The sequence below is a fragment of the Populus nigra genome, chromosome 4 (assembly GCF_951802175.1).
Source record: "Populus nigra chromosome 4, ddPopNigr1.1, whole genome shotgun sequence".
Classification (NCBI taxonomy): domain Eukaryota; kingdom Viridiplantae; phylum Streptophyta; class Magnoliopsida; order Malpighiales; family Salicaceae; genus Populus; species Populus nigra.
In genome coordinates, this window is record NC_084855.1 from 13,433,196 (window position 1) to 13,577,374 (window position 144,179).

The window sequence follows — 144,179 nt, forward strand, 5'->3', positions numbered from 1 at the left end:
AAATTTTACATTGATAATATAAATGGCATATATATAAATTAAACTTTTAGAATTGCTAGTCAAAATAAGAGACCACATGAGAACACAATCTTTTTTGTTTATTGCAAAGGGTTTTAAGCAGGCTTATAGAACATGAACAGATGCGCACATGTAAGAAATTTCCGCCTTTTTGGGTACACATACTCTGACTTCGATAGTCTCCTAAAAAAAATTTAAATAAATAAATAAAAAGTCCTCCATTTGTTTTGGTCTTGGGCCGGGCCCACTCTGTAACAAGAATTAAAAAAAAAAAGTGAATTAAAAAACATGTACATGCCATGGATACAAAGAAATAACCTTTTCCTCTATTTTGTTTCCAAACTGAAATTAGAATTATTTTTATTTTTATTTATTTGTCAATATGCAGAAGAAGAAACCGCTGCGATCTTGTAAGAGAAAGGTATAAACCCGTCAGAATTAAATTCACATCTATAGTATTTGGGAATAAAAGACATCGAAACCACATATAATGGCAACGAACGAAATAGTAATGCTTTTAGTGGTTTAAAAAAAACATTAAATAATAATGTTTTTCGGGTCCAAATAGTTAACTAATTTATGCATTAATTACGCATCTAACCGCAATCCATGTTTAAAAAAATAATTTTTATTTAAAAAAAAACAAATAACAAAATCAATAGAATAATGCTTAATATGATAGACACAAGACATGATAATTTTTTATGAAGTTATTTGGTATGTCTTTAGACAGAACAAAAATCATTTTTTATCCTGTTTAAGTTTGTTTCAATGGGGAAAAAATCCCACTAAAAAAGAAGGACAAGCTTGTTCACTTCCCTGCACAAGGATTAACTCGGTGAAGAAAAATATTTTAGCATTATTAACATGTTTTCTAATAAAAATATTAGTAATGAACTTAAAATATGATTAAAGAGTGAAATTAAAAAAATAAATAAATAAAAGACTAAAAAAATAAATCGAGTTAGCTTGGGTCAAATTTCCAAACTTGCGACCAAGGTTAAAAGATTGAGATAACCCCATAAGAAGTAAATCAATTTTCAACCAACTTAATATCAAAGGATGAAAGTAGAAAAACAAAATCAATTAGTAAACACGAAAAAAAAAACCGACCCAAACCAACTCAAGTTAACTTGTTAAACCCATAATCTAAATCGTGAGATTGAGATAAATTCATAAAAAAAAATTATGAAGCTCCATTTCTAATAAATTTAATATTAAATGTTGAAATTGAAAAACAAATCTATAAGACCAATATATAAAACAACAAGAAAAAAAACACAAAGCACAATTTCCAATACAAGCAATATTGAAGGAAGAAATTGAAAAGAAAAAAAGAAGAAGAAAAAAAAGATTAGGTTGTAGAATGATGAAACTGGAAAAAAAAAACACAACACAAAACATTATTATAGTAAATAGTTTTTTGTGAGTGTCACTACAATAATTTAGTCATACCCTATAATTTTTTGTTGTTAGTAGATAGGAGACTTGCATTATGTTGCGGGCTCAAAATATGTTTAAAGCAAAAAAAGAATGCTAACACAACTCAAGCGTTCATAAAAAAGAAAAAAAATTGAGACTCGAGTCATTGACTCGAGTGGGTTTAATAAATTCAGCTAATTGAAATAATATGAATAAAAAATGCAACAACAATACATAAACTAATATAAAAAATTAACAACATAAAAAAACTATAAAATTCATTGAAAGTAAACTGAATACATATGTGAAGCTTAATAAAAAAAGAGTGAAATTGAAAAAAAATAATTAAAAAAATCAATAAAAAAAGATCTTAGTCAATTAGAGTTTACCCACTAACCCTACGACCCTAAGTATAGAATTAAGATAACCTTATAAAAAAAATAAAAAACAAAAAGCACCAAAACCAATTCCCAGTAAATCAAGAGTTGAAGGAATAATTTGAGAAAAAAATCAATTTTAAAAAAGGACCTCAAAAACTAAAATCAACTCATGTTAACCTTTAAATTTGTAATCGTAGTAATGAGTCCGGGACCAACCCCATGGAATGCAAAACTTAAAAAATAACACGATAAAAATCAAAATCAACAAAATATTAAGAGATGAAATTGAATAAAAATATCATAGGAAAGAATAAATAAAAAGAATGAGAACTAAATTTGAAATAAAAATAATTTTAAATCAAATGATAAAAGATGAAACAAAAATCAATTAGGAAAAAGAAGAAAAAAATAACAATCAAAAGAATGAAAATCAAATTTGATATAAACATTAAATGAAACCAAATGATGAGAGATAAAATTGAAGAAAAAAATCAATAAAAAAAACAAATAGTATTAAAAAAATAAAAACCAAATTGGATACAAAAAATAAATGAAAGAACACCTTTATATTTTGGCAAGGAGAAGAAAAAAGTTTACCGAACCTCAATCACTAAAATAATATTTATGTTTGTCAAGAGATCAAATTTCTTTCGGACAACTTATTAATAACTAAAAAATTAATTTGAAAATATAAAAAAGCTTTGGATGTAAACTTGAAAAATTTTACTTTTTATATTGTGTTTTTAAAATGTAAATGTTTATTTCTGAAAATTTTTAAAACACTACATACAATTTTTATATTGTGTTTTTAAAATATAAAAGATGAAATTACCCCTATAAGCCTTTTAACAAATTTTACCTATAAAGATAACGTAATCTTTATACTATGCAAATTAAAGATAAAAATACTGAAATTCCCAAGAAAAAAAATACCATATGATCACCGACGTCAATTTCATTATTTTTTTTTATGTTAAAAGGGCAAAACAGTAGTTATCTTATTGCAGTGAATATCTCTAATCCCGTCAGTTTAATTATTTATTTATTTTTTTAAAATAGTTTTTGTGTCCATCCCGTGTTCATCAAACTTGGCGGAGGCTATTAGCCGTCTTTAAACTTGTCTTCAACTAGGCCTCCTCCACCACTTGTCTTCTCCTTCTCCTATTTAATTTCCTCTTCTTCCCCCTTCCCCCTTCCCTCTTCAAATCAAAATCAAATCTTTCTACACTGGTTATTTCTCTATCACTCTTTTTCTATCAATCTCTCTTCCTCCTGTTAAAACATGACTTCTTCTTCTTCTTCTTCTTGCAAGAGGAAAAAAATCTCCCCTTAAAATCCATCTTTTAATTTATTATTAGCAATTTACAGGCAGCAAACCATGAAAATTCTCTATGCCCCAATCTTACTTTTGTTCGTAATACTCAGTCTACTGTTTCTGCTTCGTGTCCTTTTTTTCAAAACTGGGCTAATTTACATCACCAAAAAATGGTGGAGATCAATAGAAGATTGTTTCCACGTCTATCAATTCTTCAAAGTCCCAGAATTCAATGAGAACATGCAAAAAAATCATCTTTATTGCGAAGTCTCTATTTATCTCAGCTCTATAGCTTCCATCGAAGACTCTGATTTCATCAATCTATTCACCGGAAAAAAACCCCACGACATCGTCCTTCATCTCGATCCGAACCAGGTAATAGATGATTATTTCCTTGGCGCAAGAGTTTCTTGGATTAACGAGGAAAAAAACGATACCAATCGTTGCAGAACCTTCGTTTTGAAGATCAGAAGAGCCGATAAGCGCAAAATTCTGCGTCCTTATCTGCAGCACATCCACATAACTTCAGACGAGCTCGAGCAAAAGAAGAAAGATGTGAAGCTCTACATAAATATCGACAGTCATGAGCAAAGCAGACAGTGGAGATCCGTTCCGTTCAAACATCCGTCGACGTTTGATACAATTGCAATGGAATCTGATCTCAAGAATAAGTTGAAATCAGATCTTGAGTCGTTCCTCAAAGCCAAACATTACTACCACCGGCTGGGGCGTGCTTGGAAGCGAAGCTACTTGCTGTACGGCCCATCAGGTACTGGAAAATCCAGCTTTGTTGCGGCCATTGCTAATTTTCTTGGCTACGATGTGTATGATATTGATCTTTCAAGGGTTTTAGATGATTCGGATATGAAAATGTTATTGTTACAGACGACATGCAAGTCAGTGATTTTGATTGAAGACCTTGATCGGTTTTTGATGGATAAATCAACGAGGGTCAGCTTGTCAGGTATTTTGAACTTCATGGATGGGGTATTAAATTCTTGCTGTGCAGACGAAAGAATCATGGTTTATACGATGAATTGTAAAGATCATGTTGATCCGGCTATTCTTAGACCCGGTCGGATTGATGTTCATATTCATTTCCCTTTGTGTGATTTCTCTGCTTTCAAAACATTGGCTAATAATTACTTGGGTGTTAAGGATCATAAATTGTTTCCTCAAGTAGAGGAGTTTTTTCAAACCGGGGCCAGTTTGAGCCCAGCTGAGATTGGGGAGCTTATGATTGCCAACAGGAATTCGCCTAGTCGGGCCTTGAAATCGGTCGTTACTGCTTTGCAAACGGACGGTGATGGAAGGGGGTCTTTGAACATTAGAAGACAGTGGACTGATAATTCTTCAAGGAAGTCGACTGAGGATTCAGGGGAACAGTCGGGGGTTTTTTCCAAGGAGGGTGTCAATGCCATGAAGGATATTAGAAAACTGTATGGCTTGTTGAGATTGAAAAGTAGAAAAAATTCAGAGTCGTTTGATAGGATGCCAGACAGTAAGGATGGTCAATCATGTGGTTTGTGATGTTTCGGGAACATACAGGAAATTTCATAGCCATGGTGCGGTTCGACGTTTCACATTGATAAGCGGGAAGGTGGCATGAAGAACTTATACATCGAAAATGCCAGATGTTGATAAGAACATAGCATAGTTTAGAACAGCTGTTTTTTTTTTAAAAAAAATAATTCTGGTGTTTGGATGCTTTTGTTCCAATCCAACTAGAATATGATTCTGTCATATTTTTTCACGCCATTTATTTTTACTCTCTCTTAGTTTAGCAGTAGAAGAAGTTGAACTTCATCGTCTCTGCTTCTTCCCTTAATAGTATTTTGGACATGTACATGATGCATTAGCTTGATGATCTGTACTTGATGCTAATTAGAGGACTTTACATGTATGTATATCTGTCCATTTTCCGAATCATTTAGGCAAACCTAAAGGAGAATCAACACTCAAGAACAGGTGCTGTGTTAGTATAATATTGAATATTCTATTCGGTAGGCCAACTGGTTAGGTAACCAAGTGTGTAGCATAATCATCATCCACCTAGTTATGAGAGCAGAAGGCTTAAAAAAGATAAATTTCTAATCAATCCACGCGCTCCTGGCTTCAGTCACTGGGCAAAAGATCCTTTTAAATTAAAAGATAGAACATGTATGTCTGGTGGTTTAGAGTCATGCCTCCAACCACACAACCAAGGTTCTGACATGCTAACAACAACAGAATATTAATTAGCTTTGCCCCTTGAATCGAGTAATCACTGATTAACAAACATTTCCCCTTTTTTTCTGCAGAAGCAGAAGAAAACAATGGATCTGAATTTTGTGTTCCCCAATCTTCTGTAATTTTTCCTGCGATTGTTGGTTGTTTGATGAGGGAGATTTGGAACATGTAGAAGGCATCAGTAGCCAAAAAAAACCATAAAATTAATGGGATGTAACTAAAGGGTGAAATCAGGAATCTGTATTGGTCTTTTAGCAAAATTAAGCAGAGGCACAGATGACTTAAACTGGGCATGGTATATGAAGTTTCGGAAGTAGGGCTTTTCTTCTATTTCTAGAGCAATGCCAATCTTCTTCTTCTGCCAAAAGCAAAGATGCTCCAACCATTTTCGTACTCTCATCATTGGTGATGATGTGCTTGACCTTGACTAATCACTTGTAAAGTGGTTTTGTACTAGAAAAGTAAAATAATATAAAAAATGAAAATGAAAATGAAAATATAAAAATAACAAAGAATATTTATTATTTTTTCTAAAAAAAACTTATTCATCAGTTTTATATACATTGCATCTGCTGCTGAATCTGGGACCATAAACACAACCACCACGGCGGAGGAAAATATAAGTTAATTTTATAGTATCTGAAGCCTAACAATAATGAAAAAAGGACTGCTATCATGTGTTATTATTATAAAAAAAAAAACGAAAAGCAGTACTGCAATGGTTCAAGCTGCAATGTCATTAATGTGGAGTTATTCATCGGATTTTCTATATCCAAGAATTTGGCAACATGTCTATCAAAGGTCAGGCTCTGAAGCTGTATGCCAAGTGAAGCCAGATTGTCCTTTGAAGATGACAGAAAAGTTCAGTGGCTCGATATAATTATTGCTGCCATTGTCATACGGACCGAAGCCCCTGTGAACAGCTAACATTTTTTTTTGCTACCTTGGTCTTGTCCCCCTGCCAACAGATGGTGGGTTCCAAAAGTCAGCTGCGCTGATAAGGATCCTCGCCAGACGTTACGGCCAAAAGAAATTGCTAATTATCGTCTCAATTTGATTCCATATAATTAGAAACTTACTCGATATGCTTTAGGAATTAACAAATTAGAAAATTAGCTGGATTATTTTTTAAAAATTACATCCTCTACTTTATAAATTTATCATCCTCGTGCATCCGTGTAAAAAAAAAAATTAAATTATTTAATAAACTGTCATTATATTTAATTTAATAATTAAAACATGCTTGCTCCTCTTCCACGATAGCCATCTCCACCGCCTCTTCTCCCTTCTTTTTTTCGTCGATCGCTACAGCCACCACAACCATCTCACTTCCACCATCTTTCTTATCTCTAGCAAAACATCCACCACTAAAAGTAGAGAAACCACCAATTCCTTGTTGGCTGCCTCCTAAATTGCGATGAACCACATTACTTCTCAATCTGCATTCCAAACTCAACAAGCAAATCAATGGCGGGGTGATTTGAGATGTTTTTTTAATTAAAATTTAATTTTTTTATTTAAAATTATTTTTTTATATTTTTTGGTTCTTTTAATGTACTTGTATAAAAAATAATTTTTAAAAATAAAAAAATATTATATTAATTTATTTTTAAAAATAAAAACATTTTTAAAAATAATAATTACCGTGATTTTCAAACAAAGTCTATAACAAACCTCAAGAACTTAATTACTGCCTTATAAAGGCATACGATCTTCATAAAAACAAGTCATATCCAAGTACATATGGCAACAACAATCCAATCTATCCTCCTCCTGGGGTCACTTCCTTTCGTCGCAGAGCCTTGAGAGAGAGAGAGAGAGAGAGAGAGAGAGAGAGCAGCAATTGTAAGCTTAACGCCCCCTTGCAATTCATGTTGATTGATGCCTGCCTAAAGTTCTTTCACTCGCTTAAGCCGAATCCTCAGATACGGCTACGCTCCTTCGAGCCTTTGAAACTCTTGAAAACGGCACCGTTCTTCTCTTTTTTTTCTTCCTTATAACTATAAATTAACACGAACAATAAGGGCATGCGTGAATATAAATACATACAATTTATGATCATTTATTGTCTGTGAGATAATTTCCAATCTTGAATCTATCTCTTGTGATTGCTCTTAATTTATCATTGAATGTAAATTTATTTTCCAATCTATCCTTATAAAAGACTATATATTGTTTTATTAAATGATTTTCAATCTTTTGTATATATTTTAATTACTTTAATAATTAATAATATCATTAATCTAATTATAATAAAGATTAAAAGTAACGAGTCTTCATATATGTTACTGAAGTAATAAGCTTTTCATCACAAAAAATTAAAAAAAAAAATGATGATTTTACTATGTATCACCTCACAAAATACTATTTATTATAATAATATTTTTTTTCTCTTTATTTGTTTGTTTTTTTCAAGACATTTAATTTGTTGAAAATTAAACTTCATGATTTATTTTGATTTTGTAACAACATCCAATCTTTTGCCCGAATTTACATATAAGAATATAATAATTTAGTATCAAGTTATTGACATCAAACACAAAATTATCATCCAATTATACCATTTTAAACATTTATTCTATTCAACAATTCAAGATTTCAAACTTATTTTCATATTTCAAAGATCTTATCAATATACTCTATATTTACATAAAAAATTAATGTATTTAAAGAGTTAATTAAATACATGCATTACAGTTTAAAGAAATAAAACAAGTTAAACCATATAATATACCATAGAATCTTTTCTAAGTTAATTACAATACCTTAGTTTTTAAATTTTTATTACAACAAAAATTTAATTTTTCAAAAGCCTACACATAAAATTCTAACTATATCAAAAAAACAAAAGACATCCTAAAGTTAGCTAACAATCCCAGCTATTGAGATGAACCTAAAAATTTATTTAATACATAGTATAATTAAATCACATAATAAAATTTAATATCATGTAATCTTTAAGTATTTTCTAACAAAATATAATGTCATTAAATTCAAAGTTGCACCTTACACTATAATTTTCGATTCTAATTCCCACATTTCACCCTACTGCCTGGAACCAAGCACTTGTCTGATAACCAGGAATAAACACTCAACTAGGGTAATAAATCACATAACCCAAAATAGGCATTAGTCTTTAACCAGGACTATCAATTCTTATAGCCCAATTGGACGCTAGTTCCTAAACCAGGACAATTATCTCATATTGTTTAAATCCGAACACTAGATCCTAAATCATGATAATTAGCTTATACTGCTCAAAACCAGGTGCTAGTTTCTAAACCAGGACAACCAGCTCACACTTGTTATCAAATTGCAAAATTCATAATTCAAAAGAATTGATGATAAATGGTTTTAATTTCTTATAATAAAACAATTCAACTAGTTTAAGGTGTCTACCTATCTAGATTCTATACTCAACAAGAAGTTCGTTGCTGCTGAAGAGTGAATGTGACCTCACCTATACTACCAGGTACATCATATTATTAGTATTAGTATTAGTATTATCATACACTTTCGATTTACTACTCTTCCAAACATATACACCCAATTTTCATTGGAAGCTGAAACAAATAAGTGTGTGTGTGTGTTAATCTTAAAACGACTACCTTTCATTCTCACGTCATATTCCCAATACAACCAAACAATTGTTTAACTAAATAAAAACATAAACAATTTTGATATAACACATACATTAATGATAAATCAAAAGACATAGTCAATTTGATTGATCAATTCAATTCGACAAATTTATTTCCAATATAACATATCGACACAACAAATTAACATATCAATTAAATTAACCCAATAATTAATTCTGATAATTCTTATTGACATAATAAATCAACTCAATCAACTCAACAATTTACTTTAATATTTTCCATCAACATAATAATTATTATAACAAATCAATGAATTTAATCAATGTAACACAACTATCAAATTTAACATTTACAACATAATTAATTAATGAAATCAATCGATTTAGACTAAAAATCAATATCAATAACAACCATCAATATAATAGGCCAATGAAATTTATTTCATTCATTCATGCAATAATTACTACCACCAAAAACATTAATTCATATAAAAAACAAACTCATAACACCTCGTAAGCAACAAATCAATTTTCTCATACTCTTTATTTTTCCCTATTATGGCAGGCACTAATTTTCTCTAATAACCCATAATATTTTCTTCAATTATCTACTATAAAAAATTATTTGTAACACAATTTACCTCAACTGCAATAATTTATAATAATATAATATGTTCCTCAAATTTCTCTTCAAGAACCCTAACTAGAAAAATTCAATTTCATGCATAAAATTAGAGTATATTCCATAAAACTCACATCATTGGGTTTAAAACTTCTTACCAATAATGAAAGTGATCTTTGAATGTTAGCCTATCAATTCTCTCTCTACAATATCTAAATTCTCCTTTCAATTCTTGTTTTAGTGATGCTAGCAACTTGATTCTTAAACTTGCCAAACTTTCCCCATTGATTTATTGATTTATGATGAAACCCACCAATTTCAAGAGAGAAAAATGTATAAATTTTTTAACTCTCTCTAGTCGTCATGAGAATGAAATTTTCTTTCCTTTTTATATTTAATATTAACATATAAAAATCATTAAAAAAACTAAAAACAATATATAGAAACAGTTATAAACACATAAACAAATGATGGCTTCGTGAGTACTATATTTTAAATCCATCAACACAATTCTTAAAACAAACAAGATACATGTGTATATATGTCCACGCGCACGCGCGCGTCTTATTTGGCGGATCTGATTACCTAACCTAGTTAATCCCTAATTAAGCAAGATCTCCTGTGACTTGTGAGTAACTAACCTCTTCATGATCCAAGTGATGATTAGTAGCGATGCGATTAGAGATCACGCGAAACGCATGCACCATTCGTCTCTCTTCGATCCATGCGGGAGCATAATATTGAATTGGAGGCGTGCAAAGCCTAGAACACGCAAAACAGGAACGCATGGACGCTCGAGATGTGCGAATTATATAATTTTGTCCAAAATGCGGCAAAGCACGTGCAAATAACACGAAGCCATTATTGCCGAAGCATGAGGAAGCACCTAAAGGAGAGGCAATCATATTATTTTATGGTCTTTCCAAGAGAACTTTCTAGCTCTTGCGTTATGGATGAAGTCTTTTAGTTCATTTGTCGTGATAATAACACCAACCTTAAAAGAATCGAGGTGGGATTCACAATGTTGCTCTCCAGTTTTTTTTTTTTTTTAATTTTGCTGTGTGACTTTTTTTATTTAATTTTTTTTTTATAAAATTAAAATTAAAATTAAAAGAAAGAGAGACATGATGTAAAATACAAAGAAAACATGTGATCATTCTCAGTTTTTAGAATTTTAATTTTAGTTTAAAAATTTATTTTGTTTATTTTTTAATCTTTGAAATTAAAAGTGAAGAGAAAAACTTGCTGAAAAAAAGAGAGAGAGAGTCGTTGTTTGCTTACATTTTGGCCACAAAAAATAATGATATTTGTGCTATGAGTTTCTCTTCTTGAGAGGAGTTTAGATGAGGTGCTGGAAACATGCTGGGAAATGTAAATTGGGGTTCATTTATTTTTTTTATTTGGTTGAATTCTGTTTTTGAGAATGATTTTGGGGTGTTCTCGGTTGGTAAATGATTTTATTTTAGGTTTATAATGTATTCAGAGGTTTTCCTAGATTGATGAAAATGAAATTTGGTTTTTTTTTAGGCTAAGCGTGTGAGGCTGGCTTATCAACGCTTGATCTATTTTTTTATTTTAATTATTTTTTGAAAAAAAGTTGATACCCTCCCTTTTTAATTTATTTTTTTACTTTGCATTAATTTTTTTTTATTTAAATTTAAATTAATACCCTCTCTTTTATCTTTTAAATTTTTCTGTTCACCTCTTTATTCATAGCATTGACATATTTCTCTACTACATTAAAAAACAATTTGAAATTCCCTTATTCAGACTTTGAATAAGGGAATAAGGGAAACAAACTTCTATATATTCTCGTTGCCATTAGGAAACACAAAGGGCCAAATTTAATTTGATTTGGTTTTTTTAAGGGAAAAAAAGTAGGTTTAATTATGGCGGGTATTCCACCCAAGTCTGCTACAATTTGCAAGCTCCGTTGCTCGGGGGTTTCTTTCTCCTAAGAGACATTTTAGCTCATTGATGCAAACTTTACAAACCTGACTTAGCAACCATTTATCTAATTTGAAGTCACTCAATTTCGTAGAGCCTTCAACACAGAGGAACCTTTATTCATATCAATTTAGAGATTTCAACCATAGATTTGAAACCCGACCCGGCGGGTCGACCCGGGACCCGGCCGACCAGGGGCTGAAACCGGGCTGGATTGAAAAAAAAATAAGAGAAGGAAAAACCCGGTTGACCCGGCAGGCTGACCTGGTGACCGGTCAAAAACCTGGTTGCAACTCATTGACTTTTGTTTTTTTTACTAAAACGATGTCGTTTTGATCTAAAAAAAAAAAAATTGACCCGGATGACTCAGTCAAAACCCGAAACCCGGGTCTTGAACCAGACCGACTCTGAAAACTATTATCTCAACACATTATCAAAGGGTGAAAACGTTTAAAATTGCAACTTGCATGGCCCGAGGGCAAATTCTTTTCAGTCTTGGTCCATTTTGATGTCAGAACTTTTTATATTACCATTATATTTATTTTGTAGAACTGAATTGTTATTTATCTATATCAGCATTAATTTATGAAGGGAGGAAGTTTTAGGGCTTTAAAAATGAAGTAGAGAGGCAAAAATAATGTGAGAGAAATTTTTATGATGATAAACAGTAACCAAGCAAATAAATATAATGGTAATATTAAAAAAAAAGTTCTGTTTAATTGTTAACTTAAAAAAAAAATAAAGAGTGTTGTAATAAAATACGCGGACTAAGTTTAAACATATGAAATCTCAAAAATTAAAATATTGTTAAAAAAATTCAAAATCTCCAATTTCACATCAAAGCACTTATCCAATAAAATCCGTTTAACAATGAATTGCATTTATTTTTTTTCTTTAGCTTGGCAAAATAAAATCCATTTCCACCGTATAAACTAACAGAGAACTCTCGAATCCTTTTTTAAAAAAAACTTGAGGTGTTGGGGTTAGTTTATGTGCACCATGATTAATCTTTGGGCTCACTAAACACCCTGTAAACCCAATAAACAGGTAAGACACCACGAGAATGATAAACATGCACAAAGAGGATTGAACCCGGGTGGAGAGGAAAGGAACAAGGCCGTTCCCTCGCTAGGCCACGACCTCAAGGGCACCATGGCTCGTATCTTAATTTATAACATATTTGTCACTTTAATATGAAGAAATTACACTTGATAACCATGTAATCTAGGTAATACTTGGCAAAGCAATTCAAGTTAACCCATTACACTCGTATTTTAAATCACGAGACCAGGATGACCCGGCATAAAAAAAAAAATTAGGATTAAATTGGAAAAAAATATCATAAATTTGAATCAAAAGATAAAATTAAAAACTAATAGAACTTTTATGAAAGGGCCAAGAATATAAATTAGAAGTCAAAAGTATAAGGATCAAATCGAAAAAAATAATATATAACAAATTAGAATCAAATAATAAAATTGAAAATAAACAAAACTTTTATAAAATGATTAAAAATAAAAATTAAAAATAAAAAAAATAAGGACTATAGTTGAAATATATATATAAAAAAACTAACTTGAAATTTTCAGGAGACAAGAGAGAGAAAGAAAAAAAGACTTATAGTAATAAATCACCTCATATTTATCAACACACATGGCATCATTAAGAAAAGAATCTGGCAGCACATTAAAAAAACATGATAAAATGATATTTTTTTGCCACTAAAAGATCCCATACACTCTGCCTAAAATGTGCAAATACGTTCTATACACCAACAACTCTTAGCATTAAAAAATTAATTATTCAACTTTAAAAAGATGAAAATGCCTTTAATGGTCATGGATTTAACAAAAAAAAAAAAAAGTGTGAGAAAACCAAAGGATCCTAATTCGATTTTTCTATTTATATATAAATGGTTGTCATGTCATTTAACTATAAAAGACAAAACACACTTCTCTTGGTGAGTTTTAAAAATCTTGTATATATAGAAAGTAATTATATTATTTTATTGTGTTAAAAATACACAAAAAAAATTATACTCCCAGTTAAATTTTTAATGATTAAGTGATCATGTAAAAAGATCAAAATACCCCCAACATCATCAAGATGTATTGTTTTTTTTCCCGAGGAACAATCATAATTATACTATTTGTAATGTACAGCGAATTGTGTGTGCACTAAGTGAATCACCCTTCAACTTCAGCTTCTTCTTCTTCTTTTTCCAATGAATACTAATCCAGAATTCTAACTAATGAAGGAAAAGAAATACCATCCATCCAAATCAATACAAAAAAATAAAGTAAAATGCAATGGTTATACAAGACAAGTACAGTACTGTTCAAATCTTGGCAAGTTAAGAAAAAGGAAAAACTCGCCACCCTTACCATGGTACCGATCACCACTTTCCAGAGACAACCACAGAATTATGTAAGAGCATGGAGGAGCAAAGTCAAATAGCACAAAATTCACTGGAAAATGATCAGATCAGCATGAGCAAGCAGATGATTTCTTCATCTCGCTTATCTCCAAATCAGTCCCTGATATACCATCAATCTTAGAACCTTTAAGCGTGATGGCATCGGCAACATTAGAATTTCCATTGCCACATTTCAATGCCTTCTTACAAACCGTATCATAAATTTCCTCCAGCAACCTGAAAAATGCACTGTCCACATTGTCACCACTGAAGGCAGATGTCTCGGAAAAAAATAAGCCCTGATCCTCTGCAAATTCGACCGCGTCTTCTGCTGGAACTGCCCTGAGGTCCACGAGATCAACCTTGTTCCCAATAAGCATGATCACAATTGAGTTATCCGCATGGGCTCGGAGCTCCTCGACCCACCTAACCACATGATCAAATGTCGGTCTCTTGGTGATGTCGTAGAGTAACATGGCCCCCAATGCCCCTCTATAATATGCACTCGTCACTGCTCGGTACCTGCAGATTTTTGTTTTTCAATAAATTGAACTTTATATATCAGAATTTGACTGCAAGTTCGGAATATGTTTTAATAGCAGCATCAGTATTTCATTGCTATTCACGAGCCAATATGCAATGGGCCCAGCTATGCCTTCAAGGCACACATTTCCACAATTATTGTACTCTATTCAATAATTCTAATACGACCATTCCGTCAAAAAATTATAAAATAAGTGGAAAATTTCTAAAAAAATACAAAAACTAAAGGAAGATAATCTCTTCGTTTGTCACAACGAAACAAATTATAAGAATTATTATCTTCTGCTAAGCGGGCGCAAGTAGCTATACTTTATAGTCTTTTTTCTTTTATCATGAGCCATAAGTTACAGTCTTGATACAATTAGATTAGATGTATTTAACTATTTATCAGGCGACCAAGAAGGGTCAAGCAAAAAGATATATGTTTGATGTGCATATGAAGAGAGAGAAAAGAAAAAACAGAGAGATGGGAGGCCCCAACCTTTCTTGGCCAGCAGTATCCCAGATCTGAGCCTTGATGACCTTGCCTTTAATGGTGACGGTCCTAGTCTGGAACTCAACACCAATGGTAGACTTTGAATCAAAGCAGAACTCATTCTTGGTAAACCTGGAAAGAATCTGAGTCTTGCCTACTGCAGAGTCACCGATCACCACCACCTTGAACACATAATCTATTGTCTCTGCAGTCTCTTGATGGTTCTGATCACTATCAGTATCCATCTCTTGGTTCATTTTTTACCACTACTAAAACACAGTTGGGGCAAAAATAAACGGTACTTTATTCTGATTCGGTTTATCAGCTGTATGCCAAATATCGTAGGGACTCTTTTGAAACTTTGTGATTGATCCTGGGACTCTAGTCCTGGTGGAAAGTGAAGGACGAGAAAGTGGATAGACAAGAGTCACAAGACAAGACTGTGTTTTCAAAGGTTCGAAATCCTTCACTAAACAGCGAAAAAGGAGTTGTGAAATATGGTCCAGACCAGTGTTATTCTTTGTAATTGTGATAGTGATTATAATTTAAAATAATTAAAATAATTTTTTATTTTAAAAAAATTATTTTAAAAAATATATAAAAAAATTAATTTTAAGTAAAATAAAATTTAAAATTTAAAAGAATATAAACATATTGTCTCAAAGTTAAATTTTTTAAAATCAGCTGTTATTTTTATTTAATATTGAGAAGAAAATATATTGGATTAATTTCGCTAAATTTTGGATTGATAAGAAAATGTTGTGAGGATAATTTTTTTTAAAAAAATAGAAATTTAAATTTCAAATTAATTTAATGTAGAAGGATAAAATTAAAAAAATAATTAAAAAATCAAGTAAATTTACGTCAATGAATCAAACTCTCGATGCAAGTCATGTATGCCATCCGATTCAATAAGTTTATTATTTCATAGATTATTTTTTATTTAATAGATTTAGATGAAAATAAAGTGCATTTGAATTTTTTAATGAAATAATTTTTTAAACAGAAAAACCATGACAGTCGTGTGAAACTAAGATAGCAAAAACAAATAGTTTATAACAAAGGGTGAAACTATATATTTTTTAATTTTGAAGTTAGATAAAAAAAAATCATCAATAAAAAAGGATGAAATTATATTTTTTTTAAAAAAATAAGAATGAAAAATGCATTAAAAAAACAATAGATTGAATGTTATGGGTGAAACTGTATATTTTTTAATTTTTAAGTTAAATAAAAAATAGATTATTAATAAGAAAGGGTGAAATTGTATTTTTTTTTAAATAAGAATGAAAAATGCATTAAAAAAACAATAGATTGAATATTATGGCTTAACTCGTCAAACTTGTGATCTAAGTCATAGAACTAACTAGATTAACTTTTGTTTTCATAAATTTGTATCTAAACTAAGAAAAGAAAAGTATGTAATCATAGGTTTTTGGAATGAACAATTCAAGTGTGTGGGCCTTTAAGTCCAAGCCCTCATGCTTGGATTTTTTTTTTCTCATTTAAAGGACTGGACAACCTGTCATTTATTTTTCTTAAAAAAACATAGAGACGACACATTGTCTTCAAATCTAAATTTCAACCACCACTATGATGACTAGGAAATCAGGGTTATGGATTTTAAACTCAACAAACCCATTTTTCAACCCTTTTAAAGCCAAAAATTCGTTCTAAAACATGTAAAAACCAATTTAGCAACTTAATAAACCTAAAAAACAACTCAAATCACATAATCAAGTTGAATAAATTTTCTCATCCTTGACTTAGATCTATTTTTTTAGACAATATCGAGGCTCTAAAAAAACTCATCATAAGACTTCCTTCACCGAATGAAATTCATTGACACTAATTTTTATCATTTTGGTGGTTGAAATAAGTGTAAATGATGTTTTTCATCTCTAAACTGAAATTTAAAACTTCTCTTTCTCTTTTCCTATAAAAAATAACTAAAAAAATAAGAAAAATAAATTTTAGTATTAAAATTATATTTTTAAAAACTAAAATGATCGATCGCCTATAAACCAAAAAAGATAAAGGATTAAAATAAATTGTTTGTATGAAATTTGAAGCTACATCTATATTACAAGCTATTTTCACTCTAGTTTTCTAACTTTCCATCCATTCCTTTCTTCTAAAAAAAAAAAATACAATTTGGTGCAAGGTTGAGCTAAAGAGAAGTTCAATTGCAAGGAAAAAAATCAAATACAAATTGATTTTTTAAAAAAAATTAATTATTCCAATCCTCGGTGAGTTATTTAAGAATAAACAGTAAATATACTACAGTATTTTGGCGACACAGCTTAGTGTTCGTTAATTAATAGGTACCGTGCATTATTAATTCACATAGCATTATAGAGAAATTTAATTAGCTAGTGTTGACTGTGGCATTATTAATGGGATTGTGAGCTAGAATTCGCGACTCTAATTACCTGGCTGTCCAGGCAGCTTCCTCGTACATCTCTTGTTTCCCGGAACAATCTCGGGATTGAGCTTCAGCTTTTGTTTATTTTAATTTGAAGTGCTCTAAAAATGCATTAATATCGCCATTGAGAGATGGACTTCAGACCACCACCACCATTTGATGCTGTAATTTAATGTGTACAAGTAAAAAAACAAAAAAAATTAATTAAATAAAAAATAAAAAAAATTAACAAAAAAATTAAATCATAAAAAAACTGAGTAAACCAATTAAAATATTTAAAAAAACTTATGTTTTCGTTTGATTTTAGTTTTGTAATACTAAAACCAATAAACTCTAACCAAATCAAACCAATTTAAATTAAAAAAAATATTATAAATAAAAAAATAAATGCTTTCTATTCTAACCCATTAATCCTATCAACCACCCCCGCTCCTTAGAGTCTACACCCTAGCCTTATTCTTTTACATTTAATAACAAGAAAAAAAAAAAAAAAAAACTCCATGCTTTAACCCTTTTGCCTAGCCTCCTTGGCATAATTGTATTCTTCCCAACACTTTTCTCTATGTGAAATGGCTGGAATGCACCTCTAGCCCCATTTCTTTTCACTTCTGTCACTGTTATCTTTCTTGGCAAATCATGCAAGAATCAAACACACAAAATAAATCCCTCTTCTTTTTGTTGTATCATTCTCCAAACTCAAAAGGGTGGTGGTCATTATATTACCTGTTTTTTAGATGGATATAGGGATTGATTCCACAACTGGACAGATCTAAGCGAATTAAATTTCTTCTTGTGATCGTTGTTGTTGATACTGCTATGTCTCTTGTTTTTCTTATTATTATTTTATGATTATTGTTTTTGATGTTCATTATCATTTTCTTCTTGGATATGAAACTCTGATTGTTGTTGTTCAGCCCGATGTGGATTGGAGGCAATCATTTTACTTGAATTTGACTGCATATTCATCATACATGGTAACCTTGTATAGGTTTTTTCAATTTTTTACATACAAAAACAAACCGAACTGACACCGGTCGGTTGGAATTGATTTTTCTTTATTTATTTATTTTTTATAAAATTTTAGTTTGGTTATTTTTATAGATAAAAATCGAACCAAATCAAAAATAATCACCCTACATTAAAGTTTACAAAACTTATACCCGTTCCTCTTTTTTGATATTTTGTTTTTGCTTTAAATTGGTTTTTTTTTGTGTTTTCAAATATTTTAATGTATCAATATTAAAAATAAAATTTAAAAAATAAAAAATATTATTTTAATTTATTTTAAAATTAAACATACTTTAAAAAAACAATTATTTCCTCACTAAAAAAAACAATTCTTCCACAACCATGGCTCTCCCTCGTTCATGAAAAAGGCAGCTCCAAGTTTTATTACAGTGCCCATAAAGGCACGGGAGACTTCTAATAAAGTTTGCTTTATCCCAGCAACTTCAGTCTTTAAAATAGAAAAGGACTCCCACCTTTATTTGCACCGACAAAAGTCTTGGGTGCAGTGACATCCCCAAGAATGAAGTTCGGGATGTCAAATCGAAACCATCTTCAAAGTGAAATGAACAACTCACTGAATCCTCGAAAGACAAAAAAGAAAAGAACATGATGTTCCTCCTTTTGAGAATCAACACAGCGTTCCTTGTAAGAGGTAAAAAAAACTAGACGTTCGGTTTTTAATAATGAATTTAACTAACCCGACATCATTATGCTACAAAAAGCAAACAGTTAATCATAAACAAGAATATTTAAGATTTGAAAAGGCCACGAACACTGCTCTCTGATCCTGGCTTTGCGCGTAAACAACGATAGTACAATTTCAGATCGCCTTGCGTTGTTGGAACTGGGAACAGATTTCAATGGGCCAAGGGATCTCTGACGGGAGATTTGATGGCACGATCTGATGGTCATGGATGGGCCAGATTTTTGTATGCTTTATGGCAGAAAAGATGAAATATATGGACCCATGAACTATTTTCCTCAGGCCCGATGGCAGAAAAGATGTTGGAGGCTCGCTGCTGGTACTGGTTCATGATGCCCTATGTTCTGGGCGCGCCATGTTTCTCGTCAAAATAAACCTGCAGGGCAAAATCAGGGCGATGATGCCCACCAAAATTGGTAACATTAACCATTAATAAAAATATTAAAACATTTGAGGTGGAAACACAATTCATATGCATAGTGAATCACCTCAAATCTTCTTTTTTTAATTCATGTTCTTTTTTTTAATTGGATTTTTTTTATTTATACCCTTTTTTATTGAGTTTTTTTATTTTTTATTTAATAATTATAATTTAATTTTATAAAATTGACCCGATGTTTGGATAATAAGCTATGAAACACCTCATACTTTTATTTTCATTACCATTAACACGCTCTGCTAGGTTATTATTGGGGATGGCTACTGATAGAGATCATTGGCATTGTCGCATCCATGGATTAAATCAGTTACCAGACTCAAAAGTATACAAGCAATTTTAAAAGAGTATAGTTTAATTAGTCAGTTCTTGTGTTTGCTCTCAAAAATTATCAGATTGAATGTTATAAATTTTAAAATTATTAAAAGCTTGTATATTTATTAACTTTAGAGTCTTAAAACATTAATTGAGGTAAGCGTAAATTAATCTAGATATCTCAAGTAAAAACAAAAATTATACAGGCACAAAAAATATATATATGAGCAATTACAAAATTTGAGCATCTTAATAGTTTCCCCCCTTAAGAGCATAAATATAAAAACAGCAAGTTAGACTTTTGTGCCTTCATTTAGTTTCAGCTTGTGTTATGAAACGTGATTCATCAAATTTTTCTTGAATGAAAAAAAAAACTCAAATCTTACTGATGTTTTAATTTTTCTGTTGGAAAAAAAATTAAATCATATGAAGATTGATCTGATATAATTTTAATTAATTTTACAGGTTCAAAAATAATCTGAACAACCCGTAATAACATAGTTTGACTCATAAAAAATTTCAAGATGATATTTTTTTTTAATAATAAGATAATAAGATATTGGATTGACTTGGGCAAACTTGAGTTAACATGTCAAATTCATGACATGCATTGTGAGACTATGATAACACTACATAAAACAAATCAAAATAAATTATGAAGTTTAATTTTCAATCAAATAAATGTTGAAGAATAAAATTAAAAAAAAAATTAATTAAAAAAGGACCCAAAAAAACAAACTGAGTTAACTTGTCAAGCTCTCGATCTGAGTCCTAAGACTAAGATAACTCCATAGATAGCAAATCGAAATAGATTATGAAGTTTAATTCTTAATCAGACCAATGTTGAAAGATGAGAAAAAAAAAAGAACATAGAAATGACCTAAGTCAATTTATCAAACTCATGAGACGAAAATAATCTCATAAAAAAATAATAAAAAAATGATTTGATTTAATATTCTAAATTCATGACTTTAGTCATGAGACTGAAATAACTTTATAAAAAGCAATTTAAAATCAATTATAAAGTTAAATCTCCAATCGACACTCTCAGACTTAATGATAAACGATGAAATTTATAAAAAGTTTTAATTAAAAAAATAATAAAACAAATAAGTCAAGTTAATTCGAGTTAACCCATTAAGCACTATTTCTGAGTCATGAGGCCACGATAATTTAATAAAAAGTAAACCAAAACAAATTATGCAGCCTAATTTCAAATGAAATAGAACATTAAATGATGAAATTAGAAAGGAAAAAAAGTCAATTAAAAAAAGAAAAATAAATAAGTCAATTTGTTTAACCTGCTAAACTCGCGACCTAGGTTATGAGAGGGAGACAACCTAATAAAACAAAAATTCAATGTTGAAAGACCTGTGACCCGGGTCATGAGACAAAGATAATTTATTGAAAAAAAAACAACTCAATTTAACTAGGGTTAAAATGCAAAAACTTGCATCTTTTATTACAAAACCAAGATATCTTCATAGAAAATAAATCAAAGTAGATTATGTAACTCAATTCTCAACCGATCTAATATTGAAAGATAAAATTGAAAAAAATCTCAATGAAAAAACATAAAAATAAAACCAAATCAACTTAAGTTAACATGTTAAGCACTATTCCCGAGTTATAAAGCTGGAATAACTTAATAGAAAGTAAACAAAACAAATCATGAAGTATAATTTTCAATTAACCTAATATTAAATGGTAAAATTAAAAAAAAACTCGAGTCAGTCTTCCCGAGTTATAAAGCTGGAATAACTTAATAGAAAGTAAACAAAACAAATCATGAAGTATAATTTTTAATTAACCTAATATTAAATGATAAAATTAAAAAAAAAACTCGAGTCAGTCAGGCTAACCTGTCAAATTTATTATCTATATTACGAGAATAAAGCAATTCAATAAAAAATAAATCTAATATTAAATAATAATAATAAAAAATGATAGAAGACAAAAAAGAAGCCTTGTACAAATAAGTTAAAAGTGGATTACAACCGTTGAAACCACACGGTTTTTGTGTGTATTGTATAATAATAATAATAATAATAATTACCCGCGACTGCTTGGTCGGAACTTCTTTAAAAAATCGAACGCGTAAAGCGAGGGTTGATTTGAAAGATGACTCTGGAGAAAACAACAGTGATTTTACGAGATAGCTTTGTTCGTGGACACGTGGCAATAAAGACTTTTGGCACATGAATCCCCCATAGCTCCAGTATAATTGCATGCCAAGATATTTATTGATGGAAGGGCCTCGACTTGTGACGTGCTGTAAATAACGTGAGCCACGCAGTTTGCAGCAAGGAAAGCGTTCATACCGCGTGCATGTTTACGTGGATATTTTTATTTAAAGTGTTTTTTTTTTATTTTAAAATAATATTATTTTATTTTTTAAATTTATTTTGATATTAAGATGTTAAAACAATTTAATAATATAAAAAAATTAATTTAAAATAAAAAAATTCAAAACTCTATGAAAAGCAGTGCAACAAGCATCACAGATGTTGCTAGATGAGCCTTGATCATTATTATTGATCTCTAGCCAATTTGCATATCAAATTCAGACTAGGTTTTTTATTATTATTAATCTAAAAAATGTCTAAGTTGTGTTTCCTATTTATAAATAGTATTTTCATTTTCATCTCTAATTTTATTATTTATTCAGGATATTCATGAAGAATTAAGAAGACATGTTTATCAAATATGAAGTTTTCAAAATAGAAAACAAGAGCCTTATTTAAGTTAAATTGAAAATAATAAAATAAATAATCATAAAAAAAGTTTTGCTTGAATTAACTGGAACATCTACCTTTTAGACCTAGGGTTTTCTTTTGGGGGCCCACGACTTTCCTCCTGTTTAGCAAGACTTTTCAAGAAGATCACACATCACAGCCAAGTGCGACCCCTTCCAATATTCCCAGCTGTGACGTGCATGCATTCCTCAAGAGAAAAGACTTGGTTCTTTCTTTGTAATTGAATTGGTCAATTCACTTGGGGGATTAAAGTGGGCACCTTTCCAGTGTCCAAGAGCTTTTAGGATGCCCATCTTGACCGTCCAATTCTCTTTTTGTTTTTTTGTTATTACTCGACGAAGTTATAAAAAAATTGACATTGTATCTAGACCTAGTGATAGACATGTAAGATAAGATTTTTATTAAAATAAAAGATTTTATGATGTTTAAATTAATAAATATAAAAGGACGGTAAATTGAGTGTGGGAAGAGAGAGTGACTAGTAAAGAATATAATGTTATGTAACATCTCGTGTCTAGAGAAAAGTATCCAAAGTTAAAATATAATAAGATAGTTGATATCTAACTTTGTAAAACGTGTTTTGGAACCCGTGAACTAATATAAATAAAATTATAAAATATGAAAACTGGATTGAGCTGAGCTATAACAAACAATATTATGCAAGAAGAGTGGGCTGGACTTTAAATATCATGTGTGGAATAAGAGAGTAATGTAGTCAAGTGAATTTGTCTTAGCTTTTTACCTAATCGAAGGACTTGCTGTATTTAAAGATACCTCAAGTCATATGAGCTTACCTATTGGAAAGAGAGAAATGACGAGAATTATCTGACTTTCTAAAAAATTGAGTCATTGATTAATATACCATGCTTGCCATTAGAAGATAGGTTCGTGCTTGAGAATAAATCATTTGTGAAAAGGATGACCGTGCTAGGAGAGTTGATGCAGAGTTAGGCTTCATTATAGCGCTAGATCCGTCCTGAGCATGCTTGGCATCGCCAACATTACCAATCAGAGTAACATTCCTTTACCAAACTACTGGTGAAAAAGTTGGCATGAGATGGTTTGAGAGATTTAATTATTGATGAAATACGGTAGCTATTGCAAGTTGGAGTGTTAGTGCAAGAGTCATCATTATGAATAGCCGTTGGCGAAAAGGTTGGTCTAAGACAGTTTGAGAGAACTTTTATTGATGATAGAGGATGGTCATTACATGCCAGGAGTGTTAGCGTAGGAGTCAGGATTATGGATAGTCATTGGCTAAGAATGTGGCCTGAAACAGTTTAAGCGAGGGTGTTATTGGCGAGAGAGAGTGGCCAGTGCAAGCTATGTGCAAGGTTCGGCTAGGTTGACATTTTATCCCCTTCTCCTTCTCTTCTCCACTTTTGGTTGGTTGGGTTTAGAATAAAGGTCGGCGGGGCCAAGGTTGAGCAACTAACCTCATCCTCCTCATTCACCCTCTTTTGCCCATGATATGGCTGGCTAGGGGTTGGTTGGGTCAGCCCCTTTTCTCCTCCTCCCGGCCTTGGTTGGACCTTTGGGTTCGGTTTGGGTCTGTCCCTTCTCTTCTCTCTTTTTTTTTTTTTTTTCCCTTCCCTAGCTAAGCCCCGGTTGGACCATTAACAAGCAGCCTGCCTTGGTTAGGAGGCTTCAAAAGGGCTCAATTCAGCAATTCTTGAGTTTTTTTTTTTTATCATCACCGTCGTCATTATTATTTAATGTAAAAATTGCTTTTGTAATTGAGAATACTTTAAATGCATGACTTTTACTAGCCAGCAATCTCCCTTTCACTTACCAGTTCAAGGGTACAACAACTTAATTGACCACGCCAGATGAATCGATGTTTATATTTTCCTTCATACCAGGAAGAGTGTCCGGATTAAAACTAACTATACTAAATTATTTACATAGTCCGAGGTTTCAACAGGTTATCTATATTTATGGGTTTGTCCACAATAACATTCATTTGACAGCATCAAAAGGACTGGCACCTCACCCAGAGAATTAACAAGTACTTGACTTGCTTCTAGCAATCTCAAAACTGCTCCTCGTACATCAAAAAATTAATTTAATTTACACCATTTCGTCGTTTTAACCTAATTTTGCAATAGCTGTTCTCTTTTTTTTTCACAAAAAAAATAATCAGCTTTCAAAATAATTAGAGAAAAAAAAAAAAACAAGGCATCCGTTAAAAGATGAGGAAAAGAAGAAGATTGTAAATTTGAAATGTGTAGTGCTTATTCTAACCACTGGGAAGACATGCTGCCCTGATTTTTTTTTAGTTTAATATGGATATTTAGATTAGTTTTTACACACCTTAATTAAACCTACAAGTCCTTAAACTAACAACCATACTGCCCTAATATTGATCACACAGGAGAGGAGTTAAACTATAGAAAAAAGACAAAGAGTGAGTCATTTAACAAAGTCAAACCAAAAGACCATCAAACAAGTAGAGAGACACATGATTTCAGAAACGAAAGAGAGAAGGAGAGAGAGTCTTTAACGTGTTTGAGAGTTTATTAACTGTTTCTTGAAGTATTTTTTTTGTTTTGAATTGTATTAAAATAATTTTTTTTTGTGTTTTAAAAATTAATTTTCATATCAATACATTAAAATAATATTAAAAACTTATTAATTTGAAAAAAAAAATTTAATTTTTTTTAAAATATTTTTGAAATGTAAAAATACTCTCATCTATATATCCTATACGAAAGAATGAGATTCATGTATATATATATATATTAGTAATTTATTAGGCATCATAATAACTGTTGCTTTTAAAATTATTTTTGTTTAAAAATATTTTTTTATTATTTAAAATTTATTTTTAATATTAATACATAATAATTATATGAAAACATCAAAAAATAAAAAATAAGTAATTTAAAGTATAAAAATAAAAAAATAATTTTTTTCAAAAATATTTTTAAAATATAAAAAAAACCCATCTCTTAAGCCATTTTATTTTCAAAAACCTAAATTAGTTCTATTAAAAATTAATATTTTTAAAAATATTTTTTGTTTAAAAATATATTTAAATAATGTTTTTTTAATTTATTTTTTATATTAATATATTAAAATAATTTAAAAATACTAAAAATAATTAATTTGAAGTAAATAAAAAATTAATTTTTTATTTTTTTAAATACTTTTAAAATATAAAAATACATGTGCTTTTATGCTTTTTTTTTTTTCAGAAACCTAAATTAGTTTTACCAAAAACTAATATTTTTAAAGTCGTCTTCTTTCTTCCTTGTTTATTTTGCTTCCTTTTTCTTCTCTCTCTATATACATATGCTACCTCATTTTGTACTGTCACTATTGTTTTCTTTCGGGTCTTGCTTATACTTTCCCAGCAAATTCCGTGCATTTTCCCGGAAAATCGATCCTTCTAGTGAACTTTCATGGGCATTTACTATCTAAGCAGGTCCTTCTCCCTCTCCCTCTGCTTCAAAGATAATTATAGTTGGATCTTTTTATATATATCTAATTTAACGTTTCTTTTGACTATGTTTATTTGAATTTCATTTTGAGCTTTGAATTGATTAAAGAAAAGATTAGCTGAACCTTTCTTTATCTCCTGTTGTTGAATTTTGTTTAAAATTGGTCACATGTTCATGCTCCAAGGCTATGTCTCAACTTCAAAAAATTGAATATTTCTGTTTGGTTAAATGTGGGAAAAGATCATCAATTATGATGGAAACTTGCGTTTTGTTTTTCTGGATTTGCCATGGAGGCTCAGCTCAGTGAATTTAAGCCCTTTATGTGGTGGCTTAAATAGAGTTGGGGAAAAAAATGAAGGGAAAACACCCATCTCAGATACTCTTTGAATAAAGAAGTTGTCTAACCTAAATTCTAATAATGGATTTAAGCACTTCATGTGGAGGCTTGAAGGGATTGCAAATGATATAAAAACTAGTATAATTGAATCAGTATTTCACCCAACCAAACAGATTATAGTCATATGGTTTAAATTTGTCTGCATTTCATTTCTTTTGTACGCTTAGAAACCAAGCGGAGGCCATGATTTCAATTCCTCTGAATATTTGTTTTCATTCTGTTCCTTGTCAATATGGGCTCTAATATATATAGCAAGTAGTTCTGTTGATCTGTGCATAATCTGAATTGAATGCAGGCATTTTATGAAACCTGATCTGGATCAAAATGTCTAGACGGTTGCTTTGCAACTGGGTTTTTTTACCTCATGGGAGTAGAGTGTTTTGATTCTTAGCTTTTGTAGGAGTGATACATGATGGCACTAGATGTTATTACTAGTGCATGTTCTTTTCCAGCTGATGAGTGCCTTTCACAAATTGTGGAGGGGATGATGGAGGTTGTATATGCTGCAAACAATGTCCTTGTTAAGAAGGAGAGTTTTAAGGAATTTTCTGTCTACTTGGAAAGGGTTGCACCTGTTCTAAAAGAGCTGAATAAGAAAGACATTAGTCGTTCTAGGAGCCTTAACAGTGCCATTGAGATCCTAAATCAGGAAATTAAAGCTGCAAAGCAGCTGACTGCTGATTGCACCAAGAGAAACAAAGTGTATCTCCTAATGAATTCTCGGACGATAATTAAGAACCTAGAGGACATCACAAGAGAGATAAGCCGAGCTCTAGGTCTTCTTCCTTTGGCCTCTTTGGATCTTTCAGCCGGTATAATTGAAGAGATTGAAAAGCTTCGTGATAGTATGCAGAGAGCTGAGTTCAAGGCTGCTATAGCAGAAGAAGAGATTTTGGTGAAAATTGAGTCCGGAATACAGGAGAGGGTTGTTGATCGTTCTTATGCCAATAAATTACTGTTTCACATAGCTGAGGCTGTTGGGATCTCAACTGACAGGTCTGCATTGAAGAAAGAGTTTGAAGAATTCAAGAGTGAGATTGAAAATGCCCGGTTAAGGAAGGATCAGGCTGAAGCTATACAAATGGATCAGATAATTGCTTTGTTAGAAAGGGCAGATGCTGCTTCGTCTCCTAAGGAAAAAGAGATAAAGTATTTCACCAAACGAAAGTCTTTGGGTAGTCAACCATTGGAACCTCTCCAGTCTTTTTATTGCCCAATTACACGGGATGTTATGGAGGACCCTGTGGAGACCTCTTCGGGACAGACATTTGAGAGAAGTGCAATAGAAAAATGGCTTGCAGACGGCCATGAAATGTGTCCTCTGACCATGACCCCTCTAGACACATCAATTTTGAGGCCTAACAAAACTCTTAGGCAATCAATAGAAGAATGGAAGGATAGAAACACCATGATTAAAATTGCTTCCATGAAATCAAAACTTGTATCTGAAGAAGAAGAAGAAGAAGTGCTTCAATGCCTAGAACAGTTAGAGGATCTCTGTGAACAAAGAGACCAACATCGGGAATGGGTGATATTGGAGAATTATATACCACAATTTATCCAGCTTCTTGGAGCAAAAAATCCAGATATAAGGAATCGTGCTCTAGTCATCCTTTGCATTCTTGCAAAAGATAGTGATCATGCCAAGGTACTTCAAGCTTGATCTATTATGGTGTCTTCTCTCTTTCTCTATTTATTTCCATTCCTGATGAAGGACAGCAAGATACTTAAATAGTGATTATTTGCAAGCGCAAGTTATAGTGTGCTTATTTCAGCTCAGCTCAACTTCATTCAACAATACCTCTGTATGAAACAAGCCGGGTTGGCTACATGGATCCATCACCTCCAATCAGCTCTTATAGAGGCTAAACTTTCATTGCAATGATAGATTTTCTTTATCCTTGAGCTCACGTTATTTTTGTTCCACCTTCCCCATCTTCTCTCTTCTAACAAACATAAATTATGTGCACAAATACTGCAAATATGTGGCCATCAGATACAAACAAATGTGGACAGAGAACATGGATGCACATGCACAATATGCATATACAGAAATAGGAAAATACAATGCAGGCTTATGAGCCACTTGCTTAATTAAAATTCGGATCAGTTATGTGTGTGTGTGTGTGAGAGAGAGAGAGAGAGGGAGAGGGAGAGGGGCAGAGAGAGAGAGAGATGTTATAGCTGATTTGTTCATTCCATTGAATTAAATTAATTGATTTATTCTTGATAATTTCAATACTTCATTAATACTAAACATAAAGAAACTTTTCAATTTAGATTGAAATCACACGCATAAAATTATCCAAGGTATTGACCGACCTAATTATATTTGACATATAAACTTGGTAGATAATCAAGGAGGTGTTTCTTGATAGCAATTCTTTCCTAAAATCTGGAACATGTTGCAGGAAAGAGTTGCAAATGTTGATAATGCAATCGAGTCCATTGTTCGATCTCTTGGACGCCGTATTGGGGAAAGGAAGTTAGCAGTGGCATTACTATTGGAATTGTCAAAGTGTAACTTGGTAAGGGATGGCATTGGAAAGGTTCAGGGTTGTATTCTCCTCTTAGTGACCATGGCAAGCAGTGATGACAATCAAGCTGCCGCAGATGCCCAAGAGCTATTGGAGAATCTTTCGTTCTCTGATCCCAACATCATACAAATGGCTAAGGCAAATTACTTCAAACATTTGCTGCAGCGTCTATCCACAGGTGATTTGCATGTGACCACTGTATTAATCTTCTTAATGTAATTTTGATTAAGCCTGTCATCTATTTTCCCCTTCACAATTTTTATTTTTATTTTTGTTGGTGCAAGATCTTTGTAGAATAGTTGCTGCCCTTCGTAAAATGAGCTGAAATCTTTGTCACAATATGGAGTCAAACTGGGCCTAATTAATCATGCTGAATGTGTTTGTGTCAATTCATACAATTCTGGATGTCCAAGTGAAATTCGACATGCCATATTAACAGCATGCTGGATGTGTGGTCACCAACTTGCTATGTATGAATTCAATAATGTAACCTGGAGTTTAAATTGTTTCTGCCAATGACTGCTAAGTGTAATATTTATATGATAATAATTTATGTTCTAGCCTTGGAGTGATTGAAGAGAGACATGTTCATATTTCAAAAGTGCTTATTGACCTGTTTATGCAGGACCAGAAGATGTGAAAACGATCATGGCATCAACTCTGGCGGAATTGGAGTTAACTGATCATAACAAAGCATCTTTGTTTGAAGGAGGTGCTCTGGGTCCTCTTCTTCACTTGGTATCATGTGGTGACATTCCAATGAAAAAAGTGGCTGTCAAAGCTCTTCAGAACCTATCAAGCTTACCTGAAAATGGCCTGCAGATGATTAAAGAAGGTGCAGTTCAGCCATTACTTGGCCTTCTCTTTCAGCACATCTCTTCGTCTTCAAGTTTACGTGAGCAGGTGGCTACCACAATCATGCACCTTGCTGTATCAACAGTATCTCAAGAATCCAGCCCGACGCTGGTTTCCTTGTTGGAATCTGATGATGACATTTTCAAGCTCTTCTCATTAATTAACTTAGCAGGGCCTGATGTGCAGCAAAACATTCTTCTAGCTTTCCATGCCTTGTGCCAGTCCCCATCAGCATCAAATATCAAGGCCAAGCTGACAGAGGTACACAAGAAGTTCTGTCTGTGTGTCCAGTTCTAGGATGATATTACTGCATATTCAAAGGAAAGAAAAGTAGACCATGGCTATTGTGCATAGTAGCTATTTACAATTTCTGTTAATATAGTAATTACTTTTGCACAATCCACATGCAATACAATGTGCTAAAATCTAATACCAAAAAGATTGTGATAAAACTAGATGTAATTTCTCCTCAAAGAAAACAAGAAATGTCGGTGCATAAATGTAATTAGATACATAGATGCAATGTTATGGCCAGAGATTGGCTACTAACAAATTTGGCTCTACACTGCTGGTGTTCAGAATGCCATCAAGATCCAATTTCTTAATAATGTTCTTAAAAGATGAATCTATTCTTGCTATGAACAAAGTACCAGACAAGATAATACATGGGATGATTATTTACTGTTTAACAAACCTGTGTCAGACCAGGAAAATTGCCAAATGCAAGCACCTGAGATTTTTTTATCCATCTGTTATTGTCTTATCCTGCCATTCAGTTCCTCCAGATTCTTAAGTTTATCTATAATGTTTGTTAGATAGGGTTTCATCATATTGTTACTAACTTGTCTTGATAACAGTGCTCAGCCATGCAAGTTTTGGTCCGGTTATGTGAGCTAGACGACCCTAATGTGAGAGCAAATGCTGTGAAGCTGTTATATTGCTTGATAGAAGATGGCAATGAAGCCATCATACTAGAGCATGTGGGTCAGAAATGCATCGAGACCTTGCTCCGGATTATCCAATTTTCTAATGTTGAAGAAGTGATTACTTATGCGATGGGTATTATCTCAAACCTCCCAGAAAAGCACCAGATCACCCAGTGGCTTCTGGATGCTGGGGCACTTCCTGTGATCTCTAAATTTCTCCCTGATAGCAAGCACAGTGATCCCCGTAAAAATCACTTAGTCGAAAACGCCACTGGAGCCATGCGGCATTTTACTGCTTCAACAAATCCAGAATGGCAAAAGAGAGCTGCAGAAGCTGGCATAATTCCTGTGTTAGTGCAGCTACTGGACTTTGGAACTACCATGATGAAGAAATGTGCTGCAATTTCTCTTGCTCATTTTTCGGAGAGCTCACTAGCACTTAGTCGCCCAATACCCAAGCACAAGGGATTCTGGTGCTTCTCTGTTCCACCTGAAACTGGCTGCCCAATTCATGGGGGAATATGTGCTGTTGAATCATCATTTTGCCTTGTGGAAGCTGATGCGGTTGGACCACTTGTGAGGGTTCTTCAAGATCCAGATCCTGGAACCTGTGAGGCTTCTTTAGATGCCCTGCTGACATTAATTGATGGCGTTAAACTTCAAAATGGTAGTAAGGTGCTTGCAGAAGCAAATGCCATACCACCAATTATTGGATTTCTTGGTTCATCATCCCTCAGACTGCAGGAAAAGGCTCTAAACACTCTAGAAAGGATCTTCCGGCTGCCAGAGTTAAAACAAAAGTATGGGTCCTCTGCGCAGATGCCTTTGGTTGACCTGACACAACGGGGTAACAGCAGAATGAAGTCTCTTTCAGCCAGAATACTTGCTCATTTGAACGTACTTCATGAACAGTCCTCTTACTTCTAAAGAAATTCAATGTTTAATGCCTCAAAATCATACAGATGTACTCCAGGTCTGACAAGTAATGACTAGGAATGAATCCCATCTTGATTCTCTAGCGAGAAGCCTCTGCATGGCTATGAGTAAGGCTTCACGTTTTCAATGCTGGATGGAAAGTGGCTGTAGAAGGGCATCTTCTCACTTCTAGATGATGCCAGATAAGTTGTCTTGGGCTGAATTCGTAACATTTTCTATCATTTTTTTGTGAAGAGAGAATATTGATAGAGAGATGGATTTTTAGAAGTGGCTAATGTTAAGTGCCACATAAATTGTTCACTTTGTACAGTTGAAAGTTGAATTAGCTATTGATTTGTCTGCAGGAGAAAATGACAGATCAGGATTAGGTAACCATTGATAGACTGGTTACTGTACCCACCCCGATCATTCTTCATTTTTTTTCCTGCTAGAATTGAATTCTTTGCTCGTATTTGTGGCATAGCTTCTGATATTCTTGGTTGTTATTTTATTAGACAGAGAGAGTAGTAATCAAATAAAAGCCTTAGAGTGGTCCAGCTTCTGCTGGGAGTAGTAATGCACCTGTTTATGTGTACCTGCAGGAAGTGGTATCATTTGGTTGCCTTCTTTATCTTGTTCGTTTTGACAGTTTAGTGAAGATCTGCACAGTAGGTCTCGAGTTCGAGTCAGGATGTGCATCTCTTGTAAGAGTCTGGGACAGCCGGGGTTTTACTCACTCACCTGGGTCCACAAAGTACGCTTTTCGGGGGGTGGGGTTTCCTCGAATCCAAAAAAAAAAAAAAAAAGTCTTCTTCGAAAAACCATTTGGTAGTTTTTGTTTTTCTTGACTAACAACTTTGGTTATCTAAATAACTCTTGTTTTTTTTTTTTTTTCAAATCTTGTTGGTTTTGTAGAAGTTAAAATAACTTGTTTTCTAGAGATTTTTATTTATTTATTTTGCAAGTAAAAATTTATCTTGTTTTCTAAAATACCTCAACCACAAAAACTACTACAAAACTAAACACTACCTAAATCTTTTCTATTGAGGTTTTTATCTAATTATGTATGTGAATTTGATGTATTCATAAGGAAAAAAAAATTATAATCATGTTTTTTTCTTTTGAAGCCATGTATCATGAAGGCTAACAAGCCCCTTTCATGATGGATTCTTTGCTTACCTCCTTCACAACGCCCCACATTGCCTAATCAAACTAACGTAGTAGGGGGCATCACCAGACCTGAAGTTGCATGTTAATCTCTCATTTTCAGCCCTTTTCGAAAATTTATATGTTCCTCAAACTCAAACCACTGTTTTTTAAGGACCTTAAAATAATCAAATTCCACATTTTAGCCCCAATCTATGTAGTTTATTGAGATTCTCATTAATGCATTGTAATTTGCATCCCCTGATAGATGCTGTTTATATATATATATATATATATATGAACACTATCTTGGCATGAGCCAATTGAAGAGAATTCATGCCCATACCCTTAAAAAAGGCATAGATTACTCGAAAACTCTCATAGTAGAGCTCCTCCGAATCCCTGACATCCCTTATGCCCACAAAGTGTTCAATCGAAGTCCTTACCCCACCGTCTTTCTCTATAACAAACTCATCAAAGCCTACTCCTCTCAGAACCAACCTCGCCAATGCCTCTCTCTCTACTCCCAAATGCTCCTCAAAGGCTGCCCGCCAAACGAACTCACTTTCACTTTCCTCTTCCCGGCTTGCGCTTCCTTTTATTCCCTTCTTCATGGCAAAGTAATCCATACCCATTTCATAAAATCAGGTTTTGACTTTGATGTCTATGCCTTGACTGCTTTGGTCGACATGTACGCAAAATTGGGTGTTCTCATGCTGGCACGCCAAGTTTTTGATGAAATGACTGTGAGAGATATACCCACTTGGAATTCATTAATTGCGGGTTATTCGAGGAGCGGGGATATGGAGGGTGCGTTGGAATTGTTTAAATTGATGCCTAGTAGGAGTGTGGTCTCTTGGACCACAATGATATCTGGGTATTCACAGAACGGAATGTACACCAAGGCATTGGAGATGTTTTTGAAGATGGAGAAGGATAAAGAAGTTAGGCCAAATGAAGTGACCATTGCTAGTGTATTTTCAGCTTGTGCAAAACTTGGTGCATTGGAAGTTGGGGAGAGGATTGAAAGTTACGCAAGAGACAATGGGCTGATGAAAAATTTGTATGTAAGCAATACTTTGTTGGAAATGTATGCTAGGTGTGGTAAAATTGATGCAGCGAGGCATGTGTTTAACGAGATTGGCAAGAGGAGGAATTTGTGTTCTTGGAATTCTATGATGATGGGCTTGGCTGTCCATGGAAGAAGCAATGAGGCCCTGCAGCTTTATGATCAAATGCTGGTAACCATGGTTTTTCTTTGTTAGCTCTTTGTATTAGCAGTTTATTGGAAAACACAATTTCGGATTCTCGTTGACTTGTTCCCATGATGTTGATGTCATTGCAGGGAGAAGGAATTGAACCTGATGATGTCACATTTGTAGGACTTATTTTGGCGTGCACTCATGGAGGCTTGGTTGCAAAAGGCTGGCAACTTTTTCAGTCAATGGAGACAAACTTCAGTATTGTTCCCAAATTGGAACATTATGGCTGCATGGTTGATCTATTAGGGCGTGCAGGTGAACTGCAAGAAGCTTATGATCTCGTTAAAAGTATGCCAATGAAACCAGATTCTGTAATCTGGGGAACACTTCTGGGTGCCTGCAGTTTCCATAGTAATGTTGAATTTGCCGAAATAGCTGCCGAATCTCTCTTTCAAGTTGAGCCGTGGAATCCGGGAAATTATGTAATTCTTTGCAATATATATGCATCAGCGCAACGGTGGGACGGGGTTGCGAAGCTTAGAAAGCTTATGAAGGGTGGGCAGATCATGAAGGCAGCAGGATATAGTGTTATCGAAGGAGAAGGTGAAATTCACAAGTTCATTGTGGAAGATAAATCACATCCAAGACATTATGAAATATATGCATTACTGAATGAGATTTCGACAAAGATGAAGTTACAAATAACCGAGGATGATTTTAAACCTGAACTTGAAGAGTTACTGTTAATGGAAGAGATGTGATATGTTTGTCTTTTACTCCCTCTTTCAAGTGAACCATGAATTGTTGGTTCCTATTTGCTGCATACCTGATGGTGTCTATTAGCGACAACTGCAGCACAATATTCTACTTATTCCCCACTGCATCAACTCGATATCATTACCATTTCGTTGTCACTATACAGGGCTGTGTGCTCCTTTGAAAAAATGTGCTGCTTTAAAAAAAAATCCACTTTATAAGCACGCAATTAAACTAATATTAAAAGGTATTTGATTTGGTTTTTAAACAGTAAATAAATAAAATGTAAAAAACTTAAACTATTTGGAATTTTATATAAAAATCAAATTGTAAAATACGAAGTAACATCAATCTATAATAAGCTTGTTTGAGTAACTCAAAATAAAAAGGTTGCACAATGAATAAAAAAAAATATGTAAGCCTGATTTATAAGTGAGAAGTGAAGCCTCAATAATTATTAGCAAGAAAATAACAATAAATGCTTGTCAACTTTTTATTACTGCAAGGACTTAAATAACTTAATTAAGTGTTTATAAAAACATTTTATATATTTATTTATGTATTTGGATCCAATGTATAAAATGAATGTAATATATATCTCAAATACTCGTTTTAGAAGGAAAACTTTTTCCCTTAAGAGAAAGCAATAAGAGCACTTAAAACCTTTAAAATTTCTTGGGCAAACATTGGTCAATGCATTGGCCACCTAGTCTCATTCAATTGAATAAGTACGGGATAACCTTATAAAATATAAAAAATAAAAACTCGAAGCTCAATCACCAGCAACACAAACATTGAAGGACGGATTGAAAAAAAAAAGGATAAAAAAACCTGACTCTAGTTAGCATGCCAAGCACATGATTAGCTTATGAGAACTAGCTAACCCTATACAAAAGAAATTGAATAAAACAAAAGAGGTCAACTCTTAGGCAAACAAAATAAATAAAGGAGAAACTTGAAAAAAATCAATAACAAATAAAAAATAGATTGAGTCATCTCATGTTAACTTGACCAGCCTACGACTTAAAATATAAAATCATAATAACTTCATAGAAATAAAAGAGGCAAAACTCATGAAGTTAAAGGTCTAATAATATAATATTGAATGATGAAATAATTATTTAAAAAGAAACCTTAAAAAATCAAAGTTAAAATGGGTTAATCTTTGAAATTTGTTTTCCAGATAATGAGACTAGTTTAACTCATAGCAAGCAAACCCCAAAAAATGACAAAGAAAAATTTATAATCATCTAAAATTAAAAAAAAATAATAATCAAAAGAATAATGACTAAATTTGGTATAAAAATTAAATGAAATAACATAAATCAAGAAAATTAAAAAAAATAGCAATTAAAAGATTGGAGACTAAGTTTGATAGATGAAAAATTTTTAAAGAATGATGAAATTTAAAAAAATTTGAGTTCTATAAATTATTTCAAATAAAGCAAATAATAATTAAAAAAAAGGAATAAAATTCAAAGAAAAACCAAGTTGAAGGGCTGGTCTAGAAAATTGAAGGATTGGTTTGAAAATTAGAGGAGGAGAGAAAAAAAAAAGAAAAAGTCGATTGTGAAAAACCAACAGTCCATTTTCCAAACGGCCGGCCAAGCATGAAGAGGACGCGCAAGCACTTTCCAACACCACCTAAGAATCTGGATTTTGACTAACAAGTAATGTTGTATGTGCCGCCTGCACCTTACATAAACACCCGCAGGTGCAATGCACATGCCGATTATTTTTTAATGATATTTAAAGTTGGTAAATTATTAAATCACCTCTCATCCCATGCGATAATAATAAAAGAAATATAGTGAGAAGACAAAAAAGACCCTAACAATAAGTTTAAGATTTATTTCTACTAAAATTATTAAGTTATTTACTATTTTTTAAAAAAGTGAAAAGACCAAGCAGCACTTGGATGCTAGGCAATTTGTTTTTTTATTTTTAAGGATATTCTAGTCTTTTCAATGTAAAAAAATAAAATAATTAATTTAACTCTAATTAATTTAATAATGCCAGATGAACTCGTGAAAAGATAATTTTACCTTTTAATTTGTGCTCCCTTAACTTATACAGTAGAAGAAAAAATTATTATACTGTATCTATCCATAATAATACAAGTCTTACTACACGGAGTCATTTATGTCTTTTAGTTTTTTTTTTTTTAATAAACAAAGAAAGCAAACTGTATTATTATCAAGGATTTGTATGGTTAAAAGGCAAAACTGTAAGAAGTCCAAGTTATAGTGATCAAAATATCTTGGGCCATCGTCGCTATTTGCATCATCACAGGTCACATTGTGGGCTCTTGTCCCTATTTCGATCTGCGCCAGCACGACCCATACGGTTGCTTGAACGTATGCCCGTGCTCTAGTCTCTCTTTCAAGATTTTTCTTCCTGAAAATAAAAAGAAATAAGCCCAACCTTTTCTCCACTTTATTTTTAAAATCGAAATATTTATCAGTGCTCCACCGATTTTGAATTTCTTTTACTGTAAAATTAGGGCAATCTTCAGAACAATCACTGCTATTGGAATCAAATCACTTGGTTGGTATCAAAGAGAAGAAGTTTTTCTTTGCGATTTCAAGACTTGCCTATTTTCATTTTTTTTCTTTTACATTTTAATGACATATCTTTTGTTTGGGCAATTAATATTTGTGTGTTTGTAATTGCAACCTGCTTTACTATTTATCTTGTTTTGATTCTCAAGATTAAAAAAAAAAATCAATTCCTGTTTCGTTACAGAATATTGGACGAAGGCCGACGCGATTACATCACAAAAATGGTACTGGCAGCTTTCTCCTTTTTTTTTTTTAAATTCTTTTTATTAAACTTGGAAAGAAGAAGAATAAGAAGAAGAAGATTACTGTAGTAGTTAGTATTTGTCTGCTAACTGCCTTCTTTTTTAGGCAACACTAGCTGATTCTTTCCTTGCTGACCTTGATGAGTTATCCGACAACGATGCTGATATTGTCGTAAGTCTCTCTCTCTCTGTGCGCGCGTGTTATATTTTTATTTTTGTTAGTTAGAGAATTAAGTTTGTATTTTAGTTGTTTGGTTAACCTTGTTGGATAATTTTGTAGGATGAAGATGATGATGTAGAGGCAGGAAACATGGAAGAGGATGTCGATGGAGACTTGGCGGACATTGAAGCTCTTAACTATGATGATTTGGACAGTGTGTCAAAATTGCAGAAAACACAACGATTTAATGATATAATGCAGGTTATCATTTTTTATCCATTTATATTCACTTCTCTCTCTCTGTACTTGTTGGTTTGGCTAAATGGTATAAACTTCTCGTCTGCTCACTCTATGCATGGTTCTGTTGCCTTTTCATGTTCCTACCTTCCCCTTTTATTTGTTGTTGAAGGCTTCTCTATAAGAAATAAAATTCATGTTGGTGCTCTTTTCTTAAAAAAAGTTTTTTGATCAACCACTAATTCTTCCAAGGCTGCCTCTCTCTTTTTTTTTTCATTTGATTTAATTTGATGCTGTCCTCAGTAAACCTGATGTTGTGTTTATCCTGTTGTTTAAATGGTAGAAAGTGGAAGATGCACTTCAGAAGGGCTCAGATGTCCAAGATCATGGAATGGTATTGGAAGATGATCCTGAATATCAGCTAATAGTGAACTGCAATGCATTGTCAGTTGACATTGAGAATGAAATTGTTATCATCCACAATTTTATTCGTGACAAGTACCGGCTGAAATTTCCAGAGCTTGAATCACTTGTCCATCACCCAATTGATTATGCTCGTGTTGTGAAGAAGATTGGAAACGAGATGGATTTGACCCTTGTTGATATGGAAGGGCTTATACCTGCCGCTATCAGAATGGTGATTTCTGTGACAGCATCCACAACAAGTGGCAAACCGCTTCCTGAAGAAGTCCTTCAAAAGACAATTGACGCTTGTAATCGAGCTCTTGCACTTGATTCAGCAAAGAAGAAGGTCCTTGATTTTGTAGAAACAAGAATGGGTTACATTGCACCAAATCTTTCTGCTATTGTTGGTAGTGCTGTTGCTGCAAAACTTATGGGGATGGCTGGTGGTCTCACAGCCTTAGCCAAGATGCCTGCCTGCAATGTTCAGCTTCTTGGTGCCAAGAAGAAGAACCTTGCAGGATTTTCTACTGCAACATCCCAATTCCGTGTTGGTTATATAGAGCAAACAGAGGTGTTTCAGTCCACACCACCTTCTTTGAGAATGCGTGCTGGTCGACTATTGGCCGCAAAATCAACACTTGCTGCACGAGTAGATTCTACTAGAGGAGATCCATCAGGAAACACTGGAAGAACCCTGAGGGAAGAGATTCACAAGAAAATAGAGAAGTGGCAAGAGCCTCCTCCTGCAAAGCAACCTAAACCACTTCCAGTTCCTGATTCTGAACCTAAGAAAAAGAGAGGTGGGCGGCGCCTAAGGAAGATGAAAGAAAGGTAGTGTAGGTTTTTGTTTTTATATGTTTGTTATTAGGTGATTTTTTTCTTTGAATCTTGGGTAACCTCATAGTGCATGGTTTTCCAGATATGCTATAACAGACATGAGGAAGCTTGCCAATAGGATGCAATTTGGGGTACCTGAAGAGAGTTCTTTGGGTAAATTCTTCTCTTTAGCTTGTTGAGATTCTGAAATTGTTGTGAATCTATACCTCATAATATATTATATAATTCTGAGTAGCTAGCTCTTTCGTCACTTTTAAGTGCTCAATAAGCAGGAAAATAGACCTTCTGCCATCACTGAGATATATACAAACATAATACCCCCTCCTTTCCACCTACTAGTTTGTTTTGGAAAATTATGTTGCTAAGCTTCCTACATATCGTATTCTTTATTTTTTTCAATTCATTGTAAGAATGAAAGTTTCAAGGAAAACTAATTGGCAAGGTTTTTTTTATTATTATTATGTCTGTTGTTATAGATCTAGAATATATTTTAAATTCTTTTCTTTTGGTTTGCAAATTCTCCTTGACACTTAGGTGATGGGCTGGGGGAAGGTTATGGTATGCTTGGTCAGGCTGGGAATGGCAAGCTGCGTGTATCAATTGGTCAGAGCAAACTCGCAGCGAAAGTTGCTAAGAAGTAACCCCTTTTTGCTTCTTTTGAATCTTTATTCTTTTTCCATCAAAGCTGCAGTTTTATGAGTCATAAAGTTTCTCTTTAATTTTTCTTAACTTTAGCTTGGAACTCAAATTGGTCAAACTTGTTTGCATTCCATCTCAACTATTCCTGGCCTTATTGTTTTTAGGTTCAAGGAGAAGAATTATGGAAGCAGTGGTGCTACTTCTGGCCTCACCTCAAGTCTGGCATTTACTCCTGTTCAGGTTTGTTGTATTTTTTTCGGTCTATTTTGATTATGAATTGCTTCTATCAATGGTAATTTGAATAACAAATTCAAGCTGGTGCTGCTGGCACTGATGAGAAAGATTTACAAAGGAAGGAAAAGTGTATTTAGCCCAGACTCTGCAAATTTATCCCCAAACTTGACAGTGAATATAATAGTTAACCGGACCTTTTGCAATAGTTTCTGGGTTTCAATTCTTGGAATGTTAGTTGACATTGGGAAATTTCTCTTTTAAGAATTTTAAGTTTCTATGAGATTGAATAATTTTAAAAAAAATAAAGCACTATATGGCTTTCACTTGATCCAAAAGAACAGAAATCAAGTTATGAAGCATTTTAGAAGTAGAAATCTGTACTTTCATGTTGATCCTGTGTAATACTTGTGGCCAGATTTGCCTTTGAAATCCATTGCTGTTTGTTAGAGCAGTTAGGTGATGAAGCTTTGGATCGTAGAACATTGCTTCTTAGATTGGATGTTGCATGGCTTTCCGCTTTCTCTTGTCCTCTTGCCATGTATAAAACGTCATTTTTATTTTTTTCTGGGCATTAGGTTCTAGTGGTGACAGGGAATGGGTTCAGGGTTGAATCTACCTATATCAGAGAATTAAAGATTCCAGAGTAGTCAAAAATGCTGTTTAGATTTCTCATCCTCATAGACTGTAATAGAACAGTAAAATTGGTTTCATCTTGCATCTGAAGTTGAGGGTTGATCATGGCCTATTTCAATTAAGATTTGCCAGGAAAATTTTCCGCCATGCCTTTTGAACTTTTTACTGCTATAAATTTTTTAAGTTATGCTTTACCATATGTCAATCAAATCCAGAACAGGCCTTCCATAACAAAACTAAGCTCATAAATAGTAGATAAGTGCTTACTACAATTATCATCTTGTTTTAACAGGGGATTGAGCTCACAAATCCACAAGCTCATGCGCACCAACTTGGCAGTGGGACACAAAGCACCTATTTTTCTGAGAATGGAACCTTTTCAAAGATCAAGAGGGCCTGATTATGCAAAATCTCACGCTGGCTGTTTTGTATTAGTCTGTACATTAAATCATGTGCAAGGGAGATGTCTAGATGAACTTGTAACTAACCTTATGGATTATAGTTCTTTCACCACCAGTTTTGTTTATCAACATGAGGGGTATCTTGAATCTCAAAATCACTTGGCTAGATATGACAATCTTAATGTCAAGATTACGCGAGCTGTTCCTTCTTATTCATTCTCATTATAACAGAGTAATGATAACAACCTTGGATACCAGATATCATATGCTCGCCAAGTTATACCTCCTGGCTTTGGAACTTTACATAAATTGTGCTTTGATTTTTCATTTCTTATTCTTATTATGATTTGATTTTTCAATATTGCATGTTGATGTCGCTGGTCAGGTTTTAACCATGTGTAAACTGCCTCTGATTGATTGATGCTATGTGGATGAAAAGAGAACTGATGGTGATAATTTGACTTGTATCGGTAATAGCTTTGACAAGTTAAGCGTTAGATTTTGCGTAGAGCAGTTATCGCTGTTTATGTGGATGCAAAGCATCGACGATGTACAAACTTAGACGACTGTTGATTGTTTAGGTTTGTGCTTGACTTTTAATAAAGTATTATTCGACTCATCTCCGACTCTGGGTATTGTACGTTGTCTGTTTATACTTCTGCCTGCTGCAATACAGAGCGCTCATGAATCTCCAGGCTTCACTCTTGCAACGAGACATGCCCAGTTTGAGAAGCAATACAAGTCTGGGAACACCATGTAATATCACCTACAATGAGAGAGCAAGAAGGGAATGGTGACAAACTCACCCAAAGAGGAAGGTTTTGGGACAATAACACCGGAAAATGTCATGAACGAGCTTTTATAACTCCTGAACTTGTAGTATCGTCAATTTGAAGATTTCTTTTTCTTTTTCTCTTTCATATCCCTCCTGGTTTATGCATATGCAGGAGTGTGGATCTTTAAAGAGACATATAAACATGGTGTGCATTGTCATCAACTTGAATACCTACCTTCCTGTACGAAGCAAGCTTTTCTGAGAATAATTTATCCAGAAAAGGGGTGTGTAACAGCAAGGAACGAATCAGGAGAATTCAATTGTCATAAATACAAGACTCTAAAGCGCACCAAAAGCATAATTGAATTGGGAAAAAAGAAGGAGATCATATCATCTGCCTTTCGGGCAACAGCTGCATAAACAGCCACTACCACTGAATTCAACAGAATAGTAAAGATAACCAGAATACAAAACAATAAAAAAGACTAAAAAGAAAAACATTTGAAGAACCATTATCATATTGGTAATACTGATGGCGTCTTTTCCATCACTTGAGCAGGGTAAGTCAGTCACAAACACGAAATGGTTTGGATGACAGCAATAAGGATAGAATGTCTAATTTAGAAGCAACATCATGTACATTAGATGCATGAATGTACAATTGATATTCTTCACCAGTCTTAGTCTGGAGTGTTCTCAACTGTCACCTTTCCTGGAGCAGCATATTAGAGCCCTTGTTCCATTCGCATGCTGGACAAAAGATGAATGAAGTGAGATGCGAACTACTTAAAAACAGACTGGGTTAAGATGTTCGCACATGCACAAGTGCAATCCCATGATACTACTATGTTTGTGTCCTACGAAAGTGATAGACAAGATACAATTTGCTGGCGCCTATTTGTTATCACATCTTCCCTAAACAAAGCAATGCACGTTCAGACATGGAATATAGGGGAAAAAGTCACCAGGGGACTCATAACCTATCTGGTTTACTACCTGCTACCCAAAAGAAAGGGAAAACAAAACAGAACAAAAGAATAAGGCACCGAAGAAGGGGCAAAAAGCATACTTTAAAGATTGAAGCAGCTCCATGTCACACCAGGGCAAGCAAGCACACAGACTCGAAAGCAATCCAATAAAACAATTCAGTCGCTTGATAACAGTCCAACACAAAAACTACAAAATGCTAGCTCTATTATGACCCGCACCCCACTGGCGTCTGCGGGCCCTTCTTTTTCTCCCATCCTTTTTCGCCTTGGCCTTTTCTATCAAATCCCTCTCCCCTCGTCGTTTATACATTTTGAAAGTCACATGTCTATCCGCAGCCATCTTCCTCACCTTCTCTGTGATCTCTGCTGCAAACTGTCTGTTATACAATTTCCTTAAACCACGCATGAGCTTAGCAAAAGTTTCTGGTTTTGGCATTAAATCAGCATCCATCATGTCCAGACAATATGAACATGCTTCCTTCACATGCCCATTTGAGAACAGTGCATGAATCCAAATTGTCCATGAATCCACATTAAGCTCACATCCTTTAGTCACAATGCAACTCCAAAGATCTTTAGCCAATTCAAGCTTCTCACCTCGCAGCAAGGCATTCAATAAATCCTTCAGTATGCCATATTGACGACTAGACAAAAGACCTCTCTCAACCATTTCTTTGAAATACTGACAAGCCTCGACCAGGTATCCATGCCCTAGAAACCCATTAATCATAATAACAAAAGTATCAAGTCCTGGACTAAGGCCACTTACTTCCATTTCATTCCAAGCATCAACACCAGCATTCACCTCCCCCAACTTGCAGGCCAATCTAATCACTACATTATAAATACTAAGATCTGGAATACAACCAATCTTTTGCATCTCCCCCATCAATTCCTTGCACTCTTCCAACTCTTCCTTCTTCTCATGGGCCAACATCAGATGCAAATAAGTCAATTGATTGGGCATATGCCCTTTCTGTATCATGCTTTGCAAAATCTGATATCCCTTATCTATCATCCTCCACTTGCAAAAGCCACTTACCAAAGCAGTATAAGTCACAACATCAGCATCACAACCACTTCTCTCCATCTCAACAAATACTCTCATCGCCTCATCCATCTTCTCCTGCCCACAAAGTGCCTGAATCAAAATGGTATAAGAAGTCGCATTAGGGTCGCATCCTTTCCTCCTAATCTCCTTCAATAAATCAAAAGCATCCCCCATTTTCCCAGCCGTTGCATACGCACTTAACAAATTGTTATACACCACAATATCTGGCTCAAACCCCGCTTCCCTCATTTGTACCAACACATGTTTAGCCTCCAATAACTTCCCTTCCTTGCACCAACCATACAACAAACATGTAAAATGCTTCAAACTTGGACTAAATCTCACTCTCATATCCTCAAAAAGAGAAGCAGCTTCCTTAACACTACCGTTCTTACACAAAGCATCCAATAAACAACCAAACACATACTCATCAGGTTCACATCCATACTTTGGCATCTCATCTAAAACTTCAATTGCCTTGTTCACCATTCTAGAAGAAGCAAACCTCCTCATAACAACAACAAAAACTTCACTCGTTATTAACACACTGTTATCTCTCCTCATTTCCTCCAGCAAAGCCCAAACAGCTCCAAATTGTTTCATTTTACTCAAAACCTTAATCATAGCCTTATAATTCTCATAACAATGTCTATAACAAGGCTGCTTCGATGCCCAGACAAAGAATTTATAAGCTAAAATCCCAGCATCGCCGCAGCGATTCAAGACACGTTCAGTGAGACCATTACGCAGTACAACACCAGATTCCTGTAAAGCAAGTTCTAATTTAGGAACTCTAGAGTGAAATTTCCTGAGTAATCTATATACCTTCTCGACATCGCTTGCAAATTCATCGACTTTGTTGTCCTGTTCGTGTGGTTGTGGTTCTTGGGTTTTAAGAGAAATAAGACCAAACCCATTGGTTGTTTTGTTTGATATGTTGTTGCTGGGGTTTTGGTGCAGTTGTTGTCTGTGTATGAGGAGAAGGATGTTAGAGTGAAGCGCGGCACTGTAATTATTCGGCCCTTTAAGGATAGAGAAGAAGATTGTCTTTGAAGAGACCCTCTGCATTATTTTCTCTCTCTTGATTTTAATTGTTGTTTCTTTCACCTCCAGGTTTTCCTTTATGTGTCATTGCTGGTGGAGTAAGAGACTTGTCGCTTAAACATTTTGGGTTTCTCAAAGAACGACTTGTCTTTTTACCGCGTTTACCTTCAAAAGACGGACAGACTCCCATCCTACAACTAGCCTTTGAGAAGAAATGATACTGAAAATTTTTGTTTGATGCATATAGTTGAAGTTTACACTGTTACTTTTGACAAGTTTCGTTTTTTTATTACCAGGATTTCGTACACTAAGAAGCATTCAAGCGGGCACTGGGGGTATCCTCACGAGATCTGAGGAGCTGCAGGTCGGCACTCGACCCTCACACTGATCCAGCGAACTCCGGAGCACCTTGGTTTACATGCTACTTGCTTGCGAGCTATGTTGGGCAAGAAGTTTACTGCAAATTCTACGTATTTTAATTGCTACAGCGAACTCCAGAGCACCTTGGTTTACATGCTACTTGCTTGCGAGCTATGTTGGGCAAGAAGTTTACTGCAAATTCTACGTATTTTAATTGCTACAGCAAACTCCAGAGCACCTTGGTTTACATGCTACTTGCTTGCGAGCTATGTTGGGCAAGAAGTTTACTGCAAATTCTACGAATTTTAATTGCTAAGAATTTCCAGTGACCATATTCAATGCTGTTTATTTTTTATTATTATTTAACTTATTGTTATCTGGTATAGGGAGTTCAGGCCACCCATGCCCTGCCACGGAAGAAGTTTCTTCCAATCCCTATAAATCTTCATCATTTCATGGTGGTCTTTGAGGGGTCATTTTTAGATGGTAAGAATCTTTGGACCAGGGAGCGGCTAGGAATGAAGATCAGAAAAGAACCACCTAGAAGAACGTAGAAAAGAAATCGCACTGGTGGTAACAGAAAGGATAACTTCTAGGATAAATCAATTTTATCAACAAGATCCAAAACCTACATGTTCCTAATTTTCTGAGAGGTTTGACATTATTGTTCCAAGTGTTGTGTGTAACCTGGGTTCATGTTAGGGCCAGCAGTATCTGGGAACCCCAGGATTAGCCCATCAACATCCACAGGGAGTAAAAGCTTTTGCCACAGGCATCCTGTGGAGAAAAGCTCTTGTGGCTGAACAATCATCGAAATATCATTATTTCTACGCAAAACACCAATCACGGTAACAAAGCTGCCTTCTTGTACGTACCTGCCGAAACAGACAGAAATTTCCAGCTAGTAAGCTTCTGCAAAGTACGCACAAAAGCAACAGAGGACCTAGGTTAATAGATTACCCTTCTTCCAAACGTAGTAGGCGGGCCTCGGCTGACAGGTTTCTTTCTTGCAACCATTTCCTCAAGTGAGAAGATAGGGTTCTGCATTGCCTTGTAGTCACAAGTTTGCTCTCAACAATCAAGGGAACAACTTTACAACCTGAACCAGCTTTTACCATGGCTCTGATACCAGACTTTCGATCAGTTATGTAGAAGTCTGTGGAGAACCTCTGTCAGGTAGAAATTCCAAACAGAACAACATCAAACTTCCAAAAATAAAAATGACTCGCCATGATTTCTAGATTCAAGCGCAGCATTAATATGTAACTGAACCAGTGGAAAGAGCCACAGAGCTTTTTTATTGACATACATGCCAAAAACATGAAATTGATTACATGATGAATTTAACAATAACATGTCGCCTCAAATCCTGACAAATGGATGGTCTATTTCTTAAACCAAGCATCAACATATATTATATTATACAGTCATGCTTGTCCAATTTTAATTGCTGCATGAGCAAGATCCAAAGAAGATGTTAACCTGCTTTTAATACAATAGGAAAGTGTCAAATATCAGACCTATATCAAATACTGTAAGTGATTCATCACCTGGATAAATTAATTATCTGATCTTAAGATTTCATGTTTTAAAAATTGTAATTCATAGTCGAATGATTTATTGAGGAGGGCACTACAAAAATGTAGTGAAATGTTGACTGACAGAAGAGCAACAATCCTGTGGTCTCTTCATGACCATCAATTTACACTATCAAAGATATCTTGACTGCAAACAGAATTTAAGTCAAATTAAATAGTTTGTGAAGCATCAGAGACGGGAAAATCTAGGGGAGAGGCCAGAATCTGGGGGAGAGGCCACAATCTGGGAAGTTTAAAAAATGCAGAAATTAGGGAAAGAAAAAAAAAAGCATCTCTAGTTTTCTGTAGAGATAGACTGTAATTACAACTAACTACTTAAAGTGAAGTTATGTGAATCAGAAAGGAAACTGACATCAGCTATCAACCCAGTAGAAAATATAAATAAAGTAATCGTTCTAATTGTAAAAGTTTGTAAGTTAAGAGATATCCGTACCTCGCAATATTTTAGATTCCACTGTAAGCATGATGTATTAGCATTCATTGGCTTCACTCCAAAACCTCCATATTCATACAAAAGAGTAGATACGTAGGTACATCTGGCAGCTCTCTCATATGAAGATTCCAGGGAAATGCTTCCACAGGATACCAGCTAAAATCATGAACAAAAGGTTTTTTTTAAAAAAAACAATTGATCCTTTGTCAGCCAGAAAATATTCTGCTAAGTGATATCTCAGATCAGGGTAATAAAGGCAAGATTAGCAGGACGGGCTCATCATTTTCCATCATGCAATGAGCTTCTTTAACTAATGCCTCCGTTATCATGACTTTCTCAGACAGCTATCTGTGCTATGAAAACCGCGTGCTTAATTTTCTAGACAATATTGAGTCATATTAGTTAAACTAATATTGGCAACACATACATAAAATAGATAAATAAATAATCAGTGAAGTTTCCAATCATTCAATACTTGGCAAGTAATAAGGCAGCATTGTCATCATATTTCTAAGTTTTTACTACAGAATCTGGAATGTTTCATTAAATCAAAAAATTACTGATACTATTTTCTGTCTAGTGCCGATCAATCTGCAAAGGCAAGAAAGCTAAAAATCCAATTAAGATGTGATCACCTACATTCAAATATATAGATATAAAAGTTTCCCTCAACCTTGGATCCACATTTTCTGTTTCACTAAAAGTATAACATCAAATCAGAAAGAGAATCCATTGGCATCCAATCTCACAAAAAAAATATAAGGAAAAGCAAATTAGAAATAAGAAAATCACCCACGCTCCCAAAACAGATAGCATATCCTCTGGTTGCCATTTGACCTATTCACTTCAATTTGATAATCACCAGACCACATTCCCCATATTTTTCCTTCAATAGCAACTCATCCCAAAACAATTTTTCAAAAACCCCATAAGGTATTTATGTTCATATTGAACAATGCAACGGATTGAAACCCTCAATTGAAACCATTTAAGTCAAAGACGAAGAAACGGTTAACTAGATAAAAGAAAATAAAAAATAGTCCGCCAGCAATCCTATGTCTGTTTGCTTTAAAAATCCTGCCATTTTCAGCAAGAATTTCCCCTTTTTTTCGTGTTTTTTTCCCCTAAGCAACAACATCAAATAGCGAAACAACAAAAACCCACCAAAAACAGGCTCATGAAAGGAAGACAATAGAGATCAAAAGTTTGGAAGTACCCCAGTAATTTTAACAAGCTGTCCTTCAGTAGCAGCAGCAAGGTCAGAATCAGGAAAAGAACGAAGACACCAAAAGACAGCAGCTTTACGTCTCCAATTAAGCTTATTCCAAGCTAAAAAGGAAAGAACTAAAGCAAAGAGCAAGATAAAAGAAAGAAAGAAGAAAACATTATGGACCACAACGAGTATAAAAACAGAAACTGAAAGCCCAACAAAGAATACAAGTAGTAAAATGCAGACTGCTAGTCTTGGTATTGGCTTGCAGCTGTGGCTGTTATGTTCTCTCAAAGTTGCATTGGACAGGTCGTTCATCACTCTCTCTGTCTCTCTCTCTCTGTACGGCAACCCACTTTACTAAACCATTGAGAGGAGGAGGAGAGATTTTCAGCTGGTCGAATGGGGAGATACATACATACATACCTTTTGTTACAAACGACATGTTGCTTGTTGAATCTCGTTTTCCTTAAACGGTCCCGTTTATTGGTTACTGGGAAGAAAGTGGGACCCTTTTATTGACCAAATCATCCCGCCATAAGCTCAAATCATGCAATGCCAGCCGCCTGATTGGCTCTAATTCGTTTTCAGAGATGTTCTTCGAGTAGGGAGGATCTCTTGCCGATTGAATTGACGATTTTTGGATTCAAAATCCGGAATTGAAGGTGAGATTGTCTGAACTGCATTGCATTGATTTATGGAGCATCTGTTAACTATTCTTTGAGGTGACGCGATGCCATAATGGAGATGGCTGGTAGCTGTGCTTAAATTATTATTTTTCCTTTTAAAGGGATCTTAATGTCTGATTTGATTGAATTGGCACAAAAATCTGAAGTGAAGCCCTTTGATCTTTGAATTTATTGGCTTTAGGTAGCATTAAAATGATTAGATAGACATTCGCATGATTAAAATACTGGTCCATAGTAGAAACTTCGTTTTTCTTTTAGGTTTTTGATATGGCGGGTGGGTCTAGGAGAACGGAATGTTAAGATCAATTGTCGTACCCTCTTAGAATAAGCAAATAGCATTAGTACAAGGTTTACGGTGCGTATTAAAACATTCTGCTGTCACAAGATTCCATCAGCATATGAGAGCTTTAAGTCAAGATTACTGCCCACAACTTCTCTACATGATGGATAGCTTAGGGCCAATTTGGTAGCGTGTTTCTGGTGTTTTGGAATGTGCTTTTGGGTTGAAGAAGCATCATTAGGTGCTTTTGGATGGTTTTTATAAGAAAGATGTCAAAAACCATTGAATAACACTCAAAACAGCATCTTTTTCAGCTCTTGAAATGCAACACCTTAGTGTTGCATGCTCCATTAAGGCTGCCTTTTGTGGCATGAACTGCAATTATGCAACATTTAAAGGCTTTGCTAATGTCCTATAGATGTTATTTAGCCATTCTCTAGAGATGCATCTAATGTTCTTTAGTTTATCTGAGTGGGATATTCAAATGTTAGAAGAGCAATTTGCGAAGCAGGCGGATAATTCTCCTGAAATTGTATGGTTACTTCATGGCTGCTTTTTGTATATCTCCTGAATCACCATGTACCTTTGATTTCAACCCTATTGTTTTCATTACTTGTTTTTACTTGGCGCAATTCACAATATGTGCACTTTAATTTGGGATCCCTCTGATCATATATTCATAATGAAATTTATCTGCAAACATTGAACCACTATTGGGAAAAAGGAAAACACTGAATTGCATATAAGATAGCACAACAGCAACTCCTTTAAAGATTGGAGAGAACATGTCTCTATATCGGAGTTCTAATGCAGCATCCCCCCCCCCCCCCCCCCCCCCCCCAATACAAGCAACTCTTTTATGCACACTAGCTTACTACTTACACGGCTTCCTTTATTTTCTCCATTTTTTATGGACATCATCTTTCCAGGTCCAGACCAGTAGGGACTCTAATGTGGGACAGATTCGGAGAGGTAAGATTAGAGCGGGAGCTTTTCTACTTGCACCAAGAAGACAATTTGAATCTCTATACTCACAACAAAATCCAAATTTGTCACGTCAATTGATGCGTTCCTCTCCGATGGTCTCTCTGAATTTTGCCTCACCAAGAGCTGGAGTTCATCAATACAAGGACAATTGATAAATTTGTATCAAGCTTCATTGAGTTTCCTCTTCAATCAAGCCCAGAAATCCCACCACTGATAGTCACTGCTTGATTGATCGAAGAGGCCATCGGAGTCTAAACTCCCCCAATCTTCTTGTGATGTCAATGATCCATCAGCGGGTTCCACCATACTAATTAGGTTCGGTTCTTCTTCGGGTTCAAAATACTCTGCTTTTATGCTGCTATCTTCATCTGAGAGGACTCCTAATCCATGTTCTGGTCTTTCAATTGACAATCTAGGATTCGTTTCTGATTCACCCATAGTTGTGTCTGCATTCTCTGATTTGCCTTCGATACTGTTCACAGCTGGTCCTTGGCCACAACACTCTCCTTCCTCTCCTGGCTTCTTCATCAAATCATTAATCTTCTGTAACTGTCAAATTTTTGAAAATTCTTGGTAAGTATGCACACGAATGTTTCTGTTTTTCCCCCGACCAGGTGAACACAAAAAAATTATGAGTATAGTACCTGTATTACCAAAGCTTGCTTCTCTTTCTTCAGAGTCTCAAACCTGGAAGCCAAGCTATTGTAATTGGCTCGTAGTATGCTGAAGTCTCTTTCAAGCTGCTTAGACTTCCATCTAGCTCTCTTATTCTGAAACCATATTGCAACCTGTCGTGGTTGCAATCCAAGCTCTTTTGCCAGCTGAATCTTCTTTCGAGGCTCAAGCCTTGTTTCTGATACAAACATAGACTCCAACGATTTAATCTGCTCATCACTAAACCTCCTTTTGTTCTTGTTCTTCTTCTTTCTGGAGGTTGTGACACCGTTCATGCAGCTAAAAGGCTCTGTCGCCGAAGGTGAATACTCTTCTCCATCAAACATCTTGTTGTTGGGATCTTCAACTGCCTTCAGGAAATTCTATTTCTTTAATTCAAATATCAAATATGGTTTGTCATAGGAGATTATTTTGCAACGGTTAAGAGTATTTGTGAGCTATAGGTGAATGTTATTTATTAGCTAAGTTTTTGTGTGTGCAAGACTTGGTTCCTGGTCTGACTGCAATGGCTTAGTTCTGCTTTTTATCTTCAGCTTGTAGGGCTTTATATCCAGCGTGATAACGTACAGTGCTTTTCTTATAGCACCTTGGGACATTATATGTGCTTCAAATTTTATTTTTATTTTTTATTTTTTCATTTCTTGGAGTAATTTCATGGATGGGCCTTTAGCTGAGGTGGTCTATTCAAGCCGGCTTGTTTATTCTCATCAATGACTTTGTAATTTCTTATATATATTTATAAATATCTAAAATAACACAAACTTCTCCCATAAGTTACCCTGTGTGTTCGGGCAGAATATGAGATTATGATATTAGTTGTTTTTTAAAATATTTTTTTTATTTTTTAAAAATTATTTTTTATATTAATACATCAAAATTATTTGAAAACATCAAAAAATATTAATTTAAAATAAAAAAAATAAAATAAATTTAAACTTTTCAGAAGTTCTTTTGAAACGAAAAAGTTATTATGAAAAAAATTAATTTTTTTTTATTTTAAATTAATATTTTTTTTGATATTTTCAGATTATATTGATGTGAAATAATTTTTAACAAAAAAATATTATTTTAATATATTTTAGAATATAAAACATTTTGAATATTAATCGTTACTATAATATGAATTTCGAACTTTTGATCGGAGAATCTTGCATGATTCAAGCTTAAAATACATTTCAAGATGAAGTCTTTATCAGTTTCCATTACCTAAACTAATTAATTGAGATTTTCTCTCGTACACACTGTGTGAAACCTTTTTTCTGGGAACCAAAAAGTCCATATGACAAGCTATGTCGATTCTAAGTCACTTTGGATTTATTTGGTTGTTCTCTTCTCTCTATTGCCTTTTTCCTTGAAGAAGAACAACTGGAACCCGCTGGTTAAGATGTTAATAGATTGATTTTGGCATCTAACTGAACTGAATTGTCGTGGTCTGTTACTGCTCTCACTCGAAATGTTCATGTGCTGCAGGCATAACCTTGATGTTGATTTGTAGAGATTAAATCGACCCACTTTTCAATTTTTTGCATTTAGATCGAACCTTAATGTTAATCGAAGAGAAGAGAAGAGAAGAGAAGAGGGCACGATTTTTCCCTTTCAACGTCGATAGAAATCAAAGCACATTTTAAGTGATTCGTGTTAAAACCATACTTAATTTTTTATTTTGTTACGATGTTGATTTTTAAAGAGTTTTTTATTTTAAAATACATTAAATTAATATGTTTTTTTAAATTATTTTTATATTAATACGTCAAAACGATTTAAGAACATAAAAAAATAAAAATAAAAATAAATTAATTTTTATAAAAAATATTTTAAAACACAAACAAACAAGCTTTTTCTACCTTTCACTTTGTTTTTAACTTGATGATGTCGGCAACGGGAGTGATATGGTGCCTCTTAGCTATAATATTCTTTTCATAATTTTAAGAAAGCCTACATCAAACGTCTCCAGAGTTAGGATTGCAGGTTCACTCTCCAGATTTGCTAGACAGATTGTCGATCTGTGACCATCTTGGTTGATGATACTTTACATAGTATTCAGACATGTCACTTGCATTCTTCCACATGCAGTTGATCAGTCGTTGTCTTCCCACGCTGGCATAGCTTACACGTGTCTTCTGCGAAGCATGGTGTGCTGGCTGGATACGCTCCTTCTCACCAGGAATAGAAAATAAACCGAATGCTTTGTCACTAATGGAGCTGTTATTACAGGGTCATTTCCAACACTTTTTGCAGTAGCAGGATGTCTCAGGAACGTATAATTAATCTGTATATACATTTTATTGAAGTATCTTCCGCCTTATTTTTACATTTTAAAAGTATTTTTAATTTTTTTAAATTTTTTAAATTTTTTCTTTGTTTAAAATTAATATTTTTTATTGTTTTTTAGATTATTTTAATGTGTTGATTTCAAAAATAATTTTTAAAAGATAAAAAAATATTATTTTAATATATTTTTAAGTAAAAAACACTTTAAAAAAAAATTATTATCAAATTTATAAATATATTCCTCATCATTTTTTGTGGTAAGAGATCAGTAAAGGTTGTAAACAATCTATCTCCTTTGCTTTATAAGAAGAAATTCAAATACTTGTGAAAGCCATGTATAATCGAAAAAACAAATGGGGTTTTAAGATTTTGTCTAGTATTGTTATCCAGCTGTATTTTTTAAGAGAAATTAATTTTTTATATATTTTTAAATTGTTTTGATATAAAAATAAATTTTAAAAAATAAAAATATCTATTATTTTAATATATATTTTTTTGAAAAAAACTGCAATTCACTAAAATAGTTGGCGGTTTGGGACCTCTGCTGCTGGCATTTGATGCAAACAAGTCGTCGACTTGAGCCGTATTTAAGAAGAGTTAGGTGAGCGGGCGAAGGAGTGAGTCCCAGTCTCAGCTTAACGTGCCTGACTTTGTTACCCCACCAAACATCAATTGAATATCTTTAGTTTTATCTGTCCAATATAACATTAATTGTTTTTTTTAAATGGAATAGTATTTCCAACCCCATCCAATAGGATTAGTTGCCTAGGAACAAGTATCTTAACACGCTACCCAATGATATTATGCCAGCTGCAATGGGTCGAAACGGAGCGTCCCTTTTTTTTGTCGTCATTTTCTTTTGGAGTTTGAGTGGGGGCTTCAGGCAGTAGGTACGTGTCGAGACCTCTATGGTTCAAGGTAGAAACTAGAAAGACTGTTTTAAATACAGACGAAACGTGCTCATTGTTGCTCGGGAACCTTAGCCCCCTAGCCGGGTTTTTTTTGCTTTTTAATTTTTAATTTTAGATTGATTTAATATATTAATATTTAAATCATATTTAAAATTTTAAAATTATTTTTTTAATATATTTTTAAATAAAAAATATTTTAAAAAACAATTACGCAAAGAAAACGGACTCTAGAATCGTCAGTGGGGACAGTTTTTTTCTTTTAATTTCAAAAAGGTTTTTGTCCTATTCTGCTTTTTTTTGTTGCCTTCTATCTGTTTGACACGTAGTGCTGCCCTTCTACAAGTGTCTTCAGAAATCCAACTTCTAATCCTTGAGGGATATACGTGTATTGTTCGCATACTTGTTAATTATTAATTATTGTTGATGTTATTGTTCAATCAATAATGCTGATTTTTATTATTTATCTTGGCCAATTTAACTTTTTTTTTAATTTCAACATTCTTTTAATTTTTTTTTATAATTTATAAGTTGATAATTCCTTCTTCTTTTTTCATATTATTTTCAATTTAAGGTTTTTAATAAAATTTCAAATTTAAAATTAAAACCAACTTGATAAAATAATATTAAAACATATAATGTAAACAATTAACAGGAAAATGATCAAGATAAAAAAAACTAGTTTTTTTTCCTAATTCATTCAAAAATATACTTAATTTACTCATTTTTTGTCCCGATTTCATATTTAGATCTTAAAACATTATTTTATTTTTCATAGTCCCTATGTTTTTAAAGAGAAAGTGATCGAAAAAAAAAATGATTAATTGGAAACATTCCAACCATAAAAAAATGATCCTGGTGTCATTTTTTTACGAGAAGAGTCATATTAAGGAATTTTAAAACTTTCATCTCGTCAAAAAAAATTAATTGGGGCTAGGAAAAAAGTTTTTAGTCATTTCATTTAGTGTTTTTTTTTCTATTTAAAGGATTTTTAGGTCAAAACTGATTTATTAAAATATTTAGAGTGTTTTCATATTAAAAATAAATATTAAAGATGGTTTTTTAAAGTCCAAAACACTAGACATGACAAACTATTGAACAAACAGAGAAATAAGAAGGCCAAGATGTGTGAGCATGGTCTTGCAAGTTCACTCATGCATGATTTTTTTATTTTTTTTATTATTCTAGGCTGTAGGCCTAACCTTCTAAGCCTAAGAACTCAGCCTCTTTTTATACCGTTTAGTTTTTTTTTTATAATTTTAGTTAAAGTTAAATATAAATATAAATTATCTTTGTTTTCAAATAATATTATAGTATTTTCTAATAATATTAGCAATCATTTTATTAATTATTATATGTGAACTAATATGTAAAACAAATTAAATTTTTGGTGATAAATATTCAATAAAAAAAATATATTTATTAATTTTTATAAAATTTCCTTGGATTAACTATTCTTTTTTCCCTTCAATTGCATTCAAAATATTGGGATATTATTTAATATTTTTTATATTGAAACTCATAAGTTCTTTTATTTAAAAACAATACTTCTAATAAAAAAATATTATTGTTAAAAAAAAATATAAAATGCATTGATAAGAAAATGTAGTTTGGGTTGAAGAGGTATAATTCTTTTCTATTTATTTTAAATTATTGAGATTTTTATTATAAAAAATTATTTTAATTGCCTTCATTTTTAATTCAAAAACATGCTATTAATAAATAAATTTTGATAAAACAAATGCATGAATAAAAAAAGAATAATTTCAAAAATTCACGAGGTAGTTTTTCAAATTTGATTTGATTTAATTCTTCTACAATAGAAATAAGTATTTGTATGAAAGGCTATGATTTTATTTCTTAGATTGGGGCTCGGGAGTTTTCTAGAAATCAAGTTAATATTGCATTTTAAAACCATTTTTTTGAAGTTTAAGCCTACAAATAGATTTTTTAAGGTCAAAATATTTAAAATATTTTTAAGGTGTTTTCAAATTAAAACTTTCTTAGCAAATTGTTTTTCTAATCCAAAAAGTTGGAAGCTCGACTTTGCTTCCATCTAAGATCGTTGAAGATGAACTATACACGACACATTGTTTGTTGCATCAGACAAAACATCATCTATGTAGTCTATAAAGAAAAAAAATAGCATAGGTGTGTTGGCTTGAGTTACCAAGCCCAAGTGCATGGACTTATTTTTAAAAGCCTAAGTGTTGGGCCACCCAAGGCAGGGTGCTTGACCTAGTTTTTTTTTTCTCTCTCTCTCTCTCTTTACTCAAAAGTATATATTCATTTTTTAATTTTTAAAAATATATGTTGTATATTATTTTATAAAATTATTAAACAAATTATAAACATATCAATATATTATTTATTTAAACCGTTCATCGTTTTTAATATTTTCAAATAAGATCATCGAAGTTTTTTAAATTAGAAACTATTCTTTTTATACAACCCATCATAATCGTTTTTGTAGTTTATTCATTTTCTTTGCCTCAAGCTTCAATTCTCGCTATCATATGATTAGATAAAAAAATGTTATAAAATTTTGTTAAACCTAGTCGGGTCTATAATCAAAGTCATGAGTTTACAAATTAACTAAAATTGGTCTAAGCAGCTTATAGATTTTGTCGTCTCTATTAAAAATTGACATCTTGGAACATTTTTTTAAGTCAACTGAGTTTTGACCGATAGTCTAACTCACATGTGAATAAGATATTTTTATTTATGCATGTCTCTCATTTTCATGACTTAGTATTTGGTTTGTGGTAAAAAAAAAAATTAGCATTTATTTACACATATAATCCTTAATCTATATTGTTATCAATTATATTTTGAATTTATATTGTTATCAATTATATTTTGAGTTCATGGTACATTTTTCTTTCATAGAAAAAGCAATGGTCTCTACCATATATTGCTTGAAGTGTCCTCAGAATAGTGAAATTGATTATAAAACAAAGTTCATTGATGTGTCAGGCACATTGTTTTCAAATTGAACTTTTTTAGTTGAAAAGAGTAAAGGGAAGCTCTAACCAAACTGTTATAATCCAATTTTAGGTATATTTTAAAATTAGAGGTGATCATTTTTTATTCGATTTAATTTTTATCTAAAAAATAACCAAACTGAATTTTTTTTTTTAAAAAAACTAAAACCAGTTCCAACCGACCGGTTTCAGTTCGGTTCGGACGGTTATTTTAGAAAAAAAAACTGTATTGTTTTTAGGACTGTTTTTGGGCTTTTTGATGGACTTGTAATTGATGTTAATATTATCTAATTTTGTTACAAGATTCTAGAATATATTTAATTTTTTTGACAATGAATATTCATTTATATTACATTATTAGTATTAATATTGTGTTTAATATGCTGCAAGCCTTCCTGATATTTTTTTTGGAGTAAGACTTCTACATCAAAGTTTAAGTAACACACACACCAATTAAAATTTAAATTACAAAGCATTTTCTTTGAAAGGGCTTACAAAAAAAAACAAATAACCTTATCATAAAACACTTCATGCAAAAAATATAAATCTTCATTGTGCACATCATCTCAATCAAAAAACATATCAAGAACATTGCATTTTGATTCCTTAATACTATTAACATCAAAACCTGGAATTCAAGATCTAAAATTATAACATGATAAATTAAATTAGAAGATATAAAAATAAAAAAAATAGTATTTTACCATCAAACTGACTTTTGAACTAATTATTATTTGTTCCTAGATGTAACTTTCCATCAAATTATACAAAATAAAAAATTAAACATGTTAGATGATTGAAAACACTTTAATTAATAAATCACAAAATAAAAGGTGCAAGTTTATAAAAAAAATTACCTAACTCAAGGTTTTTGTAGGTTTCAAAATAATTTATCAAGGTTCTAATATCAGTTGAGATTGATCCATGATGCAACTAATTTTGACAACAAATGACTGCTTGAATTGTTGATGGTTTTTCATCTATTATTACCTAATGAAAACATGTTAATGACCATAATTTATATAAGAATGATAAATTATAAATCTGTTTACACTTTACAAATTAGACAATGTTTTTGCATATTTGACACCAATACACCAAATGTTTTTTTCAAAGAGTTACATCCCTATCAAAGTTCAGCAGCTATACCAGATTATAATAAGGAAAAAGGGGGAAAACTGAAAAAAAATATATTCTTCTTCAAGGTCAGAAAACTACTCACAGATTAAATACTAACTGAGAATCTCTATAATAAAATATGAAACATTATACCAGTACCTGAGCCAACATATTCACAATACGAACTTAAATACATTCCAAAGAGGTAAAACAACTATATTTATCCCACATAGCACAGCATGCCAATTCTAGTTATTGTTTTCAATTTAATGCCTAAACTACAACAAAACTTTGAGCATATAATTTTCATCAATAGAAAATTAGAAACCATAAGCAATTAAGATGATTTTGATATTTTGCACAATTAATCTGAAAAATGAAACTACGAAACACAATGGATTTATTGGTAAATAGTACAAGCAAGCAATTTTTTCATTTTGTACACCTGAAGCTCAGTGAGTTTCTCACGAATTTATATATAGCCTAAATAAAGCTTCCCTCCAAAATGATCTGCAAGGTGTCGGTCACTGAAAAGAGTAGAAAGGTATTTCATGAAGATGTTACCACAAATATAATGAAATCATTTGTTTTAGAAAAAAACCACCTATGACCTCTCAAGTCTCAATTGTTTACGGGAAGCATTAGCATCAAGATAAATGAAAATTATACCAATCTAATCTAAGCTCCAACTCTAATTTTTGGTAAAGACATACCACTTTAACAAATACACAAAGCATATGTTAAAAAAATAAAAACAGAGATTGTTAGAAAAAAAATGCATACCTACTATGACAAGATTCAAGGTCGGGTGTGAGAGAAGGAGTCAGGGAGGTGACTGGTTTGTTAGATCTAGAGGTTAGGTGTGGTGACTGGTGTGTTTCATGCCTACGTGGGAGAAGGAGGTGGCTGGTTTGTTAAATTTGAATATGAAGATTGAAGCCTTATTGAAGGTCTACTAGTTTGCAAGAGTTAGGAAATGAAGATTGATTAATTTGATTTTGTTAGACAACTAGATCTGGCTATGAAGTTTTGTATAGCGATGGGAAAATCATTTTTTATCATGTTGAGAGTGTAAGAGATTGAGATTTGAGAGTTGTGGCTTGCGAGGGCTGGAGGGGCGACTTGTGAGGGCTAAGGGGTAAGGACGGCTACTGGATGCGGAGTAAGGAGAGGACGAGTAGTGTTAATGTTAGGGTTAAAAATTAGAAAGCGCTTTTGTATTACTTTTTTTAATTGAATTAGTCTGTTTGGTTTTTTCGGTTTCAGACTTATTAAATCGAAACCGAATCGAACCAAAAATTTTTAAAAATATTATAATTGGTTTTTTTCATGATTCAACTTTTTTGGTCATTTTTTTTTTGTTTTTTCGGTTTAATCAGTTTCATGGTTTTTTTGCTCACCCTTACCTAAAACCATCCTTTTCCTTTTAAATTTCATGGTTTTACATTTTAAACCTCAAACTTCATTTTTATCATTTTTAGTCCTTAGGTTATAAGAGATGATAAAGAAAATCACTGAAAAATAACAAGAATAGAAAAAGAATTTGGTTGGTCATATTCTGACAATAAAAAAGATCAATTTTGATATTAATGAATTTTTCATAGGAAGGTTAGTCCATTTTGTAGTGTTTTTTTCCCATCAATGATATTGAAAAAATATATATATCAAGTCCTATTAATATTTGGTTTGATCTTTAACTCTTTAAGGGATTTTAGAGTCTTTTGAAATTTGAAAGTGGGTGATTTAGGTATGTGGGATGTTTTAGAGATTTTTTTGGTCAACATAGCTTTAAAATTGAGCTTATGAGGTCGAAACCATTTGGCTAAATTTTTCAGCCTCTATAAGTGATGAGAAAATTGTCAAAATAGATAACATATAGTCTATTATAATTTGGTTTTTTTTTTTTTACATTGCATAAACAATGCATCATCCACTCTATATAAGAAGATGCAAGTGTATAGGCCAGGTCTAGAGGCATGTCTACCGAGGCCATGTCCATGGGTGCCTACCCTATTGTTTTTTTTAGGTCAGGCATGTGAGCTTAACCTCCAAGGCTTATAATACCTTTTAATAAATTCTTAATTAATTTAATAATTGCAATGCTATTGAACAAATCACTTCTTTATGTTATGCTTTTTAAATAAGGTTAACTTTTTTGCTTCAGTTTTAAAAAAATTATATAGAAGCCTAATATGTTATAAATGGAAAAAGGTTGCACATTAATATTCAATGGGAGTTAAATAGTCTTTTTATTGTTGGTTTTAGTATTCATTGATTTTATCATATAGCCACATAAAAATTATGATTTGTTTTGGGTTGAAACTTGTTTTTAATATTATAATGAGTTTTTGCTTAAAAAATGCTACTAATAAAAAAAATTATTTTCATAAAAGAAAATAAGTTAATAAGGAAATGAGAGTATTGCTTCCATAAATAAAAAATTTCACTCATTTATTTAAATTATTGAGATTCTTGTGAATTTATATCTCAATCATCTTGGATTTTTAATAGAAAAAAATGTTAATAATAAAAAAAGAAGTTTTTTCATAAAAAAAAAGTATAAATAAAGAATATGGGCTTCAGTTTAAGAAATGCATTTTCTTTTCCATAATTTAAATCTTTCAAACTCTTATGAGCATTGCATTATGATGAGTTTTTGCTAAAAAAAAATTGCTACTAATGAAAAAAAATGTTTTCATAAAATAAACGTTAATAAGAAAAAGGGAGTTTTGCTTATATAAATAAAGATTTTCACTCTTTTGAATTATTAAGATTCTTGCAAATATTTATGTTAATTATTTTGATTTTTTATGAAAAAACAATGTTATCGATAAAAAAGGATTTTATTATTTATTTTAACTGCTATATAATTAAATAAAAATTAGATTAAAAATCATCAACAGCATCGTGCGGGCACAAAAGGCTAAAAGCTAGCATACACACACACTACTTCATGTCTAAACACATTTTTTTTCTTTCTCAGTTAATATCAATATTCAAGATCCAGGGAAGTTCCTGCAAGATTGTCCTCCTTTATTGAATTTATCGATCGACCAGCAGCTGGACAGTGCCGCATACTAAGCTTTCACGTATTCCATTTTTAGCACTGTTCTGACATAGACTACACTATCTTACCAAAATGCAAGTAGAGATAGAGTATTAATATAATTTTATTTTTTTTGATAACTATAAAGTTTACAAATGGGAAGTAAGAGAAAAACGGGCGGCAAAAGTGATGGAGACACTTCGGTGACAGTGACCACCATTTTTATTTGTATTAGGCGGAGGCTATCATTAGCATTTCTTTCCGTATGGGTAAGAATGGAACAATGGACCCATCTACAATGGCGGAGTAGCAAATAAGCTACGGGGGGGGGGACGTTGAGCAGTCTAATACACAGAGAGAGAGAGAGAGATAGGCAAGTGGAAACTTCAAGCCATTCGCATGAAGAAATGTCCAACACAAGGCAGAGACTAGAGGCCAGAGAAGGGCAACCTGACCTAAAATGAAGGCGACGGGGGGTTGAACACGTTGGATCTACTGGGTCAATTTTATTTTGGTACGTGGAATCTGGGGGCCTAGCTGGTAGAGAGAAAGGATCAACTCGAAGTCGCTGTCATGAATTCTTGTCGTTTTTCGGGACATGTTTACATATGCAGCCAGTGTTCTTGTGTGAACTAGAATCTGGGAAAGGATAGAGCATTGACCTTTGAAAATAAACATCAAAATCATAAAACGTCCTTGTAATAATCATTACATCCCAACCTCTGTTTACTTGGAATTTGGAGGTGCCGGGATGGTTTTTTTTTTTTTTTATGTAAGGTAACGTGACGGATTTGAGGTGGTAAAGAGCCGGACAACGCCTTCGCCAGTGCCTGGGGCAGTCAGGGTTGGGTCCAGCTGGGGTTGTTTTCTTGAAAGGTTCTGACCGCTGAGTCCTTAATTAGGTCCACAGGCTTCAATCTACAAACAGATAGTTCCTCAATGGGCGTCCGAGTCGGGCCTCGGATCCAGTAACTCTTTAGTTCACTTTAACGGGGCTAAGTGGCTCCACGATCCTCAAATAGGAAAGAGATACAAAGTTGGGCCCGGATGTTTGATCGCTTGATCTTGTCGCAGAAATCTTCCTAGATAAAACTCAAAACAATTTGAGTGCGGTGGAGAAGTGAAGGAAAGAATTGGGATGGTTAGAGACAAGTCCATGTTTTTGGAGAACTTCTTACTGTTAATGGCTTCACGAATCTAACTTATTATTTTTACAGTCAAAGCAGTAAGTAATTCTTCGGTTTTGTTGACATGGGTTTGTGTTTGGTCGTTATAAATTCTTAATTAATTGTTTCTTCTTTGAATTTTTTATTGTTCTTTCATCTCAACGGGTAAGAAACAAAATAGTGGGTATTCCATAAGAGTATTATTGCCATCAAATGAAAGACACCAAGACCTGTATGGTTCCATTAGCCTTTCAAATTCTTAAAGCTAAGCAAGGAATGGCTATTTGTCACTGTCTAGCCGATGATTTCCTTGTTTGGGTTCATGTTAAAGTTGCTGGTGTTGCATAAGTTGGCTATCCCACTTGCTATAACATGGATTATACTTGCTTTTGATGAAGCTCTCTAGATTGTACTATTAAGTTGACGTAGCCGGGTTTGTAGAGTTGGCGGTTCTAGCCGGTCAGGTGATGATGCAACATTACTATATGGAAATTTGTTATTATCTAGATGATGTGGCATATATTTTTAAAAATCAATAAAATAAATTAGATCCAAGAAGATGTTTGAAACGGTCATGAGTAATTAGCTCTTTAAAATTGTGATAACAATAAATCTAATCGTTGAGTTACATTTAAATTTTTATAGGTGATTTTTATATGAAATTCTTTCTAGGATATCTACTACATACGAACCATTAAATCTTTTAAAATCATGTTTTGAGTTTTGACTAATTTTTAGTATTTTCCATGTTTTTTTTGGATTGTGTGATTTAATTAGGAGTTTTTTTTCCTTTATGATTTCATATTCCTAGTTGTTTTTCAAGGAATAGTAGATTTTTTTGACATATTTAAAAGTCATGTAACCTCTTAAGAAGATGGCCATTATATGCTTTAATTTTCAAAAAATAAATTATGAATTCAGGATTCACGTTTGCAATTATCTTCACCCATTAAATTTTTGTCTCTTTCCTTGTGATTCCTTGTCATTTTTGTCCAATGTAGCTTCCAACCGCATCATAAGTTTTCTTTGGTTTGTTCGTAACTTCTGATATCCAGTGGCTCCACTTAACCTTATGAAAACTCCAAGTAATTTATCTTCGAAGACCAACCAACATTATTGGAAACAGAATGTGCAAAATTAATGATGTAGTTGACAACTTGATTCTTGTTGTTTATGGAGAAGAACACATTTTTAGTTTGTATTTGTTCATACTAGCCGAGTAACCTGTACTGTTTAGTAGAGAATGGAAATGCATTGAAGGAAGCAAAATGATTACATGCACGGATTGTAAGCACATCAAACTATCAAAGGGATGATGATGTTGCTATTTGCCGCTGAAGTTAATTGCTATCTGCGAGTAGAATAGGTTTTTGCAATTTCTATGATGTAAAGTTGGCAGGGTTGAAGTGTGAAACCTGTAGTTACAGTGCTTTGGTAATGTCCATCACATATGTTTGATAAAAATTCAAATTAAAAGGGCAATCTTATAATTATGGCACTTTTGTAATTTTATCAGATGTTTACAAAGATCTTGTTAATTTTATATCAGGTTAAAATTTCAGATCAACCATAAATCAAGAACAGCTTGCAATAACATCTAAGAAGTATTTTGAGAGATTTATATTAGTCTTTTAGTTTTAATTTTTTTAAAATTATCTAGAAAGTTTTTTTATCTATTATAAATAAGGTTACTTAGATTTACTTAGATGTTAGTTTTCTATCATGATATTTTAAATAAACTTGTGTTTTGAGTAATGAAATATTTTTTAACACGCGCCGCATCAGGAGAAAGAGGATTTGGCAATACTTCCACATGGACATCGGAAGACAATATCTGACTATTGTACAATGCCCACGCTATGCTCAAAGGGAGTGCTCGACGTCCACTCGTTGATGCAACTTTTTTTTAAAACATTTTATATTGTTGAAAGACAGAAATACCCTGAACTCACTCAAAATTAAAAAAAAAAACCTTGATACAAATACTAAAATGATCCTAAAAAAAAGCTTTAATGTTATTTTATAATGAGAGTATTGAAGTTTTATTTATTGTTTATTTAAAAAACAAAATGATCATAACAAAAAATAATAATTTTTTTTGTCTAAAAATTTATTTTAATAAATCTATTGTGAAAAAAATTAAAAAAACGTTTGTGCACCCAATGTTTTTTTAAAGATATTTATGCCCCTTTAAAAGACAAAAATACCCCTATTCCAAGGCTTTATTTTCGTGATGGGAGGGGCAAAATAGAAAAAACATTGTGGACTCACATGCACAGTGTTTTCCCACTTCTTTTAGAGTTTCTTTTGAATTTCTTATGCTGGTAATTATTTAAGTGTTCGAAGTTAAAAATAGTCATCTCATTCGTCCTTTTGACCTTTTTATCACTTGGTGCGACCATCAAGACAGAAAGTCCAAGCTCAAACTGAGCTGAGTACGTACCTCAAGGTATAGCTTACAGGCAACAAACATAGCAGGGAGCAGTAAGCAGTGCTGTATCTAAACTTAAGAGGTGGAAGGATGACCTGGATTCTCTTAATACAGGGGAAGATGTGAACAGGAACAAGAAATAAACAAAGAGAGAGGTCTCACTGTACTTGTTGCTCTCACTAATTACAATGCTACAACCTATAGTTAACAAGTTCTTAGGTGCTTAAAAAGTCCTCTCCTCGGTGATCATACAGCATTAAATTATAGTAAAACTTTGAGGTGTCAAATAACATATAGGAGAAAGTGTACAATGACAGATGGGCTGTCTAGAAAAAAATTCAAAAAATGGAGAACGCTACCCACGCAAGCTCCAGCATATGTTTGTTTTCTTCACTTTACAGAGAGAGTATGACTGTATCAGTATCTCCCACTCTTTCTCGATCCAGTCACCAAATTGACTTGAGTATCAAAAAGCTGCCTTCTAAATTATAATAAAGTTTGATTAACCCTTTTTCTTCCCCCCCTTTCAACTGCTCCTGCAATTGACACGCCACCACACGAACCCCGTGTAGATGGAGATAGGTGGCACGTGACCATGCATTTTTAAAGCTTGAGAATCCATATGGGTACAATGGGACATGATGGTGCTTGCTGGAGAGCAAATTAAGATGAGAAAATGTTGATTAATTTAATACTATTACTGTTGGGTTTTATTTTATTAGCAGCTAGTGTTTGATTGGTAAATTATTATACGATTCAGAGGGCGGAGTCGACAACATGGGTTGCAGATGCAGGATTTGACATTTACGTGTTGTTTCTATCGATCTCACTTCTCGGGCTCTCTCTCTCTCTCTCTCTCTCTCTCTCCCTGTCTATATATAGAGTCACAATTTTCAAGACTGTGAAAGCGTTGAAATATGGAGCCAGTATCGTCCTCTCCGTTTGTCACTCTGATATACAGTAGATAAAGAGAGAGAGATGGTGGGGGAGCCTTGGTTGTGTTATAGAGGTGATAGCAAACATGGCAGCACGTCTTACGGGCACCATCCAGCTCAACCTCACATGAAAACAAAGCCTAGTTGTTTTCACCCAGTAAGGCTCTGCAAGTTCCATTATCTACTGATCCTCAAGGCTAATTAATTGTGATTAATCATGTCTGGAATCAAATGGCCAAAGGTAATATTTGCAGGAGAAAAAAAAAATTGATGAAAAGAATCACCCTGCATGACCCCTACCTAATCAAGGCTGCTGTGAAGATTGAGAAGAAAATCATAGCAGCATTTTGATGAACGGCAATATAATTATCCATTGTCACTGTTTTCATTGACTTCTGTAAATGTCAAATGTTAAGAATCTCGTCGCTTGATTTCCCGGCCGAAAGTCTTGTCCAATAAAGTGCTAATAAAATTCACAGGAAAATCTTCGCTTGTCAAGAAAGCAAAAGCTAGATGACTACGAAGTATGAACAGCGCTGGGCCAATCTTCACTTATCATTGAAATAAATGTTAATGAGACAACGTTTCAGGTGAGGTATCTTTCAGCACTGCAACAGGCATTGACAATTTATGACTACAAACCACGAGTGCCCAGCATCGTCTCGAGCATGATTGACGTGTGACCAAATAGGTAATTAGACCCTCATGATCCATTCCACTAACAATTTCAGTCTCTGGGGGCCAAGAGGAGGAGACATGCATTTAAATACTCAGAGCGACGACACGGGGAAGACAATGGACCCATATGTATGTAAATGTTTTAAGGCGATGTGCATAGGAAGATGATGGACGTGCCAAGTCTCTATCTGGACACCAAGAAAGTAGATGACAGTTTTTAATAAGCCAAAGAAATCTTTATTTCAAGGTCACGCCCGATTTGTTTCCTTTCGTCAATAATTATAGATTTGATCAAGTAGTAATACAGCTATGGTTGATTGATTTTCTTAAAGAGCGCAAGTACCCACGTCAACTTGGATCACAAAGTATGGAACACTCTAGTGGTAAATAAATTAAAATCTTTTATTCATCTAGTATATAACAACGCAATTATAAGTTAGGATGCTGATGATGTTTGATGAATGCTGGATGAACAGCATGATCAAAAGCCAATTGAAGAACATATATAGTATTTTGTAGTTACAGAGATAGAAATAATGCTAATATGTATCATCTTTTTTTTTTTTTATCATTTAATATTTGAATTTTTAAAAACCAAACATCATAATTTATTTTGATTTGTTTTTTATAAGGTTATCTTAATATTATAACTCATGTCATAGGTTTGGAGGGTTAAGTCGGTTAACTTAAGTTTTTTTCTCCTCTTTTAATTGATTTTTTTTTTCCAGTTTCATACTTTAATGTTAGGTTGATTCAGAATTAAGTTTCATAATTTATCAGTTTGCTTCTATGAAGTTATAATGATCTTTTTTTTTAGATTAATGTGGGTGTTCGGGCTAGCTTGCGCGAACCTCGACTAATCCCACGGGCCCTGAAGTTAATGATCATGTAAGTCTCTAGTGGCCATCATATGAGCAACCACAAGGTTTAAACCTGAGATCACAGAGGGAGCAAACTTCTTAATCCCAAGTTCTTACCACTAGGCCATCACCTAGATGGTTAAGTTATAATGATCTTATTACTTGAAGTCATGAGTTAGGTGGTTTAACCCTGATGACTCAAATCTTTTTAGATCATTTTTAGTTATTTTTTTTTAATTTCATCCTGCAATATTGGGTTGATTGAGAATTAGACTTTATAATTTATTTCAGTTTGATTTCTATAAAGTTATCTCAGTCTCATAACTTAAATCATGATTTTAACAGGTTAACCTGAGTTGACACAAGTTATTTTTTTATCCATTTTTAATTGATTTGTTTTTCAATTTTATATTTCAATATTAGGTTGATTAAGAATCAAATTTCATAATTTTCTTCAATTTACTTTCTACAGGTCATATGACTCGGGTAATGAAGTTGGGAAGTTGACCTAAGTTAACTCAGGATGATCCAATATATATGTTGTCATCTCAATATTAAAAAAGATATCATCTTGAATTTTTTTTAAGTCAAACTATATTTTTAACGGTTATCCAAATTGTTTTTTGATCCACCAAGTCAACGAGTCATATTAAGTCATTCTCTACACAATTTAAATTTTTTTATTGAAAAATACATTAGCAATTCGTGAATATTTTTGAAGTAATTACCCTAAAATAAAATAAAAATAAACTTGGCGAGGAAGGGATAAATAAGTCTTATTGCTTGTTAATGTTTAATAAATTGACAAATATGCTTTTAGAGTGAAAACAAGAGATTAAACCATAGGGTCAAGGGCCTATAGGTTTTTTATGTTTTTTTTTTGGTAATTATCAGGAAATTTTTTTTGTGATTGTCTGGATAATCAAAGGCATATATGTCCTTTTATTTAAATTAAATATTATTTAATTAAAAAATATTATTGTTGAATGAGAGGCGCCCATACATTTTTGGTAACACGTGTGGCGCCTCCTATTGGCAGAAAATACTCTTTCATCGTGTCATTGGATGATCAATTGTAGCATCCTATTCCTCCTAATGCGGCATGTGTCGATGATTGTTGGGTGGTTTCTTGTCATTCGATGTTTTGTTTTCTTTCTTTTCTTTCTCCTACCTAAAAAATACAAGTTGATGCTTTTTTTTTTGTATTTTAACTTCAATCCTTATTATTTTGATTTTTAGTTTTCATCTTTGGAATTTTTGTTAAAGTTTTATTTATTTTCAATTTAATCCTCTATTCTAATTTGTCGTATATATAATGTTTTTTAATTTGATCATTCTTTTAATTTTTAATTTTTTTCTTTAGTTGTTTTGTTAAGATTTTGGTGGTTTTCAATGCCATCCTTCAATCCAAGTTAATTTGTGATGTTTTATTTTTTCTATTTTTGTTCTCATTCATTTTATTTTTTGTTCTCTTGTTATTATTTTTGTTTTCAATTTAACCTTCCGATAAAAAAAAATAAATTATTGTCCTCTAATTTATTTTTAATTTTGATTTTCACCTTTTTTATTTTAATTTCTATTTTTTATTTGAGATATTTTTATGTAATTGATTTTATTTCCTGGTATGATCCTTCAACATTTGATTTGTTGAGAATTGAACTTCTTTCGTTTTTCCATGCATGGTGTTTTCAATTTAATAATATGTGTTACGGGTCTTAATTAAAAGTTTTCTATCGCATGGTTTTCAAACTCGACTCGAGGGTCAACCCACAGAAAGTCCTAGGTCAAGGGTCAAGTAGGTTAACTCGGTTCAACCTAATTTTTTTTTTGTTTTATAAAGATATAAAAATGATATCGTTTTGAAAAAAATATAAAAAGATCAATGGATTTTGATTAGGTTTTCCCATGGTTAATTGGGTTGCGGGTTAAACCTTGTTTTTAATCGAATCATACGAGGTCAATTTTCCTCTTATTTTTATTGAAACCTGACTTGACCTACCCCGGATCACTTAAGTTATGGGTCAAACCTTCATGAAGGGTCAATTTATAAAACAATTATATATTGAGTTATCCTGATTACATTACTTGGGTTATAGATTTTGTAGGTTAACTCGAAGTGGCTCACCCCTTATTATAAAAGTGCATATTTATCATGCAATCTTGAATTTACTCGATCCATTTTTTTTATCTAATTACATATTTTTAATGAGATTTTTTTTGACCTATTCGAAAAAATGAGATTACATTGCAAGAGGCATCAAGATGGTTCAATCATCAGATACCAGGTGGCCAAGTTTTCTATCGCATGGTTTTTAAACTCGACTCAAGGGTCAACCCACAGAAAGTCCTAGGTCACGGGTCAAGTGAGTTAACTCGGGTCAATTCTATTTTTTTTTGTTTTATAAAAAAATAAAAATGATATCATTTTGAAAAAAAATAAAAAGATCAATGGATTTTGATTGAGTTTCCCAATGGTTAATTGGGTTACGAGTTAACACTTGTTTTTAATTGAATTATACGAGGTCAATTCTCCTTCTATTTTTATTGAAACCCGACTTGACCTAACCCCGGATCACCAAAGTCATGGCCTAAACCTTCATGAATGGTCAATTTATAAAACAATTATATGTTGAGTTATCCTGATCATATTATTTGGGTTACAGATTTTGCATGTTAACTTGAGGTGGCTCACCTTTTATTACGCAAGTACATGTTTATAATGTAATCTCGAATTTACTCGATTCATTTTTTTTATATTTTTTTTATCTAATTACATATTTTTAGAGGATTTGTTTTCATGTTATCATGATTATTTTATATGTTTACTATTGTTGCTAATTTGTTTTTATCTTCTTATTAAAATAAAATCGATTTATTCAATTTTATTATTATTATTATTTATTTGAAATGGGCAAACAGTGCCTCAACGTTGCTTTTTTCACATAAAAATACAGAGTGGAGCGGCGGCCCATAGCTAGTTTTGACCTAAAGAAGAAAAGAAACGTAGAGTCGCCGAGGAATTGGAATGGGGTAAAAAGCCAAAGTGAAAAGGAGAGCGTGGACCCCTGACTCTATCTGTCGGTCATCGCCTTGAATTTCTCGCCTTTGTCTCAAAAGTGACACGGCAGACGAGGGTCCATCTTTCATGAAAAACAAAAACCTTAATTTTTTTAAGAATAAAATTCTTCTGCTTTCTATATATTACGGAGTATATGTATATTATATTTAATTTTCTTATTCAGTGTGTGTATTTATATTAAACGGGCTTTCCATGACCGGGCAGCTCAATAACTCAACCACTCCTCTGACCCAATTCTAGGCCTCCTTTACTTTGATTCCTTTATTATATATTATTGACAATTATTTATAATAATCATGTATATATATAACAGCTTTTTTTTGCATAGTACGAAAGTCTCACCTTCCTGTGGTCCATGGTGGGTATTTAAGCCACCGTTAGACATTATTGTACTATCTTTTTTAAATTATTTTTAGTTTTAAATTATTTTTTTGATATTTTTTTATATGATGATGTTAAAAATAAATTTTAAAAAATAAAAAATATTATTTTAATATAATTTTAAATAAAAATATTTTAAAAAACAACTGATTAAATAAACATTTAATTTCTAGATAAGTTACGTATTACAATACGCAGAACAGTCACAGTAAACAGTGTTCGTGTATGATAACACCATCCAGCCATCCTAGCTAAAAATCCAAAGGCAGGTTTCACTTGTGTACATATTCAATCTTGTACGAGGTGTTACCTGGCAAATCCAACGGTGGTTAAGGGTTTAAACGACAAAGATGGATCTATCATGAAGTTCACCGATCGTTTCAGAATATCTTTTATTTAAGAATATATTAAAATAATATATTTTTTTAAAAATTATCTATATCAGGAAAATAATTTGAAAAAAAATAAAATTTTAAAACGCTATTTTTGAATGTAAAAACAAACGCAATATTGGTAGAGCATTATTTGAACGAAAATGAATGAATGACTTTATGAGATAAGTACTAGTATTCGGGAAATAAGTTGTTTATATATATATATATATATATATATATATATATATATATATATATATATATATATATATATGGTGTGTTAGGTATTGTGTTTTTTTTTAATTAATATTTTTTTAATGTTTTTATATATTTTAATGTGTTAATATTAAAAATAATTTTAAAAAAATAAAAAAGTATTATTTTAATATACAAAGTATTTGTAAAATTAAGTGCTATATATCACGTTATCACACTTTCGAGTATACTAATACATGGAGAGAGAAAGAGAGAGATAAAGATGCATGGGTTCGTGGTCATTTCTGGAACTGAGAAACCCCAGCTGGTAGGGTCGGGTCTGCGTCTATCTTTTGTCTTTTTTTTCGTTTGCTTTCCACTCCTTTTAATCTTCTTATAACCCTCATACCATATCATTCTCTTCATTCATCATCCACAATCTCTCTCCCCCCCAAGCCCCCCTTGAAGATAGGCGAGACTCATGGGGGATAGAGAGATAAGAGACTAGTTAGAGAAACACCCACGTACCCGCACGAACATACACACACAATCAAATTCCTTGCAATCAGAGGGAGCTTCTTTTTTTGAGGGGAATGTTGTCTGGCTCGAGGACTCTTTCTTGATCAGTCTGATCAAGTGTTCTATCTTTAGATCTAATATCTTAGATCATGTGTTAGGGTCGTCGGACCAGGCTTCATTCCCCCCAATTATTGCTTCCATTAAAGGTTTCTTCGAGGATTCGATCATGGTTTGCATGTAAGGGTTTTATTTTTACTTCAATTGCTTTTATATTTCTTAGTCTCTGCGGATAGAATAAGCAGTTTTTTAATCATTGGTTTTTCGTTTTAGGCTTTAGGGTTGTTAGTTTGTATGCAGATTGGTGTAATCATGTTCCCCCCCTACCAATCTCTAATGTTGAGAACTAAAAAGTCTCATCATTACTCTTTTTTCAGGTTTTCTTTTTCCCTGATCATGTAATGATGGGTTTTTTTTTTCTGTCAGTCTAAAAGCCTCCTGTAGTTCATTATTAGGTAGATTTTCCCCATGATGGCTTTGTGTATCTGATCTGTCTGTTTGTGCTATTTTAAGATCTGGCTTTGAACTTTTGGAAATATTTCTTCTATTCTCCCTTCTTGCTTTATAGGGTCACACGCTGCAGCTGTGGCTCCGATCTCAAAATGAATATATTTTACAAAGAAAAGGTCATGTGCAGTGTGAAGATGCACAAGCAAGAAAGTGATGCACTTTCTGTCCCTGTTTGAAAGTCTCTCGATTCTTTAGAGAAAGAGATAGAAAACTTGATGGCACTAAAGATTTAGACGCCCTTGCATACTCTTGATATGATTTTTAGATTCAAAATCTTTGCTCGGATATTTGAAGTTTTCCACAGTCGTGCCCTTTCTTCCTTTGATTGTGCTTTCAGAAGATTGTTATTTTCTCAAATCTAAGCTAAATATGTGAACATGGGAGACTTCCTATGCATGGCTGCCCGCAATTTGAAAATGTGTTATATTCTACCTGGCCTTCTTTTCTCTGGGTTCAGTAGTAAACATTATACCTCTTTTTTTTAAAAATAAAAATAAAAATTTATGCTTTCCCTTGAACTGCTATTTATATGCCAAGCTAGAATAATACTTTGAAATGAGAACAATTATGCCATTTCCTGGAGTTTGTGCCCGAGTGTTGTGTGTCATTGTCAGTCACGTCATGGAAAGAGGCTGTCTTGGCAAAGTTATCTCTCAATTAATACAATCCTAATTCTTTTTAAAGACGAGCTATTGGCTTAAAGCAGTAAGTCCCATTTTTTTATTGCTCACAAATTCTATTATAGTATATTAGTTTTTACATTACTAGACAGGAAATTGTAAGGAAACTATATTGGCGAAATTACAATCTCCTCAATTAAAGCCCTAATTCTTTCCCATGACGAGCTACTGGTCCAAGGTTATAAGTTCCCGTACCTTATAGCTCACAAATTAAATTCTCTTTTGACAGATCAATACTGACCTCAATTTGATTTTAGATGTTGTGTTAAATAGCAGGTTCATGAAGTCTCCCCTCAATGTGGATTTACATGTCATACTTCTCCAGCGAAAAGCTTGGTCGGTTTCTAGACGAGCATTATGCGGGTAAGACCTCATGTTTTCAGTGAGTTTTTCTCTATTTTTTGTGAAGCTATTGTTCATTTTTGAGAGTCAACGTTAATGGGAAGCGATGACATGGGATGTTGAATTTTGGTGAGCATTTTTATTCTATCTTGCTTGCCTCGTTGCCCATTATTTGCCTTACTTTCCTCATGTGAGCTTAATAGATGAGATCCTTGCTAAAAGATGAAAACAAAAACAATAAAGTAAGATTTGAAAGAAGGCAAAAAGAGTCGCACTATACTGAGGCAAACACAGGTATATATGCCAGTTGTATATGGGCCTAAATAATCTTGTTTCTCTCCCTCGCACAAGCATACGTGGGAGCACAAAATGATAGAAAATCACAGAGCAAGAGCATGGCAAAAGGTCACGAGGAGAAAGAGCTACATGAATACCAGTTTATTCTATTTCACTGAGTAACCTAGGAAGCAAACTCCATTTTTTAATGTTATTACAGATGTCAGCATTTGTACCTTGAGATCAATCTGACCAATCTTTATGATTTTACTCCTGGATATGGGTGGTGCTTAATTAGACTTCTTTTTCTGTTTTTTGTTTTCTTCTCACCATCTTTTCCTGTTTCAGAATTTTTCCTCTAGCCCTTTGTTGAAAAGGGGATTGCATGTATAAATGCTGTCTCGCAAAGCTCCACCTTTTGGGAAATTGAATCTTTTGACCTTTGCAAACATAAAGTATCCCACTTTCTGCTATGCTTTTATCCATTTTTTTTTTCTTTAGCCTTCGATTTTATAGAGAGGGGCCATGTTGATGAATTCCTATGAAAGCTTTAAGACCGCAATATCTTTCCATGGTGTGATTGGTATGTGTACAACCTGACCAAAACTTTATAGTAACTTTGTACTATTGGAGCTTATAGTATATGGCTCCACGGTTATACAACAAAACTAGTGTAACCTAGACCTTTAAAATTAGCGAAGGATCCAATGCACGCATACAGCTTTGCCTTCGCCCCTTGTCCCACGGCAGTCAAGAGTCAGGACGGAGAGCATTAATTCTTATATGAACCTTATGTTGCGTGAATTGGGCCAATAGCAAAACTACAGTTTTTTTGAAGCACTACAATCTTTCCTGTTACAGACATAAAGTATAATGACGCCTGCCCTTTGAACCAAGATTGTCTCTATGACTTTCTTGTTCACAGCATCACTGTTGAATAATTTTTTTAATGGGCAGCAAGCATCAATATTTAGACTCTCATTGACAAGAACTTTGTGGAATAAGTTCAACGCACCCAAGAACTCTTCGGATGCCTTCGGTGCGGGAGCCTCTCAAATTCTTCTAATCTAAGAATAACACTTGTTTTTTATATTGAATTTCAGTGAATCAATATTCTCTTATTCTTACTGATTGTAACACAACCGTTTTATTTTTCGTTATTGACTAAAACATCACACTAATATTTGACAAATTACAAAATCACGCGCTAAGATAGAAAAGTCGATGGTCTAGCCGTCACGAAAATAATAAGTTTTGGGTTGGATGATTCCTTTGATACGTTGTTAAAACCTTTCTTTTTCACATGGATAGGCTAGTATGAGTTTAATCCTAGGAATCATTCTTCGCTTGTGAATTAATTACAGAACAGAAGTACGTAGTGGGGTTGCGCTTAGGCACTTAGCATCAGGGTACTTGTTAAGATTTGATCAAATCTTAGTTAATTTAACCTCTATACGCTAAATTAATGAATCTCAATTTCAAAATCCCAACTTCTGATGAATTCCTTCTTTAACTTGACAAGGTGTTGCTATCTCTAATCGAAACAAGAGTAAGAAAAAAAAGTGTCATCTGTATATGGCAGATTAGAAACACATGATTTCCAGTCACCTGAATTCTTTGCATTAGATTCTTCAAGTCTGAAAGCTCGTCGAACCAGTTTCGATAACCCTTCTGCTGTAGTTTTGAAAAGAAAAGGAGATGGTGAATCGCCTTGACAGATACCTCTAAACACTTGGAGCTCTAAGATATGATTTTTCAGAGAGTTTATATAACATTAAGCAGATAGTCCCAGGATCTAATAATTATGCCGAAGGGAAACCCTTCTTATCTACAATGTTTTGGTGAACCATTGGATTGCAAATTACTGTGTCCTGTTTCTTGTCATAATTGGACAACTTCTTTTTACAATCGAGTAAACTCCTTTTTGCCTCTTATACGTTCATTAATATTCCACTTCTACAACAATATTTTAAACCTTATAGATGTTATCCTATAGTTTTAAAAACATTTCAATGTCACACCTCTATTCATTAAATAGCCTACAAAACTGATTTTTCCGCTCGTTATTGATAGTTAAGGGTAGAATCAAATCTTCTTAGAAATTATAATAAGGGTAGCATTAGGAAAACCTGAACCACGGGGGAAGAAACCATAGATTAAAGAATCTTGAGGGATGCAAAATGAAAGTTACCGTTTACAGCTTTTTGTTTTGACCTATTCGAAAAAATGAGATTACACTGCAAGAGGCAACAAGATGGTTCAATCATTAGATCCCAGGTGGCCGAGTAGCATCGATCCATTCTAATCATATCATGATCATTACAGACTTAGCTTTGACCGGTAGAGATAAGATGGAACGCTGCGGATATGTTGAATCAATGGAGTCCTGGAATTAGACCCGCTTCTCCATTTTCCGTAATAAAAAGAAAAAGGAAAAGAGTCCAATAGAAGCACTAGATTCAGGTCCCCTACGAGTCCAATCTATAAATTGATTTTAAGCTAGCAATAGTGTTGGGCTCGGCAAGTTTTTGGATCGGTGTTTCCTTAAGAAATATGAACTGAACTCCACAAAAGTGTTAATCGGACCCAAAAAAACACCAAGAAGCCCATAGGAAATTGTTATTATAGACATCGTAATCGAATCGGTTGCTGCCATGCAGCAGCAACAGCCATTATTGTCATGGCTATCGTGGATGCAAAAGCAACGATATTATGAATTTTATATTAAAACCCATGGTTTGAAATTAATTATTTTCTATAAGTATCGAACCTTAATATAAATATATAAGTTTTTAATGTTTAACATGTAATATAACGATGGTCATTACACAACACTCACTCGTAATGTTCCATTTAGCTGTGATCATATCCACATTTGCGATCGTAATCGTGACTGAACCACACGGTATAAAACCATTGACAAGATCTCTAGTCAACTGAATTTCGTTGCGTAAAATAATAAATTTGTGATTCAAAAAGCAAAAGCATAAAATGAGATCCTTATCTCTTCTTCTTCTTTTTCTTCCTTCAAAAAGCAAAGCACACTCCTCCACTTTGGATGGTTTTTCTGTTCTCCACTTCCTTGACTTTGCATCTTTCTGCCCTCATGTGTCTCCCTCTACTTGCTAGATATATATGTTTTCAGGTGAAAAATATATTAAAAAACACGGCTTTACAAGAATGATTCGACTTGCTCTCGATTCAAAGAAGAAGAAGTGACGACAAAGTACAAGATATTCGATATACTATTAATTTTTGCATCTTTTCCTTTTAATTATTATTATTATTTATCGAGTGACATATTAATTTGTATAGAATTGTAGTCTAAAAAGAATATTTATAAATCGGTTTCCTTCTTTACCTGTCTTGTCATCCGTGTAATGTTGGAAAGGCATAAACAATGAATCTCTTCAGAAAACTCGCTCGCCCCCCTAAGATTCATGTCCTCAAGAAGAAGCTCTTGAATCTTTAAGAAATCCAAAACAAATGCTCTCATATCTAACCAATAGAAAGAAAAATGTAATTTCAGATTTTGAGATTTACCATATCATTAAAGATTCATGATTTCATAAAATAAATAAAAAATGAAATCCCCTGCAGTATCTGCCCACCATTTTACGCTGCATTTATGGATCTTAAATTTGTTTTTCATATCCTACTTGAATTCTAATATTACTTTCTCATTTTGTGCATGTACAAGCACTGGCACACTTCACCTATTTTTTATTTTATTTTACTTTTCCTTAACTCCCTCCCTCCCTCTATCTCTCTCTGAAAAACTAAGGACAATGAAATGTAGCCAGCCTGGTTACGGGGCCCAAGGGTTATATTATCCTGTGCCTGATTTTGTTCTTCCCGACTATATATGTTTGAACCAAAAGAGTTGAGCTCGTGCAAAGTACGTAGTCCCAGGATTCTCATTCTACTGTCAGTTGATTTTCATTCACCAGTTGACGGTCACAAGCATCCAAAGGGAAGAGCCCAAAGATGAGATAAAAATATAAGAAATGTAATTCAATCAGATCAAGATTGAATATCATATGTTTATCAAGACAAAATACTTCAATACAATCAATCTTTCCATCATATTGACATTAAATATCTTTTCAGATGAGTCTCGTACAAATTATTTATATCTGAATAGGTGATTTTATTATTTATTTATTTTTATTATCTCTCCATCCAAATGATAATGTCTGGAAAAAAAAAATTATTCAATCAATACCTTAATATAACTTAAATTGAATTAACAATAATGAGTCATAAAGTGCGTTTGTTATTATAGTAACTTTTGTGACTGAGATATAATAAAAATAATTTTTGAAAAAGCATTTTTTATTATGCTTGGTGAGGTTGAAATATATGTTTGGTTTAAAGTATGGTTCAACTTTATAGTAATGAAAAGCATGTCAAAAGTGTTTGATTAAAAATTGTGATTCAATTTGATGTTATAGTATAATTATCTAAAAGGACTTGATTCATAATCTTAATTTTCAATTACATAAAAAGTAATCTTACAACCAATAAAATATTGCAAAGAGACCTAAACATATTAGAACAATATTTTATAATTGTATCTTTAAACTTGCAATAATTTCATCACGTATGTAATCCATTCACGAAGGCCTATGGTGTCTTTGGATTTGTGAATGTGGAGGCACATTAGTTAGAAAATCATTGGGAACAAAATCAGGATGACGATTGAACTCCATAAATGCCACATCTTGCATTGTAGTTCTTCTAATGTAATTATGAATTGACATGGATGTGACAACAATTTGAACTTGTGCCTTGTAATTAAAGGATGACATATTCTGTAAGATTTGCTATTTTTTTTTTCCAAACTTCAAATGTACGTTTTATCACACAATGTAATGAAGAGTGCACACTGTTGAAAATTTCTTCACGAGTTTGTGGTTGTCCTCGCCTCCTAAATTCTTGCAAATGATATCTCTAACCTCTATATGGACCTAAAAATCCATATTTATTATGATATCCCGAATCAACCAAGTAGTATTTCTCTTTAAATACATATAATTTTTTTTTAAAATGAAAAATGCATAAAAATAACATTAACACACACACACACACACACACACACACACACACACACACACGTTACTACCTTCTGGTGGTTTAGAAATTTTTATATGTGGATTGTCAATTGCCTCGAGAAAAATTTGTGTATTATATGCATTACCTTCCCAACCTGCTCAAACAAATATGAATTGCATGTCAAAGTTACATGCAGCCATAACATTTTGGGTCGGCACACCTTTTCTTCTGATAAATGAAATTTGGTTTTCTGAAGAATCACATGCACGCATATGTGTACCATTAATAGCTCCTACACAACTCTAATATAAGAGAAACCAGCAACAAGCATCAATTTGAGCTGACTAAAAAATAAATTTCACAAATTTATTTAATACTAAACAACATCAATAAAGACAATTAATTACATTACCTTGAAATGAGGTATATACCTTGGATTGTTCATAATTTCACACGGTATGTTTACAAACCCAGGATCTGCAGGTTGTATTAAATCTGTAGCGAGCGAACAAACTAATTTACGAACTTTGTTAAAGTACCCACTAATAGTTTCACCTAAATGTTGAAATCTCACTTGAACTTCCCTGTTGAAAGCACATAATGCTATTGTATAAAGAATTATTCCAACTTTTTGAAAAACTCACATTCTTCTAGATGCTTCTAACCCATATTGGTTTTCAAGTTGAAAGCAAAGACTTTGAAATATCGCCGCATCAATCCTAAATGTGTTTACACGCGTGTCCAATGTCCATGTAATATTTCGTTCAACCATCGCATTCCAGTGTTGTACGAATCCATAAAAGGTTCTTTGTATATATATAAGTATTATAATATAATATAAGGGCACTCGCCGTGCATAGAACCAATTTATGACGATCAAACTCCCTTTTCCAAAACAACTCACCTTCTTCATTTGAATCATCACCATTGTTGTTGTCATTATCAGAATTATGATTACCACTGGAATCTTCATCGTTACAGAAGAATGACCATAATTAACGTAATTGGCTATGTTATTCATTACATCATCATAAACCCTGTCAAAAGTGCTGAAAACCAGTGCGAATCCATATCTATCATGACATACAAATTTTTTTTGTGTTTAATGGGAATTTAAATTCAAAGTAATTGTTACATACATTAAAGATGTTGTATGAGACATACATTTGTATTATCTTAAAGATATTCAAATTGAAGCAACTTTTTTATAGTAATAGAAATTTTTGGTTTTACAAACTTCTTATTAACTGCTTCCTTACAAATAAAAAACACTGTACTCATAATTATACAAATAAAAAGGAATTTACAAACCTAAGAATGCATTTTGTTTATAATGAATTTCATAACATTGAAAGTAATCGGCTGCAACTAATATTAAATCAAATGCAACTTACTTATTACAGATGTAAAAATAACAGTAATGAGCAATACCAACAATTAGAAACCACCACACCTGATTGCAGGTACTATAACATTCGGTTTCTTCTTGAAAAATGACAATATAAAAGTGATATTGCCTTCACATACTGACTGCTATTTATATACAAATACATAGGAATGAAACTAATATTCCAAAACAATTACCTAACTTTCAAAAGCATGTAACCAAACATTAATAATATCACACCAACTGAAAATTTTGAGTTTAACAACCTAAACCAAACATTCAAAGTTAAGTATACAAACATTCAAATTGCAATAATACTAACTGCAATTTTTTTATGTATGAAACCTACCATTCAAGAGCAAGTAACCAAACATTCAAAGTTAAGTATCCAAACATTCAAAGTGTAATAACAACAAGCATCAATTTTGGTTTCCACGTATTAAACCAACCATTTAACATCAAGTAACCCAACTAAAAATTTTGATTTTAACAACCTAAACCTAACATTCAAAGCTAAGTATCCAAACATTCGAATTGCAATAATAGTAACTGAAATTTTGGTTTCCATATATGAAACCAAAGTTTTGTAACAAGTAACCAAACATTTAAAGTCTACATTTTAGAACTCATCAAATTCCAACCCAACAGCATATTCAGTGATACATAATGTCAAAACATACATGGTAATGGTATTCCAAGTACTTGGTTACAGAAATACACAAATACGTAGGCAACTTCATATATTTCCAGCAATAATTACAGCACAGGGAGTATGAAAAAAATAGTGGAAAAGATTTCAGACAATTAAAAATGTTACAGGATTATAGTATTTAACATAAATGAAAAGACATGAATAGGTTAATAAGTTAAAACCTGTCATTGTCCATCTAAGTTTTTCTTTGTTATTCAAACATTATTTTCAGCCATGATATTTTTCTATCAATAGAACCCATTGCAGCCCACATCTCCCTCTTGCTCCTCGCACAAAAGAATTCAGTTGCAAAGGTATGCAATGCATTACCAAAGTTAACTTCATTAATTAATGCAGATCTTCCATTATATATTCAATGCTACAACCTTTTTTTTTATCTCTAGAAGGAGCTATGCTCTCTATGGTCATGGAGATAGACTCAACAAGTTGATCCAGACATGCAAATAATTTTGCTCCCATTCCAGTTTCCCTTTTCTTTTTTCGGCATTGAGGTGTAGTGTGATGTACACCCTTTCTCTTTGCACTATTGTGGTTACTGCTACCGTTTGCGACATTGCTTCCACCAACCATACTGCTAACATCATGTATGAAATCAGGGATTGCATCCTCCTCAGAGTTGCCACTTTTTTTTTCTATATTAGTTTCCTCATTGGTTGTATTTCTCATTCGAGCAGCCCCATTATCTTCATCTGATAACAGTCTTTGTGAGGGAGTCCAAGCATATTGTCCCGTGGCCATTATGTTACTAAACATGATGTCATATTGGGCACACAACGAGGGCTCTATGCCAACATGCATGAACTTCTTTGCTCCTCTCATTTCATGTGTAATGAAAGTTGGATGTACTTAACAATGATAGTAGATTAATAAATAATACAACAAGACAAAAAATTTTGTGAGGTTATTGATAATGAAAACTAACCTGAATTTTTTTATTTTCACCGTTCATCAGTTGCTGAGATGGTCCCAAGTTCAGTAGACCAACCAACTCTAGTTTCAGTTATTAATTTTTTCCATACCCTCTAGTCCTTTTTAATCCCATCCCATTTGTTTTTAAGTTGAGCTTTTGTTAATGAAAGTCCTGTTTGCTCTTTGAATGAAGTCGTATGAAAAATTTTCAACCAGCTTTGTTGAAATCGGTGTTTGGTATCATGTCTCTCTCAATAGCTTTAATGAAAATGTCACAAAACGTGTGTAACATTACCTTGGTCTAAGAAGCTTTATCATATGTGTCAGACCTATCCATTGCTTAATGGTTGACAATGCAAGAAAAAATGAAACAAATAATTAACTATATAAACAAAATATTGAATGCTGATAAGGGCTAAAATCAGATACTAACATAATAGGAAATTGCATTTCTAATAAAAGATCAATCAAAGAAACTAACAAGAGATTGAATGTTGACAAAGGATGGAAAAAGAAACTATATCAGCTTTAACATCCACAGTTAACAGGCAATTAACTAGTTCAACATAAGATTGAATGATGTCAAATGTGAAATAAGAAACTCGATCAGCTTTACCATCCACAATATAAAAAATAAAAGCTTGACGACATTTGCCTTGTAATTATCAAATAACATAACTGTTGATAACAATATAATGAAATTCTTTGACATTTTACAATTGGTGCTTGTGTATTCCATTACAAAACTAACAGGCAACTATATTTGTCAAATTAATCCATAATGATTGCTCAATTATTTCTTCACAGAGGAAAGAACATCTAAAACTACCCACGGACAACTCAAACCTTTAATTGTGTTTCATTAATTATCAGGGGATTTTATAATTAGCAAAGAAAATTATTAGTTTAATTTACGTTTATTTATTTGTTAGCAATTATCAGCAAACAATTACTACTAGTATTTTCTGATGGCTTAAAAACTATTAATAGTTGACAGTGCAACGAGTACTTTGCCTTTGGCCTTAATTAGTTTAACATAGCAAAAGCCAAAACATAAATAATTAAAGATACATGGAGGCATAAGATAGAGATCTGAAAACAATTAGCAATAATCACTATCCAGAGTAAAAAATTAGTGATTTATAAAAAGAAATAAACAGATCTAGGTTTGAAGGAAAGCAACAAAAATTAACTTAACAATACTATATGAGCAGACCAGTGAATTAAGCAAACTAACCCCTTGGAAATTGCAGCTTTGGTGTCTGAATGAAGCAGGATCTGGATTTCTGTTTTGGGGTTATTGATTGCGATAATGAGAGTTGCTCTTGTTCTTCTTTTTCTGTTGTTAAGGAGAAATCAATGACTACTGAATGGGAAGAAAGAGACGTTGTGATGGTCATTATTATGGATTGTGCAGCAGTAATGGTTTACTGTAGGGTTGATGTGCACAGTTAGGGTTGATTGAAAAGAAATGAATGCGAATTGAAAAACAAACGAGAAAAGAGAAAAGGATGCTTTGGTAAATTTCCAAAGCCTTTTAGATCTCTAGAAAGTTCAACCTGTGGTTGAACTTGTAAAAAACTATTTTTCCATAATCGAGGTCCTGCCTCAGATAAATGGTGGGGCCTACAATTTGTATATTACTTTCAATCGGTAACCAAACATCATTATTAATGCGTTTAGAAGAAACGCAAATGCTACCTCACAGACAAACGAGCTCATAAGATAAAAAGCTGTAAAAGAACATAATTTATGTAAATCTAGTTGTTACTTAATAAACTATCTTCCTTCAATGAGAGAAGCTAGAAACAATATCTAAGATTTAACGTGTGAAGAGGCTACAACTATAACTACAGCACTAAATGTATGTTCACTAACAAAAAATAAGTTTTCTTTTCTAATAAAACATTTAAAAACATGTTTATTATTAAGAATGAAAATAAATTTCTTGACAAAAAGATAAAATAAGTAATAAATAAAGATTACTAATATTATTCATAAAAAAATAAAATTTATATTAAGATAATCTAATTGTAAGGTATTATTTTTATTTCATTCAAATTAAAAATTATCATAAAAAATTATATTTTTAATTCAAGAAAAGAGTCTTTATAGTAGATTTATAATAAAACTTAAATTGATGATGCTAAAATAAAATAAAAAATAATTTTAATCTTTTACATTACTAAAAAGTATTTGTATATAAGTCATGAAATAATAGATTGGTTGATACGGGGATAAAATCTGATATTGATCATATTTGAAACAAAATTAATTAAATTAAGAGATTTGAAATCTGATGATAATATTATCATATTATTTAATCAAATATAATAATATTATGTGAATGTGATAAAACATATTTAAAAGCTAGTAAAATAAGATAAACGAAACTATGAAATGTTTAAAGCGATTTATTTGTGGTTATTTCCATCCCTTCTTTTTAAATGAAAAAAAATAGTTGTTCTTTAGATAGAGAAATAACCTTTTTTATGTTCATTTATATAATTAAGATATTTTTAGTTACTGTCTCAAGATAAAAGAAACTAAGATAGTTGTCGTGATATGCATGGTATCGAATGACAGATCAACCTCCTAAGAGTGGTGAAATTTTTTTTTAGGTTTAATCATAAAATTATGGTTATAAGGTTCAGTAATCACACCTAGTATTATGATCACTAGTAAACCCAATGGTCTGTGAGAGTCCAAGTAAAGGACTAGTTGTGCAAGAGAAAGACACGTCACCCTCAGTGCACCTTACCTAAGGTACGTTGTATTGTTATTTGATTGTTATTCTAAGTCACATTTCTATCCATTGGCTTGCCTAAGGTTCAAGACATATCTCCATTCGTGAGGAAATCTCTACCTTATTAGGTTAAATCCTAACTATTCTAAGGGCAAGACTTATTTATTTCTTGGATATAACTAAGTCCTTGCATAACAAATGACAAACTAATTATAATAGTATTTTTTTTTATATTTTGACGAAACTCTAATGAATAATTATAAACCTGTTACAATATCTATTTTGTATTTTTTTTAAAACATGATAAAAATAATTCTCTTTCTAGAAAATATACATGAAAGTTTTTTATGATTTGGCCGTATGCACAAAGATGAAACATATTTTTGTGTTTTTGTAAAGAGAATTAATTTTATTTTTTTATTTTTTTTATTTTTCAATTAAAAAAACACTTTGGAGAAAACCGAGTATTTTTAATACCGGGTTTATATCTTATAGTGTAAGTCTACAGTCTGATATCATGCAAATAGTTGGAAAAACATGTGAGGGACCCATAAGTATTTTTAAAATTCCCTTTGAAAAAAAATTCTTCTTTTTTTAAATATATATATATATATTTAATATTTTAATATTAGTTATTTATTAAATGGGCTGGACTTGGCCCAACCATCTGGGCTGGGCTGAAACGGGTCTAGCCCGACTCAGTTGGGTAAGGCCGACTAGCGATCTAACAACCTTCTCTCCCCTTATTTTTTTTCTCTCCTTTTTTTTAAATGTTGGTCTGGAGCCCAAGCCTGATCCAATCAGGTTATGCCAATAAAGGGCTCAACCTCTCTCTCTTTTTTTATGTTGAGCTAGGCTGAAACAGGTATAGCCCAAATCCTTGTGGTCATTGGCCAAGCCTAGTGACTACGTTAATTAAATGGCACTACATGCAGAATGAATCCTACGTGCAATGGAAATAATTGTTACGGGGGAGTTTGGAGAAGAAAAAAAAAAGAAAACTTGTCTGGCTGGAGAAGAAGAGTTGCTAGTAGTGTTCCTAGTGGTACTCACAAGTTTGGTGTGTGGCTTTATTTTTTATTTTAAAAGAAAAAAGGATAAATATTGTAGGAATTACCCAAAAATAGGTCATAACAACAACAAAGACAAATAATAAAAGACAAAACAGGAAACAAAGATATAATTGTGTTTGATAATGGTACACAAAATAAAATTATTATCTTTGTATCATGTTTGGTTAATGGTAGATAAGAAAAAATAAAATATAAAAAATTTATTTTACCCTTAATATGTATTATTGTCAAACTTATATTTAAAAAAAATAGATTTTTTTTTTTACTTTGGATTACTTTAAGTGTTAAAATTAATAATAGTACAATAAACTTAGTTATAAAATCCGGATTGGCCTGACAAGTTACCCTGAGACCCGGAAAACTTAGAACCTTGACTAGTCTAAATTTAAGAAAAAAATAGAGGGAGGATTATCGGCTTAACTCATTTAAAAACCCGAATTAACCCATGATCCGTTCAAAACCCGAGCAAAAAACTCATTAACTTTCTTTAAAAAAAAAAAATTTTTACTCAAAACAACATCGTTTTTATCTCTTTTTCAAAAACAAAAATTAAAGTTGACCTGGGTTGATACTCTTGATCTGTGATGAGAGAGTTGTTTCATATCAATCTCCAGATCCGTTTTAAAACTACAATAATAAATTATTTTTATCCTTATATATCTTAATTTAACAAATATAGAATTAAGAGTTTTTTACATTAAAATTTTTTAGATAAAAAAATAAATTTCCTATAGAAACATTTTCTACCTTATATTTTGAAAATAACAAAACTTTATGAGGATATTTTTATATTTGTCTTTCCACCAACAGGTATTTGTATTTTTATTTCTATTCTCTACCTTTATGTTATCCGGAAACAATAAACTATCTAAATATATTTCTATCGCCGCTAATTTTTTATTTTTTTTTGCCTTGTACAGTAATCAAACTCAAACGCAACCATATTACCCCTTTGTTAATTTCAAGCGAACACGAACTGACGAGACATCATGACGGTCTACGTGGACATGTCGAGCCCCTGCTATTTTCTGTCCTTTAGAATTGCCTTCCTGTAAACGACACCTCGTTGTCGGCTATGCTGATAATTCATAGCCTCGTTTCCATCCACGTGTACCCACCTTCTCTACTCACTGTCCACGTGTCTTGCCCCTTGTCACTCCCCAAATTTACACCTTTGCCACTCAAGGAATCCTAAACACTACCAAATATTTTGCCCGTTAACAGAAACATCATTTGCTTCATCATCAATATCTTAATTAATCAGACGTTTAGAAATCCAAGTCTGTTTAAAAAACAAGTAAAACCCTACTTCGCAGCCTCTCTCCATCACTCTTCCTATATATTTATTTTTTTTTGGTTTTGTATATGCTGTTTGGTTTTCTATCAACCATGACCACCGTACCAATGTCCCTTGCATACTCTTCTTTAGCCCTCTCCAACCAAGCCATAACAGCAGATCCATGGCCATGCCCCTTAGTTCTGTACTAAGTTTTTATCGGGAAAAGTCAACAAAAGAAGAAAGAACTCTAGGGTTTTTATTCTTCTTCTTTCTTTCTTTCTTTTTTTCCTTTTCTTTTGTAGAGATAAAGATATGATTATGGGTGGTGGAGAAAAGAGCCTAAAGAACTTCCACCTCCACCTGCCGAATCTTCATCATCACCATCACAAGAAGCAGGCGAGAGATGTTCCGAAAGGGTGTTTGGCTATCAAGGTGGGCCAGGGAGAGGAGCAGCAGAGATTTGTGGTGCCTGTCATATACTTCAATCACCCGCTGTTCATACAGTTATTGAAGGAAGCAGAAGAAGAATATGGTTTTGATCAAAAAGGCACCATCACTATCCCTTGTCATGTGGAGGAGTTTAGGTGCGTCCAAGGCATGATTGACAAGGAAAAGTCCATCCATCATCACCATGTTGGATGTTTTAGGGTTTGATATGTATATCATGAAAAGATCGTGGCGGGTTGTGGTGCCAAACAGGCCTAACCCCATGAATTAGGTCCAGTCTTTTTATTCGGATGTCTAGAGTTAGGACTTCCTTTTTTAAGGTTTTTTTTTCTTTCTTTCTGGTTCTTGATAGACCTTGATGGTTGGACGATGAGGAAATTTTGATGGTGCTGATAAAGATGATGTGTGATCATGACGAGGACAAAATGATGTTGCGATTGTATAATTGATTTCGTTTCTTTTCTGTTAGGAACCAAAATGTGCGATCGAAAAAGCAGAAGTAAATGCTTTTCTTTTCTTTTCGTTTCTTTTCCCTTCTTTTCCTTTCTTGAAGATGACCCTTTGAAAATTTTAATGGTGATGGCATCATTTGTACAGCACAGGGAAAGGAGAGAATAGAAAAGGCTAACCAATGGTAGGGCCATGCCTAGAAGTTTCTTTAAGACTTTAAATTTGCTTGCTTAGTTCAATAATGATCGCTTACAAACACTGAACATATATTGGATACAATAACAATCACGACGCAGCACTCAACAATGACAGACCGAGAATTCTATTCACGTATCTGCACTGACTTTTCCTGTACTCGGTAAACTTTATTCTATACCATAATTAACGCATAATTACCTTTCTTGATTTTTTTGAATTTATTACCAAAGGATTTTTTCCCTTTTGATGAAATATGCTAATTATAGTGGATTATCCCGCTAAGGAAATGAAACGATAATGTCAAGCAGTTTCAAAATCTTTAGTGGTTTGTTTTACCTGTATACATTGGAAAAGGTAAAAGGATAGAATAATCAGCATGATTTTTTGAATTGAAGGATAGAGTTGATCCATGGAGCCATAACTGCAGCGCAAAAGTACCTTAACCGCTCGGGGGTGCGTTGAATACAGATTGTTCTCAAAATGTTTTTTTGTTTATAAATATATTAAGGTAATGTATCTTTTTATTTTTTAAATTAATTTTTAACATTATCAAAATAATCTAAGAATACTAAAAAATTAATTTCAAATAAAGAATATTCAAAACTCTTAAAAAACATGTGGTTGGACCGCGCTGGCAAAAATACCGTGAGTGAATATAAAAAAATAATGCGGTAGTTGATGCTGATGCTCGGAGCCTCGGACCGCATTGAATTGGGTAGGTGAAGAGGGTTATGGAGTCAAGAAATAGCCAGTGGTTTGTGCCCTCCACGTAAGGTAAGTTTTTCGGTTGATGAATATTACAAGTAGTTCCTGTAGGACAGACGCACCTCTGCATGGAAGCCTTGAACAGAAGAGCCAAACAGCACCGATTTCGAACCTTTTACAGCGTAGTATTTATTGAGGGCTGGAGATTATGGTTCGGGAACGACACAGTTTCACTGGCGTCTTTGGCTGTACACAAATGCTACATCTCCAAGATGTTGAAGACTAGCAAAGAGCATTGTGGGGCCCGGTGGTGGGGTTTGACTGTTCTGGATATGCTTAATGTCATTGGTAATTTGGGTATAATAGATAAAGCTTCAATTATTTGCCTAATTAAAAGATTAGTAGGGACAAGGACTTCATCGTATTTTCCCATTTCATGATTTCTGGTCACTGAGATAATGACCTTGCTAAGCAAATAAATATCCCCATGGAATCATTTTATTGGATAATATTTAATTAACTTTTCTATTTCATTGACTAGCAAAGATATAAATCTAACAAATAGAAATAAAAAAGAGAGAGCATCATGAAGGAAGGAGCTAATGCGTCATATTTAAAGCTTTTATTTGGTGTCGTTAGACCAATCTATAATATCTCCAAATCCTATAATTAAATCAATTCCAGTAATTATAAAGAACTTATCTGCAAACATAAGTTAATTCGAAAAATAATATAGAATTAAAAAGAAGTCGTCTTTGAATATCACAGTTCCTTCATTAAAGATAATCTTATATAGCTAGCTATACACTATAATTAAATGGATTACAAACCATTTTCAGTTTCTAATTATCCATTAAAACTATATTCAGAAATTGCTTTTAAGGAACCAATTAGATTCAATTAAATCCATTCAGCATGTCCTCTTTTGGCACGAAATCTAAAACAGAAAGTTTTAATTGGATTCGGTTACACTGCATTTTTATGGACCTTTTAGATGCGTGTAAAATCGAAGTCAAACATGGTTAAAAATCATAATTTTATAAAAAAAGAAGAAGAAGAAGAAGAAGAAGCATTGAAACTAAGAAAATATAAATTCTAGTGGCCATATCATATTAATTAAAGTTGAATAGCCTCTTTTGGTGATAAGCATGTGTCTGTATGGCAATAGTGGTCAAGTGATGATAAAGATGATGAATACTGGAAAAAGAAAAGGAAATTAGTAAGTTCAAAAAGAAAACATAATTATTTGTAATGTTTACCTCTGTTGATGTTTGACAATGTCGACTCGGTCATCCTAGTTCATGTATTCTGAGTCTTTTACAATCAAATAAAAAGGTCATTTGTAATTCTTGCCATCTCAATTTTCAATGTCAAGGTTGTCAATTAGAGAAATCATTGCATTTTTCATTAGGACCTATGAGTCACAAAATTTCTGCTCCTTTTAAGTTGATTTTTAGTGATGTTTAGGGACTTGCTTTTATTTTATCTTCTAATGGTTTTTGATATTTTGTCATTTTTGTTGATGCGCGTACAAATTTTCTTTGGTTTTATCTTATTGTTGTCAAATCTAATATATTTAATGTGTTTCAGTAGTTTCAAGTTCAAGTTGAGCGATAATTTTCTCGCAAAATTAAATTTGTTCAAACTGATTGTGGTGGTAAATATCACAAATTAAATTCCTTTTTTTAAAAAAATTGGTATTCTCCATTGCTTAATCTGTCCACATACTCATGAATAAAATGGCACTGTTGAGCGCATCATCGATATATTGTTGAAATTAGTCTTACTCTTCTTGGTCAATGTAAGACACCTCTTAAATTTTGGATTTATGTTTTTGAAACCTCTGTATATCTCATCAATCATATGCCAACACCTATCTTGCATAATAAATCACCATTTAAATGTTTATTTACTCAACCACTTGATTATATCTTATTGCATACTTTCAGGTGTCTTTATTTTTCTTTACTATGTCTTTATAATACTCATAAATGAGACTATCATTCTACTTCATGTGTGTTTTTAGGCTATATAGTTCATCTAACTTTAGTTATCGTTGTCTTAACTTGTCATCTCATTGTATTTACATCTCTCGTCATATCTGTTTTCACAAACATCATTTTTCATTTATTGAGTCTAATTGAGTTCTCCATACTAGTTGCTCTATATCTACACCTACACTCACTATAAACATTTCTTCCCTTACTACCTTCCCAATCCCAAAAACCTTAGCCCCTCGGTCCTCCCTCACCTCCCTATCGGTTTCATTATCTCCACCTACATCCTTGTGTCTTGATCATTCTCAAGGTTTAGGTTCTATCGTACCACCATTGTCTCCGTCTGACTCACCTATTTTTGTTGCATCTCTAACTTTACTTTTGGGTGCTTCTTCTCCTTCCAGTACCTTTGCTCAATCCACGTTTTGTTTAGACCTCGTTGTTGATTTCTCTAGCTACTCTCTTCCACAACAATTCATGTCAATCTCGTTTGATGTCTCTTTAGCACCTTGAAAGCACCATATGGTTTTACATCCACGACAAAACATGTCTGCTAATTTAAGTTTGGTTTCTGACACTTCGTTGTCTTCAACATCACGGATAACTTTTTCTCCTGATCTTGAACCACTTATTTGTAAGGAAGCTAATTGGTTTGTGTGTGGCATAATGCAATAAAATCTAAAATTGTTGCTTTAAATGAAAATGGTATTTTATCATTGGTTCCTTTTGATCCTACTATGAATGTGGTTGACTTTTGGTGGATGTATAAAATAAAACAATGAGTTGATGGCGATATTGACCGCTATAAGGCTCACTTGGTTACGAGAAGGTTCACTCAACAGGAAGGGATTGATTACTCAGAAAATTTCAGTCTTGTGGTTAAATTGATTACTATATGGTTAGTACTCATTATTATCATATATAAAGGCTGGCAGATTCGGCAACTTGATGTTCATAATGCATTTCTCAACGGATCACTTAGGGAGGTGGTTTATATGGAGTAGCCCACGAGGTTTTTGGTTCCTACTTTGCCTACTCATGTCTATCGTCTCCACAAGTCTCTTTATGACTTGAAACAAGCCCTACATGTTTGGTACACATGGTTGAGCAACGTTCTTCTTTCTATTGGTTTTTGGTCTTCTAATGTTGATACCTACTTATATTTTTTACATGTGGGATGTGATATATGTTATCTTCTTATATATGTTGATGACATTTTACTTACTGGAATTAACTCTACTTTGGTTTAACGTCTCATTACTTCGTTGAGTTTAGAGTTTAAACTTCATGATTTGGGTGTTGCTCATTACTTTTTAGGAATTAAAGTCGCTCCTACTAGTATAGATCCCATGCTTAGTCAACACAAACATGTTATTGATATCCTTTGTTGAGCTGGTATGTCATTGTGCAAACTTGTTGATACTTCGGTTTTTGCTTCTAAGCTCGGATTGCAGTCTAATGAGTTTTTTTCGGATCCCACTTGATTTTGCCAAATTATTAGTGCTCTTTTATATCTCACCTTTACTAAGCCGAATATATGTTATGATGTGAAGAAGGTCTGTCAATTTATACATGCTCCTACTAAGAGCTATTAGGCTACTGTTAAAAGCATATTGTGACATCTTAAAGGTACAATTTCTTTTGGCTTGCACCTTACCTGTCATTTTTCATTAGCACTTTATGGTTTTACTGATGCTAACTAGGCTGGTAGTAATGATGATTATAAGTCTATTGGGGCTTACCTTTTATTTTTTGGCACCACTTTTGTTTTATGAAAATCTAGCAAGCAACGAATTATTGCTCGCTCCTCTACTGAAGTTGGGTATAAAGCTTTAGCTGATGGTACTGCTGAAGCTCTTTGGCTTCACTATCTCTTGTCATACTTATGTTTCTCTCCTAGTTTTATGACTATTATTTGGTGTGACAACTTGGATGCTATTTATTTATCAACTAATCTAATTTTTCATACCCGTACAAAACATGTTGAAGTTGATTATCATTTTTTTTATAATAGAGTAGCCAAAAAAGAGATTCAGATTCACTTCATATCATTCAATGACCAATTAGTTTATGTTCTTACTAAGCCGCTACCTCAGTCTGCCTTTATTCATCTACAATCCAAGTTTCATGTAGATACCCCACCTTGAGTTTAAGAGGATGTATTATAGAATGTGTTGTATTGTAGAAAATAATATATTTGTGTTTTATAAAGTTATTCTATGTAATATAATGTACCTTATCTTTTGTATATTGTCTTAATCATACACACAGAGAAGATGGCTGCTATATTAGGCGAAACCTCCTGTTTACACAAAACTCTGTTATATTATTTTCTTCAATTCGTTTTGATGAAATAATTGCAAATATTCCATTGAAACCCAGTTAATTTATCCCAACATGTGCGTCCCATCATGCAAAAGTAAATAATATATAGTTAGTGGAATCAAATCAGATCAATAATTATATACTGGTGGAATCGATGCTATTCTTTTTGTCTAATGTGTCCACAGTCTAATGCTTGCAGATTAACCTCAAATTCAAGTGCTCGTAACTCCTATAGTTTATGCAATAAAAGAAAAGGGATGCAATATAACTCCAAGTTCATGTGTATTTTTGCCTTTTAAAACCTGCATATGATTCGATTTCTTGAAGCTAAGAATATAGACAGATATACAGGACACTTTACTTCCAAGAAATTTACCCATGAGTTCCCTTTAGTCCAGTATCTAGAGACGAGATATATAAAACTATCAATATGTTTTCCTTGTAAAATATTAAATTCTTTGTTTGTTCTAATGATATTAAAAACGTTTCTATATAGAATGTAAATTAAGAGAAATTATATCGATAATGTACATTTAAAAAAAATTATAAAATACTGATTTCAAAATTTAATTATAAAAAATATATAATTAAAAATATTCTTATTCTGAACTATCAAGATAATCCTTTTAACTTTTTGAAACAATTTTTTTTGTTTTTTTTTCTAATTAATGGAAAATGTGATGGGTGTTGATACAAGCAATGAAATTCTCAACCAATTTCAATTATCCTTGTGGTGTCCACATAAAATTAAGTAAAATGCATATCATATTAAATTAGAAAAAAAAAACTATTTGTTCCTTAAAAATGCTATTAATATAAATTAAGTTAATGCTAAAAGTCGTAAAAAAAAAATAATTCAATTATTAATTAAAATCATAATGAATAACGTGTAAGCAATGTGCCATTTAATAAATTATACACAGTGATTTTCATTAAACTGTAAGAACTAATTCTTGATTAGTAATTATTATATCTTTTTTTCTAAAATTAGAGTTAAGTGTAAAACTAACAAATTGATAACTTTTAGTATTTCACTGTTCAAACAAATAAAGAAATAAGTAACAAAATAATAATAATAAAGGGTTGATCTATAACTTAACAAGAAGTTTTTTTTTTAATTTAATCATTCAGAAAAATTTCAATTATAATGATAGTTTCAAAATAAAAATAACTGTGACTGAAGGAATAGTTATATGGAATCGATAAGTATATCCAGTATGGAAAGAGTTTTTCATAAAATCTTAGCTGACATGACACTTCCTCCTAGAAATAAAAAGGGGATGAACCAAAAAGTTTGGAAGAAAACAAGTGTTCATATTTTTTTTTTTTTTTTGAAGAAGTGTTAAACTATATCCCTACAAGAACATGGTTTGATCACAAAATTACATCAGAGTCATATATTTAGGGTATATTTATTTTTAGTTGTAGTTTTTATATTTATAGTGTAAAAAACACAGTTAAATATTTAATAATATATCAAACTACGTTTTATACTGTAGTGTAGTAGTTACTAAAAAATTAAAAACATGATTTGCTCATAGAACATGGTTTGATCACAAAATTACGTCAGGGTCATATATTTAATCTTATCTATCTCCCTTTAACTTAACGAATCAAATTAAACAGTCTTTATGGGCAATTTGTAAGTAGTGTATAAAGCTTCTTATTGCTGCACCTGCAAGGTCAACCAGTTGGCAATGCTACTCTAAGCTCTAATTCAACTTTATCGATAATTGATGATATTTATTTGTCTTCTTTTTAGCAAGCATTGTGTGACTGTGAGGTATGGAACGTCCCCCCGGCCACACACACAGATATACATAAAAAATTTGTGATCATGAAAACTGAGGTTTTTTTGAATTAAATAAGAATGTTTCAGAGTCAAGCGGGCAATATGGCCGGTGAAGAAAAATATAAGGTGAGATCCTGACACCTTCCATCCACTTGAAAAAGATGATATAGTGTTCTAGTTGAAGAGTTCTTCCGACCACATTTGTGACAATTTTATATGATTAGGATTGCAGTGTTTATTGTGGTTTAAAGTATTTTTTTTATTAAAAATATATTAAAATAATATTTTTATTATTTTTAAAAAATTATTCTTAACCCTAATATATCAAAATAATTTTAAAATATAAAACAATCAATTTTAAAATTAAATTAAAATTAAAAAAGAAAACATAATTTGAATCGTATTCCTAATCACCCTTTAATTTGGAGAATATGTTCCAAACCAAGGTCTTCTGGTTTGTCAAGTCTAAACTTTCCCTTTAATGATTGCTCCATTTAGTGCTTCGGTACTTTTAATGTACCTAACTCCCCCAGTATAGAAAAGTAAGCGCTTTCGGATCCTGCTTCCTGCTTTTTCTTAGCCTGCCGAATTTAAATTGCTCAGTTGCAGAACAAGACCTTTCTGGTCTTCCTTTGTCATGTTCTCAAGCCCACTAAGGCTCCAAACTCGGCTCCCGGTTAAAGGAACTTTTAGGCAAATGGCTCGACTGGGTATTGTGCAGAGTAGAACCGAGTAGCTACTGAGAAGCCCAAACATATACTTTGAACAGATGTTTAAACCGAAAGAAAAGGCATAGCAGGAGATTTGAAAGGGGCCACAAAATCATGTGCCCACTACTGCAAAAAAAAAAAAAAAAAAAACCAAAGAATATTAGAACTGTTCTTGTTGTAGACATATCGTTATCTGGACAATCTGGAGGCAGGCACCAAAGTCAATTCAATTGATCTGGTCTTCATAATCCTCCAACCATCTATGGTGGCCAACCACTACATTTCCATGATCTGGACACCCTCAAATCCCAAGCCTCAACTAGCTAGGACGGAAGAATGGCAAGTGTGTTTCATGTTCATGTTACGCATGGCGTTTGATTATTAAGAATTATAATCAATGTACCATGCAGGAGATGTCATAGAAACGTGTATATTTAATCTTGAGGTTGAATTCCGTATTAAAAAATAATGATTAACTTGCGTTCAAGATATGCTCTACCTAATCCCAATTTTTGTGCGAAAATCCAATATGTTTTGTTCCAGGAAATCTTTTATTTATCGCACCTGTCAAATTAAATTGTGTTAGTCAATTGCGATTACCTAACTTAGAGTTAATTATTTATGGATTATATTGAAAAAATATTAAAGATATAAGATTAAGATGACAAAAAATAAAACATCAAGGTTAGTAATATGAAACATTGATGAATGCAAAGATATGTTATATACATTAAAAGATTTAATTGGAAAAAAAATGTGCCTTTTAAGTGCAATGCATTTAAGATCAAATTAAAAATAAGATTCACTCATTTTATAGGTTAAAACTTTGTTTGAATCTAATATCTATTATATGTTCTTTAATATGAAATATTAACATGATTTAAATAATTAAATTATAGATAAATGAAAAATTAATGCTAAAGAATTATTGGTTGGCATGTTTTGGTGAAACTCAAAATTCTATAACAATATTTTATCCCATATAGAAAATAAACAAAAATTTTTTATTGTTTATAAAGTGAAAAGTTGAGAAATTAAAATTGGATCTAAATGGCACTCAAACTTTTAGAGGAGATAGATCTTAAGCAAAGTGAATTTTAAGATTAAACCAACACAAATACGCACCTGACCTAACCTGACTCGTCCTGGGCTTGGATTTATTTTAACTACTACAGTTTTTGTGTTCATCAACTGAAAAGTTGAACTTGGATCTAGTCCATGAAAAATTATTTCTTTCAGTTCCTTGATTTGTTCAGTCTAGACCATAAATATTAGCACCTAAACAGTCTTTTCCAAAAATATTTTCTACAAACCTGAACAATTTTTGTATTTATAGCCAAAATATTTAGGTTTAAATCTTGATTTATGGTGATTAATCAAAGATTAATAATAGTAAAAATTAATTTTGAGTATTATTAAAATCAATTATTTGACATTTTAACTTCCAATACCCACTATAAAAAGAGGGTGAAAAAAGAGTTTCCTACAACTTTTTATATTTTTACGCATTCTTTCTTGCCTCACTTTTACAGTTTTTCTTTTTTATATATATATATTTTAGTTTTCTTTTCTTTGAGAGATAATTGAGTTTTTATTTTAGTTCAAGGACCTTATTTAAAAATGTATCTAAATGAAAATCGTATTGTTGGAATTTTAAAAGATTTATTGTAAAAGATAAGTCATAAAATCTTAAAGAGAAAGGATTCATCGTTGACAACAACAAAAGCTTTATTATTTTGAAGTGCTAACAAGCACTTTTCTTTGATTTTATTTTAAACTTGGATTTATTGTATGATTAATATCTATATTTGAACTTTATTTTGATATTAATTGCAAGTTTGATATATATACTAGAAATTTTATTTTTTATTTTTCTTTTATGTTGATAGTATGTTTGTCATAAATTATGCTTTTTTTTATACTTATAGTTTAAAACTTTTAAAACTCGAGTCTTTTCTTAGATGATTTGTTTTAGCATGTTTTTGTGATGTCAACCTCAACAATCTATGCTAAATTTTGAAATGCAGGCATGTCGGACCGCAGGAAGCCACGTGTCAAACCAAAAGAAAATGTAACTTCTTCAAGCAAATTAAATCCATGCATAATCCCTCTCCATGGTGGTGACGCGCCGGAAGAAATAACATGAGGCCACAGATCAGTCCCATGAACATATCTAGCACCCATAATTTTCATGCAGAGCTCATCATACCCGCTCACAAGCTCCCAACTTAATTCACTAATCAAGGCTGTATTAACCTCTCCAGCCTAACGAACATCCAATCCACCAAGCTTCGTAGGAAGAGTTACTGTATCCCAATTCAGAAGATGAACCCCAGGACCCCTACCATTTTTTCCCTGAAGAAAACCTCTAGCCGGCATATCGATATCATCACACGCCGATAAAGGCCACACCGTTTGCATCGCATGAATAGGGATCGATGTAATTGTATTCTGCACCGAAGTAGCTCGCTCAGCACAATGAAGCAATTTGCCCTTCCAACCTGCCAAACGATTCTTAGTTTTATCGAGAATATCAGTAAATGCTGCCTTATTGTGCCTTCCAGTACATAGAGGAAGGAACCCCGAGGTATTTACCCGTATCCAACTGGAAGGAAACATTCAGGATAGTCTTCAGCCGATCTTTCCTCCTCCGAGTACAAGCTGGACTGACAAAGCCTTTAGACTTCGGATGAATTAACAGCCATCCCTAAAGCATAACAAATCTCTTGAAGAGTCAAATTAATTACCCGAGCTTGATCAATAGAAGCTCGAGTAAAGAATATGACATCATCTGCAAAGAATAGTGAGATATTAAGGGACCGCTCGGAGAAATCTGAAAAGGCTTCCATTCACCTCGCCTCACTCTTTAGATACACTCGATTATAGGCTTTCGCTGAATCCACTTTTTTTAACAGCCATTCCACCACAGCGACCTTTATGTGTTTCCTAGCGGAGTGAAGAAGCTCCTGAGCAATAATGTTATCAGAAGCTACCCTTCCTGGAGGAAAACTTGCCTGCATAGGATTAATAAAATCATTAACAAAGGACGGATTCTGCACACAAGCACCTTTGTGATTAATTACAATATTCTATGCTTGAACAATCAAAACAATCAAGGTCTCAACAATAGAATCAGGGAAAGAGCCAGTAGCAAAAACCTCACTGACAACACGGGGAAACTCCTATAGTGTTAGCCAAGCGGCCTGGAAGTGAAAGGGCCTCTTATAAGAAGGGGGAGTGGGCGTCCACATCTTGAGCAACAAATGACTGTCGGAATTAAACCTTGGAAGATGAAGCACAGATGCTTCTGGGAATAAAACTCGGCACAACTCATTAGATAATCGTCTATCCAGGCGAACATGAATATAATAAACAACATGGCACTTACGAGGATAAGTAAATATATTCCCTTCCTAGCCAATTTCAATCAAAGAGCACCCATCCTCTCTTTGAATTTCAATGCACGACTATGAGCCCACCCCTATTCTCTGCGGTATTAAGATAGCCGTTGAAGTCCCCTGTCAGAGCCCAAGAAACCTGCAAGCCAGACGAGAATCCATATAGAAGCTTCCGTGACTTTTTCTTTCAAAGCAGAAACTGGACATGCGTATACAGCAGAACACAGTTACAAAGCCATTTATGCCCATCAAGGTCCGCAATTTCTGGGGTCAAACATCGGGAATGAATATGATGAACAGACGCGTCAACCATTTGGGAGTTCGATAAGGCCCAAATCCCTCCTGCAAATCCGTTGGCACCTGATCGAATCATACCATCAAAACCCAAAATGGTAGAACCCTCATCTGCTCGAACACCAGAGATATGAGTTTCCAAAAGGAAAATAATATGGGGCTTATTATACACACGCCTTAGCTCACCTAAAGTACACTAAATCTGTTTTCCCTGCACGTCTGCAGTTCAAGCATTGAATATTGTAATTAATCATAAAAGATAAAAGGATATGAAAGAGAAAAGAAGGGGCACCCGAAAAATGCTTAGCACTTCAAATTCTCCATGGCAGTAGACATGCCACCACGCGAAAATGGGCCGATGACTTTGATCTCTCGATTGCCCATTCTACTACACTCAAATTTCTATTTCAAACCTCACAACCAAGCAGAGTAGCGGGTGATTGGGTTTTCCAACAAAAACACATCCGAGGCCGGAGAGGTCAGGCGAGTGTAAACAGGGGTTACTAAGAGCACAAGGGTGGAACCCTTGAGCTTAACTATAAATATATATAAAAAGACCCGCAACAGACAACCCATTTTACCTGTTATATTCAACAACAAAATTCCAACGATTATCTTACAAACAAGAAAAGCCCTTTTAAGAAATAAAAATACAAACACTACAGTTTGATGAATAATGGCAGTAATCCAGACTGAAACTAATTTATTAAAAAACTATGCTCGACTTCTCTTCTTTTCTTTCTTTCTTTTTGCAAAAATAAGAAATGAGCCACGGACAAACATAAATTAAAAATTCGCCCCAGCAATCTCAGAAATGACTCGGCTAACAATACATTCACTTGCGCACACTTTTCTGTAACCCCACCCACGAAAAACAACCCCTCCAAGTCTTCCAATGCCACAATTTTTTTGAAAAAAAAAAATATAGGTCAAAAGCTAAAAAACTAACGGTGTCTCGTATTTGTGCTACGCAGTGTCACACCATGTAAAAATTTTGTATATCCAAGTACACTAAGCTTGCCATCTGAGCTTCTGATCCAGTCTTTGATGACTGTATAGGCAGAAGGGCCTACATTTAGTTCCTGCAGTGCGGAGAGATTTAAAATTATATTCAAATAGCAACGAGTGTAACACAAATCAAACAGCAGCAGTTGTATATACCCGCGCCAATTCTTCAACAGAGATGACTCGGTTACCCTCCTGTTCAAAATGCTCAAATGCAGTGGAGGCAATCTGCTCCCACCCCTCAAGAGCCTCTAATTGATATGTGCTGATAGCAGCAGCACAAAACTCTTCGAAGTACATCTTCCTATAAGCAAGGGATTCCATCTGAAAGAGAGGTACATTTGAAAAGGGATAACCATCAACCTTGAGGTGAGGAAAAGGGAAGAAATTAAAACAGTTCCTAATCTCCAGAGCAACTAATATGTTTTAGTGGATTGACTATCAGAATAGATTTCGGTTAACATCATCCAAACGCAAATAGAGGCAGTGTAGCTATTGAAATTCAAGCGGTTAGATGCAAAAATCTCTTTTGCGCAGGTAGAATATTGCTAGGTTTAGGCCTTATTTGTTTCATGAAAACCACTTCCAAGCTTTCCTATATTTATTTACCATTAAAAAAATTGATCAATAAAACACTTTTCAGTCAAAGAAAAATTTTGTTTGGTTTCTAGAAAAGTATTTTCCTTTAATTTTAGACGGAAAACACTTTTTAGTTGTAAAAAATAAAAAATATCATATTATTTGTTAATTTCATTTAATTTTTTTATAAACTTTAATCATCATTCTTTTTATTGTTATTTGTTTTCTCAAATCATTTTTTTAATTGAAAATTTTTATCTATCATATTTGATCTCTATTCTTTTAATTGTTATTTATTTTTATTTTAATCATTTATGAAATTATAATTTTTTTTTTAATTTCATCATCTTTCAACTTTTTTATCTATCAGACTTGGTTTTTATTATTTTAATTGTTATTTATTTTATTTGAAATGATTTATAAAATTATTATTTTTTAATGTCATCCTCCAAATTTTTTATGAGTAAGATTTAATCCTAATTCTTTTAATAAATTTGAAAAAAAAAACATTAATAAGTTATTTTCCAACTCGTTTTTCATAACTTATCCAAACACTAGAAAATATTTTCTAACTCATTTTTCATAACATTATCAATCATTGAAAAATATCTCACTTTCCAGGAATCCACTTCCAAAAAAATTACTTTCCAAAATGAAACTACTTTCCAACAAACAAATAGGGCGTTATTTAACTTAAATTACAAAGATAGTAACTGCTGGTTATAATATTATTAGCAGAGCTAAATATGATTACCGCATTGAGAATTTCAGGAACCCTCGACTCTCTCATGGCATCAGTTGCATTATGTACTAAAGCCTGCAAAAAATTGCATTTCTTTTTTCTGTTTTAGAAGTCTTATATTATCATTCCTACTCCAATAATAAAGCTGTAGACTACAGAGATTGATTGAAATAGAAACCGTGACTGACCATTCTGAAATTGTCCAGTGAAACACTTCCATCACCATTTGGCCCTAGCAGATTGAATTGAGCTCTAAGATAGAAAAGCTCATCCTCAGTCAAAGCTTTTGAGAGAGCCTGCAATAAGAAGAAAATCCAAAGAAATGTCAGCTGACATACAAAAGAGAATATCAACTTTAACTCTTCAACCATTTTACTTTTAATCTTCAGCAGAATTCAAATATTCAGCTACATTGATGATTATGCCTTTTGCATCAGAAACAGCAGTTGAGTCGGTAACTAGGTCAGAAATAGAGTCAGACAAATCTTCACTTATACCTAACAAATAATAGCGACTTCCACTTGAAGCAGCCTTAATCCAAATGCAATGGACGTGAACACTGCTATTAATTTAACTTTTAGACAAAACAAACCAAATTTAATTTTAGTTTCAGGTTCTGTTTCATTAAAAAAGATATTCTTAATAGTTTAGATAATATCAGGGGGTTTCAATAAAAAATTGGGTTAGGAACCCCAACAAATGATCAATCGATTTTTGGTAATTAACAAAAATAATAAAATCTGCACAGCTTAAAACTTATCAGCAACAGATTTTTTATGACGATACCCCCTCCACCCCCAACCCGCTTACAAAAGGAGTGGGGGGGGGGGGGGGGGAGCATGTATACTAGAGACACCAAACGTTTGAAGGTTCTCTGCAGAAAGCTTTGAATCTCCATGGTGAATAATTTTTGCATTATCAGGATTGAGATACAGTATAAAATCCTTAAGGCAAGGCATGAGGGAAAAGAAAAGGTACCTTTAGTGCTGCACGTTTAAAAGGTGTAGCATGTAAGTACGCCTTGACTAGCTTGTAGATCAATATGTCTACATGTATAGGACGACCATCATCCCTCAACCATGGGTGAGCTGCAATAATAGAGGATTTTGTTAGCTAAAAGAAATCAAGAAATAAGAAGTGTCAGATGTGAATTTCTCAAGATCATGTTCTGAATTGTCAATAAGCACGTAAGATGCACCATGCAAATATAAGATGATAGACTAATTTTGTACGCATGTCAAACATCCAACTAATCCAAGTGATATATGTTTCCAAAATATTTCAGCCACTTCCACCTCCAGCTGACACCTTTAAACAACATGGACACAACCAAATAGCCTATGCATTAGTCCTTTGTTCAACTTTATTTGCATGAGGGACTTTCAAAGGGGACAGTTCATCATCCATCATCCATTAAAAATGAAAATCAAGGATCCTTCCGATCTAACATACTGCAACTCATCCACTGCCAATTCTCCATGGACGCTTTCTTATCATAGAAAAGAATGCCTAACCTTGTGATAAACTTGCAAAACCATCCTCGCTTATCCATTGTTTTGTCAATGTCATGGGAATGTTTTCTCAAAGTAATAGAGGAATTACCAACTTACTTAGAGCTTGGACAGCAGTCATTCTTTTCCTGTAGTCCTTGTTCAGAAGTCTCTTCACAAAATCCTTGGCCTCTGGAGTGACAGAAGGCCAGGGTAGATCTTCAAAGTTGGGATCAGATCTCAGCACTGCACGAAAAATCCCTGATTCAGTCCGTGCCCAGAAAGGCCTGCTTCCACATAACAAGATATAGGTAATAACACCAATGCTCCATATATCTGCTTCAAGACTGTAAGATCTATGCAGGACTTCAGGAGCAACATAATATGCACTTCCAACAATATCATTTAATCTTTCATCTGCAAACACCACACAGAATTAAAACACTAAAAACTCTCTCAGATATCAACTAATACATACAAAAATCATGAAGATTTATACACCATGTATTTTAAACCAGAAAAGCATGTGATGGAAAATAGTTTATATAGTTTAGTTTAACTAGCATTTTCCTTTAGTTAATATTATTATCGTTGTTGTTGTTGTTGTTGTTGTTGTTGTTGTTGTTACCTAAGAAAATATTGAAGTTTCCAACTTCATTTGTTGCCTATTCAAGTGCGCACCTAAACGTTATTTTTGGGCAGTACCATTTGATGAATCTAGTTTTTCTACCTGGTAGAGCTCTAGGTTTTCTTCTATTTTTCCTTGTGGATTGGAGAAAACCCTATTGGATCTCTACGATTTGTTTACTTCCTCTACTGTCCTGTATCATCATGTGCACAAATATCACAGAAAAAAAAAATGGCAAGCATGTTCATGCTCTTATATTATCAAGGTTACTAATTTTCATAGCCTGCATCAATTTAGCTTAATAATGTTAAACCCCAAATTAGCACAATCAAATCTAAAATGCTGTCACAACGTGCATGGGAATCCAGTTCTCAGGCATAGAACAAGTAAATATGGCAAGGAAATAACCAAATCCTGTGAAAACTTAAAATCTCAGTGCAGGTACCAGACCCAACCCATTCAGTGAAAGATAACTAAATCAATCTACAGGTAAAGCAATGGAGGCAAGGATAGTAATTTATGTAAGTTGACCAAAAACCATGGGAAGCTCTGCTTATTACCTGGCCTAAAAAAGTCAGAAAGACCAAAATCAATAAGCTTCATGTCAGCATCTTCACTACCAGAAGTGAAAAGGAAATTCTGTAAGAAAAGAGGATCCAGTTATGAGTATGGAATGAAAAATTCCACATAAACACTGCCAAACCCCACGTCACCAATGACTGCAATTATTTTATGTAAAACAATAACAAATCAAGTTTAAGGGGAAAACCTCTGGTTTTAGGTCACGGTGTACAACGCCTTGAAGATGACAAAATGCTACCACACACAAGATTTGCACAATTATAGCTTTTGCATCTTCCTCTGTGTACCTTCCTCCTCTGCAGCAGAGGAAAATGTAACATTAATATGAGTACATAACAGTTCAACCATGCAAGAATCATTTAACAAAACATAGAATTTGAATCAGTTCTACCCAGCATGGATAGATGAAAAGGTTCACATGCAACATCCATCATCATGGTTTTAATTTGAGGCCAAGGCAAGAAAATAAAAAAAAAAAGTTCAAATACCATGCACACTTATTGCATTACCTTGCCAAAATTCTGTCTAAAAGCTCCCCTCCCTCACACAATCTGAAAAGCAAACAGCAATCCCCAAAACATTAGACATCAAAGTTTAAAATGTGTTGACAAAATCATACAACATAAACAGAAGTTAATACTTCTAGCAGGAAAAAAAATCCAAAAATTGCCATTTTTAAATACTGCCAGAGAAAATAATGACAAAGATACAATGCTCAGTTATGTTCCTTGCATAAATTTAAACAAAAAATAATAAAAGACATACTCCATCACTATGTACACGTTATTGGCATCCTCAAATGCATCATAAAATTTGACCAGATGCCTATGTCCCGATAGAGCTTTCAGTATTTTTACCTCCCTACGAACATCTTCAATTGATATAGTGGTAGTCATCTGCCAAATAAGTCTTGTGAAAATATAGATGTTACACAATACATAATGCAATTAACCCTAATTAAGAAAATAATTCAGAGATTTCATAAATCTGATCACTGCACATAAAAGAAAAGAGGCAATAGCCGAAGCTATCAAGGAAAACAATTAAGGATACTTCTTAGGAATTAGAAAATAGATGTTTAAGCAGAAAACTTCAATCATCGGCATATACAGGAAACATTAATGAAGGAAAAGGCCGCAGAATTCCCATTATGCCTTTGTGTCATACACTGGCACAAACAATGGACATTTCCCAGCTCCAGAGATTGTTACACATATTTTAGGCATGTGAAGGAGGAGGAAGGGGGGCTTTGGTTTTGATTGCCTTGAGCGGACACATGCGCCAATGAGCACATATTCATGCATGTGAGGGTATGTTCGTATTTGTACTGGCACAAACAATGGACATTTCCCAGCTCTAGAGATTGCTACACGTATTTTAGGCGTGTGAAGGAGGAGGAAGGGGGGCTTTGATTTCGATTGCCTTGCGCGGACACATGCACCAATGAGCACATATTCATGCATAAGTGTGTGTACGTTCATATTTGTAGTGTGTCAAGTAACTGGCAAATTGGCAATTGAACGTTTTTATAATTCCTACAAAAAAAAAAAGGGGCTCAATATGGTTTATAAAATAGGGTTTGAAAGGATTATGAATATGTAAAAGAATAGGGTCAACAAAGTGAAATTATAGTTTTAAATAAAATATGGCTAGCAAGTCATTTCAAGGTACAGCCTGCATTTATAGAGGGTCAAATGATCACTTTGCATAATAAGTGATTGCAGTTTAATTACCAAATGATTCTCCATGTAGATGAATGTGAGATGTAAGAAAAGATTAGAAGAGGACCATGAAATATAACATTTATATGGCATTTTCGCATACTCACACATACATGCATATCTTACTACAAATGACAAATTAAAAAAAGCTACTACCAGAACGTATTTGATGGTCCAAAGAATGAGGCCTAAAACCTATGAAGCACAATACTTAATGCATCTCCATGAAAGTATTATGGGTATCTGAATTCTTTCTATGAATACGGACATTGGATAGTTTACTCAAAAACTTCATATTCCAATGAGATTCAGTTATAGCTAGTGAATGGTTGATCTCATTAATAGAACCCGAGTGATGAAAATAATTCCACTCACATATTGTCTTCATTTTTCACAGAAGAATCAAAGAACTTGAGATTTCTTTATTCTATAATGCATAGCAATATAAACACACTCACACCATATCAAGTCCTTTTCATCTTTCCAGGGTCATCATAACTGACACAACTAAAGCTGAGAACACTACCTGCAAGTTGAATATCCATTGTTTTATACTTGCAGTATTTGCATGCTTTTATGCTGCAACGATGCCAGTGAACTCAATATGTAACATCAAATTTGAAAACTCTGGCAGAGAAATATTATCATTAATGTTTCTCTCTTCAATGACAAAATTAGGCTAAGACATGAATTAACATAAGAGCTAAGGAAGTTCCTGTTGCCAGTTGCACAAATGCATATCAGGCACACAATAGCATCATTTCAGCTCATAGGATGCTTTCTTATCAGTTTCAGATGCTGACCACCATATCCGTGCATGCCATCCTCTTCGATGTACGATTTAACATCCTCACAAGCAAATAAATTCAGGGACAGATTACATCGAATGAGAACTGAACGATCTGTAACCCTTTTTTTCTTAAGGTCTGACACATACATAATTATCTCGTGTGTTTAGTTATTGTGCACAGTTCTGTAACTTTTTTTCTTTCTATGCTGACTTCTAGACACGCAAAAGGAAATATATCAGCATAACTACAGTCAGATTCCATTTATTGAATTACAGATCTTAAGATCAATATCTTGCACATTCTCCTGATACTCACGTCATTAAAACCCATGTAATATCCTCTCTGGTCCTCTAAATAATGCTTATCAGGGAGTCCCTTCTTGTGGTGCCTTCAGCTACATTCCAGTTTTTGGACACAAGCTGACCTCACCAGATACCTCGTCTCGGGTACTGACAAACACTCTCCTATGTCTCTTCCATTTTTCCCAAAATATTCACATCCATGTCACAATCTAAGTTTGACTGCCTTTCAAATTTCTTGCCACGCATGGAAGGAATAAATTGCAGATAAACAAACGTCAAAATTATCATTGGATTTTCCACTTCCAGAAAATAAAAAATAAAAAGAGAGTGATTCTCCCATCATTCCCATCAATGTGTTTCCTTACAAGTCAGCACCAGAACCAAACCACGCCTAAGAGTTGCCATACATAGCCGATAATATTTTAAACAACTGGCTAAAATTAGCCCCAACACAACAGAAAGAAGAAGTTAAACATAAAATCTACTACTCTAATTACAAAAAAAAAACCCTCACTAATCAAATTGAAATGAGCATAAAATTAGTACCTTTGCTTTTGATATAATCTTGACAGCAACAGCTTCATCTTTAAGTTCACCTTTCTTAACTCTAGCAGAGCAAGTATGACCAAAATGCCCTCTTCCTATTTCCTTCCCTAACTCATACTTAGCTCCAAAATTCTTGCTATATCCAAAACTCTTATCAAGCGACTGCTCTTGCTGCTGCTCCGCCTCCACACTGCCGTGCTCCGGGATTGGTCCCTCCTTCGGCTTCCCTCTACCACCAAGCCTCTTCACCAACGACGCCGCTATATGCCTTGCCGGCGACGGCGGGGGAAACGGCCTCTTAAAAAATCTCCTGGGCGTAGACGACCTCGCCGGAGACGGCGACACTCCTTGAAGCGGGCTGGCGGCGACACCCTGTGGATACGGGCTCGGCCAGGGGCTCGGGTGCGTGGAGGAGGAACTGGCCGAGTACTTCAACGAGCGCACGCCGTTACGCGGGGTGGAGGAAGGTAACGGCGTTTGCTGGTTGTGATCGGTGGAGGAAGCGACGATTGTGACGGTTGTTGCGTCATTTATGTTAGTTGAATTAGTTTTGCCGTAACACTGCCCCATCTGAAGAAATCTTACAGTCTCAGTCAAAGTCCACACATCGGACGGTTAATAAAATATTTCTCCTCCGGATCTGATCTGATCATCACCGGAGAGAAAATAATTTAAATAAAAAAAAACAGAGCAAGAGAACCAAGTTAAGGAAACGATTAAAGAAGAGAATGAAAGAGAGTTCAAAGTCAGAAAGAGAAGAGGAAAGACAAAAGGGTTTGGCTTGTGAGACACAGAGAGACAGAGAGACAGAGAGACAGAGATTGAATACAGCACAGCACAGCACAGCACAGGTGAGGTAGCAGTAGCAGCAAAGGAAGGAAGTTATATTGAGGAGTTAAATCAGCAAAAGTTACTGGATTTAAAATCTGCCGTTGGACTGTGTAGAATAAATATTAATTATATTATTTTAAAAAATTATTTTAAATTTATTTTAATATTTTTTATAATTTAATATACTAATATCAAAAACAAATTTTAATAAATAAAATAAAATATTATTTAAATACATATTAAAACTAAAAACACTTTAAAAAATAATTTCTACCATATCACAAATATTCTCTTTATAATAGATGACTGTTACGTCCATTAATAATAATAATAATAATAATAAGTTATTTTATAAAATGTTTTTATATTAAAAATATATTTTTAATATTAACAAAACAATAAAGAATATTAATTTAAATTTTTTAATAAAAAATTAAAAATTTTAAAAAATACAATTGGTGATGTAATCATAAAGAAATAGGAGAGTTACTTATTTTCTTATTTATTTACTACTAACTAAATATAGAGAAGATCCGAAGTTGATTGGAGCGTAATGTAATACTAATCACAAGTTGATTCATTTTTGTATCTCGAATGAATTCAATCTCTCTCTCACTGTCAATCTCTCTCTCTCTCTCTCTCACTGTCAATCTCTCTCTCTCTCTCTCTCTCTCTCTCTCTCTCTCTCTCTCTATGCTCCCATTTATAAACCGAATATAATCCAAATCTCTTCGGAGCTGGGAATTGGGAAACAGATTTTCCACTCGACAACAACAGGCTCATGTGGTGTTTATTATTGTTGTTTGGACAGCTTGCTTTCGGTTTTTGTCTTTTCCTACTTTTCCTGCCGTTGTTTCTAATTTTTATAAATCGAAAAGGAATTCTACGGATAAAAGAGATTTTTATTGTTATTCAGTGGTGACGGAACTACATATCGAGCCATGCTATCATCAATCACAACAAGTTCTTTTTCCAGGCTTGGAAATATTCTGCTCCTGGCTTACAAAAATACCCCTGCAACGAAACGTGGCTCTCTGTTGCGGGTGCGGAGTGTAAGAGATGATGGGGTCGATGGTACAAATAAGGATCCGTGCAGACGAGAAATCGCCAATTTCGGTGGTGCTCAGGAGGGGAGTTAACTCGAGGTGGCAAGATCTTAACCGTCGAAATAAGCATTCCCATGAGTAGATCTTTGAGAAGTTACTCTGTTTAATTTAAAAATAACGCTAAACTCACAGCCTAATTAATTAAGAATGTGTATTTTTAATGGTATAATTTAAATGATCAAATTTAAGATTTGTTTTTAAAAGGTTACCAGTTTGAGTCCTATAAATCTTAGGATCACTGAAAACTTACATGGTCGTTAACTTCAGGACTCGTGGAATTAGTCGAGGTACGTACAAGTTAATCCGGACACTCACGTTAATTAAAAAAAATCTATATTTTCAACTTTCGTCGATTAAATATAACTTTTCAAAATTAAAAATTTATTTCAGTTAATTAAATTATTTTTTTCATCGTATGGATTATTTCTATCAACTTTACTTTGACTCGTATTAATACTTTATTTTTTTATGGGTAATTTCTTTTAAAAATTCTCAAATTATACTCAATTAATTGAAATATATACGTGTGCGTGGGAGGATACTGTTGACAATAATAACAAGTAAAGAGATGGATCATGCACGGGGGAAAACTGATCATCGTTATTCAAAAATTAAAAGAAAAGGAGTAATTATTCACATATTTGAATGTTCTCATGTTTCAAGTTTCACTGTTAATTTTGAGTACAATGGTTTTTATTTGACAAGGAAAAAAAATTAACTTGTGATTATCTTTATGCCTAAAATCATAGTCATTAATTTTAATTTTAATAATTTAGATTTGACATGAAGAAAAGACATAATTTTTTAGATTTCTTGAATGACAAGAGCCTTGACTAATTGAACACCTTCACACAATGTGCACATGCAGACCCAACAGCAGTATAACTTCTGGACGAGCGGCAGAAACAAGATTTCCTTGCTTTTATCATCTTGGTTTGAGATTCAGTATACATATCTATCATTCTTGTGATATTTTATTGTAGGTGTTTAGTGGATCGGGGAACATATAAGCTAGCTTATATATCCTGGGTTATTAAAAAAAAATTATTTAATCCTAAATCTGTAATAATTTTTATTTTTATTTAAATGTTTAGTTTTTTATTTTTAATCTTTAATTAAAGAGAGAGAAAATATCGATGAAAAATAATTAAAAAAAATATTAATTATCTTTGGGCAATTAAATAAGTTAAAATTAATGTTTAAGGATTTCACTTAACGAAAGGACTTCAGTGTTGGTGGTTTTCAGCCTACATTCTATTTAAAAACATATATCGAGTTAGGGAAAGATAATTTTTTTATTTGATCGTGTTTTGGAACTAATTTTTTGATTTTTTGAATTTAAAAATTAGTTTATTAATGTATTTTAGACTGTTTATTAAGTGCTTTGTGTTCAAAAAATATAATTTTGAATGCAAAAACACACCAAACAGATTTTTGACCATTGCCTGGTGATTGAAATATGGGACAACAGATAACACATCGTTCATAATTTTTTATTAAAAAACAAATAGATGAATGAAATTAGTTACTGTAAGATAATTCATCTACCTTTTAATTTTGATATTTTTCTTAAATAAAATTAAATATTTTTATTATAATGTTTATAATTATTTTTTCAATTATTATATGTCATATAAAATAATAATAATAATAATTATAATAAACTGTTCATGAATATTCATTTAAATATATTTTTTTATTTGTCAAAATCTTAAATAGATTTTTGACATGATTTATCATATTTATTATTTTTTTTAACCCTCAATCACATGCAAAATGTGAACATATTATATTGATATATATATATATATATATATATATATATATGTAAACTTATTTTGACAATCATGAAATGTTTTTTTAAATAGTGATTCCACATAAAATAAATGTTTTTACTAATATAATCAAGATATATGTTAATAATGAAATTTAATTTAGATAAGAAATATATGTTTTTTACTTATTTCAAATAACTTAAAATTTATATATATATATATATATATATATGTAAACTTATTTTGACAATCATGAAATGTTTTTTTAAATAGTGATTCCACATAAAATAAATGTTTTTACTAATATAATCAAGATATATGTTAATAATGAAATTTAATTTAGATAAGAAATATATGTTTTTTACTTATTTCAAATAACTTAAAATTTTAACAAACCTTCATTTTAATTATTGCTCCCTTTTATTAGAAAAGTGTGATCCTAATAAAAAATAATGTCATTGTTTTTAAGAACATTAAAATGTTTTTATAATAATATCATCATTTGTTTCATGGATAATTATGTATCAACATGACATGCAAAAAATTAATAATAATTTGTCATTGATATTGAATGAAGAAAAATATCTATATTCATTCCAATTCTTTTTGTTTTTTTATCAAATTAAAAATCCATGACAAAAAAAAAAGATATGTTTTTTTATTGAAAAAAATTATATTAATAAGAAAGCTGGAATTATTATTTTTTATCATCATTTTTATTTTTATATTCATCTCTATCTCAACTTCTCAACCCAATATTTTATTAGAAACAACAAATTTATTATCATATATAATTATTAATTTATTTTATTAAATACACGTATTAACAATCCAATTTACAATTAAATTATCTTTTCATATTAAAAAAAAAATAACAATATCCTCACTTTTTTTGCATTGAAAAAAAAAGAGGCTCTACCTCGCAGCATAATTCCGGGAATCAAACTAGTTAGAACTAAGATAAAAAAAAAATGATGATAAATTAACATATATATATATATATATATATATATAGAAAATATCAACTGCTACATATACACTGGTACGTTGATAGTACATGACAAGGTGGTTCCCAATCCAGTTCGGAGCCAATTAATTATCGTTCCTGTGTCTCTTCCTCTTTCTTGATCAGCTGTGACAAGGTGGGAAGATGTTCGTAATCCTCTTCTCGGTTTCTCAGTTATGAAAGGTATAGTTTAACTAATTAGTTGTAGATTTGATTCTATAAATTACTAATTTAAATGTTATAAATTTTAGGATTATCAAAACTTATCTAATTATTAATTTAAAAATTTAAAAAAATTAGTTGAAATATATATAAATTAGTTCATATACCCACAATTACCAAAATCAAAAATCAAAAAATCGTACTATTTTACTGTCTCGCAAACTCTACATTTGCAAGTGAATGTTTTGTATTTTAAAATGTTTTTTTAAAAAAATATTAAAAAACTATTTTTAATATTAATACATCAAATTAATAAAAAAATATTAAAAATTAAATTTTAAACAAATAACACCTAACATCCTGCAGCGCATCTAGCAGATGCCCATTACACGCATGAACTCCTCTGTGGAGCCGGCCGCCCTTCGAAAAAGCGTCAGTAGTGACCAACGAATTAATGCTCATTACAGAACCCTTAAGTGGGCACACCATATGATATCAACGGAGCTAATTACTGTACAATTACGTACACATGCTGATAAACCCCACGTATATAACTCGAGAGGTGAAACTTTCAACTCGAAGTGTACTTCGGCGCCTGTTAATTAATCATCAATTTCTATCCATAATCCATACAATTACAGCTTGAAAGAAAAGAGATAATCATCATTAAAATGGCGAGAATGAAAGGTGAGGTGTGGCCTCTGCCGATAATTAACGATGCAACTTGCACGAATGATCTTAGCAGAGTTGTTGCGATTTAACATCGAAATGTGGCCATACACACACATGCTTTTAGCACTCATTCTAATCGGTGACGAGTGCATGCGCATGCGATGAACTTGAGCTGAGCAACTTCCAATTGTCCAAAGCTTTTGCCACTGGCTCGAGGACTCATGAATATTCTATTTACTATGATCCCTACTATATTATTATCTTAATTCCAGCACTCAATCTTAAGGTTATTAAATAAAAAATAAATAAAACGTAACTAGAAGACCTAATCTCCTAGCTGCATCACAAGATTGTTTGTTTTAAAAATGTTTTATCACAGTAAAGATGATAATAGACCGTCACTTCATGTTGTCGTTCCTCTTCTTTTGTTTCTTCCTATGTTTCTTTTTCTTTTTCCTTTTTTTTTTGTATTTTAATCACAGTAAAGATGATAATAGACCGAGTGGGAGCAGGTTTTTCACCTGTCCATTCCCACCTTGGAAAGCCCACGTCCTCCACCCGAACCCATCGCCAATCTGACAGGGCGGAGGACTTTTTTCTTGCATCCAGCACGTATGTTTACTTGTTTCTTGCCGCTGTGTGGAAATTCCATTGGCATTACCTTTTTTCCTTACTTATTTTATTCTTTCCAAATTTAAATCTTTTTTTTGTCACCTCCCAGATGGTCTTTAAAGAATATTGTTACTAAAGTATAATAACGTGTTCCGAACAGTGTTTTATAAAAAATTATTTATTTTATTTAAAAATACCTTTTTATATTTTCAATGCATTTTTATTTATTATTTTAAAAAATAACTCTTACTACAGTTCAAAACACCTCGTACATTTGGACGCCTCCTCGAATAAGTTACCAATTAGGCCACCGAACAAAAGACAAATTTAAAAGACGAAGTGTTGTTCTAAAGTGGAAGCTTGCTTGTGATGGGCTTGGCCGAAGTTTGGGTCGGACTCTTTTCTCTAAGAGGAGGTGGAGGGGAGCAGGTTAATAGATTTGGGTTGGTTTGTACAATTTGGTCTTGGGATTGATTATCCACTCGTTACAAACACTGCCACGTACCTTCTTTTCTCTTGTTTTTATTTTTTCTTTTTTTTCTTTTTTGGGTCCATAAGAAAAACTGATCATCGTCGGGTGGGTAGACCGTACACCATTCAGGTGCCGTGAAGTTATTAGAAATGAAAAGTACGGGGTGTGAATGGAGAAATTGATATGACATTTTAATTTTAATATTATATTTGAAATAGTAACAAGAAATTACAGAAAATTTTTAAAATTTTAATACCTTATATTTTAAAGATGAAATTAAAAAAATAATTTTATTAATAATAATGATAGTATAAATAATAAAAATGGTTGTAGTAATAATAATGATAATATCAATAAATAAGATTGATATTAGAGTGATAATAATACAACAACTATAACAATAATATATTTTAATTCATTATGAAAGGTGATAGAAAAGAGAGGGTGATGAAAGAAAAATATAATAGTATTAGTGATATATTTTTTGAAAAAATAATATATTATTGTTGTCGATTATAATAATATTATAGGTAGTGATTAATATAATGATAGTGATAAAAATAGTTAATATTTCTATTATTATCAAATAACACATTAATGAAATTTTATGTCAAAAATTATTTGAGAGAAAATAACATGATTATACAAGGAATTAAAATATTGTTACTTCATCAGTCACAATGCAAATTATTTATTAGTTCTCATCCAACCATCTCTTAGTATATTTTATTTTTTCTTGTCAAATAACTCATTTTAAAAAAACTTTCAGTTATATATTTATGTTATTTTCTAATATATCTCCTTAAATAAAAGTTTTTTAGACTTAAAACTTACATGAACTCACGCTACCTTATGCTTGATTTTTATCAAATAAATAAAGTGGCGAGATTCGAACTCATGAGCATTTAATCATTAAAATTTTAATACCATTTCAAAGAATCAATTCAACTCAAAAAGCTAAATTATTAGATGACATCTTAAAATATAATTTATATTATTCTATGACACTTCTTTTCTTCAATTTTTTTTTAATATTGTGTATGCATTCCATTTACTTCTATTTCAAAATATCATTTGTTGTCCAGTAAAACACACACACATGAATATTCACGTCTTTCTCCACTTTATTCACTGTCACCGCTTTAGCGATCTTTACAAGGAAATAATTTATTCAATGTAAATAAAAAATATGAAGCAGCTCAACGCGTTTATTAACATAAATTATTTGCTTAAATTATGTAAAAGACATAGTAAATAAAAGAAATTTTTAATTACTCTCTTATAAGATCTTTGTTAACATAAACATGAGATATAATATATTATTTTTAGTTTTGCTATGTTAGTACAGAAAAGATATAACGAGGCATAAATAATAACTAGAACATTTACCCGCGGGTCAAAGCAAACAAAATTTAAGTGCAAAGAAAATGTATAAGCATTTGTAATGTATCTTCTAAAATAATAGGTTTTAATTATTAATTAAACGATATTTTTATATAATATTAAGATGAAAATATATTTTAGATTTATTTGAGTTAATTTATAAAACTCACAGAAATAATCTTGATAAAAATTTTGAAAAACTCAATTCTGAATTAACTCAATATTAAAGAGTAAAATTGATTAAAAAAACACTTGATTAAAAAAAAAACTAAATGAGCTAGAGTCAACAAAATAAACTCATGATGCAACTCATACGAGTCACCATATTCAATAAATTTCTTATTTCTTAGATTATTATTATACGACAATAAAACACATGATAATTCTCTTGCTTGAAACATTTTTTTCAAAGAAAAAAATCATGATAGACATGTGAGATTGAGATAGCAAAAATAGATTATTGATAATAAATGATGAAATTATATTCTTTTAGTTTTGAGTTAAATAAAAAAAACTAGATCATCTATATAATAAATGGTAAAATTGTATTTAAAAAAATTAAGGGACATACAAGGTATTAAACAAAAAAAAGACAAATAATAGCTCAAAAGTCGCAGATTAACCCGTTAAACTTATAACCATGTTCATTGACTTAATTTAGCTTGATGTTTTTTTTTAATCAATTTTTTTAACTTAAGTATAAAACAAAAAAAAACAAAAAGAAGCCCATGCACGTGGGCTTGGGGGTCCAACATGCCTAGGCATTAAACACATAGGCCTTCCAATCCAGCTAATGCACCTAGGCGTAACTTTTTTTCAATTTTTAAAAGGGTATTCGACATGTTGCTTGCTCTAATTTCTTTTTCAAAAAAGAAAGTAAACAACGTTTCATCTATTTTTTTATAGAATTCAGTGACCAAAGGTAAAAAAAAATAAGACCTTGGGGTTTTTGCTAAAAAACTGATTCTTCAACCTATTTTGACCCAAAAGAAAACCTTAACAAACCTATCAATAGCCTAAAAAACAGCTCAAAAAATCAAACTCAATTTGAACCTAAAAATATTCTCGCAATTATATTTGTCTCCTCGGGTAAGGAGAAGGAAAAAAACACCGAGGTGAAACCCTCCTCATGAAATAAAACTTATTGACACTAATATCAATTATTTTTATGGTCAAAATCATCGTCAATGGTGATTTTTTCTCTCTACACCAGAATTCAATGAACTTCTCTCTCTCTTTTCTCACATAAAGGGACTGAAAATGAGAGAAATAAAGTTTGATATTAAAATTGAATTTCTACAAACTAAAAGTGTAACAGTCCGACCCAACTTGCCATTTATTGTTCGTTTTGGGCCTTATCGCCCTCACGGTTTTGTTCCTGGTGACGTGAGCCCACATCTGAGCCTGACGCTCGAAAATACGCATGACAAGTTAGCAACCAACACTCTTAATAAGACCAACTACCAATCTCTCACCTGTCGATATAGGATATGACAATCCACTCCCCTTAAGGAGCCTGACGACCCCATCGGCATAACCGGACAGCCAGTGAAGTTGGCTTTGATACCAAATATAACAGCCCGACCTCACTTGTCATATATTGTCCGCTTTGTGCCTACCGCCCTCACAATTTTGCTCTCGGTGATGGAAGCCCACATCTGAGCCTGATACCATAAAATGCATATGACAAGTTAGCAACCAACACTCTTAATAAGGCCAACTATCAATTTCTCACCTGCCGATGTGGGATATGACAAAAAAGATCGGTCACCTAATAAATAAAAGGGATGGAGACTAAAATAAACCTTTTAAATGGAATTCAAAGTTGTCATTTTATCTGCCTCTTTCACATTGATCCTCTATCTTTCAATCCAACATTTTCTTCCAAAAAAATAAGCAATTGGGTGCTAAATTAGGCTCGAAATAACTTCGATTATGTAAAAAAATAATCCAAGTACCAAATTGCAAACTTAGAAAAAATTATCTATTCCAATTCACAATGATTTGTGAGGGAGTACGTGCAAAGACTACAATAAAACTACCTAATGAATTTTTTTTTGTAATAATAAGATCAACAATGATATTATGCAAAGTATATATATTGACAAGTCCAAGTTCAATTAAAAAGTTTGGACAAGCCAAACGAGCTTTTTGATAAAATCAAGTATAATTTTTACTTTGATAGTTTGATCAAGTTGAAATTTTATCTATTAATTGACATATTGATTCGGCTTATTTTCTATTTCAACAACAACCATTAAACAAGTTTTTTCAACAATAAAGATTATTAAAATAAGACTTCGCAATCATATAAAGAATATCTTTCTTGCAAATTATTTGATTGTTTATATATATAAAAAAGATTATCGAAAGATTCTCAATATATATGATAATCAATGATTTATATTCTATAAAATAATAATGAACACATAATTAAAGTAAATATATAAGAATTTTCCTTTATTATTTTATTGTTATTGTAATGTTTTTTAAAAAATTATGTTTTATTTTAGCTAATGTTTTTTATAAACTTTGTATGTTTATATTTGATAAGTATAAGGATAATAAAATTAAAGTAATGAATATATTACAAAAATAAAATTAATTTCATAATTTTAATTTAATTTGATATTCTTAATCTCTTAGCCCATACATATGTCTATCGTTCTATATTTACAGTAAATTATATAGTCCTTTTGTGTTTACAACTCATGTACGGTGGTGGATTAGAAGAAAACCAATTTATGTCTTGTTTTGCCCCCCCCCCCCCCCCCCCCCCCCCCCAAAAAAAAATATATATCCGGCAAATCCACTCCCATAATTAGCTGTCTTAATTCTTAATTTATAAGGTTCCGTTAAGATGCTTATTTTTGGGTGGTGGTTAGTTAAGCAGTTACACTACATGGATGTGGTGCTTTGCAGATTTTGGAGTAGCTTAAAAGGAATTTAAATATGGCAGCACACCCATATCTAATTAGTATGGGCCCAGGCCCCTTCGATGTTTCCTCTCAGGCTTTTGCATGAAAGGGCGATCTCAGGGTCTGTCTGTAATGATTTTAGAGAAAGCCAGTACAGGAACCTTTAGGTGGTAAAAAGAACCGGTGGGGCGTTGAGATCAACCGTAACCACCAATCATATCATCATCACTCTCGATCACATTTTGAAGATGATGACAGATTGTCTATGGAAGCAATACCAGAATGTCACAGAAGGCAAATAATGAAGGCCTTGTATATCTACCACGTTTGTGTAGTACTACACACTGAAGCTGAATTTATACTCTACTGCACTGGTAATGGGAGTTTGATGATTTCTTTCAGTGTCATTGTTCAACTGTAGAATCTCATTTCATGCAGCTCACGTTTATTCGTATGTAAATCAGCAGGTAGAATTGACACTTCAGCCAAGATTAGGAGAAATCAAGCTAGGGAGATTTGGGTCTAGCAAGAAAAATTAAGAAGAAAAAGAGAGCTTTGTCTAGATGCATTACAGGTGGGTTATTAAAAACAAACAATATGCAGAGAAGAACAATTTATATCTGTCTAGTTACTAAATAAATCGAGGCACACAAATAAATAGACTTCTCTCAGAATTCTTGAATCTTGCGCTATCGAATTTGAGGTGACCAACATTGCTTCGTCAACAACAAAATAAACAAGCAATACAATTGTCTTTTACAGGATGCTTGTGTCGTCTTACATGAACAATTGTGTTTTGGAATAGGAAGACATTTGGAAAATTCTTAAAAGACCATAGTCAGCATGGTGGCATAAATTAATAGCAGTGATTACACCATAAAAATCCCAAGGAAAACAGGCCAAGCAATAGCTGGATTGGATTGCCGAGTGGATGCCACTGCATGCCGGCCGTTGGCAAGTTCTCTGCATGGCAGCAAAAATTAATTAATTGTTCACGTATATTTTTCCCACTTGACATAAGAATATTTGCTATGTTTTTTTACCACGTAACATTGTTCATGTTTACTGGCAGAGGAAGAGCTAGCCATGGGGAGTTATTGGACGACGTTCGATGTTCTCTAGTGATTTTACGGCCATGACCGAACTGTAGTTGTAGCGGGAAAAACTTCATAGGATTCATCAAAATTCGAGGTATACAGTCGCGTTTTGGGACCATGTAGAACGAGCTGTAGATCAACATCGATGCGTTTGCATGGCCAGCATGCTAATAATATATTCATGAGCCACACCTTCTTTCTCCTGGACCATGTATTTGTTTGTATCATTAGTAACCAGGACACTATAAACGCACCATTGCCTATCTCTCTCGAGGTAAGATTCCTTGAATATAGTTACACTGTCAAATTTACACTGTTCCTTGGTGTAAACAGTGCACCTTTTTTCATGTCCAAGGCGAGAACAGACTCGAACCTTAATCGTCAGTACGTTTCTGTACGCAGGAGAGCGAGGGTTGTCGTGAAAATTGACAAATAATCCATACAAGTTGTATAAATGATGTGGAGGTTGCGTTTTTCATCATTAAATATCTTTAGAACATACAATTAATATGGTTTGATGCTTGTAAAGGAAACCAAAATGATATTTCGCATCGCGAATTATAATTAATCTAACCCTTGCTTTGGAAAAGGATTAATATAATGACGACAAGAGAGAGAGAGGGGGGGTTGTGGATAATTAATGATATTGGCTTGAATGGAGCTTGTAAGGACCAGTGTTTCATGCAGAACAGAAAATTAAATGTGACATTTGAGACTATACTCTGCAATAGAAGAGAGCCCACAAGGAACAAGGAAGGAACACCTCCATGTGACTGGATTATGGGGATTGCCAGGCAATATACAAAACAGACGATGTATATATATATATATATTGTGAAATTCATGCTGTACAGCAGTGCTTGAGATATATCGTACCATAAAATCTTTTACTTTTAACCCGCCATCAATCCATCTTCCCTCTTCTTCTCTTCTATGCGCTTACCTGCAAAGATGGTGCATGACGTACGCCCTTCCGAGTTTTTGTTTTTACGAGGCGTGTCAGGGTCGGAAAAACTAAAATCTACCCATTATCTAGATCTTTATCATCTCTTCATGGGGCTCCAACTTGATTGACCTCAGCTAAAAAGCACTAATTGACCGGCTGCTTTCCTTTTAACTTATTGGATTGTGTTTTGATCACGACGGAGGTCAGTTGGTTAAATGTCAATGACACTTCAATTAATGCCCTTTGTCCTCGTAGAGAAAAACCATGACAAAGAAATTGATTTAGTCTGGCAATTCTACATACCATAGATCTTTTGAATGAATAGTATAATTGAAAAACGATATTGTTTTATTTATGTTGGAGGATTTCTAGGGAAAAATAATGTTTTTGTTATTATCATTTCCTATTTAATTTACTTCATAATTTTTTTCTATTTAGTTTAGGAAATAAAATAAATATTGAAATTGATAATTTTTTTTTCTTTTTAGTTTAGGAATCCCTAAAATAATTCCATAATTATTGATTGATATTTTCTTAAGGCAAATCTAAAACTAATGTAAATAATATTCTATTTCAATAAAATATATCATATTTTTATTCTTATAAAAAAAAATATTTGCTTTGTTAAATCTACCGCTATTCTCTCTTTCTACTATTAATTTTCATTTGCTTACTTCGGTGTCAAGATCCACTTTTCACTCGTCCATAGAAAAAAAAAAGTAAAAAAAAAGCATTATAATTCTAGTTTTAATGTAATATTTTAAAAAATGTAAGGATATTACCTTAAATTAAGAATATTAATAAAAAATTAACTTAAAATAATTTAAAATAAATTGATTGGAATATATCTTAAACATGGAGGGAAAAAAAAAATCTACGAAAGGTCTTTTAGTTTTCACTCCAACCCAACCCAACCCAACCCATATCATATCATATCATCATCTCTTCCTCCCACCCTATCCCTTCCCCTCCTGATCTCTTCTCACCAAATCCCTTCTTTATTATCACTCCATTAATAATAATAATAATAATAATAATAATAATAAGAGTCCCACCCTCCCTTCTTAATTATTAAGCCTTAACCTCCTCCACTGTTTTCATTAATAAAATAAATCCCATTCCACGTTGCTCACATTTATATCACTCTCGCTCCCTGGCTCGCCAGTTGTTAAATAAATCAAAACACACATTCAACCGAATGACTCGCCTTTTCCGATCCAAATCTTGCGGACTCACCGAGTTCAACTCTTTCCCTCCCCCGACTCCCTTCTTTCACCAATACGACACTGAAGGTGAGTACGAGGAGGAGGAGGAGGAGGAGGAGGACGAAGAAGAAGAGTTGTATAGTGATGCTTCTGAAAACCCGCTATCGACGCCGTTTATTGGGTCAAGGGAAGGAACGGGAGGGAATGAGAGAGGTCGAAACAGAAATAGCAATAAAGAGTTTGCATTTTTGGATATTTTCGTAACGGCGTTAAGGAAGTCTTTGGTGACATGCAGTGTGGAAAGAGACGATGTTTCTTCTTCAATGGACATAAGCTGGCCTACTGAAGTTAAGCACGTGTCTCACGTGACTTTTGATAGGTTTAATGGCTTCCTCGGTTTGCCTACTGAGCTTGAGCCTGAGGTTCCTCGCAAGGTCCCTAGCGCCAGGTTTATTTTCACTCTCTCTCTCTCTCTCTCTCTCTCTCTCTCTCTTTTGGATTAATCATGAGTGGAATTATGAAAGGAAATGATTACCTCTCTCTCTCTCTCTATATATATACATATACATATATAATATGAGCCTGCTGAATATTTTAGGAGTTACATTGGTGTTATAGTCAAATAAACGACCCAGATAATGGGGCATTTGAAATTGAATCTGACTACCTGATTTATACCTGGGTATTAGATGTCCTGGTTGAGGTGCGGGCTTGTTCTATAAAAAAAAGGTTAGGCTCATTTAAGGCTGGCTTGTGAAAAATGTAACTAATGTTGATCATGATTTTTTCATCTCGCACGGGGATGTTTTTCAATAACTGGTTCAGTTTTGAAAGTAACTGAATATTCATCAATATTTCAACCTAGTAGAGGACAGTAAACGGAGAAGAAAAGGGTTTTCCTTTTCCTTTCTCTTGTGATCAAATACAGTGAATGCCAACAAATACCCTCTGACGGTCTATTTTGTATGCATATGCAAAGACAATTTTTAGCTTGCACTGTTTTGTGGGGGTGCAGTATGAATGTATGCGGTGCTGCTTGCATGATCCTACTGGATTAGTTGTGATTTCCTTTTTAATCATACGAAGAATGGTTTAATTGAGCCGATCTTGATGATGGATCTGGGGGAATTGCTTAAGAGTTTTATTGAAACTGTAATACCTGCCGGCGCCAGTTCTGCTCATTGAATTGTAAATTTCCTCATATCGTTCTCCGGTCCTGCTTCTTGGATTATTCAACAGTCGATATCTTCTTGACTTACACGATACATCATTCCTCTGTTTTCTAGTGCAAATGTATTTGGAGTTTCTGCCTGGTCAATGCAATGTTCCTATGATGACAAAGGGAACAGTGTGCCCACTATTCTTCTTATGATGCAAAAGCGTTTATATGTAGAAGGAGGACTTAAGGTATGTTTATGTTCCTAATTTGATTCAAGGAAATTTAGCTTCAGTCCGCTACTTGTCAGCTCTATAAAAAACTAGTCTAGTTTCTGTACTGCTGTTCATCAGTTCTGTTAAAAAATTGAGGCATTTCTTTGGGTGCTTTCTTGTGTTATCAAAGGCGGAAGGAATTTTCCGTATAAATGCCGATAATAGCCAAGAAGCGTATGTCAGAAACCAACTAAACAAAGGTGTAGTGCCTCGTGGAATTGATGTCCATTGTTTGGCAGGTTTAATAAAGGTATGCATATGACATGTTTACATTGTTTGACAATATGATTGGCAAATCAGCTGTAGGAATATAATTCTATGTTGTCAATTTCCTGCTGTTTTTTTAAGGTTTTACCTGCCTTAATGTTTCTTCTGCTTCCTCATGACATGATCCGACATACATTTCTCAACTGGTTGTCAACATGTTTGGCATTTCACTTTATTTCATAATTAAGCAGATTAAATGTCACTCTGGAAATCCGCCCCCCACCCCCCCTTTCTGAACTGCATGCTGCATCTTTTTGGTGATCTGCAGGCTTGGTTTAGAGAACTACCCTCCGGGGTACTCGATTCTCTCACGCCAGAACAGGTGATGCACTGCAACACTGAAGATGACTGCACTCAACTTGTGAAGCAACTTCCTCTGACAGAAGCTGCACTACTTGATTGGGCAATCAATTTGATGACAGATGTTGTGGAGCATGAACAGTATAACAAGATGAATGTACGCAACATTGCTATGGTCTTTGCACCCAACATGACGCAGGTTATTTGACTTTTGTTTTTGTTGGTGTATAGTTGGTTGATGTTGGATAGTTAACCTCGTGTTAAGCAGTATATTAGCTTTGTAGTTACTAAATCCTATGGTTTTGAATTCAAAAAGGGATGGGCAAACTGCTTCTTTTGGATGATTACTAAACATGACAATATTCCATTTTCTGCTAAAATGTTGACATCAGACTCCTGATTAGATCTGACAATCATCAATTCTAATTGATTTTATGCACATTTAAATAGAACTCACAGACGTATGGGGTTTCACAAGTTGAGATTATGGTTGTAACCACCAACAAGGAAATTCCTTTTTGTTTTTGCAAATGCTTAATATTTTTCAGTTATTAACTAAGATGTACTCTTCTTATCTTGCAGATGGCTGATCCCTTGACTGCATTGATTCATGCCGTGCAAGTAATGAACTTGCTCAAGACATTGATCTTAAAAAAATTCCGGGAAAGAGAGGAATCCAGTGCAAAGTTTAGGTTGCTCTCAGCATGTGCGGCTTCCCCAAGCGACAAGAGCGACTGTCATTCAAACTTAAACAGCAAAGAATCCTGTAAAATATCACTCAACGCTCGTGCACCTGAGATACCAACCACTGGCAAGTTCTCGAGGTCTGCCACTGTGAATAGAGTAGAATCCAACGCTGAGGAGAAATATTGGAGCTTCCAGAAAAAAAGTGATGGAGAAGAGGAATTTAAATCTGCTTCAAGTAGCAGCCCTCCTTTTTACGAAATGGACTCCCTAGACAGTGGATGTAAAGGTGAAAATGATAGTGGGGATTGGCTAAGTTTTAGCAAAGGGGTGAGGAGGCTATGCAGGCACCCTGTGTTTCAGTTGAGTAAACCAGTTAAGAAGACTCGTGATCCTGGAATTGTAAATACCAGGGGAGGAGGCGGAGAAGCTTGGACTTGATTTATCAGTTGCTTTCTGGCCTGTACCCGTATATATGTTGATCAGTTCATGGTTGCTGATCTAAAGATTGTGATAAAATAGATGTCAGCGTTTGTTTAATTCTATAGTCAGGGAACCCCAAAAACAAAACATAAAAATAAAAAATAAAAAAAATTCTAATTTGTTTGAAGGCCCTAACTGCAGTTTTAGCTAGATGGACAATAATCTCTCGAGGGATGACACTCACCGTAATGATTCATTGCCCCCCCCCCCCCCCCCCCCCCCATGACTGTATTGGAGGTTTTGTTTCAGGAAAATCATGCAGTTTTGAGATCAACAGCCTGCTGAATCTACTGCGATGGGATTTCAAGGACCGGACGGGATACTAATGCCACCGGATATTAGATATCAGTAACTAATTAAATGATTTGCATAGGCAGAATGTATAGTTTATTGGAAACAGATTATTCTCTATCTATGTACCTTCGCGTTAGGCCAGGAAGAGTGGAAGACTGCTGAGAAGAATTTAGGACGATGAGCTAATTCAATTTTCTTGTGGTTTGGTTTGAATAATAAGGTCGTTACCCCAAATTCCCTCTGGTTTTCAGCATGTATATTAGCAAAAACTAAAAAAAAAAACTGAATGGCAGTCACTGTTCACATGAACACTTTTTGAATTTTTATTTAATTTAATTTATTAATTTTAGTTTACTTTCAAGTAGGTTAATTTAGTTTAAACAAACATCTTGGTATGTAGTTGATGTTTAGTTTTTATAAGTATTTGTTTTTATTATCGTATCATTAAATAAAAAATAGTTTTAAAAAGTAAAGTTTTTAAGCCTGGTGGAGTCCATGACCCGTATCATGAATTTTGCGAGTTAAGTTGTGAAACCCTGATCCAATATGTTTATGTTTCAATATATATATAAAATATTATCTTGAATTTTTTTAAAGTCAACTCATACTTACTGATCATTCGGGTTGTTTTTTGACCAATCAAATCAACTGAGTCACTTAGAGTCAACTTTTATGCTGATTAATTTTAAATCCAGTCTAGGTAGTGAGTCGGGTTGAAAGACTTTAAAGTTGACTTGTTAGGTCGGGTTTAATAACAATGTCATATAATTTTTTTTTCTTTTTTTTTTTAATTTATCTTTCAATTTTTCTCTTCCAATTGAATCCTTTAAGTGTACGTGTGTGTGGTTTTTTTTTTTTAATTATAGTATCAAAGAAACACCTTGATATTTAGTTGGTGTTCAATTTCACAAGCATTTATTCTTATTATCACATCATTAAATAAATAATAAAAAATAATTAAAAAAAATTATTAAGCTCAATTTAGTCCATGATCAAGGTTATAGATTTGAAAGGTTAAGTTGCGAATCCTAAGTTAATCTAATATATCATTGTTTTAATATTAAAAAATTATCATCTAGAATTTTTTTTGAAGTCAAATTTTTTATTTATTTGTTATACATATTATTTTTTGATACATCAAGTTAATTGAATCACATCAAGATAATTTTTAAATGATTTAATTTAAAATCTAAGTTAATTAGAAAGTTTTTAAAGTTTACCCTTAACATTGCTAAAAAATTTCTCATAGCTCAGATATTTCTTTTAAGCTCAATAAAAACTGATTTAACGGGCAAGTATAGCGCGGCCAAGAAACTAGTTACTTCTAATATACCAATAAACTGTAGCACCTTTCTAAGTTGACCATGGATGATACTTTTCAAGAAACAACATTGTTTTTTCTTTTTACATTCTGTATATAGAATTTTATTTCTTTTAATTCTATCCTCTTAAGTGATGGTGGCATTGCTTTATGTGTTGTTTTTCTTTACATGTTCTGAGATGTCTGAGAAAAATTGACATCTAATTAAATATTAATTTTATAAAATAGAATTATTCCGCAACTAGCTTGGACACTCTGTCTAGTACCATATATATATATATATACAAGTAAACGGAAGAAGGCGTGCGACACAAGTGACTGTAATTGTCAAGGTTCGGGAGGAGAGACATGTTCGGCATCCATAATAATTTAGTCCTAAGAAAGGGGATCTGAAGTAAGCAGGAAGGCAAGATACATAAGACACAAGAAAGTCTGGTTGGCCACAGTTAGAAAATCCACTTCCTCCGAAACATGTCCTGGAACGAGAGAACCTTCCAGTTACCTTCCATGGAAGTTGCTGATTCGATATCGTGTAACCAAAGCCACCCAATTGGTGAGAATCCTTAATATGTCTGAAGATATGATTGGGAAAGAACACCGCTCTCCCTTGTGCTTGAGCTCGGTCGTACGTATATATAGTTGCTCCTGGCATTTTCTGCAACGCTGTAGATTGAAAAAGAAACGCTTCTTTTTTTGCTAAATTTGTTTTTCATATCACACGTAAATTCTCCAAATAGTTTGATGCAGCCGGAAAACTAAAAATAACAATTAAATAAAAACTATATAATATTTTAATAAGAGAAAAGAGCTGCAAATATAAACCTTAAATTCTCACAAGTTTATTTTCTCTAAAATAATAATAATAAAGTTTTTTTATTTAAAAAGTTTACAAAACTTTAAATAGATGAATAACTCTCAACTAAAAAATAAAAATAAAAAATTACAAAGAAAAGAAATATAAAATCCAAAATAAGTAAGAAATCTGGAAAAAAAAATCATAAAAACTACTAAAATCAAGAGATTTCGACGAGATTTTTTATATTTAAAGATTCGACAGTTTGTGTAGCGACGCAATTATTCTGCTTTAATACAACCAGATCTTTACTAGATCTTTTGTTGGGCCTTAACCTATTCTACTAATCCATAAATATATTTATTAGATTATTTATATAATTTATATATGGCAAATCATCATTTAATTATAGTAAACTTATACTAATTATTCAGAACTACCCATTGTCACAGGGCCTGTTGCATCACAGGTTTTTTTAGTAATCTCAATGACACAGAATTTTGCGAAGATCTTGACTGATTTCGAAACGGGCATTACATTTTCCTATTGTCGGTTGATATTGCAACACCTGATCAACTACTTCTAGACCAAGATTCTATAAAAATCTTCGGTATGACATGCTTGGATCCTGTCATTGTTTAGAAAGTTTGAACCAGTTACTGAATTATTCCATCCAAAGAATAGGCAACGCCTTCAATCTTTAACCAAAGACACTAAAGAGAAGGCAGCTAATGAATAATTTTCACCACAAAAACAATCTGACCAAAAAAGAAGAAGAAAAGAATAATCTGAGGAGGTTGGATCCAACTTCCAACCAACCCAAGCCACTGGACGGGTTTTCTTTTAAGCTTTTAGAACATGGGCTTTTGTTCCTACATAAAGCATAAAATGAAGACTGCCGTATTAGCCCAATTTTAGACTGATCTTGAGATTGACCGAAGAGTACACATGGGTCCGGTGATTTCCAACCTCGCATGAAAAGCCTGTATTCTGAAGAAGAAAGCTCAAAATTCAATTGTTTTGTTGAATTTTTTTTCCAGCAAAAAGACAAAACACAAACTATTAAGTTTACAATTCATTGCTTTCACAAAATCCAAAAAAATGTATTAAATCATAATCATGATCACAATCTCATAATCATGATAATAAGAGAAGCTAATAAACGTTCGTTTTTTCAACCTAAATATATTGAATCATTGTTTATAGCCAATCTTTTCTTTTAGATCCCTAAATATTTTTTTCTTTTCTCATTTGGTCATTTGACTTTATTTTTTTTCAATTTTTTTTTATAAGTCATGTTGACATGGTTCTATATATAGAAATTTGTTTTGATTAGCATACTCTCATGTACAGATGTGGCATTGAATATTGAGACTTTAAATTAAACAATAATTTTATAAAACCCAATTTGAAGTTATTCTTAAAACAAAAATCAAGGACTAAAATTAACATTGGAAAAAAAACATGGCTTTTTTCATTTACACTGTTTAAAAGGCTTGAAAAACTTCCATTTGATTCCTTAAGTTTTATCTTTTGCATTTCTTATTCTTGTTCCTTTTAACTTTTACAATTTAGTTATGAAACTTTATCTATTTTACATTTCAATCCTTAACTATTATTAAAAGAAAGGTAACTGCTAGAAAAGATCAAGAAGAGGGAAAATCCTCAAGTAGCCAAATTCTCGCAATCAATAAATATGATCTTGGTGGCTCTGGATTATCTTTAAGAAAAGAATTCAATGAAAATGTTTTTTACCTTGCTGAAAAAATAAGTTAGTGCTCGATAATTTTTTTTATTTGGTTTGATTTTGAGATTTTAATCCGATTAAAATATATTTTATTATTAAAAATAAAATTTTAAAGGTTTATAAGGTCTTTTGTTACATGTTTTTTGAGCTAAACAATGTAAGATCAATTTCATGTTTTAATTTTTAATTATTATTAACAATTTTTTTATTTATCACCTTTTTTATTTTTTAATGTATTTTATTAAATATAAACATTGATTAATTTTCTTGGTACCAAGAAAAATCATCTACAACATTAAAAATTAACTTAAAGTGGATATCCTAGTTATGCTTAAGTGCGGAGCCTTTTAGAAGGCTTAGGTGGGCTGTAGTCCAGGTTAAAAAATTAATTATAAAAAATTCAATAACCCATTTATCCTTTATCTTTTACGAAAAACCTGACACAAATAATTAATTGGTTGTTTTCCTTTGTTTTTTACGGAAACCTAAACTCAAATAATTAATTGGTGTGAGAATCGTATTTACATGCCTTCCAAGTAACTTGGCGTTTTAGCTTTTCTTTTCTTTTCAATAGTATACAGAGAGCTATAAAAGTTTCAAATTACCATGTAAGAATTTATAAGCCCTAACTTTTCATTTTGAATTTAATATTTCACATTCATTTAAGTAGACTATACCTAGAAATCTAATAATTTGAATATGTTAAGTTTTTTAATACTTTAATGGCTCTCAATTCATAGGCAATGATTCGTTGAATACCTTGTTAAATGCGTTGTCTTAATTTGTGTAGAGTAGAAGGAAGTGTGAACAAACTGTTTAACGACAATTTCTCTTTCGTGTTTTTTTTAATGAACCATTCAGGATTATATTTTTTCAAGTTTTTGAAATCATTTCAAGCATCAAATAAAGAACAAATGACTATTGTTTTGAGATTTGTTGACATTTAGGGTTTTTTATGAGAGTATATTTTTTTTTGGGTATTATCCATGTTTCATATACTACTTCTTTAACAATCAAAAAAGAAATTTGTGATGTGCTCGCTCGATATAACTTACATATTCTCAATATGCGAGGTCAAGGGTATGATGATGCTAGCAATATGCGTGGCGCATAGAACGGACTACAAGCTTTATTTCTTAAAGATTGCCCTTATGCATATTATGTACATTGCTTTACTCACCGACTACAATTGACAGTAGTTGCAGCATCTGGAAATGAGATTTCTATTTGATTATTTTTCTCAAAATTGATAACCATTATCAATCTTATTAGTGCTTCTCCCAAACATCATACCAAGTTACATCATGTTTAGGCTATAAAAATTGCACATATAGTAGCTACTAGAGAACGTGAGACTGACAGAGGAGTTAATCAAATCGGTAATTTACATCGAAGTGAAACTACTCGATGGAGCTCTCATTTTGATTATATTTGTAGCTTAATAGATATGTATGGTGTAACTATTCTTGTGCTTAAAAGTATGGTTCAAGAAAGATCTTCTACGTGGAGAAGCTGGTGGTTGTTTGATTGTGATGAAATCTTTTGAATTTATATTCATCTTATATTTGATGCATAAAATAATGGGGATTACTGATTTACTTTGTCAAGTTTTGCAGTAAAAATCATTTGACATCTTCAATGCAATGGATCTTATATCTACCACTAAAACATGGCTTCAAACTTTGAAAGATGCTAGATTTGATCTTCTCCTTACAAATGTGCAATCTGTTTGCACACAATATGAAATTAAAATACCACATTTGAATGCTTCGTATAAAAAGGCTACAGTTCGTTCATGTTAGCAACAAAGATCAATTACAGTTTACCATCATTATCATTATGATATATTTAACTTAACAATAGATTTTCAGTTGGAAGAATTATATTCTAGATTCAGTGATGGGATAGTGAAACTCCTTGTACTTAACTCTGCTTTAGAACCTAGGGGCAACTTTAAATAATTTAAAGCTAATGCTATTTACAAGCTTGTCGAGAAATTTTATCCTCAAGATTTCAATGAATAAGAGATGTATTATTTAAGATCTCAGCTGGAGCATTATCAGATTGATGTGATTTATCATAAGAGCTTTCAAAATATATCTACCATTTCTGAATTAAGTCGAGGATTAGCTGAAACAAATAAGTCACAACACTATCATTTGATTGATAGGTTGATTCGTCTTATTTTGACTTTGCATGTTTCCACCACCACTATAGAGCATATATTTTCAGCTATGAAACATGTTAAAACTGTGCTTTGCAATAAAATGAAAGAGAAGTTCTTAGCGGATTCTATGATGATTTATATTGAACGAGAGTTTGTTGAAGATATTGATTCAGATTCGATCATAGATAAATTCTATTATATAAAACATCAACGGGTGCAACTTTGATAATGTAATTTATTTTTAATTTTATATACTTTAAAATTTTATTTTATTTTATTTATTTTGTGTTATGTATTTGGATTAAAACTTTATTGTTAACTTGATAAATTTATATATACATGTTAATGATTTATCTTAAAAAAAATAATTTATGTATATTTTTATTATAGGCAGGACAAGAAAACATTCCAGACTCCGCAAATGACATTGATATGACGTGTGAATTGAAGATTTAGTTCTTTTTTTTTTTTTATTCCGAAAGATATGGTTTATTTATAATTGGTGTTCGGTAGGAGAGGAATGGCAGGAGTATCCTGCCAGCTATGCAAAATAATGGCGTTCATATTAATCTTCTTCGCACTACGAAACTATTATATATTATTTTTCACTTTCTCATGCTCGGTTTATTTTTCAAAGTTCAAACCCAGTTTTCAAACCATTATATTACTCATTCTGAAGGATCAACAGTTTTTTGCAAGTTTCCAGCTAATTATTTGACAGCGAAAGTATCAAAACATAAAAAATTCTCAAGCGAGTGAGACTTATTTATATAATAACATTTGACAAGAAATAATACAAAAAAAGCACGTGACGATAGAACTTGTTACTTTAACAGCTACGAGCTCCAGCATCGCCAACACTCCTGTAGTAAATACGGCTGCAATATTCATGATCGTTTTATGCGTGCTTAAATTATCCCAATGTTTGACTGTTTTTTTTTTATCAAAATACGGTCGTATTTTTTAAAATTTTAATTTTTTTTATTAAAATTTAATATAGTTTATATATTTTAGATTATTTTGACATGCTGATATTAAAAATAATTTTTAAAAAATAAAAAAATCATTGGCATGCATTTCAGCACGAAAAGTTATTTGAAAAGCAACCGTTAACACACTGCTAAATATATATATATATCTACGGAAAACGCGTAAGCTAATCATAACCTGTACAATTAAAATTAAAAAAAAGTCAATTATCTAGGTGGTGACCCAATTGTAAAAGCTTGAGACTAAGATGTTTGCTCCCTCTGTGGTCTCAGGTTCGAATCATGTGGTTGCTCATATGATGGTTACTGGAGGCTCACATGATCGTTAACTTCAAGGTCCGTGGGATTAGTCAAATTATACGAAAACTGGTCCGGACACCCACATTAAACTAAAAAAAAAATAAAAAAAATCAAGTGAAAGAAAAGTTAGATCTATGCACCTGGAAAAATCCTGGGCACTTTCAACTAGTTCTCAATCTCGAATGATTTGCTGCTGCATCTTGTCCAGATCCTGCTAAATGATTTAACCAACTCAAGTGGCATTCCACCTTGTCCACCTAAAGAATAGCTTCTGTTATTGTCAACCAAAGTGAGATATCACCTCATTCGATCATTCAAAATCTTCTAATTACTATTTGAAACTTGTAATTGAATTCGATTTCAAAGGGTAAATCATTTCACTTCACGTGTTTGGATATCAATTTGAATTCCAAATGAAATTCAAATCATAACAAATAAACAAAAAAAATTAGAGAGGAGACCCTCTAATTTGTTATAGTAATTCCAACTAAAAAAAATATTATTTCAAAAATATTCATCTTTCTTTTCTCTAAAAACCCTCCAACTTCTCTTTAACGTCTCCTTCTTTTCTTCAACATAAGCTTTGGTTTTCTGGCTTTAAGAAATTGCTTGAGAAGTGGGAAAATAAGACTATCAAAGGCTTCGAAATCAAAATGACTCTGTTTAGGCTAAATGGTAGCTTCTGGGGCTGCTACGCGGATAACTCTGTGAGGCCTCCCATGTTTTCTAATATGAAACAAATACTAGCTAGGAGCATGTAAGCTAGAAGTGGCCGGAAACTCGAAATATCATGTGGCTAGTATGTAGAAAATACAAGGAAAAAGGGATTCAATTTCGTCAATCAACAAGGAAGACCAACACCAAGCATGAAATATTATTATCTGAGCTAGGAATTGATACATAACATAACCCCAATAGACATGTTGGGAGGAGCAATCATAAATTTTTTAATTTATAATAATTGTCACAATATTAATTTTTTTTTTTTGGATTCGAGGAAACCCCACCCCCTGGAAAGCGCACTTTGTGGGCCCAGGTGAGTAAGTAAAACCTCGGCTGTCCCAGGCTCTTATAAGAGATACACACCCTGACTCGAACTCGAGACCTCCTGTGCAGATTTCAAGCCCTTTGTCACAATATTAAATTATTCATTAGAAAGGTACACCGGACAATTCTTTCTATATCATAAAATAATTTATAGATTTTAATTTTACATTAATAAAAAGACGTGTGTTTTTTTTTTTGTAAAAACAATAATTTATAAATTTAATATAAAATAATCAAGATTACTAATTCAACTTAATATTTTTTTAATAATATAATTATTTTATTTTAAATATAAAACTTATAATAATCTATCAATTAAATCCAAATCAAACTGAATAGGTGATTAGATTGTAAATAGCCAATAAAATATTCATGCACAAGAAGGGACGAAATTATCTGTGGGGCCCTTCAATGTTCAATCTAGCACGTAAATTTATTTGAAATAAATAAAGAATATATTCCATTTAACTTAGTTTTGGGAGGTACGACCAAATTTAGCAAGAGATTCTGTTTGCCATATCTCCTATTGTGTTGATTGTATCCTATATATGTTCCTCTATTATAAGGTTTGATTAATAAGATATCTTTATTACCAATACAATTACTTAGGCCCTACTATATATTATTCAAATTTCATATATTAGAGAATAGATTGTTGCGAACATCTGATAATACCAATCTAAACCATCGTTATCCGGTCGGTTCGATCATAAAATAAATAATTAAATAATTAAAATAAAATAATATCTTTTTGCATATATTTTTATTTTATCTCTCTCGCGTTATAGCTAGAGGGGAATTTTCTTTTAAACCAAATGATTCGACTGAATAATGGAACCAGCTCGCAAGTTCCAATCTTTAACGAAATGATTAATTTGAGCCCTAAGCATAGCTTGTTGCAAATGAGACCCATCTAATGTACACCAATAGAAACCATTATTATCATAACCGGATGGAACTGGTAAATTTGATTACGAACTAGTGAACCAGATCTTGGACCGATTTGTTTTAAAGTAATGGGTTGTTTGTATAATATTTTTTTGGATTAATATGAGTGTTTGAACCAGCTTGCGTGCACCTCAACTAATCCGACAGATCCTAAAGTTAACAACCATGTAAGCCTCTAATTACCCTGAGAGGACTCGAACTCGTGACCATATAGGAGCAGACTTAAGGCCTGACTAGTTAAGCTACTCATCAAGATTGAGTCATTTACATAATTAATTTGGTAAAAACAAGGTTAAATATCAATTAAACCAGTTCAAAATCAACACACCACATATTACTTAAAAAATCTTAAGAAAAATAAAAGCTCTTTATCGGTATTAAACTCTAGATCTTATGCATTAAAATAAAACCTTTTTTTTAACAAGCCATAATATCTATTTTGCAGTGAGATGTTGATAAATTTATGTATAAAATCAATATATATTAGTAGAAAAATTAAATCATGATTATTGCTTCTCTCACCAAATATTGAGAATTGTTACATTGTTTTCTCACAATTGATTAGGCTAGCAGCAATTGTTCATTGTTTTTTTTTTATTGTTTGGCTGTTATAATCCTAAAATATATTTTGGGATTATAATCCTAGAAACTTACAACAACTACTACAAAATAAAATCTTGTTCGGCAATAATAACAAGGAAACAATTAATAAGGAAAAATAATAAAGTTGAAATACAAAATCAACAAGAAAAAAGTTGAAAATACTATCTGATACTTCGAAGGAAATTTTAAGGGTCTTTGGAATGAAGTTTGAAGAATCTGAATAGCGAACAGGCTTGTAATGGGAGAAAAACCTCGGCACAAGCTCAATTTTTATTTTATTTTTTGTTAGGAATACACTTTTAAAATTTAAATTCAATTCAATAATCAAATAAAAAATTATATCTATTTTAAGTCAAACTTCATGTTTGAACAGTTTATTGAACCATTTTTATTTGTCAATCGGATCCATAGACCCTAGGCTAATTACTACACATCAGCAAGTGCGCGACTTGCGTGTACAAAAAAGTTTGTGTGTGCACTAGCGGGTGATGTGTATTTTAGGATAAATATTAAACCAATTGAGTTGTGTATTTGAGGACAAATATTAAACCACCTTGGAGATGAGTCAGGAGTTGGCGAGGGAGAAGACTGCCCAAACAAAAAGAATGTTTTTATATTATTATTTTTTAGATTTAATCTCTGTTATTTTAATTGTTATTTATTTTATTTTAGATAATTTATGAAATTATATTTTTTTCAATTTCATTCTCATTCAACTTTTTAATTTGTAAGATTTGTTCCTCATTATTTTAATAAACTTTTAAAAAATAAAACATTAATAAGTTATTTTATAGCTTATTTTCCATGACATAACCAAACACTAGAAAGTGTTTTTCAACTTATTTTTCATTACACTACCAAATATCGAAAAATAATTCACTTTCCCGGAATTAATTTTTTCAAAATTCACTTTTAAAAAAGAAACTACTTTCCAGCAAACAAACGAGGTCATGATATCTTTGAATTTAGATTAATTAAACACTTCAGAATATAATAATTAATAAAAACTCTATTATTTTTCCTTTTCCTTTTCTTTTTCCTTTTCATATATTTTTTTATTAATTTGAATTGCTTTAATCGAATCCAATGTTTGCCATTACCACGCACGAAACTGGGATTGGATCTGGCACAGTTACTTAGGCAACTCTATTTAGAGTGTGTTTGTTTCCTGGAAAGTGGTTTCTGAAAAATCATTATTCAAATCTTCATGTATTTGTTTGTCATTAGAAAAGTTGGTCAACGAAAACATTTTCCAATCAACAAAAAATACTTTTCAGTCAAAATAAAATTTGGCTTGGTTTCCAAGAAAGTGTTTTCCTTTTATTTTGAGCGGAAAACACTTTCCGGAAGTTGTGAAAATTTAAAAATATCATATTATTTGCTGATTATATCAAATTTGATCCTCAAACTTTTGATTGCTATATATATTTTGTTTTGAATATTTGTTTTTCAATTTGATCCCTTAGAATTTAATTTTTATATTAACTTTGGTCCTCATTTCTATAATTGTTATTTGTTTTTCCTTTATCATTTTTTAATTGAAATTTTTTATCTATCAAATTTGATCCTCATTCTTTTTATTGTTACTTATTTTATTTGAAATCATTTATAAAATGTTAATTATTATTATTTTAATTTCTTCATCTTTCAATTTTTTTTGATTTGATCTCTATTTTTTTTATTGTTATTTATTTTATTTCAGATAATTTATGAAATTACATTTTTTTTCAATTTCATTCTCATTCAACTTTTTAATTTGTAAGATTTGTTCCTCATCATTTTAATAAACTTTTAAAAAATAAAACATTAATAAGTTATTTTCTAACTCATTTTCCATGACATAACCAAATACTGAAAATTGTTTTCCAACTTATTTTTCATTACACTACCAAATATCGAAAAATAATTCACTTTCCCGGAATTAATTTTCCCGAAATTCACTTTTAAAAAAAAAACTACTTTCCAGCAAACAAATGAGGCTATAATATCTTTGAATTTAGATTAAATAAACACTTCAGAATATAATAATTAATAAAAACTCTATTCTTTTTCCTTTTCCTTTTCTTTTTCATGTTCATATTTTTTTTTATTAATTTGAATTGCTTTAATCGAATCCAATGTTTGCCATTACCACGCACGAAACTGGGATTGGATCTGGCACAGTTACTTAGGCAACTCTATTTAGAGTGTGTTTATTTCCTGGAAAGTGGTTTCTGAAAAATCATTATCCAAATTTTCCTGTGTTTGTTTGTCATTAGAAAAGTTGATCAACGGAAAACACTTTCCAATCAACAGAAAATACTTTCCGGTCAAAAGAAAATTTGGCTTGGTTTTTAAGAAAGTGTTTTCCTTTTATTTTGGGCGGAAAACACTTTCCGAAAGTTGTGAAAATTTAAAAATATCATATTATTTGCTGATTATATCAAATTTGGTCCTCAAACTTTTGATTGCTATATATATTTTGTTTTGAATATTTGTTTTTCAATTTCATCCCTTAGAATTTAATTTTTATATTAACTTTGATCCTCATTTTTATAATTGTTATTTGTTTTTCCCTTATTATTTTTTAATTAAAATTTTTTATCTATCAAATTTAGTCCTCATTCTTTTTATTGTTACTTATTTTATTTAAAATCATTTATGAAATGTTAATTATTATTATTTTAATTTCTTCATCTTTCAATTTTTTTGATTTGATCTCTATTATTTTTATTATTATTTATTTTATTTCAGATAATTTATGAATTATATTTTTTTCAATTTCATTCTCATTCAACTTTTTAATTTGTAAGATTTGTTTCTTATTATTTTAATAAACTTAAAAAAAAAAAACACTAATAAGTTATTTTCCAGCTCATTTTCAATTACACAACCAAACATCAAAAAATAATTCATTTTCTTAGAATTCCCTTTCTCAATATTTATTTTTTTAAAAAAACCTACTTTCAGCAAACAAATACAGCACAGGTCTGGGGATGTTATAACTGATTGAGATCATCAGGTTAATTAACAATAATATGCCTACGGCCGACCATTATCCTTGTTTTTTAAGTCCCTCCTCGCTTGTCAGAACATGAAGGCGACTTTAACTTTTGCAATACACACAAAAAAAACTAGTGAAGTGAACATGATTTCATCGATCTTGGTCTATCTGAAAGAAATCTTGGTCTATCTAGTAATTCTAAAAGATATTCCACTCGTCATTTTCATGGAACTTAATTCTCAAAACCTATTTAGCAAGTGGGTGAGTCAGACAGCAAATAAAGATGATGATAGTAATCATTTATCACATGCCTATTTTATAGTCTAAAAATTTTTATTCAAAGACATAACGTTTCAAAAAAAAATAAAATGAAATGGACTGCATATGAGGAGATAGAAAAAACAAAAATATATTAAAATTTTTTAATAAAGACACACTAAAATTACGATTAGGACACCAACGATATTATAAAAAATATCTTAACAAGATAAATCCAACAACACTAAAAAATATCATGAACAATGATCCAAGTGTGTCACACTTTCCATCTAAAGGTGGCAGATAACTTATTTGCCTTTGATGACAAGTGTGACTCCCTTCATTCATCGTTTATGACCTTTATTGATGTTGTTGAATTCGTTTAATTAAGATTTTTTTTATGATACTAGTAGTATCATAATTAAAGCTTAGATGTGTTTCTAGAGTTTTTTCTATTCTTTTTCTCTCTCCTCTCTCTTCACAAATTATAATGAGAAATAACAAAATATTTAGGGCATCTCCAACGGGAGAGCCAAAAGATAAGTAAAAATAAATTAATTTTAGGCCTTGTTTGTTTGTTGGAAAGTAGTTTCCTTTTGGAAAGTGATTTTCTTAGAAAGTGAATTATTTTTTTATGTTTGGTAATATCATGAAAAATAAGTTAAAAAACATTTTCTAGTACTTGGTGATGTCATGAAAAGTGAGTTAGAAAATAACTTATTAATATTTTTTAAAATTTTATTAAAATAATGAGAAACAAATCTTACAAATTAAAAAGTTAAATGAGAATGAAATTGAAAAAAAATATATAATTTCATAAATTATCTCAAATAAAATAAATAACAATCAAAATAATGGAGATAAAAAATAATAGATAAAAAAGTTGAAAGATGATGAAATTAAAAAAATACAATTTCATAAATTATTTTAAATAAAATAAATAACAATCAAAAGAATGAAGACCATATCTGATAGATAAAAAATTTTAATTAAGAAAATGATACGAGAAAAGCAAATAATAATCATAAAAATAAGGATCAAAGTTGATATAAAAATCAAATTTTAAGGGATGAAATTGAAAAAAAAAAAGATTCAAAACAAAATATATAGCAATCAAAAGTTCGATGATCAAATATGATATAATCAGCAAATAACATAACATTTCTAAATTTTTCATAATTTTTAGAAAGTGTTTTCCACCCAAAATAAATGGAAAACACTTTTATGAAAACTAAACCATATTTTCTTTTGACTCGAAAATATTTTCTATTGACTAACTTTTCTAATGACAAATAAATACAGAAAAGTTTGAAGAAATCATCCATGAAACAAACAAGCCCTTAGTTTTTCTTCATTGATTTTATAGCCTCAGAAAATGGTAAATTGAAGAGCCAGAATAGCTTTTGTGTCAAAGAAAAATCATTCCTACATAATTATTAAAAAAGCTAAAAGTATTAAAATAGATTATTTAAATATTCATTCTTTCGTGTCCATAAATTTTTTCAATTTTTTATTAGAAAATAAAAAATATTAATATTAAAATACAAATGAGTTGTTAAAATAGTTTTTTTCATTGTAGTGCAAATAAAAAAGGGGATGTATTTATACTATTTACAATAATTTAGTTTTTATAAGAAACTGTTTAGAAGTGCGATAACTTTTATTTTTGAGTAGGGTTTTTTAAAAGTACATTAATTTTAAAAAATATAAAATTAATATTTTTTAATAATTTTAATGCGCAAATATCTAAAATGAAAAGTTGAGAAAAAATTTATGGTGCTCAAGATTTAACCAGTTACAGGCATGGATAAATACAAGTAAAAAAAAATTACAAAGTAGAAAATATTCTTATAACTTTTGATCAGTCATGAATTTTATTATTTTTCTTTTATTTATATATTTTTTTTCAAAATAGATTCTATAAAGTAACTACTAGAATACTACTAGTTAGTAGTTACAATATGAATATTATAAAATTTTCCAAAACATAAATTTTTAAAAAAATTAGTTTAATATATTTTAAAATAAAAAGTAATCGAATCCAAAAAAAGCACTAAACGACTTTTGTAATAATCAAACCCATCGATCTCAAACAAAACTTAATTTTCAAAGCTATATAGCAAGTGGGAGAGGTGGACAGCAAATAAAGATGATGATAGTAAACATTTACCACGTGCTTATTTTATGGTCTCGGAATTTTTAAACACATTCCGGTTTTCAAACGTCGAAGGGGAAAATAACAAAGGAATCAGAATACAAACCCATCGACCTCTTGAATAATTAGTATTAATTAAAATTAAATGTCACTTTCAATTACGTGTTACCGCTTCAGTTTAGCCTTTAAGACATTTCCGGTCCGGTTCTGAGAATATAAGACAACCTTTTCGAAACTAGTCATTTCATACATAGTATTGATACGTCCATGGGATACTCGTGGCTGATTGGCAAACATAAAATTACTCAACGTAAAACCCATTTTTTATCCCTTTTCTATTTTCAGGCATGAGATATGCGGTCTATTTTTTTCTTCTTCTTCTTTTTTATGCGTGTGATTATCGTATTATTAACAAAGATAGAAGTTACAAAATCATCCTACGTTTAACTAATTGATCAAGGGCTTATTTGTTATTGTAACAATGATTATTTTTTAAAATGATTTTTATTTAAAAATATATTAAATATTTTTTTTTTTTAAAAAAAATTATTTTTAATATCAGCTTTAAATGGTTTAAACTTAGGCTTGTAATTAGCCTGATAAAACTCGGGTGACCCATCTGATCAACTCGAAACTCGGGAAGCTCAGTGTAACCCAGGCGACATCCGATCTCTATTTTTTTTTTACATTTCTGTTTAATAAACCCAAAAAATATAAAATTAATTTGTAAATATTTGGTTTCATATTTTTTTTTATACCTTACGTTCTCATGAAATATTTCTTAATTTTTCTATATAAATAACTATAGTTACCGTCTATATCCCTATATCCATTAATATAACATGTTTTTTTACTTTTTCATGTGAGATATCTATATTTATAATTTAATGTTTCTTAACTTTTTATGGTGAGATAATTTTATATAATTTATATTTAATTAAAATGTTTTTTTAATCTTTTCATATCAGATATTAAAATCTTAAAAAAAATTAATTTTGATCAAGTTTACTTGAATTAACCATTGCAACACAAGACCTAAATTCTTAACTAGATAAAACCCCCCCAGCTAGATTTAATAACTATGCTTTTAAGTGATCTTCCCGAGCACCACATAGATGATGGCTTGTTTGTTATCTCTCAGTTGAAGAGCGCTGTTAGGCTGATCAAATGGTGTCAGTAAACCTAACAACAGCCAATGAGTAGTTGACACATACCCTCATTATACAAATTCCTCACATATTCTAAAAACTGGAATGCAAAAAACAGAAAAAGAGAAATAAAATAAAGCAAATAATTGAACCTTTTTAAACTTCAAAATCAAGAAGCGAGTGCACGATTTTCCATTAAGCTAAACTTAATCAACAACCTAGTTAACAAAAGAAAAAAATTTGAAAGAAATCATTTAGCATGTGAATACAGTAAAAATTTAAGATTAAAAAGTTTATTTTTTTTATAATCTGATATATTTGACTTTTATAATTACTAATATAATAATTTTTAAAAATTTACATGATCGTTAATTTTAGAATCTATAAAATTAATCAAGTTATACGCAAACTGACCCGAAAACTTAAAATTGTTTTTGCTAATATCATCATGAAAACAAAGACCCACGTTTTTTTTCTTTCTAATTCAACATAGAAAGTGGAAAAGGCAGAATCCAACGAACAAAAATAAAACAAAAACCCGAATTCGTAGCTACTTCTTTCTCTCTCTATAACTCACTGAGTTTAGAAGAGTTTCATCTCCTTGATTTAGATAAAGAAAATCAAGATCACAATTCTTCAAAAACTCCATAGTCAAATCAAAATTTGTCAAAATTTCAATCACATAAAAAAAAAACATGTCTGCATTTGTTAAAGGTCGAAAAACACAATCTAGTTTTGTTTATTGATGAAGCTGATTTCTTAACGGCATCTCCAAGAGATGTGCTAAATGAAAAGTAAATAATAATAATAAAATATTTATTTAGTTTTTCAATATTTATTTTACATGTTCAAAGAAAAATGCTAAAATATTATTTCTTTTAAAAAATAGTTTTTTTCTTTGATTTTTTTAATTTATGTTTTTTGTTTGCTTTCTATAAGATTATTATGGTCTAATGACCTGTGTTATGGATTTGGCGAGTTCACCCAAGATGATTTAAGTTATTATTTTTTTTTTAAATTTTATCATTTAATATTAAGTTAATTGAGAATTGTCCAGGTTGTCTTTAGACTCGTCAAGTTAACCGGGTCATATCAAGTTATTAAAATAGTTGTGTATCAAATATATTAAAATATATTTGGCTCTTCTATATGACTTTTTATTAAAAAAATATTAGATTAAAAAAAATATACAAGTATAGTTTTTTTGAATTTTTGGGTGCGTTGGATAGCATGCGTCAGCATAAACACGTTTTAGTGAAGATACACTAGGTCTGGCCAAAGCCAGATCCAATCATGATTGGGCGTAGCATCGTGTGTCAAACCTCAAGCAATTGCTAGACCCGTTTATAGATGGGTTTTACAGTTTACCAAGCCCGAACATATTAGATTTGGCCAATGGTACTGGCCGAACCCAATTGCTTTTTAGATCTGGCAATATCTATGGATCTTTGCACATGGATCTTGGCAAATAATACCAATTCAATTTAGATCTACTAACTTGCTAAACTAACATGCATTTAAAGTTTAAACTCATAACGTAGCCAAGTCTAGAAATATCGAGTTTGACGGATGACCGACCCAAATATCTACTCACTGCTAAATAATTGCACGGAAAGGCATGGAAGGAGGACCACACAAGTGTTCCACAGGTGATCGTGTGGAGGGGAGTCGAACGACACATCAGTGATATGTTTATATGTGGAGGATAAGGGATCAGCCCTTCCTTTGTACGTGGCACAAATTATATGGTTGGAAGATTTTGAGCTGGTTTAAAAAAAATATATATTTTTTTTAAAAAAATTATTATTTTAATATTTTCAAATTATTCTGATGTTATAATTTTAAAAAATTAAAAAAATATTATCTTAATATATTTTTAAATAAAAAATATTTAATTTAATTTAAATATAGATTTGGTTTAAGTTGTACCGAATATCATTACCATTTCACCCACAGTAATTTTACACTCTTAATAATTTACTTTAAAATATAACCTCTAGAATAATGTTGTTGTAAGAAAAACATTGGAACGAAAGGACAAACAACAGGATTGATACGGCGGGACGGGCCTCATAAACCCCGTTCGCTTTTTGATTGGAGGGCTTATCCTATGTTTGTACTATTCCACGACTTTTCATTTTTCTTTTGCGATGAAACTTGAAAATGGACTCCGA

At 32.3% G+C, this 144,179-nt stretch overlaps 11 protein-coding genes, 2 long non-coding RNA genes and 1 pseudogene across 21 annotated transcripts; 7 read left to right on the forward strand and 7 right to left on the reverse strand.

Moving 5' to 3' along the window:
* Window positions 1–2,924: 2,924 nt before the first annotated feature.
* On the forward strand, window positions 2,925–5,042 carry LOC133692898 (AAA-ATPase At2g46620-like). The gene has a single exon (XM_062114067.1). The coding sequence runs from the start codon at window positions 3,199–3,201 to the stop codon at window positions 4,663–4,665; it is 1,467 nt and encodes a 488-aa protein (XP_061970051.1). The 5' UTR covers window positions 2,925–3,198; the 3' UTR covers window positions 4,666–5,042.
* Window positions 5,043–13,786: 8,744 nt separating this feature from the next.
* On the reverse strand, window positions 13,787–15,451 carry LOC133691560 (ras-related protein RABA3-like). The gene is made up of 2 exons (XM_062112112.1): window positions 14,975–15,451; window positions 13,787–14,472 (listed from the first exon to the last, which is right to left on the reverse strand). The coding sequence occupies exons 1-2, from the start codon at window positions 15,223–15,225 to the stop codon at window positions 14,019–14,021; spliced, it is 705 nt and encodes a 234-aa protein (XP_061968096.1). The 5' UTR covers window positions 15,226–15,451; the 3' UTR covers window positions 13,787–14,018.
* A 10,426-nt stretch (window positions 15,452–25,877) lies between these two features.
* On the forward strand, window positions 25,878–32,177 carry LOC133691979 (U-box domain-containing protein 24-like). Of its 2 annotated transcripts, XM_062112613.1 has the most exons (5): window positions 25,878–26,038; window positions 26,747–28,099; window positions 28,863–29,166; window positions 29,614–30,104; window positions 30,701–32,177. In XM_062112613.1, the coding sequence occupies exons 2-5, from the start codon at window positions 26,861–26,863 to the stop codon at window positions 31,694–31,696; spliced, it is 3,030 nt and encodes a 1,009-aa protein (XP_061968597.1). In that variant the 5' UTR covers window positions 25,878–26,038; window positions 26,747–26,860; the 3' UTR covers window positions 31,697–32,177. The 2 variants fall into 2 exon arrangements, with proteins under 2 accessions (XP_061968597.1, XP_061968598.1); XM_062112614.1 differs by lacking the exon at window positions 25,878–26,038 and having other exon boundaries at window positions 26,067–28,099.
* A 419-nt stretch (window positions 32,178–32,596) lies between these two features.
* Window positions 32,597–34,855, forward strand: LOC133691980 (pentatricopeptide repeat-containing protein At5g08510). The gene is made up of 2 exons (XM_062112616.1): window positions 32,597–34,071; window positions 34,176–34,855. The coding sequence occupies exons 1-2, from the start codon at window positions 33,145–33,147 to the stop codon at window positions 34,791–34,793; spliced, it is 1,545 nt and encodes a 514-aa protein (XP_061968600.1). The 5' UTR covers window positions 32,597–33,144; the 3' UTR covers window positions 34,794–34,855.
* A 2,280-nt stretch (window positions 34,856–37,135) lies between these two features.
* On the forward strand, window positions 37,136–41,464 carry LOC133692043 (U4/U6 small nuclear ribonucleoprotein Prp31 homolog). Of its 2 annotated transcripts, XM_062112712.1 has the most exons (9): window positions 37,136–37,335; window positions 37,534–37,573; window positions 37,698–37,763; window positions 37,872–38,012; window positions 38,332–39,224; window positions 39,313–39,383; window positions 39,765–39,867; window positions 40,034–40,109; window positions 41,029–41,464. In XM_062112712.1, exons 2-9 carry the CDS (start codon window positions 37,571–37,573, stop codon window positions 41,134–41,136), a joined length of 1,461 nt encoding a protein of 486 aa, XP_061968696.1. In that variant the 5' UTR covers window positions 37,136–37,335; window positions 37,534–37,570; the 3' UTR covers window positions 41,137–41,464. The 2 variants fall into 2 exon arrangements, with proteins under 2 accessions (XP_061968696.1, XP_061968697.1); XM_062112713.1 differs by lacking the exon at window positions 37,136–37,335 and having other exon boundaries at window positions 37,346–37,573.
* Window positions 41,465–42,252: 788 nt separating this feature from the next.
* Window positions 42,253–48,746, reverse strand: LOC133692042 (pentatricopeptide repeat-containing protein At3g49730-like). 3 transcript variants are annotated; one of them, XM_062112711.1, is made up of 5 exons: window positions 48,604–48,746; window positions 47,388–47,543; window positions 46,317–46,512; window positions 42,982–46,231; window positions 42,253–42,662 (listed from the first exon to the last, which is right to left on the reverse strand). In XM_062112711.1, exon 4 carries the CDS (start codon window positions 45,018–45,020, stop codon window positions 43,089–43,091), a length of 1,932 nt encoding a protein of 643 aa, XP_061968695.1. In that variant the 5' UTR covers window positions 45,021–46,231; window positions 46,317–46,512; window positions 47,388–47,543; window positions 48,604–48,746; the 3' UTR covers window positions 42,253–42,662; window positions 42,982–43,088. The 3 variants fall into 3 exon arrangements, with proteins under 3 accessions (XP_061968695.1, XP_061968692.1, XP_061968694.1); XM_062112708.1 differs by having other exon boundaries at window positions 46,317–46,525; XM_062112710.1 differs by lacking the exon at window positions 48,604–48,746 and adding an exon at window positions 48,027–48,567 and having other exon boundaries at window positions 46,317–46,525.
* LOC133690857 (uncharacterized membrane protein At1g16860-like) lies at window positions 46,018–49,042 on the reverse strand. Its single transcript, XM_062111123.1, has 4 exons — window positions 49,024–49,042; window positions 48,604–48,716; window positions 46,317–46,525; window positions 46,018–46,231 (listed from the first exon to the last, which is right to left on the reverse strand). The coding sequence occupies exons 1-4, from the start codon at window positions 49,040–49,042 to the stop codon at window positions 46,018–46,020; spliced, it is 555 nt and encodes a 184-aa protein (XP_061967107.1).
* A 63-nt stretch (window positions 49,043–49,105) lies between these two features.
* On the forward strand, window positions 49,106–50,608 carry LOC133692045 (uncharacterized). The gene is made up of 2 exons (XR_009841784.1): window positions 49,106–49,262; window positions 50,496–50,608. It is a non-coding gene; the product is annotated as an uncharacterized LOC133692045 (long non-coding RNA).
* On the reverse strand, window positions 50,210–51,795 carry LOC133692044 (homeobox-leucine zipper protein ATHB-12-like). Its single transcript, XM_062112714.1, has 2 exons — window positions 51,198–51,795; window positions 50,210–51,102 (listed from the first exon to the last, which is right to left on the reverse strand). The coding sequence occupies exons 1-2, from the start codon at window positions 51,552–51,554 to the stop codon at window positions 50,743–50,745; spliced, it is 717 nt and encodes a 238-aa protein (XP_061968698.1). The 5' UTR covers window positions 51,555–51,795; the 3' UTR covers window positions 50,210–50,742.
* A 29,588-nt stretch (window positions 51,796–81,383) lies between these two features.
* LOC133692070 (L10-interacting MYB domain-containing protein-like) lies at window positions 81,384–82,439 on the reverse strand (annotated as a pseudogene).
* A 4,718-nt stretch (window positions 82,440–87,157) lies between these two features.
* Window positions 87,158–88,169, forward strand: LOC133691609 (auxin-responsive protein SAUR32). The gene has a single exon (XM_062112188.1). The coding sequence runs from the start codon at window positions 87,513–87,515 to the stop codon at window positions 87,852–87,854; it is 342 nt and encodes a 113-aa protein (XP_061968172.1). The 5' UTR covers window positions 87,158–87,512; the 3' UTR covers window positions 87,855–88,169.
* Window positions 88,170–97,776: 9,607 nt separating this feature from the next.
* Window positions 97,777–99,944, reverse strand: LOC133692121 (uncharacterized). Its single transcript, XR_009841824.1, has 2 exons — window positions 98,420–99,944; window positions 97,777–98,325 (listed from the first exon to the last, which is right to left on the reverse strand). It is a non-coding gene; the product is annotated as an uncharacterized LOC133692121 (long non-coding RNA).
* Window positions 99,945–100,181: 237 nt separating this feature from the next.
* Window positions 100,182–108,793, reverse strand: LOC133692120 (CDPK-related kinase 3-like). 4 transcript variants are annotated; one of them, XM_062112828.1, is made up of 11 exons: window positions 107,903–108,792; window positions 105,308–105,438; window positions 105,052–105,093; window positions 104,730–104,838; window positions 104,521–104,599; window positions 103,453–103,578; window positions 102,821–102,930; window positions 102,031–102,138; window positions 101,855–101,917; window positions 100,678–100,845; window positions 100,182–100,598 (listed from the first exon to the last, which is right to left on the reverse strand). In XM_062112828.1, exons 1-11 carry the CDS (start codon window positions 108,470–108,472, stop codon window positions 100,461–100,463), a joined length of 1,644 nt encoding a protein of 547 aa, XP_061968812.1. In that variant the 5' UTR covers window positions 108,473–108,792; the 3' UTR covers window positions 100,182–100,460. The 4 variants fall into 4 exon arrangements, with proteins under 4 accessions (XP_061968812.1, XP_061968810.1, XP_061968813.1 ...); XM_062112826.1 differs by having other exon boundaries at window positions 103,453–103,749; window positions 107,903–108,790; XM_062112829.1 differs by having other exon boundaries at window positions 103,453–103,749; window positions 105,308–105,451; window positions 107,903–108,072.
* Window positions 108,794–121,956: 13,163 nt separating this feature from the next.
* Window positions 121,957–125,387, forward strand: LOC133690988 (rho GTPase-activating protein 3). Of its 2 annotated transcripts, XM_062111276.1 has the most exons (5): window positions 121,961–122,535; window positions 123,374–123,494; window positions 123,649–123,768; window positions 124,054–124,284; window positions 124,668–125,387. In XM_062111276.1, exons 1-5 carry the CDS (start codon window positions 122,081–122,083, stop codon window positions 125,208–125,210), a joined length of 1,470 nt encoding a protein of 489 aa, XP_061967260.1. In that variant the 5' UTR covers window positions 121,961–122,080; the 3' UTR covers window positions 125,211–125,387. The 2 variants fall into 2 exon arrangements, with proteins under 2 accessions (XP_061967261.1, XP_061967260.1); XM_062111277.1 differs by lacking the exon at window positions 123,649–123,768 and having other exon boundaries at window positions 121,957–122,535.
* Window positions 125,388–144,179: the final 18,792 nt, after the last annotated feature.

Bases quoted from the DNA above. Each gene is read 5' to 3' on its own strand.
- LOC133692044 (XM_062112714.1), bottom strand. From the start codon at position 51,554: ATGTTTGATGGAGAAGAGTATTCACCTTCGGCGACAGAGCCTTTTAGC. The intron at 51,103-51,197 runs GTACTATACTCA...AAAATTTGACAG, and splicing joins AGCAAGCTTTGGTAATACAG to TTACAGAAGATTAATGATTT.
- LOC133690857 (XM_062111123.1), bottom strand. The intron at 46,526-48,603 runs GTACTTCCAAAC...TCTACCTGACAG, and splicing joins AGCTTGTTAAAATTACTGGG to AGGTTCTCCACAGACTTCTA. The intron at 46,232-46,316 runs GTAATCTATTAA...CTGTTTCGGCAG, and splicing joins CTACTACGTTTGGAAGAAGG to GTACGTACAAGAAGGCAGCT.
- LOC133691979 (XM_062112613.1), top strand. From the start codon at position 26,861: ATGATGGCACTAGATGTTATTACTAGTGCATGTTCTTTTCCAGCTGAT. The intron at 29,167-29,613 runs GTGATTTGCATG...CTGTTTATGCAG, and splicing joins GCTGCAGCGTCTATCCACAG to GACCAGAAGATGTGAAAACG. The intron at 30,105-30,700 runs GTACACAAGAAG...TCTTGATAACAG, and splicing joins TCAAGGCCAAGCTGACAGAG to TGCTCAGCCATGCAAGTTTT.
- LOC133691980 (XM_062112616.1), top strand. From the start codon at position 33,145: ATGAGCCAATTGAAGAGAATTCATGCCCATACCCTTAAAAAAGGCATA. The intron at 34,072-34,175 runs GTAACCATGGTT...ATGTCATTGCAG, and splicing joins AGCTTTATGATCAAATGCTG to GGAGAAGGAATTGAACCTGA.
- LOC133692043 (XM_062112712.1), top strand. The intron at 37,764-37,871 runs GTAAGTCTCTCT...ATAATTTTGTAG, and splicing joins ACAACGATGCTGATATTGTC to GATGAAGATGATGATGTAGA. The intron at 38,013-38,331 runs GTTATCATTTTT...TTTAAATGGTAG, and splicing joins GATTTAATGATATAATGCAG to AAAGTGGAAGATGCACTTCA.
- LOC133691609 (XM_062112188.1), top strand. From the start codon at position 87,513: ATGATTATGGGTGGTGGAGAAAAGAGCCTAAAGAACTTCCACCTCCAC.
- LOC133690988 (XM_062111276.1), top strand. From the start codon at position 122,081: ATGACTCGCCTTTTCCGATCCAAATCTTGCGGACTCACCGAGTTCAAC. The intron at 123,495-123,648 runs GTATGTTTATGT...GTGTTATCAAAG, and splicing joins ATGTAGAAGGAGGACTTAAG to GCGGAAGGAATTTTCCGTAT. The intron at 124,285-124,667 runs GTTATTTGACTT...CTTATCTTGCAG, and splicing joins TTGCACCCAACATGACGCAG to ATGGCTGATCCCTTGACTGC.
- LOC133692042 (XM_062112711.1), bottom strand. From the start codon at position 45,020: ATGCAGAGGGTCTCTTCAAAGACAATCTTCTTCTCTATCCTTAAAGGG.
- LOC133691560 (XM_062112112.1), bottom strand. From the start codon at position 15,225: ATGAACCAAGAGATGGATACTGATAGTGATCAGAACCATCAAGAGACT. The intron at 14,473-14,974 runs GTTGGGGCCTCC...AAAAATCTGCAG, and splicing joins GATACTGCTGGCCAAGAAAG to GTACCGAGCAGTGACGAGTG.
- LOC133692898 (XM_062114067.1), top strand. From the start codon at position 3,199: ATGAAAATTCTCTATGCCCCAATCTTACTTTTGTTCGTAATACTCAGT.
- LOC133692120 (XM_062112826.1), bottom strand. From the start codon at position 108,472: ATGGGGCAGTGTTACGGCAAAACTAATTCAACTAACATAAATGACGCA. The intron at 104,839-105,051 runs GTAATGCAATAA...CCTCTGCTGCAG, and splicing joins TTAGACAGAATTTTGGCAAG to AGGAGGAAGGTACACAGAGG. The intron at 103,750-104,520 runs GTAATAAGCAGA...TGGTGTTTGCAG, and splicing joins TTCTGACTTTTTTAGGCCAG to ATGAAAGATTAAATGATATT.